The sequence below is a fragment of the Dipodomys spectabilis genome, unplaced genomic scaffold (assembly GCF_019054845.1).
Source record: "Dipodomys spectabilis isolate Male_0828 unplaced genomic scaffold, ASM1905484v1 ptg000018l, whole genome shotgun sequence".
Taxonomy (NCBI): Eukaryota; Metazoa; Chordata; class Mammalia; order Rodentia; family Heteromyidae; genus Dipodomys; species Dipodomys spectabilis.
Genome location: NW_024870695.1, coordinates 16,041,145 through 16,183,189, shown reverse-complemented (window position 1 = coordinate 16,183,189; position 142,045 = coordinate 16,041,145). Strand labels below are relative to the sequence as shown.

Below are 142,045 nucleotides of genomic sequence, written 5' to 3'. Positions count from 1 at the left end.
CAAATAGTAGATAAAGGTCCTACAACTTCCCAGACCTGAAAGTCACTCTAAGGGGCTCCTGTTGCCTTATATGGTGGTAGCTGCCCCAGAGAATTGCCATCCCAAAGTAGAGGGGGTTGGAGGCTAATTATTTACTGCTTTTACTACGTGGGCCTAGTGTTGCCTAGGAAGGGAGCATGCTAAGCTGTGGAAAGGGAAAGGAGTGGACTAAGCTCTGAGAAGGGAACTCATTTCGCTAATGCTGTCCCTGAGCTCTTCTTGAGGCTAACACTCTACCACTTTTAGCTACAGCACCACTTCCAGTTTTCTGGTGGTTCATTGGAGATAGTCTCACAGACTTTCCTGACCATCTGGCTTTAACTGTGATCCTCAGATCTTAGCTTCCTGAGTAGCTAGGATTACAGGTGTGAGCCACTGGCTCCCTGCTGAGGCAGACTTTTGAATCCTGATCCAGCTACTTCTGTGAACTTGGACAAATAAACCATCTCCTCTGTTTCCACATTTGGAAAATAGATAGAGATCCTTGTCTCTCTCCCTGATCGTGGTTGTGGACATGGAAAGAGTAAGATTATAACCGTAGTGCCCAAGAGCTCAGCCTTTGGTCCAGAGGCCCTGGGTTCAAGTGCTGGCTGTATCTCTCACTGCTTAGCTGGATGACTTGGGACATGTTCATCTCTCTATATTTCTGTCTGTCAAATGGTGACAGTAATTGTATTGGGTTTTATTTTCATAGGGTTTTGGTAAGGATCAAGTGAGTTACTATAGTAAAGTACACAGAACAGTGTCAAGACTATAGGAGATAAAATGTTAGCTAGTAACTATGCATAATATGGTGTGAAATAGAAAAAAAGAGTGCCCAGTGCCAGCACAGAGCAATGTCCAATGACTGTGAGCTACTGTTGAGATGATTATTGCTTAGTCCCCTGGCAGCCTCTCTCTATTCTAACACTACCTCTTTGCTTCTTTAGGGAGGTGCTGGTCCCAGCATTCAACTCCAGCTGCAGAAGGCAAAGAGAAGCAAGAACAGACAGTTCTTTGGGCTCATGGGAAAGAGAGTGAAAGGTGAGTGAGGAAGGCAGCAGGAGCTGCAACACTAAGCAGAGGATCTAGATTGATGCCCACGAGCTGAGAGCAGTTACTCCAAGCCAGTAGAGGTCGCTCTCAACACCATCTAACCAAGATGCATTAATAATGACAACAGAGGCCTTTTGTAGGCATCTGAGGAGCTGGGCACCTGAAGGTAGAGCCAATGCTTTGCATCTTGGTTGGTGACCTTGTCTACTTGTACCTGGGTGATTTTGGTGAGTGAAGCTAGAAGTCCCCGTGTAGATGTGAGCAAAGCCATAAGCAAAGCTTTCTAGTTGGTTCTGTGCGGCCCAACCAGAATGTTATTAAAATTCTGTGTTTCCATTTTCAATGAGGTAGTCCTGTCCTGGGAGGACAGGGAGGAAACAGGCTAGGTAGAAAATTGTTTTCTCTTTGTTGCCTGTCTTGGGGCTTGAACTCAGGGCCTGGGTTCAAGACCCATAGCTTCACTTCTAACTTTTTGGTGGTTAATTGAAGATCAGACTGTCATGGACTTTCCTGCCCAGGCTGGCTTTGAACTACAATCCTCAGGACTGGGCCTCCTGGGTAGCAAAGATTATAGCACCTGGCTAACATTTTTTTTTTTTTTTGGCCATGGGGCTTGAACTCAGGACCTGCGCACCATCCTTGAACTCTTTTGCTCTATGTTAGCACTCTACCACTTTGAGCCATAGCTCCACTTCTGATTTTCTGGTGGATAACTGGAGAGAAGAGTCTCACATGCCAGGCACTGGTGGCCCACTCCTGTAATCCTAGCTACTCAGGAGACTGAGATATGAGGATCACAGTTCAAAGCCCAGGCAGGAAAGGCCGTGAAACACTTATCCCTGGAAGTGGCGATGTGGCTCAAGTTGTAGAGCACTAGCCTTGAGCCCAAGAGCTGAGGGATAGCACTCAGGCCCAGAGTTCAAGTCCCATGACTAAAAAAAAAAAAGAGGCTCACAGATTTTCTGCCCAGGCTGGCTTTGAACCACAATCTTCAGATCTCAGCCTCCTGAGAGGATTACAGGTGTGAACCACCAGTGCCAGGCTAACATTTTATTTTCTTAGGTGACTAAGCTCAGTGTTAGTGAGGGGTGAGGAACCTGTAGCTATTCATAGTCCATTTGGAGGACACCTTAGCCATATCCATTGAAGTCAGAAACACACATTCCTTTGATTAATAGTCTCAAGTCAGGAAGTCTGTCAAGTAGATATGATATTGTAATAGCTAGGATTACAAGCATGAGCCACTGACAATGGCCACTGGCCATTGCGTGCTTATATTCCTAGCTACTCAGGAGGCTGAGATCTAAGGATCTTGTCTCAAAGCTAGCCTGGACAGGGAAGTCCACATCTCTGGTTAATTACAAAGAGCCATAGAGCCATAAATGGAGGTGTTGGTCAAGTAGTAGAATGTTAGCCTTGAGCAAAAAAGCTAACAGAGAGTGCCCAGGCCCTGAGTTCAAGCCCTGGTACCATCACAAAATAAATGAATAATAATGAAATACTAAGCATGCATTTAAGGACTGTTCAATAAAATGTGCATATACATTTAGAGAAAACAAACTTGTGACTAAACATTTTTGGCCTTTTTTTTTTTTCTTTTTCTTTTTGTTGGTTGTGGAGCTTGAACTCAGGGGCCTGAGTGCTGTTCCTGAGCTCTTTGTTCAAGGCTAGTGCTCTACCTCTTGGAGTGGTAGAGCGCTAGCCTTTTGGTCTTTGTTTTTTCTTCCACAAAATGAGTTTGGGACTGAGCCATTGCACAGTTTCTTACAAACCCAACAACCCATTCAGAGTGGTGGACAAGAAAAGATTTCTTGAGCAAGACAGATGCTCATACCTGCTCAGATCTCCACAGCAACATCTCTGCCTAGCAGGGACTGAGGCAGCAATAGCTTAAGTGCTTTCCCAAAGAACCCCAGTGCTCCCTCCTGGCTCCTATTGAACACATCCCCAACGCCACCCAAGGACAACAGAGAATGACCAGAGGTCCTATGAAAACCCCACCCCCACCTCACCAAGCCCCCAGGGGAAGTGGTGACATTCTCATTTCTTCTCTCTCCTTCTCCTAGGAATACCCTCGATCCAGCCAGAGGGAAGAACAGGTGAGTGTCACCAGGCCCCCCTGAGGAGGGTATGGCTATCCCAGCTACTAACAAACCAGGCAGGTGGCTAGGGACACAGCTGGCTGGCATTACTGGGCTAGATGAAGGGTAGGGTAAGAGAGGCTTGACCGTACATACCCTGGTCTTTCTGATTGTTTCCTTAGAGGACGGACTATGCATGTCTAGCGCGTGCCTGTAATGGAAAGAGGAGGCAAGGCTGAAGCTAGTTCTGCAGTTTCAAAATTACCTTGAGTTGGGCTGGGAAGGTGGCTCAGTGGTAGAGTGCTTGCCTCGCATGCATGAGGTCCTCGGTTCGATTCCTCAGCACCATATAAGCAGAAGAAAAAAAAAGCCAGAAGTGGCGCTGTGGTAGAGTGCTAGCCTTGCACTAAAGAGCTGAGGGACAGCACCCAGGCCCCATGACAAAAAAAAAAAAAAAAAAACGTTATAGAGTGCTAGCTTTGAGTGAAAAAGCTCAGGGACAGCACTCAGGTCCTGAGGTCAAGCCTCAGGAAAGAAGGAAGGAAGGAAGGAGGGAGAGAAAGAACCCATGCCTAATGTGTCCTCATTTTTCATGACCCTTGTGTGCTAAGGATCAAGCACTGCCTCTCATGCCCTTTACCCTAACTGACTTCATCTTGACCTTACCTCTAAGAGCTCTCCTCCCTGCCCTGCCTGCACAGACATCATCTCCATGGCCTGGGCACAATGCTCTCGCTAGCACACTGTACAACACTGTCCTGCTGGCTCACACAGCTGCTGTCCCAAGCCTGGAAACTTCCCACGGATAGACACCAGGTCTATCCCAAAAACTCAGGGCAGTTTTTCTGTCCATAAGAAACACCACTAGATGTTTGTGGAAGGAAAAAGAGATGAGAATGGAGGAGGAACGACCAAGTCTATGAATGAATGGACCAATCCAAGGTGTTTCCACAACTCTGAGGACAATTGAAAAAGTATCTCCATATGCCAGGCCCCAGGTTGGCCTTGCCTTTCCATGCTTTCCAAGATAGCCTCCCTTTGCTGCCTTTCTGTTCTCTACCTTTTCTCTCTCACTGGAGTATATTTGGGATAAATGATTCAGGGCCTTCTGTGGGGGACAGGACCATCCATAGAAGGTGGGCAAGAGCCTCTAGTGGGCAGCAAGGGCATCATGGGAAAGCAACTAGATGCTCTGCTGCCATCAGACAGAACAGACTCCCACGCAACATCAAAGGGAAGTGCCCACAGGAGGAGGTAGTAGGTGGGCCTCTGCTGATCTAAAGCTGCACCTTGCCCATGTCTACTGTGCTGGGCACCTGTTCCCCACACCTCAGAGCCAGCTGATCCAGAGGACAATGAGGTTTCCAGACCTTGACATATTCTCTTATTCCCTCACTGTGTATAAAATCCTAGACAAGATCCTTAGATGGTCAACCCCTAAGTCTTAAGAGATTCTTTCCCTTCTACGATTATCTTTAAGTGTGCATGCCTCTGGGATAAGTGATAGTCTAAGAAGTTACCAGTTAATGCCCCCAGACAGAGCTGCATCCCCATGGTTCCCAAGGTTAGGTATCAATTTAAGTGGACCAGGCTCAGGATTAGTGAGAGGATGCAAGGAGGAGGGCAGCAGGTATGCCAGTGGTCTACCCTAGTCAAGCTGCCTTCCAGACTACTTTCCTTCCTGTCTAGCCTCTTCTCCCTAGAACTTCTGCTAATTCCAATACTGATATTGCTAAGAAAGATGGGAACAGACTAATTTTCTCAAAGTTATTTTGAGTCATTTCTTTCAAAAGGCCCTGGAAGTCACCTAATATCAAGCACACACGCATGCTCCTCCAGTCATGGTGTAAATAGAAAGCTTTTTAATTTTTTAAATTTTTATGCATTGAACTCAGGAGCCTGGGTGTTATTCCTTTGCTTTTTCACTTAAGTGCTCTACCAGCTGAGCTCCAGCTCTCTCTCTCTCTATCAGTCATAAGGTTTGAACTCAGGGTCTGGGCACTGTCCCTGAGCTCTTTTGCTTGAGGCTACCACTTTGAGCCATAGTTCCACTTTCTGTTTTTGAGTAGTTAATTGGAGATAAGAGTCTCACAGGGTCTGTTCTGCTGGGGTTGGCTTTGAACCATGATCCTCAGATCGCAGCCTCCTGAGTAGCTAGGATTCAGGTGTGAGCCACTAGCACCCAGCACAGCTTTTTTTTTTTTTTTCTAGTTAATTGGAGTCTCGTGGACCTTCCTGCTCTGGTTTTGAACCCCGTTCCCAGATCTCAGCTCCCTGAGTAGCTAGGATCATAAGTGTGAGCCAAGAGCACTAAGTACTTTCCAGCTTTTTGGATCAATCAAAGCTGCCCACAGAGCAGGACTGAAAGCTAAAGCTCCAGTCTACTGGACTAAAGTACCTCCCATGTCTCCAGAGGGTATTGGGGACTGTGGAATTCCACTCCCCTTTTGCAGAAAGGACAACAGGGTGGGCTTTGTCCCTGCTATGGAGACACTTATGACTGAATAATTGACGATCTAGCAGATGAACCTATAATTCCATCACTCTAGATGCTTACAGCCAGGAGAAACAGGAGCGGGGACAGGTGGGAAGGCAGATAAGACTCCTTAACCACCAGTCACCTAAAGAACTCTCCCTAGGTGCAGAGGACAGCCAGGGTTCAGAGAGTCCCAGAGAAGGCTTCCCAGAGGAGGCTGCACACCCTCGCTGCACTGGATGTCACAGCTGATCAGCTGCAGGCCAACTCCATCTTCCATGTGTCAACCCAAGCATCAGATGTCAGGCCTGTACTGGAGAAATTCAATGCCTTTCTTCTAGGACTCAGCCAGTGTCAAACACTTACGGTGCACAAATACATTGTTAGCCTGTGGACAGCTAGAGTGAGCCTGCCCTCCCTTGCACTGAGGCTCCAGCTCAGTGTGCTACCAACATGAGCCTCATATACTCTGTAACCCATCCCCAGCACCCAGTATGGGGCTCAATAAATGAATGACCAGTGATTGGCTTCCTTTGTTATGCAGGGTGGAAGGTGGGATATCAATCCAAAGGGCCTTTTTCAAAGTTGCAAAGAGAAAGACTACAAGCCTGGGTCTGTCCTTGGGTAGGTAAAGAGTTTAAGACATAGGTAAAGATGACAGGCAGAAGACAGGCACCAGTGGCTCATGCCTGTATTCCTAGCTACTCAGGAGGTTGAGATCTGAGTATCATGGTTCAAAGACAACTTGGGCAGGAAAGTCCAATAAACCACCAGAAAACTGGAAGTGGTGCTGTGGCTCAAGTGGTAGAGCACTAACCTTGAGCTAAAGAGCTGAGGGACAGCGCCCAGGCCCCGAGCTCAAGGTTAGAAATTGTCATAGAAACTGTCACAGAAGCACTAATGCTCTTTTTTTTTTTTTTGTTGGTCGTGGGGCTTGAACTCTGGGCCTGGGCGCTGTCCCTCAGCTCTTCAGCTCAAGGCTAGCGCTCTACCACTTGAGCCACAGGGCCACTTCCAGCTTTTTTTCTTTTTGTTTATGTGGTGCTGAGGAATCGAACCCAGGGCCTCAGGCATGCAAGGCAAGCGCTCTACCACTGAGCCACCTTCCCAGCCCCTCCACCATGATCTTAAAGTGGGCAATTGGATCCCATCTATCCCTTGTTAGCCAATCTAATGCAATCCTTGGATAAGCAAGAAGGACATATATTTTTTATTTTTTGCCAGTTTTGGGGTTTGAATTCAGGGCCTGGGTCCTGTCCTTGAGCCTCTCTGTGTTCAAGGCTAGCGTTCTACCACTTGAGCCACAAACTTACTTCTGACTTTTTCTGTATATATGGTACTGAGGTATCGAACCCAGGGCTTCATGCATGCTAGGCAAGCACTCTACCACTAAGCTACATCCCCAGCCCAGGATATATTTTTTAACTTTTTTTTTTTTTTTGTCGGTCATGGGGCTTGAACTCTGGGCCTGGGCGCTGTCCCTCAGCTCTTCAGCTCAAGGGGAGCGCTCTACCACTTGAGCTACAGCGCCACTTCCGGTTTTCTGGTGGTTTATTGGAGATAGGAGTCTCACGGTCTTTCCTGCCCGGGCTGGCTTTGAACCGCGATCCTCAGATCTCAGCCTCCTGAGTAGCTAGGTTACAGGTGTGCCACAGCTTTTGTCCCTTTCTTACAGTGCATTAACCACAATTAAAGTATGTATTGCCTAAATGTGCTGGCACGTGTCTGAAACCCCAGCAAAGTGACAGGCATAGGTAGCATCACTGTCTGAGGCTGCCCTGAGCAAGAAGCACAAGATCCTACCTAAGAAACACCTAGAGAGCAAGAAAGGTCTGGAGGTATGATTCAAGTGGTATAGCACCTGCATAGTTCAAATTCAAAGTGCCAGATTGCTTGTCATTTGTATGTCACTACTTGTTTCCCAGGGCTTAATGAAACTCATATTTGTTAACTGACTGATTCTCAGATATTACACAAGCTAATCAATCCTTGCAACTTCCATCATTCCCAGAGGCCTTTCAGAAACTGGGCATGGTGGTGCAGGCCTGTGTCCCAGCTGTGATGGGAGGAGCACCCATTCATGGCTGTGGTTCCAAGGGTTCACTGTGGTCACCCAGCCAGCAAAGTGTTTAGACTTTAGTCTCACATTTGAAATCTGGGAGGTTCAAAGCCATATAGGAGAGGGAAGAGCAGGGATTTGGTGCAGGATGGTTTGACTAAACATTCCCACTCCTGGCACTTCTTAGCTGGGTTTATCTGGGTAGCACATTTCCAAAGACCCAACCCCCAAGAGGATCCTTCCAGATCAACTTAGGAAATGTGACATCCTCTCTCTCTTAGAAAACCCCAATGGCGGAAGTGGCACTGTGGCTCAAGTGGTAGAGCGCTCGCCTTGAGCTGAAGAGCTGAGGGACAGCACTCAGGCCCAGAGTTCAAGCCCCATGACTGACAAAATAAAAATAAAATAATAAACAGAAAACCCCAATGGCCACCAGCCTACCAAAGGTTTTGAGAAGCTTGGAAGAAACAATGGTATTTAACTTTTGTCGGTCATGGGTCTTGAACTCTGGGCCTGGGTGCTGTCCCTCAGCTCTTCAGCTGAAGGCAAGCGCTCTACCACTTGAGCCACAGTGTCACTTCTCATTTTCTGGTGGTTAACTGGAAATATAAGTCTCAGGGACTTTCCTGCCCCAGCTGGCTTTGAACTGTGATCCTCAGATCTCAGCCTCCTGATTAGCTAGGATTATAGGTGTAAGCCACCAGAGCCCGGCTTTTAACTTTTATTTAACTCAGTGTTTTCCAAATTTACTTGACCATCGTACCCTTTTGCTCATACTTTTGTAGTTAATGGAACATTTGGAGAATGCTGAAATGGATGCTTTCCCAGTAAATTCGGAGAAGACTGACACAACTGTACACTTGAGGGCATGTGTAAGGGGCTGATGAAAGCTATGTGGGCTGAGTCAGCTTAAGGGATGACTCAGAGGCCAGCACAAACAAGAATGTAACCCAATGCGCAATGTAAAGCCACATGAATTCTTGAGCAGGGAAGCGATGGCACGTCTTGATGGTAGGACATTGTTGGTTTTTCCTAATCCACTTTCAGTGCCAGCTAAGAATTTTGAAGCCAAGCAAAGGCCTTATTTTTGCAGCTGTGATGTCCTAAAGGGACTGCACAAGAAGGCAAGCCTGCTCAAGCAGTTAATGGAAACTACAGGGCCTTCCCTAGTTTCACAGGTCTCCCTGTCTCACTCATTTCTATGTATTAAATAACATAAAAACATACCTTAAACCTTTCAAGTAGCTTAAGGTTGGGTGCTGGTGGTTCATACCTATAATCCTAGCTACTCAAGGAAACTGTGATCTGAGTATACAGCTTCGAATCCAGTCTGGGCAGAAAAGTCTGAAAACTCTTACCTCCAATGAAAAACAGGAAAACTGGAAGTAGAGCAGTGATTCAAAGTGGTAGAGCAGTAGCCTTGAGCAAATGAACTCAGGCACAGTACCCAGGCCCTGAGTTTAAGTCCCAGGACTAATCAAAACAAAAAGCAAAACAAAAATCCTTCAAGAATCTCAAGTAAGGGGCTGGGAAGGTGGCTCAGTGGTAAAGCGCTTGCCTTGCATGCCTGAGGCCCTGGGTTCGATTCCTCAGCACCATATAAGCAAAAAGAAAAAAAGCCAGAAGTGGCGCTGTGGCTCAAGTGGTAGAGCGCTAGCCTTGAGCTGAAGAGCTGAGGGACAGCGCCCAGGCCCAGAGTTCAGGCCCTACGACTGGACCCAAAAAAAAAAAAAGAATCTCAAGTAAAACCCAAGAGTTTCTGAAGATCCAGTTGGAGCACCTGGTTCTACTCATACCTGGATTGGGAGTTAGCCCAAGCTTCTGGTATAGAAACATGTCAGTTTGTTTCCAAGTAATATGGAAGTTGCCAGAATGATCATTTCATAAAAAGGAAAAGAGGACCCCTTACTAGAAGCAGCAGCACCCATCTAAGAACAGGATAACAACCATACCTCTATAGCAGAGTGTCAAATAACTTTGGAATGCAGCAAATATGAAGTAGGTTTTCAGAAAAGCATACTCAAGAATTAAGACTGATTTGGGCTGGGAAGGTGGCTCAGTGGTAGAGTGTTTGCTTTGCATGCATGAGGCCCCAGGTTCAATTCCTCAGAACCACATAAACAGAAAAAGCCGGAGGTGACGCTGTGGCTCAAGTGGTAGAGCGCTTGCCTTGAGCTAAAGAGCTGAGGGACAGTGCCTGGCCCAGAGTTCAAGCCCCACAACTGACCAAAAAAAAAAAAAAAGACATGAATAAAGTTAGGTGCAGTGGCTTGGTCCTGTCATCACCACTAGAAAGGGAAGCATAAATGTGAGGATCATTGTCAGGTTAGACACTCCCCTCCACCCCATAATTGTGAGACCCTATTTAAATAGTACCGAAAGCAAAAAGAAAAAAGAAAAAGAAAAAGACTGATTTGACAAGGATGAAGGTCTCTATCTCACTAGAACACTGGGAAGAAGACTTGGCGCCAACCTGAGGAACAGCACAAGTAAACAAACTCTCAAGCCCTTAAATGGTGGCAGCATGACTTGCATTGCAATGTATTACACAAGAAGGAAGAGACAAACTGATGTTTTGATCCCAGGGGCATTTTTTACCTCTGGGCAATCCTATTTCTTGCTTAGTGACATTCATTGGCATCGCTGAAGACACCACAAGGGAAGTGAGTAATTACACTGCCCCCATCAGCAGGAAACGGTCTGGAAGAAGCAGTCATACACAAGTTTGTGGCCAAAAGTGCCAGAATAAAACCAGTTAAGATCCAAATCTAGAGTTCCTAGCACACATCACATGCTTTTAGCAGAGGTATTCCAATTTATTTATTGCCAGTCCTGGGGACTGAACTCAGGGCCTGGGCACTGTCCCTGAACTTCTTTTTGCTCAAGGCTAGCACTTTACCACTTTAAGACACAGCACCATTTCCAGCTTTTTCTGTTTATTGGTACTGAGGAATTGAACCCAGGGCTTCATGCATGCTAGGCAAGCACTCTACCACCAAGCCATGTTCCCAACCTGGCAACTGCTTTTAAAAGGAAAAAAGCCAGGTAGGTCTAGAACTACCCTTGAAAATGATCTATACATCTAAATACTGATTTTTCTTATGTTCTAGAAGGAATGTGTCCGTCCAACCAGAAAGCTGTGGTTTGTGTACATTGGTTTTAGATGCTAGACCCAACCTTGATCTGGGTCAACCAACTTGCCCATGTCCTTGACGTGGACAACTCCATTCTGGATTATTCCTAACCCAGCCATGCAACCTGTTGAAAACAGGAATAAAAGCTAAACACAAGTCAAAGCATCATTTTGATATTTACAGGGGACTGTATTGCTAAAAATTACTCGGAATGATTCACCATTCCCATGTGAGACATGGGAAAGCAACAGAGGGCATCAGGTGACCAGCCCTCATGATAGCAAAGTGTGGGAGTTGGCTGCAGAGAGAAGCAAGGCTTGTCTGTTGCTGTGACTCAGCAGTGAGATTTCATGAGCCTCAACTCTTTCTCATCTGAAAAAGGCTCTTTCCCTACAGTATTGGGAAAACTGAAGGGAACTATGTATGCAAAGGAGTAATTTGTTCCTAAATCAGAAGCAGTACTAGAGTGAGGTACATCTTGTTTCCTTGTTTCAAACTGTAGTCCCCAACTTGTTGCTTCTTGAGATCAACTAAAATCAACTCATCTCAAAGCCTTCAACTTCATTAATATTCTTCACAATAAAAGCGTCTAGAAACATGGCTACTTGTAAAGAGATCTGTCTTAACTAGAAGGGATGACTACTCATCAAGGAATCAAAAAGCAGAGGAAGCCAGTGGTAGCAAGGAGGCATTGTATCAAGTGAGTCAGAGTAGAATGAGTATTCTGTCTTCACTGTTTATGCATCATCTTGAGCTCCTTCTGAGAAACCCTGAGATTTCCTTCTGAAAAATTAGTGTTCAAGCTGGAAGTGGAGCCATGGCTCAAGTGGGGACTAGCCTTGAGCAAGAGCTCAGAGACAGGGCCCAGAATAAGCTCAAGCCCCACAACAGACCTCCCACCCCCCCCACCAAAAAAACCTCCCACTTTCCCTGCCTACCCAGGACCTGAACTGAGTATCTCATACTTTTGCTCATTGGCTGTGGTGCACTACCACTTGTGCCATGCCACCAACCCAAAGGTCTTAGGGTCTTCTGCTCCTGAGTTACTTAGTTCACTTTCATTAATGTCCAGCAGCTGATGGACCCCTTTGAGTCTTTATTCTACCTAAAGTTGTTTTTTTCTTTTGGGGGGGGGGGGCTTGAACTCAGTCTGGGTACTGTCCCTGAGCTCTTTTGCACATGGCTAGTGCTCTACCACTTTTTTTTTTTTTTGGTTGGTCGTGGGGATTGAACTCTGGGGCTGGGGACTGTCCCTCAGCTTTTCAGCTGAGGCAAGCACTCTATCACTTGAGCCACAGCACCACTTCTGGTCTTCTTATGGTTAACTGGAGATGAGTCCCACAGGGAATTTCCTGCCCGGGCTGGCTTTGAATCATGATCCTCAGATCTCAGCCTCCTGAGTAGCTAGGATTACAGGCATGAGCCACCAGCACCCGGCTTGCTCTACCACTTTGTGCTACAGCTCCACTTCTGGTTTGGGGGTGGCTATTTGGAGTCTCATGGACTTGGCTGCCTGGGCTGGCTTCAAACCACAATCCTCAGCTCTCAGCTTGAGTAGCTAGGATTACAAGCATGAGCCACCAGTACCAGGTTTTCAAACTTCTTTCCCTATCTTTCCCCTAAGCCCTACACAACTAAGACTCCAGCCTTGCAGAGGACTCTTAAGTTTGCCCACAAGGCTATGTTTTTTTTGTTTTTTTGTTTTTGTTGGTCGTGGGGCTTGAACTCTGGGCTTGGGTGCTGTCCCTCAGCTCTTCAGCTCAAGGCAAGTTCTCTACCACTTGAGCTACAGCACAACTTCCGGTTTTCTGGTAGTTTATTGGAGATAGGAGTCTCACGGTCTCTCCTGCCCGGGCTGGCTTTGAACCGTGATCCTCAGATCTCAGCCTCCTGAGTAGGTAGGATTACAGGCGTGAGCCACCAGCGCCCGGCTAAGGCTATGTTCTTATAACTTCCAGTCTGTGAGCAAAATCACTCCAACAATTACTACTCTTTTCCTTTCTTAAGAAGAGATGGAAATACCCAGCTTCTGTGCTCCTTTGAGTGATGAAGTGAAAATGAAGTTACTTCCAGAAACACAAACTGGAAGAGGGGTGTAATTAGATGTGACACAATTCACTATTAGAGAACATGCTTGTGGAGAAAGGAATTTAGTGGTCCTCCCCTGCCCCATAATTCATTTGCCTCTAAAATCATAAGATGAATCCAATGAAAGAATGTGTAACACTGCTAGAGAAAACAAACCCTCAATGGGCTATCAGCAGCTGCATCTTTCCATACATAAATGAGCACTCCAGATGAATCAGACATGTGCAGAGAACATGCTTTATTGAGTAGATGCTGAGAGCACATTCTACCACATGTGGGGAAGGGTTTAGCATGTAAAAGGCCTTACCCCTTAAGAAAACCCCCAGTAAAGTTGCTTTTGGATACTCTGAACAGTGACACTGAAACTGGAGGGGAGCCTCCACTGAACATGCTTAACACCAGCTCCCCTCAACCCACAGTGAATATAAGTAGTGTACAGAGATGACAAGAGAAAGGCACAAATGACCAGAGTTGGGACTGTGGTGAGGGCGCCACATGAAGACAGCAGTGCTGGGACCAAGTTGGGAAGGGCGACATGTTAAGACATCAAAAGCTGCCCCAAGATAACAGATTATAACCGGCTAGGGAGAAATTAGAGGGAACATCTTTTCCTTGAACACCACCAAAAATAGGAGACCAGAGACTAGGAGAATGGTGGTACATCCCACAAAGGAAACGGAGGAGGAGTTCTTGGAGGGGCAGAAGCATTTAGCCTAGAGGAAGGTGAGGCACTGTTGAAAAGATGAGCAAACGGTGGCAGGGTGGTCATTCTGCCTTGCTGAGTCATGGGCTGAGACCACTTTCCACTTCTCCAGGATGCTCTGGACAAAAATCAGTGCAACTTATGAGGAAAAAGTAGGTATCTTATACCAGACTGGTACAGATTGGTGAAAAGGTTCTGTAGTATTATTAACCAATGAACATGTAGTATGAAAGAACTCGAAACTATTTTGGCACCTGCAAACATAAAAAGGGCCAGCGAATAAGAGAAGACATTTACTGCTAGACATTTCCTGGTGAAGCAAGAATTACCAATTCCCTTCCACCAAGACATTGCCCACAGAACATAAATCAAAATGCAGAATCTCCACCTCTTATTCCTCTCCCCATCTCATTCAGATGGAGTAGGTGCTATTTTAAAGATTAATCCCTGGGAAACATCAGAATTACTTGGCTCTGATCAGCCTAATGGTGATCAAAAATGTCTTTCCATAAAAATAGCAGAAAGAAGTTTTAAGACAAAATCCAAAGTGAATGGACTCCTCAAACACACGTACTCATAAATGCTGCCTCTTCCCTACCATTCCACAAAATACGTGTGTAAGGAGTAACTAGAAGGGTCCCTGTGGTGGTAGCCATGTCTAGAGATCTGGTAACCAGATGGGAAGAAGCTTGAGTACAAAGTTCAGAGGACAAGATACACCTCATGGGGCTAAAGGACATGAGGAGGGAACCAGTGACTGGACAAGTACAGTACCATAACAGAACTCCTTGGGTCAGTGCTATGAGGGATCTGCACTTGAGTCTAATACAGATCTCTCCAGGCAACCTCACTGAGGCCGAAACAATAGTTCCTCAGAACCAGCGTCTGCAGTGTACACAAAAGGCGGAGCCAGGACAGTCCTGAGGGGGATGGCCTTCCCAAAGGATACTGTACTTGCCAATCACAAGAACAACAGAAATGACAGACAGATCCCTAGGGTACGGATTCCTACTGCTGGGGTTCGCTGGCTCAGAATGATAGATCACTTTAAGTGCCTTTCGGAGGGGTCCATTTTAAGCAGCTTGGATCCATAGTTTTATTGGAGTTGGACCTTTTGGCCTCTTTGGCTATCCATTCATCAATCAGGTCCTAGAAAAAAAAATGAGAACAAATGAGTATTAGCGGAGAAGGAATTGCCAAATTTAATAATATATTAAGATATAAGATATTATTCTTTTGATCTGTACTGTTTTCCTACCTAATCCTTGTCTTCCTACTTTGCCCTTAGTGGGAACAAAAAAATCATTATTTACCTAAAGTGGGCATATTAAATGAGATGGAACCTATTCAAACAATCTAAAACCATTATCACAAACTCGGAATTTTTGAGGACTCCCTTCTACAGACAGCCATTTCACTAACCTAAGAAAACAGAAGTGCTGTACAACAGAAAGCTGCTTAACATGTGTCATCAGAATCTGAGACAGGAGCTTACCAAAATTTCCTGATTAGGACAAGGTAGGAGATAAGTGAGATTAGTAACGTAAGGTCATAGAGCTCTTCCTATCAGCTTAAGAAATGAGGCCAATGGAAGGTGCTTATATAGTCAAATCCCGCCAAGAAGAGGAATTACTTTGTGGGTGGCAGGGTAAGGCTCTGCTAAGTTTCCAGGACACCTAACCTAACAAGCAACTGGTGAAAACCTCACCTGTCTCTTTAAAACCAGATGTTTTCCTTTCCAATATTTAAGCATCTGAAGGGCTTGCAGAGTGCTAACGATGTCCACAGGATTCACAGCTGTCTCCTGGCTAATTTCTGTAAACACAAGAGTTACTGAAATTGGGTCACAGTATAGATATTACCCCCAACCAAGGCCTCCTTTCACTTAGAGAAATCCAAAAGGACCAGAATCTTTGGTACTTAAGATGTTATATCAAGAAGCTACTCTTGCAACCTTAGAAATCAAGGTCAAATATAGACCACACTAAATTCTTCCACCTTTTCAAAGGAGATGTGTCTTCCGTTTGTGGAGCTTGAACTCAGGGCCTGGGCACTGTCCCTGAGCTCTTTTGCTCAAGGCTAGTGCTCTACCACTTGAGCCACAGCACCACTTCCAGTTTTCTGGTAGTGAACTGGAGATAAGAGTCACAGACATTCCCTGCCCAGGCTGGCTTTGAGCCATAATCCTTATATCTCAGCCTCCCAAGTAGGATTATAGGCATGAGCCACTAGCACCCAGCAAGATGTACAGATGTATCTTTCATCGAGGCTCCTGTGTATGTCAAAATACTTAGGAGGTCTTCCCTCCTCATATTCAGAAGGAACACAGAATAGGCATTAACTTTGCAGGTGACAAAGCAGGAACAGAGCCAAATGGAAAAGTTAAGACTATCTACTGGGGTTAACCACCTTTTACAAGAGATAAAAACCAACCTTTGATAGAAATCTCTTTGCCTTGGAAATTATGCAGGTAACGGAGAAGCACTTCTTTCCAGTAACTGCGATAGCTTATGAGCCCCAGATCAGAGAGTGGACGTTCTGGGGAGCCAACCTTTTCTTCTACTTTGGAAAGCAAATAACCTGCCAGAGAACAAACACAGACTTTTTCCAACAACACTGAATCGCATCCTAATAGCTAAGAATAGTGTGCCAACATGGAAGGTTTAAGAAATCTGGGGGCTGGGAAGGTGGCTCAGTGGTAGAGTGCTTGCCTTGCATGCATGAGGCCCTCAGTTCAATTCCTCAGCACCACATAAGCAGAAAAAGCCAGAAGTGGGGCTGAGGCTCAAGTGGTAGAGTGCTGGTTTATAGCTGAAGAGCTGGGGGACAGAACCCAGGCCCAGAGTTCAGACCCTACGACCGACAAAAAAAAAAAAAAAAAAAAAAAGAAGTCTGCAGTATCAATTAGTGGTCAGTCATTCAATATACTGTTAAATATAATATGGATAAAAAGGGGAAGATTGTGAATGTGCAGTTACTTGTAACAGACATGAAAAATCTCTGGAAACCTTCACTAGGAATTTTAACAATGGTTCTGTGTAAGTGTATGGTTAGTAGGTATATGAACAGGTAGATGGGGAACAGAAATAGGAAGCCATCTCACTGCATAACATAGCTTTGTTGTTCGAGGCAGTTCTTGTCTTGTAGGTTTAAGTTAGCTTATAATCTTTTTTGTTTGTTGGTCATGGGACCTGAACTCTGGGCCTGGGCGCTGTCCCTCAGGTCTTCAGCTCAAGGCTAGTACCCTACCACTTGAGCCACAGCACCACTTCCAGCTTTTTCCTGCTTATGTGATGCTGAGGAATCAAACCCAGGGCCTCATGCATACAAGGCAAGCACTCTACCACTGAGCCACCTTTCCAGCCCTTATAATCTTGATATTCCAGCTTAGCCTCAGGTTCTAGAATTTTAGGTGTGTACCACCACACCAGCTTAAGATTCCTTTATCTTTCTCCCCTTGGTACTTGGCCTCGAATTTAGAAAACTAGCTAGTAGTGGTATTCTACTAGTTGAGCTACACTTCTAGCCCTGTTTGTGTTGGTTAGAGATGGGAATCTTGCCAATTTTTCTGCCTGAGTAGCTAGAATTACAGAGGCACAGGCCATCAGCGGCTAGCTTAGAGTAGATTGTTAAGTCAGAGCAGTTATGTTCCATTGAAATTGCAAACACTAAACAACTACTCTCAAGGAAGTACAGGATAACCTCATTTTATGTGCTTTTTTGAAAACACCTTATTTAATTCATTCTATTGGTTCAGTGACGTCATATTCACAGCCAGAAAGCACTATAACCTGTAGAAAGTTCTATAGGTTTGTCAGCCTTTTATTTTGTGCCGCAAAGAGGCTGGAACTCAGAACTTCAGCTTTGTCCCATAGCTATTTTGCTCAAAGTTAAGAGTTCTATCTCTTGAGTCATACTTCCATTTCTGGCTTTTTGGTAGTTCATTGGAAATAAGTCTCTAAAGCTGGCTTCAAACCATGGTCCTTGGATCTAAGCCTCATGAGTAGCTAGAATTACAGGTGTAAGCCACCAGTGCCTTGCCCAGTCTTTCTTCTTGCACTCAGGAACAATATTTAAGCACTATTTTTTGTGTGTGCAGGTCTTGGGGCTTGAACTCAGGCCTGGGTGCTGTCCCTGAGCTGTTTGAGGCTAGCACTCTACCACTTGAGCCACAGCTCTGCTTCTGGCTTTTTCTGAGTAGTTTATTGACGGTAAGAGTTTCACGGAGTTTCCTGCTGGGCTGGCTTTGCACTGCAATCTCAGCTTCCTGAGTAGCTAGTATTACAGGCATGAGCCACCTGTGCCCAGACTATTTTAAACTACCAACAGAAATTTAAAAAAAAAAAAAAACATAGAAAAACAGGCATTAACAGACCACAGAAAGGACATCTATTCATAGCATGAGAACTGCAACAGGGTATCTTATTTGAAGACAGATGGAAATGTGTGTATCTAATGACAATTGTGTCATGATTAACGTTACTAATAAAGTTTACAAATCAACTTCAGTGAGTACAGTGTACTATCCAAAGCCTCTATCAGGTATATGGATTACCTCTAAACATATCTTTACGAAAGAGAAATCTCACATATCAAAAGAACAGATTTTAAGCATTAGGTGTGTATGTGCTCTGCTGAAAAAAGTCTTAAATCAGGACAATCTTATAGAGCTTACATGGTAATTGTCAGCATTGCCTATTAAGCATCAATTCAGGCTCCTGCATTCATTGAATGATCAATGTTCAATTCAGACCCAAGAGTTCAGATTTTCCCCACTGTTTGTTTATTTACTTATTACCACTACATGCCATAATTTATAAAGATCACAGGACAAAATGATGAATACCACTAAAAGGATCTCTGCCTTGTAGAACTGATAAGACTTAGCAGTTTCACTTACTGAAATCAATGAGCATCTTGCCATAGCCCTGTCTCATGTACTGAGGCATGGTAAGGATACAGGATACATTGTAGTTGAGGAATGAGTTCTTCTCCTAAAATCAAAGCAAACAGATTAGAAGTCATTAGGGTTTGGAACCAAAGGTTTCATGCCTCTCTCATATACAATATAAGATGTCTTACAAAAAGTCCTGGGGGGCTGGGAAGGTGGTCAGTGGCAGAGTGCTTGCCTTGCATGCATGAAGCCCTTGGGTTTGATTCCTCAGTAACACATAAATAGAAAAAGCTGGAAGTGGTGCTTGAACTCAGGGCCTGAGCACTGTCCCTGAGCTTCTTTTGCTCAAAGCTAATACTCTACCACGTGAGCCGTAGCGCCACTTCTGTTTTTTTCTGTGTATGTGCTACTGAGGAATCAAACCCAGGGCTTCATGCAAGCTAGGCAAGCACTCTACCACTAAGCCACACTCCCAGTCCCTGAAGCTCTCTTTAGAGGCATTTTTTCAGAAGACTAGTCACCTGCCTAATGGAAAGGAACGAAATACAAGCCGCCTTCGTTTTGAAACGGGATCAGAATAAAATTACAACACATATTTGAAGATTCTATGTATAAGAAATGTTCAAAGGTCAGATAATGTGATGTCAGGAAAATGAACCCTTAGATGTGTATTTTAATGTTTTTTTTCTTTCATGCATGTGTTTCTAACACATTTATAAGATTATCTCTTTGTTGCTTTGTATGTCCCTCCTCCACAGTATAACCCCTGCTTTCACTATATTTGATGTCAGTATAACTTGTGGAGGAGATGGGGAAAAACCAGTTGTTTAAGGATACAGGTGGACCTGTTCCAACAATGAGAAGTACAAGTTGTCATGTCCAAAACGAGCTTTACAACGTTGGGGGGGAGGGGGGGGGAAGGAGAAGGATTGGGATTGGGGGGGGGCGGGGGGAGGCTGGGAAGGGATGTGAAGGATAAACAAAGGAGGAGGCTGCAATGCTTGGTAAGAAATGTACGCATTATCCTGCCCATGTAACTGTAACTCCTCTGTACAGTATGTTCACAAATAAAATTAAATTAAAAAAAAAAAAAAAAAAAAAAAAAGAAATGTTCAAGCCAGGTGCTGGTGGTTCATGGCTGTAATCCTAGCTACTCAGGGGACTGAGACCTGAGGATCATGGTTCAAAGCCAACCTGGGCAGGAAAGTCCATGAGACCCTTATCTCCAATAAACCACTCAGAAAATCTTAAGTAGTACTGTGGTTCAAGTGGTAGAGCGCTCCCCTTGAGCTGAAGAATTCAAGGACAGCAGGACAGCTTCCGGGTCCAGAATTCAAGCTCCAGGACAAAAAAAAAAATTTTTTTTAAATTTAAAAGAAAAAAAGAAAAAGAAATGTCCAAAATAGGCAAATTTATATACAAGACTGGAAATGTAGATTGCTAATGCACACAGGGTTTCCTTTAGAAATTATGAAAACTGTGACAAGTGCCTAGTGTTCATATAGCTCTGAAAATGTATTATAAACCAGTCAATTACATACTTTAAATGAGTTGGCTCTGTACTACAGTCCTTCAAGTCTAGCCTTCTGAGTAGCTAGGATTAGTGTGAACCACTAGCACCTGGCTTGGATAAAGCTTTCAGTAAAGAACTGAGCATTTTCATTAAACTATCCATAATATGAACCCCAACTCAACTTTAGGGAAGGGCTATTACTGTTCAAAGTATTAGGGATTTACTTGAGCCCTCAATTATTAATACCCATATCCCTGCCGTGGCCATTAGTTTCTTAATCGCCAGATCCTGCTGACCTTGGAAAAATATCCAATCAGGTGACAGCCAGTGCTGTCTGCTTCCGTCATAACATAGAACAGGAAGGGCTCCACATCATAGTATAATGTCTTATGGTCCAGAAAAAGCTTGGCCAACAAGCACAGGTTTTGGCAGTAGATCTGGAAGGAGAAAAAGAATTTATGTGAGGGCTGTTGACTTCTAAAGTCAACAACAAAAATTATTTTTAAATAATAATCATACCACTATCCTCCGTAAGGCAGACTTTTTCCATTGCTATAACACACAATATCTCTAGCTTGTTACAAGGTATAACAAAAACTACACATTCTTCTTTAAAAACCATGAATGTGCATCACCATTTCTCTTAAGTTATGACATTTTACCTTATTTTTCTTGCCATCTACTTCAAACACAGAGATTGAGCCTTTCCGATAGATCTCATCACCAGGTGGGTGTTTCCATACACACTTGGCCTGTAAGAGAATGGATTTCTCATCAAGGAAAAGTCTCCCTATGAGATGCTCCTTAGTAGGAAAAGAAATCATAGGTCAAATGTGGTTAAGTGAGCTAAAGGTCAGTTGAACACACCTTAGTAAATAAAATAGATTTTTTTCCCAGAAAAACAAATAAAGGCTTCTAAAGTCACTACAATATACTTAAAGACATTTTATAGTTGTTTGGAACAAGTTTTCTGGGCTATACTTTGGCATTACCTCAGCCCAGGAGATTAAAATCATCTACTACACAAAAGCCAGATAAGAATACCTTTGCTTATTAAACAGGAAATTCCTAAGCAGCTTATTCCTAGCAGCTTAGTGTTACTAAGTACTTTATACCCACCTTTACCAGTAACTACTCATCATTACCGTCTCCTTTTCAGATTAGAAAATCTAACTCACAATGATAACAACTATGGAACTATGTATATGTTCCAGCACTTTATATAAGAAGGCATGGGAACCTGGCTGAGCAGCCGAAAGCTGGAGGCACATGGCCACAAGAGGGCACAAGGTACCTAAAAGGCCAATATTTTGGTTTGGTTTGTGGTGTTGGGGATGGAACCCAGAAACTTACATAGCTATAGGCAACTGCTCTACCACGGAAGTAATAGCCCTGCCAACAGTTTGTCAGTCATGGGGCTTGAACTCTGGGCATTGTCCCTCGGCTCTTCAGCTCACTCTACCATTTGAGCCACAGCGCCATTTCTGGTTTTCTGGTGGTTAATTGGAGGTAAGAGTCTCACAGACTTTCCTGCCCCAGCTGTCTTTGAACTGAGATTCTCAGCCTCCTGAGTACTAGGATTATAGGCATGAGCCACTAGTGCCCAAGTTTCAGTTTTTTTTGTTTGTTATTGTCGGCCTGGGTGCTGTCCCTGAGCTTTTATGTACTCAAGGCTAGTGCTCTTCCACTAGAGCCACAGCTTCACTTCCAGCTTTTTAGTAGTCTCCTGAACTTTCCTGCCCAACTGGCTTTCAAACATGATCCTCAGACCTCAGCAGACACCAGAATCCAGCTTTTGCTCCCCCAACCCCCAGTTGGCAATCTTAACACTCAGTGGTAGAGTGCTTACCTTGCATGCATGTGACCTTGGGTTCAATTCCTCAGCACCACATAAGCAGAAAAAGCTGGAAGTGGCACTGTGGCTCAAGTGGTAGAGCGCTAGCCTTGAGCTGAAGAGCTCAGGGACAGTGCCCAGGCCCAGAATTCAAGCCCCACAACCGACAAACAAACAAACAAAAAACAATGGAGTCTGATCTTTAGTAAAGGTTGGCCTGGAACTCACCATGTATCCAGGTCTGATCTTGAACTGATTCTCCTGCCTCAGTCTACTAAGTGCTAGAATTACATCTGTGTGCCTTGAAAGGTTTTAATGTAAATACATTATAAAATACTGCTTTAGGGGCTGGGAATGTGGCTTAGTGGTAGAGTGGTTGCCTAGTATGTATGAAGTCCTGGTTTCGATTCCTCCGTAACACATAACTAGAAAAAGGCCAGAAATTGCATAATGGCTTAAGTGGTAGAATGCTACCTTTGTGCAAAAAGAAGCTCAGGGTCAGTGCCCAGGCCCTGAGTTCAATCCCTAAGACTGGCCAAAAAATAAAAATAAAAGATTAATAAATACTGCTTTCAATCATGCCTGAGCCAGGCATCAGTGACTCAAACCTGTAATTCTAGCTACTCAAGAGGCTGAGATCTGGGGATTGTGGTTCAAAGCCAGGGTGGGCAGAAAGTCCAGGTGAGACTCTTACTTCCAATTAACCACTCAAAAACAGGAAGTAGCACAGTGGCTCAAAGTGGTAGATCACTAGCCTTGAGCAAATGAGCTCAATGAGAGGGCCCCGGCCCCCGAGTTCAATCCCCACAACTGAAGGAAAAAAAAAAAGAAAAGAAAAAGTATATGGCTTGGTGCTGGGTAGCTTACACCTATAATCTAAAGATTATATCTACCCCTTTCCTCATGCTAGTACTTTCTTTCCAACAACAATCAAACTAATCCAAGGCCATTTCAGTGATTATACCTGAAGCAATAGGAAATCAGAATAGGTTTGGATTAATAGATTGGCATTTTCTGACATTTGATTTTTATACTTATTCATTTTTGCTAATCCTGGGGTTCAAAATCAGGGCCTAGTCACAGTCCCTGAGATTCCTTGTGCTCAAGGCTAGTACCCTACCACTTGAGCCACAGGCACCACTTCCAGGTTGTTTGAGTAGTTTATTGGAGATAAGTCTCATGGGGACTTTTCTGTCTGGGCTGGCTCTGAACTGTGATCCTCAGATCTCAGTCTCCTGAATAGCTAAGATTACAGCCGTGAGCCACTGGTGCCCAGCTGATTTTTATACTTATATAATACAACAGACCATTAAATATTCAGTATGCTCATAGAGCTATCCAGACCTTTTGTTTTCTCTATTTCTTGCCTTTTTGGCTTCTATTGGTGTTACTAAACAACAAGAAAGAAAAAAAAAGGTAAATGACAAGTAGTTAACATCATATTATAATTGTAATATCAGTCTTACTTATCTTCTTACTCGACAATCTGTCTAGGCTGCCACCACTACTACTCACTCTGCCTAACTGTCTCCACCAATCCTTGCCTCCACCTGCACTCACTCTATTCTATCCCCATACTAGTCAAAGTAGCAGCACTGGACTACAAAATTACAGACAGTATTATGTGCTCTAGAGCCAAGAACATGAAAAAGTATCATCACTGAACTAAAGAAAACTGTTAGAGAAACCCTAGTAAGTCTGTGTTTAGGTGCTTAGCACATGGAAACCACGGAAAATAGATAGGAAGATAGACCCAGACTTATAATACTAGCTCCAGGAGGCTGAGATCTGAGGATCATAGTTCATACCAACATAGACAGAAAAGGTATCTCCAATTAACCACTAAAAAGCCACAAGTAGAGCTGTGGCTAAAGTGACAGTGTCAGCCTTGAGTGAAAAAGATAAAGGACAGCACCCAGAGTTCAACCCCTAGCACTGTCATACACATGAATGTATATGTGCAAACACACAAAGATGCACAGAGAAGACAGGCAAACTAAAGGCCACAATTATGTTATGACTATGGGAGCAACAGACCTATCTAAGAGGTATCTCAAAACAAGGTACAAGTCTATAATCTTAGCACTCAGAAGGCTGAGGTGAGTTCCAGTCTAGCACAAACTATGCTGTAAGACTTTGTCTCAGCAGACAGGGAAAAAAGAAATTAAACTAATTTTTACCCTTTTCTCTATCCCTGCTACATGACAAAAATCTCCTTTATGAATTTTTTTCCCCCAAGTCCTGGGGCTTGAACTCGGGCTGAGACTATCCCTGAGCTTTTGTGCTCATGGCCAGTGCTCTACTACTTGAGCCACTCCTAGTTATTTTTTTCTGTGGTTAACTGGAGATGAGTCTTATGGACTTTCTTGCTCTGACTGCCTTTGAACCATGATCTTCAGACCTCAGCCTCCTGAATAGGTAGGATTACAGGTATAAGCCATAGGTGGCCAGTTCCCTGTATGACTTTCTCACAGCTAATCAAAAAAAAAAAAGAAGAAAAAAAACATAGTAAACAGACTCAATAAAATCAGACAAGTCTTTCATCCTCTGTTACAGGATGACCTCCCTCATATGGCTTTCAATTCCCATTGCTATGTTGAGTTGCTTGGACAGATACCATCTCTAGAACAAAATCCAGAGATCTTGTAACATCCCAATCTCAGTCAGGGCAAAGGCACCCACCACAACTTACCATGTGCCGGCGGAGTATTGTTTGGCTCTTCATATATTTTAAACAGAATTCACACATGTAGAGACGTCCCAATCGTGCATATTCTTCAGGATAGGGAGAATGGTACCAAGTATCAAGCTCATAGCGGCCAAAAGCAATTGTTTTAATCATGTTGCTCCCTTCTGTGATTTGGCCCTGCAGTCTTAACTTCTCCTGTTGCCAAGGAAGAAATCAAAGTCAAAAAGAGCCAAGCATCGTGACTTCTACCTGTAATCCTAGTTATTCCTGACGCTGAAAATGAGAAGACTATAGTTTGAGGCCATCATGCTAAGCTTGGAAAATCAGGCAGTCTTCTAGAAAACTTATTAGCTATATAGATCTCAACAGGTGTTTGTCTACACCCACATTCTGGGTCCCATCAGAGTAAGCCCTTGGATATATGACTTCATTTTTACCAGCCAAAGCCAAATTAAACTATATGAAGGTAATCTATTACAAACTCCTAACTCTTAGAGCCGAGGGACAGTGCCCAGGCCCCACGACTGGACCCTCCCCCAAAAATAAAAAAATATTCTAGCCGGGAGCTGGTGGCTCATGCTATAATCCTAGCTATTCAGGAGGCTGAGATCTGAGGATTTCGATTCAAAGCCAGCTTGGGCAGGAAAGTCCATAAGACTCTAATTTCCAATTAACCACCAGAAAACCGGAAGTGGCACTGGGGCTCAAGTGGTAGAGCATTAGCCTTGAGTGGAAGAGCTGAGGGACAGTACCCAGGCCCAGAGTCCAAGCCCTATGACCGACCAAAAATAACCAACAACAAAATCTAAAAACTAAAGACAAGCCGGGCACCGGTGGCTCACGCCTGTAATCCTAGCTACTCAGGAGGCTGAGATCTGAGAATCGCGGTTCAAAGCCAGCCCGGGCAGAAAAGACCGTGAGACTCCTATCTCCAATAAACCACTAGAAAACCGGAAGTGGCGCTGTGGCTCAAGTGGTAAGAGCGCTTGCCTTGAGCTGAAGAGCTGAGGGACAGCGCCCAAGCCCAGAGTTCAAGCCCCATGACCGACAAAAAAAAACCTAAAGACAAGATTATTAGAACGTGCTTCATTCATCTGCAAAAGCTTCTATAAAGCCTGTGAATCCCTGACAAATTTGCAATGTGTACTTTTTTCTTTAAAAAAAAAAAAAAAAAATTTTTTTTTGGGGGGGGGGGGGGGGGGGTAAGGGTGTCCGGTCATGAGGCCTGAACTCTGGGCCTGGGCGCTGTCCCTCAGCTCTTCAGCTCAAGGCTAGCACTCTACCACTTGAGCCACAGCGCCACTTCCGGCTTTTTTCCTTTTGCTCATGTGGTGCTGAGGAATCGAACCCAGGGCCTCATGTATGCAAGGCAAGCGCTCTACCACTGAGCCACCTTCCCAGCCCCTTTAAAATGTTTTAATATATATTAAATGTAGTTTTCATTTCATTCATTTATCCCCCATTACTTTTTTAGCTCCACACTGGCCTCTTACAGCTTTTAACTACAAGCTATTTTCATAAACATACATAATATATTTGGATTATATTCACTGCCTTCAACTGCTCCCCTTTCCCGCTTTCACTGATTTCCCTTAATAGTCCCCACTTATGGTAAGGTTTCACATATGGGAGAAAAACCTGTCATATTTGATGCTCTGAACTTGGCTTATCTTGCTCAACGTGATACTATCTAGTTCTTATCATTTTTTTCTTGCAAGTGGCATAATAATGTCAGTTCAAAGCCAACCCAGACAGGAAAGGCTGCGAGATTCTTATCTTCAATTAATCACCAGAAAACTAAAATGGAACTTTGGATCTAGCTTTCAGCAGAAAAGCTCATAGGCAGGGCCCAGGCCCCAACTTCAAGCCCCAGCATCTCTCCCCCACCCCCACCAAAAAGAAAAAAAGAAGGTATTTTTGGCTAGGCATTAATGGCTCACTCCTATAACCCTAGCTACTCAGGAGGCTGAGATGGGAGGATCGCAGTTCAAAGCCAGCCCATGCAGGAAAATCATAGACTCTTATCTCCAATTAACCATCAGGAAAATCAGAAGTGGAGCTGTGGCTCAAAGTGGTAGAGCATTAATCTTGAGCAAAAAAGAACTCAGGGATCCTGAGTTCAAGCCTCTTGATTGACATTAAAAAAAAAAAAAAAGCATTTGGGGGTGCGGGGAGTGTAGTTGTGGAGATGGAAGGAAAGGGATGGTAGGGGAAAAACAAAGGAAATGTACTCATTACCTCGCTCGTGTAACTGTAACCCCTCCTCTGTACAGTATTCTCACAATAAAAAAGTTATTTTTTAAAAAAGTATTTAACACTGGTATGTGAGACAGTAGAGAATATTTCTGTGTATCATTTTTTCTTAAAGTGGCTATGAGCTGACTACAGAAATAGTTTGTAAACATACCCAGGTGGAAAGCTGTGAAAAACTGGCCTAGACAGTGTCTTTCCAGAATAGGAGAGAAAATCAGCAGTGGAAAGCAGCCAGCCTACTGTAACCATCAAACCTTGCCTCCTATAAAATTTTCAACTCTCTAGTATTTGATACAGTAAAAAAAAAAAGGGAGGGGTGAAGATGAGATTCACTTTACATACTAAATTTCCCTGAACACATTTAATCTATTAACTCTGAGGTAAATTCAAGCACCAGAATTTTCTTGATCTAAACTTATTAAAAATTCAGCCTAGGATGTTCTATGTAACATTACATCTAAAACACAACCAGAGATGATAACTTATACAGGGCTCTGTGCATTTACAGGATACTTAGAGGAGGTATTCAAGGGTCTAATTCCTTCAGACATCTAAAACAATACTTATCAAAACAAACTCCAGGAAATGGAAACATGGTTTTGTTGTTGTTGGTTTTATTTTCATTGTTGTCTTTTTATTTTGGGGAAGGGGACACAGAAATGGAAGAAGGGTGAACAAATGTATCATGGTATTCAATATAGCCGACGTAAAAAATGAACCATGTAACTTATGGGCAAATGGGGCAAAGTCAAGGGGTGACATTGTCCAGGAAACACTGTACTCATTTCCTGACTTATGGAATTATAAATCCTTTGTACAACTCAATAATGCCTAGGGCATCATACCTAAGTGTGAGCTAATTATAAAAGTTTAATTCTGGGGCTGGGAAGGTGGCTCAGTGGAGGAGTGCTTGTCTTGCATGCATGAGGCCGTGGGTTCAATTCCTCAGCACCACATAAGCAAAAAGAAAAAAGCCAGAAGTGGCGCTGTGGTTCACAGTCATAGAGTGCTAGCTTTGAGCTGAAGAGCTGAGGGACAGCGCCCAGGCCCAGAGTTCAAGCCCCACAACCGGACCCCCCCCCCCCCCCAAAAAAAAGTTTAATTCTTAAACAGTAGCCAAGAGTAGTGGTTAGGCTAGCACCAGTGATCTTAGCACTGGGGAGTTGAGACAGGAGAATTGGTAGAGCCCAAGAGTTTGAGAACAGCTTGGGCAACATAGTGAAACTCCCATCTCATAAGTAAACAAATTCAATAAAATATCTGAAAGTTAGCCTTCCCAGTTATTCTCCTTGTCAGTTAATTTCATGCTCCTAGATTAACTGCAGGATGTTAAGGAAGCTTTCTCTACATAAGGGGAGGTACGCTGCACCTCACAGTTCAGAGGTTTCCAGAATTGCAAATTTCAAGAGACAAAGGAGCACCTACTGTTTTTAACCAGCCTTATAACTTCAAGCCCAACTGGAAGTTCCAGTTCAGAGTGAAAGGAGGTGAATATTGTAAGGAGTAGGGAGGAAGGGGAAGTGGATTATTCATTTTAAATATGCGTGGGCAATCTCAAAAGAACAAGTGGGTAAAGGGAGAGATTCAAGCAGCAAAGTACATTTAATTCCCATCAAAATGATTGCTAATCATTTTTCTTGGCAGTTTTAAGTACCTTTTACAAGGGTCCTCCCTCAATTGGAGATTTTAGCACTCACCAAATCCTCTGAAGCCCGGGCTTGTGCTCTTCGGAAAAGATCCAAGTCATACTCGCTTGTCAGGTTTTCCAAGAGAGGCTCCCGAGTGTTCCCATAGGTTTGTCTATGTTCCTAGAAAAATAACCAGAGCATGATACTCTCTGGTCCTAAATGTAGTCCACTTCCTTTCAAAGTATGCCAACCACAACTAGAAGCTATTTACACAGTGCTTACACCCTAGATGCCAGGGATAGAGTACAGGTAGACTATTTGCATGGTACTGCCAAAGTCCTAGTTAGTCAGTAGAGATGCTTTGAAAGGTCCAGGAGAGAGTACCTCCTATTGCTAAGCTCCATGATCAGGACTCTAGGCCTCTATTTCTTCCAGAGAAAACATGCAGGACAGTAAGAAACAAAGGACAACAAACCCAGGAGGATATTCCCCTGACTTACAAGCAAGATAAATAGAAATAAAAACCAAATTCTCCAAGCCTTAGTATTTTGAGATGCTAGACTGAAACCTGCAAGTAGGGAGAGAGAGGCAGCTGGACTAAGCAGTCTTTTCCAAATTCTTTCACCTGAATTGCTGTGGCCACATAGTACTACCTACCAACTGTGTAAGGTTCCCACTTAAAACTTGAGCCTAAGTGTACAGAAAATGCAGGCTAGACACTATATTAAGCAAGATGAAGGACAAAAACACAGAGAATTAAGATAATAACAGTCCAACTTTAAATAATAAAGCCTTACCATGACATACGATACAAGTAATCCGTCCCTGGAAAGAAACTGGAGGATAGAGACTTCTCTTTTAAATCTGGATTCTAGCCCTTCCCTGCAGCACTAGACTCCACCTCCCCCAGAAAAGAGACAAAAGTACTTAACTGAAGGAGTAGGTTTACCTCAGGAACAACACACTAGATTTCAAGCATACATTAGCATTTGAAGAACTATTCATTTGCATCTTTGTTCCTATTATCATTTCTTCCATGCTAATCTGGTTCTGGCCAGTTTGGAATTTGTCACAAAAGACAGGTTCGAAGAACTTTTTGTAAGTTTTTCCAAGACTTGTTTCCATTCAACAACCCAGTTTGGGGGACTATAGTAAGCTCTAAGCGCCTGCAAAGAGTTTCTGATATTTACCTGATGGTCTCTCGTAGAAAACAGCAATTGGCTAATCTGCAAGGCAAAAGCTTAAAAAGCGAAAGGGAAACAAATGAGCTCAGTTCATGCTAAATAAGAACTAAACTTTTCCTCACCATACATTTCTCTTTCTGTTCTTTGCTTAGTCCAGAATTTCTTTTCTTCCTGAGTTCTGCTACCTTTTCCTTATAGCGCAGCTGCCTCTCTGTTGGTGCCTAAAAGAAAAAACTGAGAAGTCAGCTGGAAAACTCATTACAAGAGTTAAACTTCAAAACTACAAAATTTTAATAAACATTTTTATAAAGAAAAAAGCCAAAAATTTAGTTACCTGTGAATAATGTATCCATTTTATAATTTAAAATTAATTTCCTTCACACTCAAACTATATTTACTGCTAGTTAAACATAGGTTCTATTTTTTAATAGTACTAAGGTTTGAATTCAGAAATTTGTGCTTGCTAGGCAAGTGCTCTCCAGTCCTTTTTGCTGTGGTTATATTTGAGACAAGGTCTTGCTTTTTTTCTGGGCCATGCCTGGATCCTTATCTCCCTATTTATATTTCATACTATAGCTGGGACACTGTAGTTGGCTGGCATGCCATCATGTCCAGTTTTTCCTGTTGAAATAGGTTTTTAAAAAATCCAGTACTGGGGCTTGAACTCAGGGCCTGGGCACCGTCCCTTAGCTTTTTCACTGAAGGATAGTGTATTACCACTTAAGGATTACTCCATTTCCAGCTCTTTTTTTTTGGGGGGGGGGGGGGGGGAGGGCGGGGGCTGATTAACTGAAGAATCACTCAACTTTGAACCACAATCCTCATATCTCAGAGTCCTGAGTAGCTAGGATCATAGGCATGAGCTAAGACAGTGTCAGGTGAGATGGGGGTCTTGAGAACTTTTTGTATAGCTTGGGCTGTAACTGATCCTGCCACCAGCACTTGGCTCCACATACACCTGGCTATAAACTTATCCTAACATTAATATGAATTAAGAATGCAAGTCAAGCTGGGTGCCAGTGGCTCATACCTGAAACCCTAGCTACTCAGGAGGCTGAGATCTGATGGAAGTTACAAGCCAGCCAGGCAAGAAAGTTTATGAGATTCTCATCTCCAATTAAGTACCAAAGAGCCAGAAGTAGAGCTGTGGCTCAAGTGGTAGAGCACTAGCCTTGAGCACGCATGCATGCATGCACACACACACACACACACACACTCTCTCTCTCTCTTAAGGTGTGGAAGTGGTGGCGCTGTGGCTCAAATGGCAGAGCACTAGCCTTGAGCATGCATGCACACACACACAAACACACACTCTCTCTCTCAAGGTGTGGAAGTGGCACTGTGGCTCAAGTGGTAGAACACTAGCCTTGAGCATAAAGCAGCTCAGGGACAGTGCCCAGGCCTTGAGTTCAAGCCCTATTTCAAAGCAACAGAAATAAGATGAAGATCACAACTCAGTAAGCATTTATTGAATACTGTTTTTGAAGTAATGTTTACTGATCTGATAGTGATACAAAATGAATAACAAAGAAACTGAGTAAGAAGAGAACCTAAGGTACATAATGAAAAAGGTGGCCATTTCTTAGAGTCATTTTTATTGCCAAGCAATGTGATAGCTATTACATATACAAGGTTCAGCTGACTACTCTGTATTGTCATTCATTTATATTAACAAGGAAATAAAGTTTAGGAAGATTAAATGGTCTGCCCAGGACAAAACAGCAAGAGAAAGAATCACAGTATTCAGATCCAGATCAATTTGTCTTCCAAGCAAAACTTCCTCACTACCATGCTCCCAGTTATCCACTTAAAATCTAACTACAAAAACAGACACCTAGATAAGAAACTATGAATAATATGTGATAAAGGCTGAAATTTTTTGAACACTAGAATGGACTACACTAAAGGAAGTGGCTCACTAATAGCAGGTGAAGATTTGGAAAGAATTCCTGTAAGAGCTAAGAATTGGACAAGGCCTTAAAAGAATAAATATAATCTCTTCTTCTTGGTCAGGTATAGAGTTCCAGGCAGAAAAACAGCCAAAAGTGAAGACCAAAGCCATTTATAAAAGAAAAGGAATCAATGCAACTCAAATGTTCAGAGAATTAGAACAAGGATGCTTCCTGGAAATCACAGGAAAAAAGAAGAAAAGCAACCTAGCTGATGAATATCAGATATGAAGGAAATATCACTGCTGACCTTAGAAATAAGCCAGCTAAGTGGAGATGGCTTGAAAGCAAACTATAATGGGAGTTAAAAACCAAGAGGGAAAAATTAGAAAATGGAACAACCAATGTAATCTTTCAAATAAGAGTATCTTCTATTACTATTTCTATAATAAGTAGCTTGACTCTACCATTTATGAGGTAGAAGTATTTATTTATAGAAATTTACTACCTGGGAAGTAAATATCCTGGGCTGATGTCTAGAAAAGATATTTAGCCATACCTTGAGCAACAAGAGGCATGGATATGCCTATAGAGAAATCATGGGTCAAAGGAGATTGAAGATGGGGATCTCAAACTGAATGGCCAGCCAGAGCTTTCACAAGGCCCATACCTGGTGCCTGGTTGCATGCCTGTTGTTGTCATCTTGCCTGTGGGACAGCATCCTCTCTTCTATCTGCTTATCCCGGCTCTGTGCTCTCACCTGCAACCATCAACAATGTCAATAAATCCACCTGTTTCTAAGACTACATTTACTTAAAGTAAAAGAATTCATGATAATCCCTTGCGTTTAGGCTGTACTTTGAAAGTAAAAGGTACACATATTATCACAATCTCTATAAGAGACAAAGCAAGCCTCTTATCATCCTTTCTCAGCCACTAAGTGAAAATCAGAAAAGTGAAATTATTGTTGCTAAATGGTGGGAAAGCTTTACCACAAGTCTGATGATTGAATCTGGATTCCTATCACTGTACTGGCTAATAAACTGTTAAGAAACTAGTTTTTTTTTTTGTTTTTTTTTTTTTAAAAAAAAGACCAAAAAAACTATACAAACAAACAAAAAATAACTGAAGAAGTGCAAGAAGAGAATGAGAAAATACAAAGAAAACATTAGGAAACCTAGGTAGAGCCAGGCACAGTGGTAGGGACCTGTAGTCTTAGATACTAAGCATGTTGAGACAGGAGGATTGCTTGGGCAACATAGTAAGACCAGATAGATATAGATATATAGATATAGATAGATGACAGAGTAAAGAAGAAAAGGAAAAGAAAAAGGAGGGGAGAAGGGGAAAGAGAAAGAAAAGGGAAACTTGGGTTCAAGTTTATAGGAAAACTCTACACAGTTACACAATCTCAGACAAATCCCATCACTACATAGTTTCAGTTTCATCATCTGGGAATTGAGACCTCAAATCCAACTACCTATTCAGCTTCACTAAGGTTTAGCAATGTCAGAACTAGCACTTCCTACCTATCTGCTCTATTCCAAATCTTCCTGATAACAGACGGCTACACACCATCTTAAGTTGCCCAGGTAAAAACTGGACGTCATCTGTGATTCTTCTTTTTCTCACATCTCACATCGAATCCACCTGCAAGTCTAGTAGCTTGCTCCACTCCAAAATGCAACCTATTCTTAGACTTTTCCACAGACACCATGCTAGTCCAGAATCCATCTACTGCCACAACTTCTTGAGCAGCCTTCTTCTCGTTCTATCCTCAAGTGAGATGTCATTTCAACAAAATGTTCACAAAATTACATCATGCCTCTGCTTAGGCAATGCTTCCTATTGCCATCAGAATGGAAACATATTCCTGTGCCAAACCTCAGGCCTTCCTGACCTGAGCCCTGCTTCTTCATTTCCCATCATGTTCTAGCCACAGCCTTCAATCCCTGAAATTCAGTGATTCTTTCTCCACAGCCATTTCTTCTAGATCCTTATAGGACTGTTTCTTTGCCACTATCCATATCTGAGATCAAATGCCAACTCATCAGGAACATCTTCTTTGACCTCCTTTATCAAAACCAGTACATTGGAATCTACCATGTCAGAAACAGTCATTATCTTCAGCCTTTTGGTCTCTCATATTACTACATAAAATTCTTATTGAGATATTTATAGGTATGTATTGCCTCCCTCCCTAAGGTAAGCCCCTTTTTTGCGGTCTTCCCTGATTTTGGTGGTACTGGGGTTTGAACTCAGGGGCTTGCACATGTCACAAAGGCATTCTATTATTTGTGCCACACCTCCTGTCCTTTCTGGCTTGGTTATACTTGAGATAAGGTCTCACATTTTTCCTCAGGCTGGCTTGAACCATGATCATCGGACTTATGTTTGCCTCATAGCTAGAATGACAAGGGCAAACCACCAGGTATAATGGGGGCCCATTAACTTTTTGTTAACTTTTCTGGTATAATGGGGGCCCATTAACTTTTTGTACAGGCTATCCTCAACTTCAATCCTCCTGATATCTCATTGCTGGGAGTACATGTGTAAGCCACTTACCTGATACGTGTCACTAAATAAGACACTGAGTCCTTAAATATTTGTAACTGGTTAGCACACATAGCCACAGAAGTTCAAGACTGAATAGAAATGGTAATATTGCTGACTACAGAGGTTTACTGGAAAACTCAAGGGCAATCATGTAGATGCAGGTAGTTTTAAAACTCAAGAGCTTTTGTTAGGTTAGAGATCTAGCCTAGTGCTGCAAGCCTAGTATGCATGGGGTCCTGAGTTTGCAACAACACAAAACAAAAATTCTAGAACATTTATAAATGTAAGAAACCAATCTAATCTTTCCATATGAGATTTTAAATGTAAGACATAGCTTGTTTTAGAAATTCTATCAACCGGGGCTGGGAAGGTAGATCAGTGGTAGAATGCTTGCCTTGCATGCATGAGGGTTCAATTCCTCAGCACCACATAAGCAGAAAAAAGTCAGAAGTGGTGCTGTGGCTCAAGTGGTAGAGTGCTAGCCTTGAGCTAAAGAGCTGAGCCCAGCGCCCAGGCCCAGAGTTCAAGCCCCACGACTGACTTAAAAAAAAAAAAAAAATTCTATCAACCTTTAAGTGTACTGCAGGAAAAATGAATTATGGTAAGCTTGATTCACCTTTTGAAAGAGGGGACCAAAAGAGGAAAAAAGTAGAACAGAAATGTTTTGTGCGCTGGGCGTCAGTGGTTCACGCTTGTAATCCTAGCTACTCAGGAGGCTGAGATCTAAGGATGGAGGTTCAAAGCCAGCCCAGGCAAGGAAAGTCCGTGAGACTCTTATCTCCAATAAACCAGTAGAAAACCGGAGTGGCTCTGTGGCTCAAACGGTAGAGTGCTTGCCTTGAGCTGAAGAATGCAGGGATAGCACCCAAGCCCAGAGTTCAAGCCCCATAACTGACACAAAAAAAAAGAAAAAAAAATGTTTTGTGGGTTCCCCCCATCAGAATTTTCTTCCCTAGACTGAAATCTTTTTTAAAACTTTGGTCATGGGGCTGGGCACTGGTGGCTCACACCTATAATCCTAGCTACTCAGGATGCTGAGATCTAAGGATCACAGTTCAAAGCCAACCTGGGCAGAAAAATCTATCTCCAATCAACCACTCAAACACAGGAAGCAGAGCTGTGGATCAAAGTGATAGACGTCTAGCCTTAAGCAAAAGAGTTCAGGGACAGCACCCAGGCCCTGAGTTCAAACCTCAAAACTGACAAAAAAAATTGGTCATGGGGCTTGAACTCAGGTTCTGGGTGCTGTCCCTGAGTTCTTTTGTTCAAGGCACTCAATCACTCTGAGCTACAGCACCACTTTTGGTTTTTGAATAGTTGACTGGAGATAAAAGTCTCACAGGATATTTTTTGCTTGCGCTGGCTTTGAACAACAATCTTTAGATTTCAGCTTCCTTAGCAGCTAGGATTAGAGGCATGAGCCACTGGTGCCTGGCTTTAGATCGAAAATTTTCATGTTCTAAAATAAACTGCTTGGGGCTGGGAAGGTGGCTCAGTGGTAGAGCGCTTGCCTTGCATGCCTGAGGCCCTGGGTTCGATTCCTCAGCACCACATAAGCAAAAAGAAAAAAGCCGGAAGTGGCGCTGTGGCTCAAGTGGTAGAGTGCTAGCCTTGAGCTGAAGAGCTGACAGACATTGTCTAGGCCCAGAGTTCTGGCCCCACGACTGGACCCCCAAAATAATTAAAATAAAATAAAATAAACTGCTTAAAATGTATAGTATTACAAGCCAATAATTTTTAGTTATATCTTAGGAGGATTTTTATGTAAAACCAAAGTTTCAGATAGTTTAATTTAATGACAAGTAGTAGAAGAGGATTATAAAAATACAGAGATCAGTTGTCAGAGAAGGATGTCTCATCAGCTTCTGAATTAAGACATTGGGAGAGCTGTTATAGCTCTAATCGGGCCAAAGATAATGGCAAGACCCTACACAGAGAACATGCCTTGCTCACAAAAAAAAGAGCAGGCTGGGCCCCAGTGGCTCATGCCTATAATTCTAGCTACTAAGAAGGGTGAGATTTGAGGGTCATAGTTCAAACTCAGCCCAGGAAGGAAAGTCTGTGAGACTCTTATCTCCAATTATCCACTAGATAACTGGAAGTGGCACTATGGCTCAAAGTGGTAGAGTGCCAGCCTTGAGCAAAAGAGCTTAAGAACAGTGCCCAGACTCTTGAGTTCAAGCCCCATGAACAACAAAAAAGATCTGGAAGCTGGATGGCTCATGCCTTTAATTCTAGCTACTCAGGAGGCTGAGATCTGAGGATCATAGTTTGAAGCCAGCCCAGAGAAGGAAAGTACATGAGATTCTTACCTCCAAATAATCATAGAAAAAGCTGGAAATGGCACTGAGCAAGCTGAGTGCTAGCCTTGATCAAAAGGAGCTCAGGGATAGATCCCAGGCCCAGAGATCAAGCTCCAGGCACAGACAAAAAAAAAAAATCTGGAATGAAGAAAACTATTCTAATCTTAAGAATACATATATAATTGGAAATAAACTATTCTTCATAAAGACCAACTAAAGAAAATTTTAATCCTGTGATCTACTTGTGATAGAACAAGTACTTGCATTGAAGAAGTTAATGTTAGCTAGAAATATAATTATTCTTTTTTTTTTTTTTGGGGGGGGGGGGGGGGGGGGAGTCGGTCTTGGGGCCTGAACTCTGGGCCTGGGCACTGTCCCTTAGCTCTTCAGCTCAAGGCTAGCGCTCTACCACTTGAGCCACAGCGCCACTTCCGTCTTTTTTCTTTTTGCTTATGTGGTGCTGAGGAATCGAACCCAGGGCCTCAGGCATGCAAGGCAAGCGCTCTAACACTGAGTCACCTTCCCAGCCCAATATAATTATTCTTAATGAAATCTTCCCAGACAAGTAAAAATCTGTGGCCGAGGCCTAGTTCACAAAGTAAAATAAACAACTAGTAATACTTTGTTTAACCAAAGTATTTCATATAAATAACTTGTCAAAACACTACCTGAGCAATCCATTAGATTACCATTTTCAGTTGTTGCTTCTGTAAAATTCCTTAAGTTCTATTTTTTATTGCTTCCTCAAAGTCCCAAAGGTTATTTAGGAGGTATAGTTTTCTTTTTCCTTTTTTTTTTTTTGGGGGTCCGGTCATGGGGCCTGAACTCTGGGCCTGGGCGCTGCCCCTCAGCTCTTCAGCTCAAGGCTAGCACTCTACCACTTGAGCCACAGTGCCACTTCCGGCTTTTTTTTCTTATGTGGTGCTGAGGAATCGAACCCAGGGCCTCGTGCATGCAAGGCAAGCACTCTACCACTGAGCCACCTTCCCAGCCCTGGAGGTATAGTTTTCAATAATTTAAAAGAATTAGCTAAGAGTAGATGTCACAGAGTAACCAAAAGGAAAAATATTCTGCAGAAATGGACAAAGAAGAAAAGAATTGTGAAAATATTTTAAAAAGCAAATTAGATAGGCACTGGCTGGCTCACTCCTGTAATCCTAACTGTTCATGAGGCTGGGATCTGATAGTTGTGTTTAAAGCTAGCCCCAGCAGAAAAAGTCCATGAGACTCATATCTCCAATTAACTACCCCCCCAAAAACAAACAAAAAATAACAGCTAAAAGTGGAGTTGTGGCTCAGGTGGTATGGCACTAGCTTTAAGAAAAACAACAAAACACCTCAGAGATAGTGCTGGCCTGGCTGAGTTAAAACCACGCACGCACGCACGCACGCACGCACGCACGCACGCACGCAGGTGAGTAAATTAACTTCGCAGATTTTTAAGAGAACTTAATGCACAATGCTGCAATCACATATTTATGCAAATTATGCCTCAGAAGCAGAGGCATGTTCCTAGCAGTTTTCAAAGTCAACTGTCAACAGATGATTACAATAGTGGTTAAAGTTCCAAACATTGTGTAGACAATCTCCTGTTTTCTTCCATTACTTACTGTATTCTTCACTGTTGTAGCCAATGTTTAGCCAAGTGTTGAGCAAGCAGCAAGCCCTCAGTAAGTAGATGCTAAATAAATAAAAATACAATTACCTTGCACTCATCAGCTGAGAGGTTATGATAGAGTGGGCATCCTGAGATGGAGAAATGTCTCTCGTGTTTTCCTGTAAGATGTCCTGTTAAAGGAGGGAAAACTTAATCTCCAGAAAGAAGATGTTCACTTGGAAAGTCCAGATTTTTCTCTATAGCAAGCTTATTTTCTTGCTGTATCATTTACATCAAATACATTCACCAAAAATAGTGACTTGAATCAACTATAAATTCTTTGCTTCTGCAGGACAGATCTGATAATCTTTATAAATTCTTGTATATATTCAATGCAAGTTTTTGTTACTTCTGATATAATTGTCAAATCCTTTGTCAATACTAAAGTATATAAAGTCATACATCCACAAAACAACATTACATATAAGAACCTTTTCTTTTTGTGGAATTCCACTCTATGTTAATCAAGTAATATGCATAAATTAAGTGTACCACTTTTTCTAGTGTGCAGAGCAACCTAAACAGAATTTAATCCCTTTAATTAAAGAAACATGAAAAATGGAGAAGAAAATGGCATTTTTCTTTTTCTTTTTTGGTCGGACATGGGGCTTGAACTCTGGGCTTGGGCGCTATCCCTCAGCTCTTCAGCTCAAGGCAGCACTCTACTGCTTGAGCCACAAAGCCACTTCCGTTTTCTACTGGTTTATTGGAGATAAGAGTCTCACGGACTTTCCTTGCCTGGGCTAGCTTTGAACCTCGATCCTCAGATCTCAGCCTCCTGAGCAGTTAGGACTACAGGTGTGAGCCACCAGTGCCTGGCGAAAATGGCATTTTTCTACCATGTAAGTACACGTATTTTTTCTTTTGTGCTGGTCCTAGTGCATGAACTCAGGGCCTAGGTGCTATCTCAGAGTTTTTTTTTTTTTTTGCACTCTCCCACTTGAGCCTCACCTCTAGTTCTAGCTTTTTGCTGATTTATTAGAGATGAGAATCTCTCATTTGTCTACTTGGGGGGCTGGGAAGGTGGTTCAGTGGTAGAGTGCATGCCTTGCATGTGTGAAGCCTTGGGTTTGATTCCTTAGCACCACATAAGCAGAAAAAGTTGGAAGTGGTGCTGTAGCTCAAGTGGTAGAGCACTAGCCTTGAGCTGAAGAGCTGAGGGATAGCGCTGGGATTATAGGTGTGAATCACTGACACAAGAGTAAACACACCATCTCTTCTGGTGTTTGACCTCAAGTTTCAGTCTTGCCAAGCAGGAGTTCTGCCACTTGAGCCATTCATCCAGCCCTTTTTTTTTTTCTTTTGGTCGGCCGTGGGGCTTGAACTCTGGGCCTGGGCGCTGTCCCTCAGCTCTTCAGCTCAAGGCGAGCGCTCTACCACTTGAGCTACAGCGCCACTTCCGGTTTTCTAGTGGTTTATTGGAGATAGGAGTCTCACGGTCTCTCCTGCCCGGGCTGGCTTTGAACCGCGATCCTCAGATCTCAGCCTCCTGAGTAGCTAGGATTACAGGCGTGAGCCACCAGCGCCCAGCTCATCCAGCCCTTTTTACTTTAGTTATTTTCCAAATAGGGTCTTGTATTTCTCTCCTGAGTGTGGACTGCAATCCTATGATGCCTCCTGTGTAGGGAGTTAATAAGAGACGCAGCATCACTCCAAGCTCATTAACAAGATAAGGGTCTTGTAAACTTTTGTTCTTGCTGGCTTTGAACTGAGATCCTCCTGATTTCCATGTCTGAAGTAGCTGGGATTATAGGTGCCTGGCCTAATCATACACATATTTTGAGGGATGAATAGTTCAGTTTAAAAAGTTAGGCTTCTTGGGGCTGGGAAGGTGGCTCAGTGGTAGAGCGCTTGCCTTGCATGCCTAAGGCCCTGGGTTGGATTCCTCAGCGCCACATAAGCAAAAAGAAAAAAGCCGGAAGTGGCGCTGTGGCTCAAGTGGTAGAGCGCTAGCCTTGAGCTGAAGAGCTGAGGGACAGCGCCCAGGCCCAGAGTTCAGGCCCACGACCGGACCCAAAAGAAAAAAAATAAAAAATAAAAAGTTAGGCTTCTTTTATAATTCTGATGAAAAAATAGATATGAAATATCTATATATAGTTATAGAATAGATACAAGAGCTTAAGAGGTGAAAATGTTAGAATACAGAAGCTTGTTTTATCTTAAGAAGTATCTTTTCTTTTTTTGTGTTGCTGGAGATTTAAAAAAAAACAAAAATCAGGATCTTACACATGATAGGCCCTAACACACAGCTACATTCCTAGTCTATTCTTCTGTTTTTCATGTACAATTTTTGAAAAACACTCAAGACGTTGAACATGACTTTACATTATTATACATCTCTTTAACCAAGAAAATTTATAAAATACCAACCATGGAGTGAAAGGGCTGATGAGACAATGCTAATTAGTGATGTAAGGATATGCTAGGGTAAGGTAAAAGTATACAAAAGAATCTTCACCTTTCTTTTATGAAGAAAAACAATTAACAAAAACCATTGTTTTTGTTCCAATAATGGGGCTTGAACTCAGGACCTCGCATCCTTGCTTGTTTTTTTCTGCTCAAGGTTAGCTCTCTACTACTTGAGCGATATCTCTACTTTTGGCTTTCTGCTGGTTAGTTGAAGATAAAAGTCTCACAGATTTGTCTGTCTGGACTTTGAACCACATCCTCAGATTTGAGCTATTACCTGCTGGTGAAAAAAGGCTTTTTTTTTTTTTTTGCCAGTATTGGGGCTTGAACTCAGGGCCTGGGCACTGTCCCTGAGCTTCTTTTGCCTAGTGCCTATTGCCAGTGGCTCACGTCTGAAATCGTAGCTACTCAGGAGGCTGAGATCTAAGGATCACGGTTTAAAGCCAGCCCAGGCAAGAAAGTCCGTGAGACTCCTATCTCCAATAAACCACCAGAAAACCAGAAGTGGCGCTGTAGCTCAAGTGGTAGAGCGCTCGCCTTGAGCTGAAGAGCTGAGGGACAGAGCCCAGGCCCAGAGTTCAAGCCCCAAGGCCGACAAAAAAAAAAAAGTCCGTGAGACTCTTATCTCCAATTAACCACCAGAAAACTGGAAGTGGTGGTGTAGCTCAAGTTGTAGAGCGCTAGCCTTGAGCTGAAGAGCTGAGGGACAGGACCCAGGCCCAGAGTTCAAGACCCATGACCGATAAAAAAAATAAAAATAAAAATAAATTATACACACACACACACACACACACACACACACATAGAGTAATTTATAGAGCAAACCTTATTTGTTTGTTTGGACAGTCATGGGGCCTGAACTCTGGGCCTGGGCACGGTCCCTTAGCTCTTCAGCTCAAGGCTAGTACTCTTACCACTTGAGCCACAGCACCACTTCTAGCTTTTTCTACTTATGTGGTGCTGAAGAATTGAACCCAGGGCCTCATGCATGCAAGGCAAGCACTCTACCACTGAGCCACCTTCCCAGCCCCAGAGCAAACTTTAAAGGATAATAAAACATCCTTTATGACATTCAGAGCCAGTTCGCTAAAACTTTATTATTAAAAGGCAATTCTAGCCACTTACAGTTACGTACTACTTAGCAATGTTTCCATTAACAACAGACCACTTTTACATATGAAAGCTTGGTTGCTATAATATGGTAACAGGGTACACTGTTATGTATATGTGGTGATGCTTGTATAAACAAACCTACCAGCAGCTACTCATAGAAAGCATAGCACACATAATTATATCTACTATGCAATACTTGACAATGGTTATCACTACATTACACACATGTATTTACTACACTGTATCCTTCATTGTTAAGTGTATTCTTTGAATTTATCAAAAAGAATTTCAAAGCTGGGAGCCAGTGGCTTATGCCTGTAATTCTAGCTACTCAGGAGACTGAGAGCTGAGGTTTATGGTTCAAAGCCAACTCAGCCAGTAAAGTCTGTGAGATTCTTATCAGAAACCAGAAGTGGAGCTGTGGCTCAAGTAGTAAAGCTCAGGGAAAGTGCCCAGGCCCTTATTAGTTCAAGATCCTGGACAGGCACAAAGCTACTCAAACCTCCTCCCCCCCCAAAAAAAGAATTTTAAAACAGTATACATTATACTAGCAGTAAGCTTGTAAATTTTCTCTTAACAGCACCATTTCACTTAATGTAATCGCAAGCTTGCTTATAATTCATCAGAGGCATAAACGCAGTAAGCTGTGCTACATACACATATACACATATACAAAGAATGCACCCCTGCAACCAAGCAATATATTACAATTTCTTGGACACAAAAGCAAAACAGTGCAACTTTGGTGAAAACTTGCTATTCGATACAGTCATTCTCATTTTATTGTGATTCATATATACTGCATATTATAAAAACAAATGGCAGGTTTGAGGCAACTCTGTATCAAACAAAAAGTCTGTTGGCACTATTTCTCTAAAAGCTCTGAAGATTACTAACGTATTTTTTTTCCTTTTGTTAACAGTGCTGGGATTTGAATTCAGGACTTCACACTTGCTAGGTAGCCAATCTATGGCTAGAGCCATGTCCAGAACCTTTTGTGCTCTAGTTATTTACAGAGTCTTGCTTTTTGCTATAATTCTTTATGCTTTCCATGTTGTTGGAATGACAGGCTTGTATCACCTACCATGCCTTAACTTTTTCTGTTCAGATGGGGTCTTGGGAACATTTTTTGCCTGCGTTGGTCTGGAGATATGATGCCTTGAATCTCATCTACGTGGAACTACAGGTATGTGTCACCATATCCAGCTATCAGTTACAATGCAACTCATAAACTTTTTGCATGGGCTGGCCTGATGCCCTAATCCTCTCAATCACTGACTTCTGAGCAGCTAGGATTACAGGTGTTAAGCTACCAGCACCTGGCAGATAAGTCTTTTTGTTGTCGCTGCTGATTACAGGCACCAAAGAAATATTTTATCTTGCTTATACTTACAAAGTACATAAAACTACAAGACTTAAAATCTACTGAAGTCAACTGAGTACTGTAATCCTAGCTACTCAGGAGGCTGAGATCTGACTGGTTCAAAGCCAGCCAAAGCAGAAAAATACCCTTGAGACTCTAATCTCCAATAAACTACTCAAAAAAGCTGGAAGTGGCACTGTGGCTCAAATGGTAGAGCACTAGCTTTGAGCACAAGGAGGCTCGGGGACAGTGCCCCAGCCCTGAGGTTCAAGTCCCATGACCAAATAAACCTACTGAAGTCACAGAAGGCCAGAGTCTCACGTGTACTCTATCAGTCTTTATAGCCTCTTGATATAAAAAAAAAAACAGCGTTTCTCATTTCCTTCACAGCTCTATGTAGTCACAGTCCTTTATTTTTTAATTTATTTTTTGTGCTGATAAAGGGGATTGAACTCAGGGCCCGACAGTGCTATTCTTCAGCTTTTTTTCACTCAAGATCAGTACTTTACTACTTGAGCTACAATTCCACTTCTGACTTTTTGGTGGTTAACTGGAGATAAGAGTCACATAGACTTTCCTGCTGAGGCTGGCTTTGAACTGAAATCCTCAGATCTCAGCCTCCTGAGGAGCTAGGGTTGTAGGCACTGGCACGGCTTCTACCAGTCTTCATAAGCATCAACTATGATAAAATATCATGAGGTATTTAAAGATAACTGATCTTTTTGTGTTTGCTGAGAAAAAGGGTTTTTCACTTGGAAAAGCTTCCAATTTCACTACAGGTAATTTCTTTCTGTTTAATCATTACGCACAACAGGTCAAGAAGCAGAATTGCTTTTATTTATGTGGGCAACTCATTACTGAGTATATAACTTAGAAATATATAATCTTAGCAGCTAGATCACAACAGAACATAAAATATTTCTGGATGATCCCAATTCTGAGAGAGAACCACAGAATGGAGTCATGAAGGTAGGTCACACTCACCTAGAGAGTTACAGCCGGGTGTAGGACACTTCATATTGAAATTGTAGCTTTCATGGAAGCGACGGCGCTTGGGACGATGAGAGAGGTCACTGCCCGAGTCCTTCAGGGACATGTCCTTGGCAATGCTCTCATCATGAGACACATTGGGGCTGGAGATGTCTATGTCAGATTCAGAAGAAGGTGCATTTCCAGTTGGAGTTCGAGGTGGTGACTCATCATGATCAGCTGTATTTTTAGTTTCTAAAGCAACAGCAATTGGTAGAATGTGTGAATGGGTTCATTTAAAGGTTTATTGTCAGAAGAGTTTATGGGCTTCCTGGTTCTCTTTCTGTTATTTACTTATCTACCATGAGACACTGATACCATTTCTTAGGTGCAACTTAAATTCTGATTAAAATTAAACTTGGGGTTTACTTAACGCATTTCTCCATGTTTCTCTTAAGCATCTGATCATAAGTAATGAAAACAGGATGGAAAGAAGTCCTTTAAAAAAAATTATGACTTTATGGGTGGGAAGGTGTCTCAGGGGTAGAGTGCTTGCCTTGTATGCATGAGGCCCTGCATTTGATTCTTCAGTACCACATAAGCAGAAAAATCTGGAAGTAGAGCTGTGGCTCAAGGGGTAGAGTGCTCGTCTTGAGCTGAAGAGCTCAGGGACAGTGCTCAGGCCCAGAGTTCAGGCCCATGACGGACAAAAAAAAAAAAAGAAAATCTGAGTAGGGTTGGGAATGTGGCTTAGTGATACAATGCTTGCCCAGCATGCATGAAGCCCTGGGTTCAATTCCTCATTACCACACAAACAGAAAAAGCCAGAAGTGGCATTGGGGCTCAAGTGGTAGAGTGCTAGCCTTGAGCAAAAGAAGCTCAGGGACAGTGGTGTCCAGGCCCTGAGTTCAAGCCCCAGGACTGGCAAAAAAAAAAGAAAAAGAAAATCAAAGTCAAATCTTCTTCATCCATGGATGAAAGTGTCCTACTCTCTTGTTTCTATTACAGGTGTAATCTCTGGTTGCTATGGATTTCAACCCTATACTGGTAACTAAACTGTCCTCTTCAAGGCATATAATTATAAGAAAACAGCAGACAGGCTGGGTATAATAGCGCATGCCTGCGATCCCAGCACTCAGGAGGTACATACAAGTTCCAGGCCAGTCTCAGCTACTGCCTCAAAAAAGGAAAAAAAAAAGAGGCCGGATGCCAGTGGCTCATGCCTATAATTCTAGCTACTCAGGAGGCTGAGATCTGAAGATCACGATTCAGCCCAGGCTGAATCCAATTAACCACCAGAAAACTGGAAGTTGTGCTGTGGCTCAAGTGGTAGAGCCCCTGCCTTGGGATGAAGAGTGCAGGGACAGCACCCAGGCCTAGAGTTCAAGCCCCATGACCAACCCTTACCCCGGCCCCCCAAAAAAAGGAATCAGGCAGCATTTGTCTACATGAATTCTGTCAGTATTAGGCATCTATTTGCAGTACCCAAACCCTCTTTAAAATGAAAGTGATTAGTACACACACAGGTTTACAACACTCAGTTACCTCTATCTGAAAAGTCCACTACTTGCTCAGTTTCAGAGCCAGATGAACGAGTCTGCCGAAGGGGGTACTTTTTCGGAGTCACTGGGGTAGGCTGCTGCTGACTACGAGTAACTCTTCTGGTAGAATAGGCAGGCTCCTCAGTGCCAAAAGACTGCAAATTTCGAACAGGACTCGAATCTGATCCGGATTTTAAAAGATTGCAAAATAAAAGGAAATCCATTTTATTTCCCATCCATATAATGAAAATGTAGCTTCTCTTCCTCCTTTGTACTTCATAAAATCCAAAAAATCCTTGAAATATATTTTATTAAATTACATATAAGTAAAAGAGCTTAGTTTGGGTATAGATTACTAAATTACATATAAATAAAAGAGCTCAGTTCGGCTATAGATATAGTATGTATAGTATTACTAGTTTAGGTTCCATAATCAACACTGATGTGCTTCTTGAGCACATCAGTATCACCAAGCTTGTTTCCTGATCAACAACAAAGGAAAATACTAGGCATACATTCCTCAAAGGTTCTGGTGAGGAACATGAGAAAATATAGAGAGCATGTAACATGATCCCTGGTACATAGAAAGCTTTATATAGAAAGCTTTATATATTAGATTCCTCCTGTTTGTCTTCCTTTATTCAAACTCGTCATGAAACTGACATTCTATTACTAACAGCATAGTAATTTGTTTCCTTTTATGAGGAGGTTATTTTTAACTTTTTTTTTTTTTTGGGTGTGTGTGTGTGTGTGTGTGTGTGTGTGTGTGTGTGTGTGTGTGTGTGTGTGTGTGTGTGTGTGTGTGTGTGTGTGTGTGTGTGTGTGTGTGTGTGTGTGTGTGTGTGTGTGTGTGTGTGTGTGTGTGTGTGTGTGTGTGTGTGTGTGTGTAGATCATGAGGCTTGAACTCTGGGCTTGGGCGATGTCCTTGGGCTTTCAGAGGGAGCTCTACCGCTTGAGCCACAGCGCCACTTCCTGTTTTCTAGTGGTTTATTGGAGCTAAGAGTCTCATGGACTTTCCTGCCCGGGCTGGCTTTGAGGCTTTGAACCTCAATCCTCAGATCTCAGTCTCCTGAGTAGCTACGATTACAGACGTGAGCCACTGGCACCCGGCTGAGACATTTTCTTTTTTGAGACTAGGTCTTGACATGTATCCCAGGCTGATTTGGAGTCTGCTAGGTCATCTGGATGGGCTTACATTTTCATTCCTCATGCCTTTACTTCCTTAGTGCTAGAATTATGGCATATGACACCATGCACAGTCAAAGTATATTTTAAGCAATAAAAAAGATTCCTTCAGCAGGGCAACTGGTGGCTCACGCCTGTAATTCTAGCTACACAGGAGGATGAGATCAAAGCCAGCCCAGGCAGAAAAGTCTATGAGACTCCTATCTCCAAATAACCACCAAAAAACCTAAGTGGCACTGTCACTCAAGTGGTAGAGTGCTCGCCTTGAGCTGAAGAGCTCAGGGACAGCGCCCAAGCCCAGAGTTCAAGCCTCATGACCAACAAAAAATAAATAAATAGAAAAATTCCTTCAGTGTTACAGTGCTAGCTTTGAGCAGAAGTAGCTCAGGGACAACACTCAGGCCCAGAGTTCAAGCCCCAGGACTGGCAAAATAATAATAAATTTTTTTCAATAATGTATAAGTCATAATGATTCTCCAAAGAAGAAAACTGGAATTCTCAATTTTTTTTTTTTTTTTGGGGGGGGGTGTCCAGTTGTGGGGCCTGAACTCTGGGCCTGGGCGCTGTCCTTCAGCTTTCAGCTCAAGGCTAGCACTCTACCTCTTGAGTCACAGCGCCACTTCTGGCTTTTTTCCTTTTGCTTATGTGGTGCTGAGGAATCGAACCCAGGGCCTCAGACATGCAAGGCATGCCACCTTCCCAGCCCCAATTCTCAAGCTTTCTAGAGAGAAAAGTTAGCATATAGCCAGTCTATAAGTTTGTGTATTTCTACCAGGCCGTCCACATTTCATATCAGATGACTGCTTTAGAGAGTCATTTACTGTGAAGATGCACCGGGTTTGTACAGTTCTGTGGTCTCAAAGTAAAGCAAATGAAAGAGATCCATAGTTCATACATGTCCTAGCTGCTTTGAAAATTCACAATTTTCAAGTGTCCAGGGGTGATCAATTCTTTGCCTATACTGTTCCTTCTGCAAGGAATAACATTTTCCCATCTTTCAACTTGTCAATTCTTACTAGATTCTTAGTTGATCATTTTGAAAGACAGCTTAAATTGGCTTCTCCACATCTGGGCTTCCCTAAGCCAATCTCTCTCACTCGTTTTTTTAAGAGCCTTACCATTAACAACTCACTAAATTGTGAGCTCTTTTAAGGGCATGAGTTATGATTGTCCTGTCAGAGTATCTGGGCTAGCATATAACATAATGCTTGAATTATAGTAGCCATTTATCAAGTCTTAGGGGGAGTGGGGGAAAAGAGAAGAACCCCTGGGTTGAGAAATCAAGAGAAAATCGCTATACTTTGGTTAAAATCTTAAATTAAGATGAAGTTATTAAGAAAACACTCCCATTTTCTCTCATTATAAGCAAATCAATACTACCCAAGTGCTCAGAAAATATAATTCTCCTTTAATCTATTGTTGAAGCTTTATATGTATTAACTGAACTTCCTTTCCTACCCTGGGAAAGAAGGAGCCATAAGTAACCTCCAAATTGAAACCGAGATGTCTAAATGTATGATAAGAACCTTTAAACTTTTTTCTAACCCTGAGATTCTGTTCTTTCTTACCAAAACAAAATTTGGGGTACTTAAACACTGATATTTGAGTCCAACTTGTTATATCTAAATGTATATCTAATACTGTTCTAGAACTAGTTATGAGACTATTTTAAGCTGCTAAATCATCCTAGAGTAATGCAATAATATTTCCATCTTTTATAGAAACACCAGTCATCAAGAAAGGGGGTTTAGGGGCTGGGAAGGTGGCTCAGTGGTAGAGCGCTTGCCTTGCAAGCCTGAGGCCCTGGGTTCGATTCCTCAGCACCACATAAGCAGAAAAAAAAAGCCGGAAGTGGCCCTGTGGCTCAAGTGGTAGGGTACTAGCCTTGAGCTGAAGAGCTGAGGGACAGCACCCAGGCCCAGAGTTCAGGCCCCACGACTGGACCACCCCCCCCCCTCCAAAAAAAAAAAAAAAAAAAGAAAGGGGGTTTAACTTTGGAAAGCAGTCTAGAGGGTCCTCAGAAAGCTAAATATAGACCTCCCCTATGACCCAGCCATACCACTCCTAGGCATCTATCCTGAACAACAGAAACCATGCACCTCCATGTTTATTGCAGCACTGTTCACAATAGCCAGGACATGGAAACAACCCAGATGCTCCACCACAGATGAATGGATCCAAAAATTGTGGTATCTATACACAATGGAATACTATGCAGCCATTAGAAAGGAGAAAATAATGGCATTTGCAGGAAAATGGATGGAACTAGAAGAAATCATGTTGAGTGAGATAAGCCAAGAGCAAAGAGACAAACAGCACATGATCTCCCTGATAAGTGGATGTTAAATCCAAAACATAAGGTGGTACAACGAAGTTAACAAGACTTAAGAAACAAATGATCTCCACTCATCTGATCACATATATGGTATATATGTGTACACCGGAGGGAAACTAGGAGGAGGACACAGAACTAGAGGGAATCAGGAAAAAAATACAACAGTGGGACCTATCAGCTGCAATGGACATTGATCAAAATGAACTAAGCAACTCAATGGCAGTGATGGGAGGGTGGGAACGAGTGGGAAAGAGGGAACAATTGACACTATGCAAAAGGAAAGAAATGAACATATCATCCGATGTGGAAGAAATAATTGTATTGTCAAAGTTTATAGAACTCATAAACTTTATAGATCACGATAGATACTTTGCCCCATGAAAGTTAGAATGTGTTTGTGACTTTAACTAAGCATCACTATCCCACAATACTGTGAAATTTGTGAAATTATGTAATCACTTAATTACAATAAAGAATTTGCACAAAAAAGGGGGGGGGACAGGGTTTAGCTGAGCGCTGGTGGCTCAAGCTACTCAGGAGGCTGAGATCTGAGAATCGTAGTTCAAAGCCAGCCAGGGCAGGAAAGTCTATGAGACTCTTACCTCCAATTAACCACCAGAAAACTGGAAGTGGCACTGTAGCTCAAGTGATAGGGACCAGGCCTTGAGCTGAAGAGTTCAGGGACAGTGCCCAGGCCAAGAGTTCAAGCCCCATAACCAAGCCCCCCCCCCCCAAAAAAAAAAAAAAAGAAAGAAAGAAAAAAGAAAGGGGGATCTACAAATTGGAACTGGAACTGAATCTAACAGAAACCTTTTTAAATACTTGACACTTCTGTATTTTCCCTTTAATTTGCTAGATTATGGCATCTATACCATTCCCAAAGAGCAATTAGCATATTAGCTAACACGATATGATGACCAATTAATCTGCTGTGAGTACTAGTCAAGAAAAACAAACACTTTTACCTTGAGAACTCTGGCTTAACCTAGCTGAGGAGCGGGTAACTCGGGCAGATCTGCGCGATGTGCCATCACTTTCTGAACTGTCTGTGTGCTCGAGATCGGTAGAAAAATCGGAATCTTCGGTTCCATCTGAACTACTGCCTGCATTCCTCTGTAACAACACAGATTCAGATATTAGCACTGGAATTAAATGAACACTATGATTCTGGAAACATCAAGCTCAAGCCTAACAAAAGATCCCACAAGCATTTCTCTCCCTGCCCAAAGCCAACTCCCCTTGCTTAGGGCAATTAAATAAAACAATCTACAAATAAGACATCTTTGCTTAATAAATGTAAAATATTATCACTAATTCTGAACTCCATTTGTAGATCAGTACCAAAACTAAATAAAAGCACTTTCCCCTTCCCAAAAAAACAATAACAACAACAAAAAGAACTAAGTCCCCAGGTTGAGGTATCACTTTTTTGTTGTTAAGAAAAGCATCATTCAAAATATCAGAATAATTCTTTTCTGGGGTAGTAGGAGTGTTTGGACTCAGCGCTTTCTTTGTGCTTGAGCAGGTAGGTGTTCTAATGTTTTAAGCTACACCTTGAGGCCCCCCCCCCAAATTCTTTTCTTATGTCATCCATTCTTGAAGTTTCTCTACATGAATGACAAAAATAATTATTTAAAAGGCAGCCAATACTAAAGGATCATGGGTAACCAAAAGAATCACATTTCAGTCAATAATTACCAATTAGCTTCCTGAGTAATGACAGGCCAAAAAGAATACTTTTACAATTGAGTATTTAACACTATGCCCTTTGATAAAGTGAAAAGGAAAATTATCTGCAAAAAAACACTACATCTAGGCATTCACACAGTGACACCAGAGGTGGATACTCTAAGGGGAGGAACACTGATGTGTAATGCCTCCGTGCCTCTGATCATACAAAATAATATTCACATGAAATGAACTCCAGCTGGGTGCTGGTGGCTCATGCTTATAATCCTAGCTACTGAGGATCGTGATTCAGCAGCCCTGGCAGGCAAGTCCATGAGACTCTGATAAGTTTCTCAGCTCCAGAAAACCGGAAGTGGCACTGTGGCTCACAGTGGTGGAGTGCTAGCCTTGAGCAAAGAGCTTGGGGCAGGGTGGCTGGGAGGGGAAGATATGAACTCCAGGAAATGCAAACCTGAGGATTTTCTTTTTTTTTTTTTTATCCTGTTTATTTTACTGTTTTTGGGTGGGGAAAAGGGGCACAAATATGGAAGGACATAAGCATGAATAAATGCAGCAGTGGTACTCACTAGACACCATTTTGAAAATACAACTTGTGGGTGGGGACAAGATAGAAAAACTGTGAGAGAACAAAGGGGAAACACTGTCTAAAATGAAATGTACTCATTACCTCGCTTATGAAATTATAAACCCTCTGTACACCAATTTTATAACAATTTAAAATTTAAAAAAACTACAAAGCTTCAAATTATTTTTTATTTTTGGTACTGGAGATTGAGCCCAAGGATTTGAGGATGGTAACATAGACTATATCACTGAACTAAACGCCTCTAGCCCCCAAGTCCCAATTCTTCACCAAAAGAATAAAACCCTCAGGATTAAATGTGTTTGAAATTCATAACTTTTTCAGTATTTAGTATTAGACAGCACTTTATATGTGTATACACACACACACACATATATTTCAAGTAATGGCCATAATCAAATATATTACTTCTGGAGCAAAATACACAACTTAGAGATACATAAAAAATATAAGTAGGGGGGGAAAGGGGGAAGGATTGGGTGGGGGGGAGGGGGGAGGCTGGGAAGGGAGGTGAAGGGTAAACAAAGGAGGAGGCTGCAATGCTTGGTAAGAAATGTATGCATTATCCTGCCCATGTAATTGTAACCCCTCTGTACAGTATGTTCTCAAATAAAATAAAATAAATTAAAAAAAATATATAAGTAGCCTACAGGTTTGCCACCAAATAAGTTACTAAAGAACTCACTGTACTTGGAAACCACAGGAAGGGGGGCTGGAGACCTATTCTATAGCACCAATAGTATGTTTGCATTTGATATGCCTTAATATAAATATCACCAATTCAAGTCATTTTATTATTTTTGCCATAATGAAATCTGACCTTGGGGACCTTCTAAGGCAGGTTCTCTACAGCTGAGCCATGCCTCTAGCCTAAGTGGGACCACTGTAGAATACATTAAAAACACAAATATTTAACTTGTAAAAGTGTCTGTGAAGAGAAATTTCAAAGCACAATCTATCTCCCAGTTTTCCAAATACAAGTCAATATACTCAAATATAAGTGAAGTCACAGATATGAGTAAAGGGTCACAGAAAAATCACCAGAATAAAAGAGATTCTTAAAGGTCATGTGGTCTAATTGCCCAGCTAGGTGAATACATGACCTCTGACCTGGGTTGACCCTGAAACTCATCTCTTTTCTGGTCTCTGCCAATCTACTTCAATCTAATACCTTTTTCCAATCTTACTCTTTCACTTTCCCTACTATACCACTGTAATACGCCTCCAAGTAGAGGATTCACTACATTTTTGCAAGGTTATTTATAAGTCTGTTTTTCCCCATTAGACTGTGATATCCTAAAGCCAGGATTATGCCTAATTAATTTCTGAATCCCCCAGCAACCAGCACTTAGTTAACTGGTCAATAAACATCTGTTGACTAGCCTAACGTTTGTTCTGTAAGAGTGTTGGCTCTGTCACGGCAGCTGCCGGGCTAAAAGCACTCCAGGTCGGCCTCTGCGTGTAAAAAGGAGACGAAGATTTTCCACAGTCGCCTCATAAGACTTTTCTAGTTTGTGTATGTGCGCGCGCGCTTGTGTTTAATCTTTATTTTTCGACAATGGCAAACTAAGCAAATACTGGAGGACGAAGGCTTTAACTGCTTCAGATCAGAACTGGGATCCCTCGAGAGGGGGAGCTGGTTTCCCACCACCAAGACCTCCGCTTTGTTGTACCTCTCACCAGGACAGGAAAGCTGCCTCTGAACCTATCAGCATCCCGAAGGGCGGGACAAGGACCATCCAATCAAGGCCCCGCTAAATCTCGCCCTCCCCACGGGACAGACTGAGAAAAATCACCAATCAGAAGAAGGAGGACCGTTCTCTACAACCAGTCGCGGAAAGCTCGGGCCTGGTCCAGACGCCGCCCCCGCACGCGGGCAGGTGACCGTTGGGCCCAAATAGGCGGCGTCATTAGCCAATCAATACGCTTAAAGACGTTACAGCGGCCAATTAACAGTAAGAACGCCTCCGATCCGGGAAAGCCGAGGGCGGGAATAGTTGCAAGCGTAGGCCGAGACCAGAGTCGGGCCCACATTTTTCTGACGGGTACCGAGAGAAGAGAGGGTGGCTAACGAGGTTCAGGGGAGCGGGAAGTTAGAACCGACAACTTCGAGGCGTGGCCAAGTGCGTCACGGCACTCAGCCGACTATCCTCGGAAACCCGCCATCCTTCTTCTACCTTTTCTTACCTTCCTTCTCGGCATTGCCGGCGGCTGCGACCCGACGCTTCCAACTCGGGCAGCGGCGGCAGCAGCAGAAGGAACGGTGGCTCCGGCGGGCTCCGTGGCGGCCTCTCTAACAGTCCCAATCTTGCGGACGATCCCAAGTGCCTCCTGCCTCTCAGCGTCTAGACCCTTCTGCGCACGCGCCGCGGGCTGAAGCGCTTTTTCCCTCACTTCCGTTTGGGGTCGCGTCACTTGACGTGAAGGGCCAAGGAGGATGCTGGGAGGTTAACTCCTTTTAGTGAGGCCAGCGGGCGCCATTTTAGAATCGGGCAGGCGTTGACGCCTATTCTGGGAACCGTCAATCCAGCCATTTTTAGTTAGGTGAGTGGCAGCCTTGGTGAGCGTGGTTTGCCATTTTTGTTTGGGGCTGAAACCTAATGAAGCTAACGGGTTTCATCTTTGCCATGGGCAAAATGTCCCTTCCTGGTCATTTTACTTTCTGGAGTGGAGCTAGGAAACTCCCAGAATCCGTCAGGTTGCAGAGTTTAACCTTTTGGTTGCCGAGTTGGCTAAAGAATGTTTCCGTTTATCCTTTATAAACTCGAAATTGTAAGAGACATTTTGCACGAGAAACTGTATTTTAGCCTGTCCCAAAGCGGGTGGTGATGGGGATTATAAAGAACGAAAGGGAGGCGGCCATCATGAGCCAGTTTCCTAGGTCTGGTTAGAGGAGACATTGCCCTTCCCTTAAGCGAACAGCAAGTATGATGCAAAGCCATTTTCCAAGAGCTGTAGTTCCAAAGAATCCCCAATTTAGTTCTATGTTGAGCATCCACCTTTTAGCCCTATTGTATTTTGGTTTGAAAACACTAGGTGGCCGCGGTAGAGTCGGGGGGGGGGGGGGGTTGACTTAAATATGAGGGTACACGGTGGGAGAATTGTTGAATCACATTCATTCAAAATGACCTCTGGAATCCCGATGGGTGAAATAAGAGTTGAGGGCGGGGGCGGGGAAAGAGGAAGGAATATTTTTGGTGAAGTTTGAGTCCCAAACCGATTGGGTATTTAAACAGGAGAATGCCTACCAACGAGCAGTTTAGTTGGTCGAGGATATTAAACTGGGAAGAAAGGTCCTGAAAAAAAAAGGCCGGAATGTGGAAACTTGGCGACTGGACCTCCCCAGAGGAAAAGCCTTTAGAGAATCGAGGCTTGACCAAAGCAGCTGGGTGGAATCCAGGCAAGCTCGGTCACTTAAGTTAGGATTCTGAATTCAAAGTTCAACCTGAGGCCAGCTAAGGTGGTGCTCCATTAGGGGGACTTAAAAGAACAAAGCAGCAGAAGATAAATTGAGGGCTCAACGGAAGACTTAGTATTTAAAGTCCCAGACCTTTAGCCAGCATGGTCCTTGGGGATATCTTGGGCCATTGTTGACATGGGCAGTTTTTACTATTTAGTATTTAGCTTTTAGTGCTTACTATAAATAGCTTTGAATAACATACTTGGGTTGAACTAAACATAAGAACTTATTTGAGCCCGGCGCCAGTGGTTCACGCCTCTTAACCTAGCTACTCAGGAGGCTGACATCTGAGAATCATGGTTTAAAGTCGTTTGGGGCAGGAAAATCCGTGAGACTCTTAATTCCAATTAACCACCAGAAAACCTGAAGTGGTGTTGTAGTTTAAGTGGTAGAGCGCTCACCTTGAGCTGAAGAGCTCAGGGACATTATCCAGGCCCAGAATTCAAGCCTCACAACTGACAAAAAAAAAAAAAAAACAAGAACTTATTTGAAGTTGTTTAGATTTTTGTTTTGTTTTGTTTTTGCCAGCCCTAGAGTTTGAACTCAGGGCACTGTCCATGAGCTCTGTTGCTCAAGGCTAGCAATCTACCACTTGAGCCACAGCACCAGTTCTGGCTTTTTCTGTTTATGTGATACTGAGGAATCAAACCCAGGGCTTCGTGCATGGTAGGCAAGCACTGTACCACTAAGCAACATTCCTAGCCTAGATTTCTTCTTTCATTGAACTTCAGCACTCATGCATTTAATTTTACACTACTTCTATTTGCCTTTATTGTTGTGATCCTGAGATCACCCTTGGATGTTCTGGCTTCCTATTAAAAACAAACAAAAAAAACCTGTGTCTGTATGAGTGTGTGTGTGTGTGTGTGTGTGTGTGTGTGTGTGTGTGTGTGTGTGTGTGTAGTGTAGTTCCTGGGGTTTAAACTCATGGCCTGGGAGCTGACCCTGAGAAACAGGACTGGAGATTGTGAGCAGTGTCTGAAGGACTTAAAGCAGAGCAAACCCATGATCAGATTGGTATTTTAGAAGTCTCTTTCTAGCAGCTGTTAGGGGAATGATGAGAGTGTCAGAGAGTGTAGAGGCAGGAGATTGGCTAAAATGCTGTTGTAATAATATCCTTAGGCAGAACTGAAATCAGCCTGTGAGGATAGGGCACTCTTTTGTGTGTGCCCTTGTATATTTTCTTAGTTGTATCTGTGTCATATCTCTTTTTTTTTTTTTTTGGTTCGGTGGTCGGCCTGAACCCTGGGCCTGGGCGCTGTCCCTCAGCTCTTCAGCTCAAGGCTAGCGCTCTACCACTTGAGCCACAGTGCCACTTCTGGCTTTTTTTCTTTTTTTTTTCTTTTTGCTTATGTGGTGCTGAGGAATCGAACCCAGGGCCTCATGCATGCAAGGCAAGTGCTCTACCACTGAGCCACCTTCCCAGCCCCCCCCCGGCTTTTTTTCTTTTGTAGTGCTGAGGAATCAACTCAGGGCCTCAGGCATGCAAGGCAAGTGCTCTACCACTGAGCCACTTTCCCAGCCCCTGTGTCATATCTCTTCAGTTATGTTTGTAAGCTGCCTAAAAGATTATCTAGGCTACAGTGGCTCACGCCTATAATCCTAGCTACTCAGGAGACAGATCTGAGGATTGCAATTCAAAGCCAGCCTGGGCAGAAAAGTCCTTGTAAGACTCTTTTCATTTATTTATTTACTTACTTACTTACTTAATTTATTTTTGTCAGTCGTGGGTCTTGAACTCTGGGCCAGGGCGCTGCCTCTCAGCTCTTCAGCTCAAGGCTAGCACACTACCACTTGAGCCACAGAGCCACTGCCAGATTTTTCTGTTTATTTGGTGCTGAGGAATCAAACCCAGGGTCTCAAGCATGCAAGGCAAGGACTCATACCACTGAGCCACCTTCCCAGCCCTCCTGTGAGACTCTTATCTCCCACTCAAAAACTGGAAGTGGATCTGTGGCTCAAAGTGGTAGAGTGCTAGCCTTGAGCTGAAGAACTCAGGAGCTCAGGGACAGCACCCAGGCTCAGAGTTCAAGCCCCACAACCAACAACAACAACAAAAAAAATGTACAGGATGCTCTGGAAGGGAGCCTTGTTTAGTTGACCACATTACCCTCACCTTCTCCCTTCTGCCTAGGATTTTAGTAAATGGTATGTCACTAAATTTAATCTTCTCTATCTCATTTTGCAAGATGTTGCCTCAGGAACGACAAGGACTCAGCCATGCTCTTTTCTCTAAGCCTTTCTTTTAATAATTACCCCTGTAGCCCTTAGATCCTACCCCTTTCCAGTACTGGGGAATTCAATCCTCTTTTTAAGTCCAGTTTTGTGCCTAGGCAAGGTTAAGGACAGACATTTACTTTGTGTGCAGATAAACTGTCTTTATGAAGTAAGCATGCTTGGACCTTTTTTGGTGTGTACCAGTATTGGGACTTGAATTCAAGTCCTAGGCACTGTCCTTTAGCTTTTTCTCTCAAGACAAGGGCTCTATCACTTGAGCTACAGCTCCACTTCCATCTTTTTGGTGATTAACTGAAGATTAGAATCTCATGGACTTTACTGACCAGGCTGGCTTTGAATCATGATCCTCAGTTACTAGGATTATAGGTGAGTCACCATACCTGGCTAGACCTTTATTAAACAATATTAGTTAGCATAGCCAAGTTAGCATAGCCAAGTGCATCCCCTAACTTCTGGTATGTCTCTGACCCATGGGACAATTTCAAAGATTATGATGCAGGCAGAATTCATATTAAAATCTTTTCATGGCTGGGAATATGCTTAGTGGTAGAGTGCTTCCCTAGTATTCATGAAGCCCTGGGTTCGATTCCTCAGTACTATATAAACAGAAAAAGCCAGAAGTAGCTCTGTGGGTTAAGTGGTAGAGTGTTAGCCTTGAGCAAAGGAAGCTCAGGGATACTGCCCAAGCCCTGAGTTCAAGCCCCAGGACTGGCAAAAAAAAAAAAAAAATCATTTGTAGCACCTTAAAAATAATGTTGAAACAATCTCTAATGGGCTTTTTTTTTTTTCTCTTATAGGAGATGGCCTGGAGTTCTTACTGTTGGGACATTTGTTAATTTGGTTCTGGAATCACCCTTTGCCCCTGACCCCCAGCCAACCCTGGAGGAAATTATTGGACAGATCTCAGCAGGCTCAGGCACAGTTCCTGGCCTCTCCAGTTGGGGTTATAAATAACCACCAAAGCTAAACAGTCAAATAACCACATTTTGAAAATTGCTTTTTAAAAATTCACTATCCTATTTCAATAACAGTTATTTTCCCACCCCTACTCTTCATCTCCCCTTTTCCTCCACTTATCTACCTCACTTCCCTGATCCAAGCCCTCTAGGGGAGTCAATCTGAGCACAAAGCTGTTTTAGGATGAAGACATCCTTTTCCATATTTGACAGGGCCAGAGCCCTCGGGGCTGTAGTTATAGTTACGTGATGTTGTTATGGCAGCAGAGGCCTCAGGGCAACATATGTTCCTCAGTATAATTGGGTTTTCCTTAACAGACTGTCTCTCTCTGGGTTCTCCAAGCTCAAATTTACTTACCCAGAAGACTAGGGAATTGCCATTATGGATGGGTCTTCATATTTTGATTTCAGTAAAACCAAATTCCTCCTTCCCAGGATGGCATGTTCCCGGAAACCATAGGTTGAGACTTTATATTGAAGGCATTTTTATTTATTCTCTGACTAAATATTTACTGAGCATCTGATATTGGCTAGATATTGAGCTGGGAGCTGAATGTACACTGCATAAGCCCCTATGTGCCTTCCCCCGTCAGTTTAGGACCATATATATATATATATGGTCCTATGTACATATATATATATATATATATATATATATATGAAGACCTTAGAAGAGCATGACTTTACTGTCCTCAGCCCCTTCCACATCTTCAAAAATCACTAACACATTGTAATAATAACAGTAATGTTTTTAAGGAAAATAATCCATACATGTGCACATGCATGCCAATCCTGAGGCTTGAACTCAGGGCCTGGATCCTGGCTGAAGACTAGAGCTCTACAACTTGAGCTGCATCACCACTTCCAGCTTTGTGGTGGTTAATCTTGAGCAGCTAGGATTACAGGCTTGAGCCCTGCCACCACCACCGCCACCCCCCCCCCACCCCCCCCCAGTTGGGTAGCCCAGTTGGCTACCTCTCTCCTATTGACCTTCCAATTATACTGGTAGTGACCTCTGCCAAGTATATGTGCTGTTGAGAAATGCTGAGATTGAGAATAATCTGCATAGATGTAGAGGACAGCAGTTAAACAGGTTAAGTCTGCTCTCAGAATACTGAGGGCTAGAATTGTGGCTCAAGTGGTAGAGCACCTACCTGAGTTAAACCCCAGTACTGATTGGTTATGAACTATCTTACCCAGAACTTAATCTAGATACATATATGAAGATGGAATAGTGAGACCCTTTAAAAGTTGTTTTTAAAAAAGGGGGACAGAAATAAGAAAAAGCAATGGAATAATTTTTCAAAGTACATTATAAATGTGTATGAAATATCACGATGAAACCGCTTAATAAACACTAAGGGAAAAAAAGGAAAAGGTGTTGAGAGGCCACTTTATTTTATTTTATTCTTTTTTATTTTTTGGTCGGTCGTGGGGGCCTGAACTCTGGACCTGGGCACTGTCCCTCAGCTCTTCAGCTCAAGGCTAGCGTTCTACCACTTGAGCCACAGCGCCACTTCCGGCTTTTTCTGCTTATGTGGTGCTGAGGAATCGAACCCAGGGCCTCATGCATACAAGGCAAGCACTCTACCACTGAGCCACCTTCCCAGCCCAAGAGGCCACTTTAAAAGCCAAGGTTAGGGGGAGGATGGGATGGGAAGGGGAAACAAAGGAGGAAGCTACAAGGCTTGATAAGAAATATACTCACTGGGGGGCTGGGAAGGTGGCTCAGTGGTAGAGCACTTGCCTTGCATGCCTGAGGCCCTGAGTTTGATTCCTCAGCGCACATAAGCAAAAAGAAAAAAGCCAGAAGTGGCGCTGTGGCTCAAGTGGTAGAGTGCTAGCCTTGAGCTGAAAAGCTGAGGGACAGCGCTCAGAGTTCAGGCCCCACGACTGGACCCCCCCCCCAAAAAAAAATAAATGTACTCATTATCTTGCCCATGTAACTGTAACCCCTCTGTACAGTATTTTCACAATAATAATAAAAAAAAGCCAAGGTTACTCTCACCCACTATAACAATCATAAAGATGGTTTTGTAGACACTATTTTCCTGGTGACATGGAAAAACTTTGTTTCTCAAGCCAACCACAGTAGGATGAAAAATATTCTGCCATTCGTAAAATTCGTATTGTAAGATGCTTTACCAGGCATGGTGACTAGGAATAGGGTGTTCCCTCAGTCATTTACATATGTTTATTCAAACTCCTTTGCGACTAAATGTACCCAAATGTGAACCAACTGGCCAATGTGAGAGATGCAAGCTACAGCTAGGAAAAAGCATCTTCTGTACTTAACATGGGGTAGTTTATACATGGTTCAAATACGCAACCTTGAACTCTTAGTCGGTCAGGAACAATCTGAAGTTATTAACTCCAGCACAATCTCAAGTGTTAAGGGTTTTTTTGTTTTTTGCTAGTATGGAAATTCCATGAGAGTGAGTGGGCATCTGGTCATTTTATTACCTGCCAAGCCTTGCCAGCAGATGTCACTACACCAAGCCACCTTCTCCAACGATATATCTAGGATAAAAGGAAAGGCTCAGCATGAATTCATCCACTTTAAACTCCTATATTTTCCCTTTGGCTTCCATTAGAACTTGGAAAACAATTAAGGATATGTGTATATGTACATATAGATACATAGTTCCCAACAGATGGGGCCCCTAAACTCACTAGGTCTAGAACCAAGGCTCAGGTAGAGGTAGAGCTCTTATCCAGAGAGGTTCTCTGGATTGGGTGGGGAGCATAGCTGCTATAGGAGGGAAGGCAGGGTAAGGAGACCATTTAAGTGGAGGGTGTACATGACAGAGTTTTCCACAAGTAAGGCCTATAGTCTTGGGGCTGTTCCAAACATCACTGTGACGCTGATACTTAAGGCAGAAGTACTCCACCCACCCTCCACCCTGCCTCTGTCCACCCTGGCAGTGGCTGTCACTTGCCTGAGAGCTGTAAGCTGGAGCTGGTCCATTAGTGCTAGCCAGATGTAGCCCTGTCTTGTTAAGATACTAGGAAAGTTCCTAGCAGTTCAGACTCTATACTGCTCCTTTCAGACAAGTAAGTAACATTAGTAACCTGTGAAAAAGGGACTTCTATTTCTATGCAGACTTTTTTTTGTGCTGGTCCTGGGGCTGGAACTCTGGAACTCTGTCTTTCAGGTTTTTTTGCTCAAGGCTAGTGCTCTGCAACAAGTCACAGCTCTACTTGTGGCTTTCTGGTAGTCAATTGCAGTCTCATGGACTTTCCTGCCCAGGCTGGCTTCAAATCACAATCCTCAGATTTCAGCCTCCTGAGTAGCTAAGACTGCAGTTGTGAGTCACCAGTGCCCAGCCTGTGAAGCTTTTCATTCTGTTTGCTATCCAAAGTGGGATAATTACCAAAGTCCTTACATGGCTTACAGTCTTTCCTGATCCGTCCTCTGGCTAATTTCAGACCCATCTTATACAAACCTCTGCTTTATTCTCAGGGATATAGCCTTTATTGACTTTCCTGCAGTTCCTTAGGGATGCAGTGGTTCCTTCTGCCTCAGGATCTTTGCATTTTTTTTTTTTTTTTTACTTTGACTGGAATTTTCTTTACCCATATGCTGCTTTGCCTACTTCTATTCATCTTTCAGATATCAGCTCAAATGTTGTTTCCTCAGGAAAGCTCGCTCTGAGCCTTCCAGACTAGATCAGAGTCCCCATGTGTACATTGATTGCACAGTGTACTTTTCTCCATTTGTAGTGACATATTTGTGAGGCATTTGTATTGTTTGCCATATCACAGTATGGCAAAGAGTAAGGGCAGTGTTCATACTACCTACCATTACAGTTCTAGCACCTGTCAGTGTATGGCACTTAGTAGGCATTCAGTAATTACTGAGTCTATAAATAAATGATGAGTATACAAATAAAGGAGATCAGTTAATGTAGCCATACATTTTAGAGTATTTGCATGTGAAATACAGTGCCTATATTCCTTAGTAGGTTATTCTACTTGCTAAGAAAGACATATCAAACAAAAAGCCAGATGTAGAGCTATGCCTTAAGTGGTAGAGTGCCAACCATGATCAAAAAAGCTCAAGGACAGTGCCCAGGCCCTGAGTTTAAACACTAGAACTGGCACACACACACGCGCGCGCACACACACATACACACACACACAAAGAAAAAAGAAAAGAGAGACATATCAGAATCTAAGGAAGGTCATTCAAATTGGTCAAAGTGGAAGCTACTATATGAAGCAAAATTAAAGACTGGAAAAAATGGAGGTTGAGGTTACGATCCATGTGTATGAAGTATAAAGGATAGGCTTGGATTAGTTTGTCATATCCAAAGGTGCTTGCTAAGGGAAATCTTTAGAAAACCAGACTGTGAAGGGCCGGGCACTGGTGGCTCACGCCTGGACTCCTAGCTACTCAGGAGGCTGAGATCTGAGAATCACGGTTCAAAACCAGCCTGGGCAGGAAAGTCTGTGAGACTTTTATCTCCAATAAACCACTAGAAAACTGGAAGTGGCGCTGTGGCTCAAGTGGTAGAGTGCTTGCCTTGAGCTGAAGAGTGCAGGAACAGCACCCAAGCCCAGAGTTCAAGCCCCACGACCAACAACAACAAAAAAAGAAAAGAAAAAAAAGACTGTGGATTCCGCAGAAGAGAACTTTTTGTTGTTGTTGTTGTTTTGCCAGTCATGGGCCTTGAACTCAGGGCCTATGCACTGTCCCTGAGCTGCTTTTGCTCAAGGCTAGCACTCTATCACTTGTGCCACAGCGCCACTTCTGGCTTTTTCTGTATGTAGTACTGAGGAATTGAACCCAGGTCTTCATGCATGCTAGGCAAGCACTCTACCACTAAGCCACATTCCCAGCCCCAAGGGGACTGTTTTATTTATCTGCATATCCCCCAAACCTAGCATGATGCCTGGGACATAGTAGGGGCTCCATAGATGTGTGTAAAGTAGTTGAAATTTAAGCTGGGTGCTGATGACTTACACCTGTAATTGGGAGGCTAGGATCTGAGGATCACTGTTCAAAGCCAGCGTAGGCAGGGAAGTCTGTGAGATTCTATCTCCAATTAACTACCAAAAAGCCAAGTGGTAGAGTGCTAGTTTTGAGTGCAAAAAGCTCAGGGTTAGCATCCAGGCCCTGAATTCAAGCCCCAGGACCAGTACACACACACACACACACACACACACACACACACACACACACACACACAATTTTTTAAAGGGAGATAGACTTAGATCTAGGGATAAGGTAGTAGCAATAATTCACTTGAGAAACTCCAGAGGCAAAAGAAGAAAAGTATGAATAGGGTCAAGGAGAGTTCCTTTTACATGTATAGACAATAACCACACAATGGACTGTTTCAGGGACATTAAGGCTATTCAAGATCCATCCCTTGACCTTTTGAGATCTTCCTTATGAAGGGCAATTACCATGCAGCTCTCACAAAACACATCTTCCTTCCACCAGCAGGGACCAAATCCAAACTGTATAAATCACTGACTGGTTTCGCTCTCTCCCTGAGTTGATGTGATTTCCTTCCTTGCTTTCCATACTCTTGTGTATAGGTCTTCTTGATCCCTCGGGTATATTCTACTCCGTTTCCCACCACAGAAGGAAAAATCCCAGAAGGTGGTGTCCTTCAATCAGAAGTAAAAATGGCTGGATCTCTCAGGGCAACCAGTGCTTGGGCCTGGTATTCCTTAGCCCACAGCAGGGAGACCATTAGCCTTGCTCCCAAGAATCCATGCAACCAGCATCCCTGACATTTAGCCTTCATCCCTGGCACTTAACCTGCTGGCCTCATAAGAAGGGACATTTCAAATAGTTTTCCTTGAAGCCATGGAGAGTTCAAAAGAATTCTTGTACATTAAAAAAGTAAATCCTCTAAAACCAGCAGCTATTGAGCCACTTACCTTACTTATTTCTTGCCCTTTGCAACAATGTGGTGCTTAAAGAAAAAGTTGAGGACTTGAACCAGTGTCTGTTAGCCTATTTCAGCTAGTTCCACTGGTCTCATACAAAATACTATCAGAGTCTTGGGCCCCAGGAAGGGTAAAGGCAACATCCTATCCCAAAGCTGGCCTGGAGGCACAGGTGTCAAGAAAATTGATACCTTGCTCTGGTCAATGGCTTGCTGACATTTCACGAAACCTAGTCTCAGGCCTTCTTTTGGCTTCCCACCCTTATCCTTCCAATTCCTATAAATCACTAAGTATTAAATACTGACTGGAGGACCGTGCTTCCTCATCTCTACTCTGAAGCTCCCTGACAGAAGCTTCAAACTATTCATGGAGAAAAAAGAGAAAGGGCAGCAGGCGGGGTGCCCATCTCTTATATACCAGGCACAGAGGCTAGCCACTACCCAGTAGTGTTCTGGCAGGCTGGGCAGGCAATGTAGCCAGTATTTTCTGGCACTGGAGAGCACAATCCAGCAAGAATTCCCTTATTTGACTGCTCCACCCTGGAGATGGGGAGACAGAGTCAAAAAATTGAATCTTTTTCTCTTTTGATATGTTCATCATTTCAAAATTAAAACACACTTTTAGGCCTGGACAGATTCTTACCTTCTCTCTCATCCTTTTCTACTAAGTCTCCCCTAAGGCCTCCACTAGTGGCTTCTCTTTTGACCCCACAAAGAGCTCTCTCACTTGCCCTAGAACAGTACTGCCTTAAGAGTTTTAGTTCCCTCGTGCTGGCACTTTCTTAAAGGGTAGCACTACCCTGCCACCTTCTTTGGTCCTTTCTGGCTTCTCCTCAAAGGGAGCCCCCTATCCTTTTCTCTTCCTGAAAAGTAGGGAGCTCAGAAAATGGGAATGGATTTGGCCCTAACCATTGGACACAGACACAACAATGCACTAAAGTATTCCTACAGCTAGATCCCACCAGACAGATCTATAATTTCTAATAGAAACACAATCAAGTTCTCGAGAGTTTAGATCTGGGGAAGCAGGGAAATGGGTAAAACATTTCTGATCTTCCCTCTGATCAAATGCACGGAGTCCTGCTGTAATGATTATGCATACAGTCTGGAAGCATGTGGAGCTGTCACTTCCACTATATAACCTTTAACATGTTTCCTAATCAATTTGAGGCTCAAGTTCCTCACCCATGATATGGTGCCTACTGTGTCACATGGTCTTGAGGACAGTGGTTCAGTGAGAATGTATGCTTCCAACAAGTAGAAGTTTCCTTCTATTCTGGATAGTAGTGGCAAATGTCATGGTGTGGTTATGTCACTTCCTTCCTGGTGTTACTGTTGTATAGGTGAAAAGGCTTCTTGGGCTTTCTCTGGAATTCAGAGCCACCACTGGCACAGGAATTCCAGTGTGTCTCATGTATTTGGGAAGAAATCTGAATCGACTGAGTTGGTATCTATACTTTGACTCCACATTCTAGGCCAACACTCAGGAGGCTAGAGAATTGGATGGAGCTTTTGGGGTGGGACTTCTAGGAAAGGTGCCAGCTTATGTGATATTATCAGAGTGGCAGGGAAGAAGCAAGGCCAAGCTACTTCCTACCCCACCAGCATACAGACTACTTTGTAAACTACTCAGCTTTTGCCAAAGTTGAATGGAAGCTGGGGTCACAGAGGCCACTGGTGGAATGTACTGGAACATTCCAGAGCCTTCTGAGGCACCACACAACTCCTTGAGGCATTGAATCATCAGGGCTTCTGGAACTGTATATAAGTCTCTCATCCTGAGCCATGCATAGCAAGAGAAATCACCTACTCTGAAAGAAATTGCTACCAAGTTGCTAAATGGGAGGAAAGCCAATCCAGCCTTTTGAGACTTTCTCATTAGAAAAACTTTGCTGTCAAGGCCATTTTATTGAGCCAGAGCCATCTTCTGGAATAGATGTGTTAGGAACAGGAAATCGACAGGAAAAGCCAGGAACAGACACCTAATTCAGTCAGGGCTGAAGAGATGGCTAGAATGTGAGTAGTCTCCATTCCTTCAATTACAAGCAGATTGACAGTGGTGGAATGAAATGTAAAATCAGAGCCTCTCTCCTGCACAGATTCCTTACAAGGCCCTATACCTAATTCTGTGTTTTATAGTTTCCTTATTCTTTGCCTTAAAGAGGAACTCCAAAAGCATTATTCAAAAAAGGAGGGCTGGGGTTATAGCTTAAAGGAAGAGCCCTTGCCTACCATACAAGAAAGAAAAAAGACAAAGCAGCAACAATATCATGCCTTCAGGCACCAGTGGCTCATGCCTATAATCCTTGCTACTCAGGAGGCTGAGTATCAAAGTTCAAAGCCAGCCTGGGTAGGAAAGTCAAAGAGACTCTTATCGCCACTTAAAGAGCAAAAAGCTGGAAGTGAAGCTGTGGCTCAAGTGCTACAATGTTAGCCTTGAGCACAAAAGCTCAGGGACAGTGTCCAGGCCCTAAGTTCAAGCCCTAGGACCAGCACAGCAACAACAACAAAAATCATACCTCCAAAATCTCTGGAGTTTTTATACTTCTAGTATGTAGAGCTTTTAGCCTCAAGTTTCAAGCGGGATTAGAAATTTTGTTGGAATAACAGCCAAATACTCAACTTATAAAAATCAACTTGACCTTGCTAGATGCAGTGGCTTACCCTCACTGCTGATAAGAAATACCGGAGTTCACGGGTCACTTTACTCAGAATTTTGGAAAAAGGACAAAATATACGAAATGGCTCAGAAGAAATTATAAAGCTGCCTACAAGCTAGTATACAATAATGAGCTACAAACTAAACACCACAGTCCTAAGCAAAACATTAGTGTCTGATAGAGGACATATCAACTGGAAATTGAATCAAACAATGGTGTAGAAGATGGAGTTGCAGGAAGAGGATAAATCTCATTTATCAAGTTCCAGAAAAAGAAAATAATAATAATCTCTCTCTCTCTCTCTCTCTCTCTCTCTCTCTCTCTCTCTCTGTGTGTGTGTGTGTGTGTGTGTGTGTGTGTGTGTGAACTCAGGGCCTTCCCTTCTTGCTTGGCTTTTTCCACTTAAGGCTGGTACTCTACTACCACAGCTCCATTTCTGGCCTTTTGCTGGTTAATTGGAGATAAGAGTCTCCCAGACTAGGTTTGAACCTTGATCCTCATATCTCAGCCTTCAGAGTACCACTGGTATCCAGCTGCAATTACTTTGTTTGTTTGTTTGTTTGTTTTTGTCATGGGGCTTGAACTCTGGCCTGGATGCTTTCCCTGAGCTCCTCAGCTCAAAGGAGAACGCTCTACCACTTGAGCAACAGCACCACTTCTTGTTTTCTGGTAGTTTATTGGAGATAAGAGTCTCAGGGACGGGGCTGGGAAGGTGGCTCAGTGGTAGAGTGCTTGCCTTGCATGCATGAGGCCCTGGGTTCAATTCCTCAACACCACATAAGAAAAATAAAGCTGGAAGTGGTGCTGTGGCTCAAGTGGTAGAGCGCTAGCCTTGAGCTGAAGAGCTGAGGGACAGCGCCCAGGCCCAGAGTTCAGGCCCCATGACCAGACCCCCCAAAAAAAGAGTCTCGCGGACTTTCCTTCCTGGCAGGTGTGAGCCACCAGTGCCCGGCTTGCAATTACATTTTTTAGGCATACTTGAAGGAAGTGGGAATAATAGAGTGAAGAGGACTATAGAGGAGGAGTAAAGAAAATAGGTCTTTTGATTTACTCACAGTCTACTGGTGATGTACTGAATCAATATCTCCCCTCCAAAGAATTTTCTCTCTGGGGTGGGAGTGCCTGGGAAAGTTGGGCATGGGGGAAAGGCTGCAAACTGCTTTCCTCAAGGTGCTTCTCTAGAAACCAGCTGGATCCCAAAGGTACCATAAATTACATGGCACAGTGGAATCATAATATATATTACTTCATTTTCCTGTGAAGTACCTTCTTTATGCTGGGCACAGTGGAGGATTTTATGGCAATGGTCAAAACATACATGTTACTCTTGGAAAGCTTATCTTTCTTTTCTTTTTCTTTTTCTTTTTTTTTGTCCATCGTAGAGCTTATACTCTGGGCCTGGGCGCTGTCCCTCAGCTCTTCAGCTCAAGCCTAGTGCTCTACCATTTGAGCCACAATGCCACTTACAGTTTTCTGGTGGTTAACTGGAGATAAGAATCTCATGGACTATCTTGCCTGGGCTAGCTTTTAACTACCATCCTCAGATCTCAGCCTCCTGAGTAGCTAGGATTACAGGTGTGAACCACTGGAGCCCAGCTAGCCTATTTTTAAAAATTAGAAACACCAACCTAGATATTCCATAGTCCAAAGCTACTTCTTGTTGGTCACTGGTGGCTCATTCCTGTAATCCTAGCTATTCAGGAGGCTGAGCTCTGAGGATCGCTTGTTCAAAGCCAGACCAGGAAGGAAAAACTGTGAGACTGATCTCCAATGACCACTAGAAAATTGGAAGTGGTGCGTGGCTCAAAGTGGTAGAGTGCTAGCCTTGAGCAAAAGTGCTCAGGGAGAGCACCCAGGCCCTAAGTTCAAGCCCTATGACTGGAAAAACAAAACAAAATAAAATTGTATCTTCCATCTCTCACAGTGACCTTTTAGCAATATCACAAGGGAATAGATAAATTTGTTTCTTAAGACATTTCCCTAAAAAATTGCTATGGATCTATAATCTATAAATTTATCTAAATCCCTTCTTTTGGGAAACACTTTGATTAAAATAAAATTTCCACACCATAAAATCCATCCATTATACATGTATTATTCTATTTTTTTTTTTGTTAAGGTATATTCAGGTTTAGGTTTCACTTGCAAATAATTCCTGCTCCCACCTAAGCAACCTAAGCAACCACTGATCTGTTTCCTATTTTATAAATTTGCCTTTTCTGGGCATTTTATATACTCAGAATTGAACATATGTAGACTTGTATCTGGCTTCTTTCACCTAGCATCATGTTTTCAAGTTCCATTCATGTTGTAGCATGTATTAGTATTCTGTTCCTCTTAGAAGTTATATATATATAGTGAGTTGTGGGCCTGAACTCTGGGCCTGGGCACTGTCCCTCAGCTCTTCAGCTCAAGGCTAGCACTCTACCACTTGAGCCACAGCGCCACTTCTGGCTTTTTTCTTTTTGCTTATGTGATGCTGAGGAATCGAACCCAGGACCTCATGCATGCAAGGCAAGCGCTCTACCACTGAGCCATCTTCCCAGCCCATAGAAGTTATATTTTGAATGAATCATAAATAACAAAATGCAAGAGACCTGGTCCCTTGTCCTGCTTCTGTTATGCTGAGGGACCCTTGGCATGTCTTTCCCTGGTCTGGGGTTTGAACACAAGGGGTTTGAATCACATACAATCTCTACTGTCTCTTCTACTTTTTTTTTTTTTTTTTTTTGGTGCCAGTTCTGGGGCTTGAACTTAGGGCCTGGGCAATGTCCTTGAGCTTTTCTGCTCAAGTCTAGTGCTCTACCATGTGAGCCACAGCTCCACTTCTGGATTTTTCATGATTAATTGGAAATTAGAGTGTCATAGGCTGGCTTCAAACCACAATCCTCAGATCTCAGCCTCTTAAGTAGTTAGGATTACAGGCATGAACCACCCACACATGGCTACTTATTTTTTTAAAAACAAATATAAATTATATTTTTTATGGAGTGTCATTAGGCCTGATAAAAGATCTTCAATCTTGCATTTACTTTTTGCAGATTTGAAAATTTCTAGTGTTAGGAATGAGGAAAGTCTTTTCAAAAACTGCAGTTTAACAAGAAAATTAGACTACCAGTTAGAGCAAAAGGAGAGTTAAGGAGTAAATATCATCTAGTACAAGTGGAGAGGAGTGAGAAGGTAACAAAGAAGACATAATGTAGTGGGCCACATAAGAAATGAAATATGTCAGAGAAATATGGAAGGTCAAAATCCAGGCCAGTTGGTTACCCTGGGAATAGGAGGGAAGGGAAGTAACAGGGAGAGGGAGGCTACCAGAATGGGAAGAGGTGCTGAGGGATAGGAACCCCCTCCCTACTCTGTTCCCATAACCTCATTCATTCCCTCAACCCTCCTTCCCATTCCCTCTCCGGCTGTTCTGCTCCTTCAGCTCTGACCCCATTTCCTCAGGATTTCGTTCCCTGAGGAGCTGGGCCTGACATTTCAGACAGAGGCTGAGTAAAGGAGGTAGGTCAGAAAGAGACACTGCGTGTCTGCGTCATCTTATATTCTGTCTTATTATTTTGGGACTCAGGGGCCAACTATGTAAACACATAGACGTTTACCAGGAAGTTCAGAGATAATCCCTTAGAGGCCAAGGAATAGCAAAACTTTTCTAGTCTGTGCCGAACAATTGCTACTGGTTGTCATATCCTTGTGGGTTGTTGTGGCATAAATGAGCCACAGGGAAGAACTCAAGATGTCTAGGTACAGGGCCAGAGAGCACTTTCATAACTACAAAGTTCCTCTTGAAAATGGCAACTCTAGGCTTTCTCTATTCAATAGCCAGCCAGATAACTCTGCTGACTTATCTGCTACAGTTCCCCCAAAGGCTTTTGTCCTTGGTAATACCTCAGAATCCTACAGCTTTTTGGATCTCAGTCCAGATAGAGACTGCTTAGGAAGTGGCTAAACCTCTGACTTGTATCTGTAGGACACTTCTAATTCTTTAAGCCATCACTTATCTATGACCACTGTGTATATACCAAGAGTAGTCTGGGATCAAGTATTCAAACATTTGCTGTTGGAACCCCATAAAACTTAGCGTCTGAGAGGTAAAAAACTTGGTATACTTAGTAAATATAATCCTCAACTTTCTATGTTATTGAATGCCTGCTAACCCAAAGTCTCTTAAAGTAGAAACCAGGTCATATCTCTTAGTCAGAATAACATCTAACCTAGTGCTGCTTCAGTTTGCAGTCTTCTAGGTCTGCTGGGCACCTTGAATATTATTGCTATTCCTTAATTCCTAGATCAGTGCCTGGCATGTGGCAGCAAAATAGCTGAATGAGAATACAAAGTCTTGGGCTGGGAAGTTGGCTCAGTGGTAGAGCTCTTGCCTTGCATGCATGAGGCCCTGGGTTCAATTCCTTAGCACCACATAAGCAAAAAGAAAAAAGCCGGAAGTGGCACTGTGGCTCAAGTGGTAGAGCACTAGCCTTGAGCTGAAGAGCTGAGGGACAGTGCTCAGGCCCAGAGTTCAGGCCCCATGACGGGACCCAAAAAAAAAAAAAAGAGAATACGAAGTTTTGAGTTCAAGCTCTGGTACCAGCACACAAAAGAAATTTGTGTGTGTGTGTGTGTGAGCTTTTTTGCCAAAGCTAGCACTCTACCACATGAGCCACAGCTCCACTTTCAGTGTTTTTGGTAGTTAATTGGAAATAAGAGTCTCACTGGCTTTCCTGCGCTGGCTGGCTTCAAACTATGACACTCAGATCTCAGCCTCCTGAGTAGCTAGGATTACAGGCAATAAGCACTGGTGCCCAGCAATAGATAGTTTTATAAATAGGGTATCTCTCCTTAGCAGCACACAGTCTTTCCAAAGCAATAATTATGGCTTCTTTCATTAGAGGAAACAGGCTGATCTTTTTTTTTTTTTTCAGGCTTATCTTTAGATGAAGTCCTTATCATCCCATCATGCCCAGGCTAGGAGAACCCATCAAAGATAGAGAATGGAACAAGAGCCAGCTGGTTGGGCATGATACCTTATAAAGAGAGGGCAGAATTCTCCTATGCATGCCTGACTTCTGATCTATTAGCTAGGATTAACTTCAGTGTTTTTTTGCTAGCAATTTATCAGGAAAGACCATAACTTTCTGGACTCAGAAGATTCAATTCCTTATCTCATTTCTTTTTTCTTTTTCTTTTTCCCTTCTTCTTCTTCTTTGTGCTCATTCTGGGCTTGAACTCATGGCCTGAGCATGATCCTTGAGCTTCTTTAGCTCAAGGCTAGCACTCTAGCACGAGAGCCATGGCTCCACTCCTGACTGCTTTGGTAGTTCATTGGAGATAAGAACTCAGACTTCTCATGCCTGGGCTGGCTTCTTACAGAGATCCTCAGATCTCAGCCTCCTGAGTAGCTAGGATTAAAGGCATAAGCTACCGGTTCCACTGGTGCAGGATTAAAGGCATAAGCTACCGGTTCCACTGGTGCAGTGTTATTTCTAGTGTCTCTTTTTTCTTCTGTCCAGAGCCCTGATTCCTATTACCTTGGTTTTGTCACTTGTGGGGGCTGAACTCTGGGCCTGGGCACTGTCCCTCAGCAATTCAGCGCAAGACTAGTGCCCTACCACTTGAGCCACAGCACCACTTCTGGATTTTTTCTGCTTATGTGGTGCTGAGGAATCGAACCCAGGGCCTCATGCATGCAAGGCAAGCACTCTACCACTGAGCCACCTTCCCAGCCCTATTACCTTGGTTTTTGGAATAAAGTTTGAACCATATCATTCCTCTTTCCAGAAACAATGCCTTTTTACAACATACCATTTTATCTTTAGAACAAGTCTGTAAGGTTGATAAAGCAGGAGTGATTTATGGTACAGAAAGAGGAAGCCACTTACTTGCCCAAGTGTTTCAAGATCCTTCATCTCAAGGCTTTTACCTCTACTCACAGTAGAAGGCTCTGCTTATAAAAATAATACTCTCTCTCTCTCTCTCAGAATCTACATGTGAGGGGCCTCAAATGATATAAGTCATCAGGCAAGGTCAAGAGATCAAGCAGTCTTTTCCTGTCAGGCAGTTCTACAAAGTGGGGAAATCTAGAATCAAAAGACATGATGTAAGTCCTGAACTTGCCATTTACTCACTAGAAGATCCTGGGCAAGACATTTAGCCTCTGCAACTTAAATTTTGTAGAACAAAGACTATTGTAAAAATCAAACAAGATGGGGGCTGGGAAGGTGGCTCAGTGGTAGAGCGCTTGCCTTGCATGCATGAGGCCCTGGGTTCGATTCCTCAGCACCACATAAGCAAAAAGAAAAAAAAAAAAGAATTAAACAAGATGATGTATGTGAGAACTGTAAAGCACCAGAGAAGTGTTAACTTTAACATCTCAGTCAAATTTACATATTTGGAGACTCTTTATGTAAAATAAAGATGGTAATCCTTCTTTGTTCTTGAAAATATTTTACAAAGGTATTAGTAGCTTATCTCTGGAGTCAGGCTGCCTGGATAACCTTGAGCATTTCCCATCTCCTAGATGTGATCTTGAGAATTAAATGAAATAATGTGTGTACATTGTTTAAAATGTCCTTGGCATAGAGAAAAGAATTTAATAAATGTTAGTTGCAACCTTTACTGAATTTATTAATGAAGATGTGCACAATAAGACAGAGATCTGAACTCGGAATAAAAAAGATTCACCCTGGGGGCTGGGAAGGTGGCTCAGTGGTAGAGCTCTTGCCTTGCATGCTCAAGGCCCTGGGTTCGATTCCTCAGCACCACATAAGCAAAAAGAAAAAAGCCGGAAGTGGCGCTGTGGCTCAAGAGGTAGAGCGCTAGCCTTGAGCAGAAGAGCTGAGGGACAGCGCGCCCAGGCCCAGAGTTCAGGCCCCACGACCGGACCCAAAAAAAAAAAAAAAAGATTCACCCTCTACCAGGCACTGGTGGCTCATGCCTATAATCCTAGCTACTCAGGAGGCTAAGATCTGAGGATTGTTGCTCAGTCAGCCCAGGCAGGAAAGTCCTTGAGACTCTTATCTCTAGTCAACCACCAGAAAACTGGAAGTGGAGCTGTGACTCAAGTGGTAGAGCCTTGCCTTGAGCTGAAGAGCTGAGAGACAACTCCCAGGCCCAGAATTCAAGCTTCACAACAGAAAGAAAGAAAGAAAGAAAGAAAGAAAGAAAGAAAGAAAGAAAGAAAGAAAGAAAGAAAGAAAGAAAGAAAGAAAGAAAGAAAGAAAGAAAGAAAGAAAGAAAGAAAGACCTAGCTAATCAGGAGGCTGAGATCTGAGGATTGAGGTTCAAAATCAGTCCCTATAGGAAAGTCTGTAACACTCTTATCCTCTTATCCCCAATAAACCACCAGAAAACTAGAAGTGTCACTGTGGCTCAAGTGAGAGAACTCTATCCTTGAGCTGATGAGTGAGCTCAGGGACAGTGCCCAGGCCCATGACCGACCAAAAAAAAAAAAAAGATTCACGCTCTTTGGATTTCAGTTCCCTATTTGTACTATGATAAAAATTTACGGTTTTCCTATTCCAGAAAATCATAAAGGTTCTTATTTGTTTCGTGCTGCTCCTGGGGCTTGAACTGAGGGCCTATGCACTATCCCTGAGCATTTTCGCTCAAAGCTAGTACTCTACCACTTGAGCCACAGACCCACTTCCAGCTTTTTTGATGCTTAATTGGAAATGAGAGTCTCACAGACTTTCCTTCCCAGGATGGCTTTGAGCTGGGATCCTCAGATCTTAGACTCCTGAGTAGCTAGGGTTACAGTTGTGAGCCACTAGCACCCACCGTGAGGATTTTTTTTAAGTGCATGAAAACTTTGAGTTGAATGAAATTTAGAGACAATATAATTTATGGGGTGTGTGTGTGTGTGTGTGTGTGTGTGTGTGTGTGTGTATAGTATAGTGTTGGGATTGAACCACAGAGCTTTGTTAGGCAAGCACTCTAGCATATTTGTCTGTGTGTGTATGTGGGGGCTGTAGAGTACTCACGCTTGAGCTCAGGACTCTGAACTTCGGTACTTAAAGACAGTGCTCAAGCACTTGAGCCACAACTCTACTTCTGGCTTTTTATTTTATTTTATTTTAATTTTTTTGTCAGTCGTGGTTCTTGAACTCTGGGCCTGGGTGTTGTCCCTCAGCTCTTCAGCTCAAAGCTAGTGCTCTACCCCTTCAAGCCACAGTGCCACTTCCAGCTTTTTCTGTTTATGTGATGTTGAGAAATCGAACCCAGGGCCTCATGCATGTGAGACAAGTACTGAGCCACTTTCCCAGCCCTACTTCTGGCTTTTTATACAGACTAATGACTAATGAACTTTATCAGTTCATCAGTTTTGTTTATTTCTGTCTGCTTTTGGTAAGGTTGTCCTCTTTATGGAAAAGGAGTATAGCATTTCTAAAGCCAATTAAAAAGAGAAGAGATAGAATTCGTCTATCTTGAAGCAAATCCTTCACACCTGCAAGAGTACTGTCTTTGCAAAGAAAACTTTTCTATAGTATGTCCTATTGCCTCAATTTGTTCTGTGGATGTAGGCTAATTTTAATATTCAACCAACACTTCAATTCCCACTTTGAGTATTGTCTGCTTTCAATATTTAATCCCAGAATGACCTCTCTTTGCCTCATAGCGCGTTCCCAGTTTACCTCCTTTCTCTGATTAGTTAGTGTGGCTTTAGGGAATACCTTCTTTTTAACACTACGCTGGGCAAAAACAGAAATAGATTTCAAGAAATCTGAAGCAAGATCAAAAATAGAACTCAGCTAAATATAAGTCTAGAGAGAATTATCCAATTACTTGGACGGTCCCTAATCACAGACAATCCAGAGTTGATTGACTAGTTTTTGCCAATATGGAACAAAATGAATTAACATATATTAAGCGTAATATCTTTTTCTTTTGAAGAGTAATGACTCTTAGTAGTACTTAATTGCTGTTTTCTTCCCTCAATTTCTTCATATATTTTATAGCATGTGATTTTCACAAATGCTTGCATTCTCTTTTGGGACCATTAGTCTTGTTTTGACTTGTAGGGCAGAGAGCATTGAACAGGGAAGACCAGGTTTTGCTAATGGAGTTACTATGCAAACTTGGGCAAGTTTCTCAGTCACTTTGTTCCTTTCACTCTGTGAAAATAGACTTCCAGTGGACCACTCTGAAGAGAAAATTCCTAACTCCCTTTCAGAGTTCCAATCCATTGGATAATAGTTGTTATCGAAGTAGAGAGTTGGAAACGTGGAGAAAGACAAATGTTGAGTGTCACGTGAGACAAGGTAGCTATAAAGCGTGAGAGTATAATACAAATCACATGCAAATGCTTTACAAGCTTTGCATTAATTTGCAGAATCTTAGCAAGCACCACAGAGATCCTATGAAGATTACAGTTAATGTTTTTAAGTTAAACTAAGTGTAATGCCTTTTGAAGTTACCCTTTTCTTTATGTTACTGGGATTTAACTGCTCAAAGTTGGACACCCCACCCCTATAAAAATTTCACTAGTGTTTTATTACAACCTACGCCCAGACCCGCCTCCTGCAGAGCTTGACGTCACGTGACATCATATTTGCATACTACCTGGTCTGGGTGTAACGTTCCTCCTTCCTGGGACTTTTCATTGGCGGCTCTGGAGAACCAGCCCTCCTCGGGTAGGACCAATCAGCACCTTCTTGGGTGTAAGGAAGCAGGCGGGGACTGGGGTGGGGGTGGGGTCTTGGGTTGGATCGCTATGAACGTCGACCAATCATCTTTGGAAACGGAAGATCTTACAGTTAATTGGTTGAGAGGTGGAGTCTGGGGCTCCGTAGGCCAATTAGAGTTCTGAGCTGAGAGAGTCGATCACCGCCCCGTAGAGCAGATAAGTAGCTGCGGCGGGGGTTGGGGGCTGTGTGGGGCTCGCTGTGGGGCCGAGGCAGGCGGGTGGCCGGGAGGGTGATGGCAGGGGCCGCAGCAGGCGGCAGGGGCGGAGGTTCCTGGGGGCCGGGGCGCGGAGGGGCCGGGGGACTCCGGCGGGGCTGTTCTCCACCAGCCCCCGCCGGCTCCCCCAGGGCTGGGCTGCAGCCGCTCAGGGCCACAGTCCCCTTCCAGCTGCAGCAGCCGCACCAGCGCCGGGACGGGGGTGGCCGTGCAGGTGAGCCGGGACTGGAGCGGGTACTGGGGGGAGGAGCCGTTGGGGGTCAGGGGGTAAGAGGGTGAAGGGGACGGGGGGGGGAGGGGTACCGGGAGAAGTGTTAGAGGAAAGTGGACGGGGGGCGAGGAAAGGTGGTGGTGGTGGGGCGCGCAAAGTCTGCAAGGGCGGAGGAGCGGAAAGCTTTGGACGTGGGGTGCAGCGCAGAGGCTGAGGGTGCCGGAGTTGGGGCCGGGAGGTGAGGGGAGGAACCTGGCGGACCGAGGCTAGTTTGGGGGGCGTAACCGAAAAGTGGCAGAAGTGCCGTACGGGGATGAGTGGAAGATTCGGGGGATGGGAGCGAGGTGTGAGGAGGGGCGGGGGCGGGGGGGGGGGGGTGATGCGCCCTGTGCTGTGGGTTGTGCTGGGAGCGAGGAGCCGGTGGGCGCTGGGCGTCTGTCTGCACGAGAGGGGGAGGGGCATGGAGGAGAGCCTGGTGGAGCCATGTGTTACTTTTCCAGCTTGAGTTTGGCCCCAGCATCCCACTCTACAGCTCTGGAGTTCCTTTCTCCACCACTTCACCACTTCACGTGCGCTTCCCTTTATGCCACCTTCTGGAGCAGATTGTATCACAGCCGGTTGGAATAAGTTAGTTTAACGGTTTGTACTGCGGTGCAAATGCTCCGCTTCCGATTCCCTACAGTTGTAGGTTCCCAGATCGTCGACCTGCTTAATATGGCTGTCTGATTCCAACTATCCTGTTCGTGCCTGCATGTGTTTAGGACTTGGGCATTTTGCCTCTGCCTCCCCCTCCCCCCAATGTTGTATTGTCCTGAGCATTGCCAGCCAACGTGGCAGTGGGGTGAGGGCTGCAATCAAATATGTTGTGGCAAATACCCTACACTCTGAACAACACCGAAACAGGTTTTTGTTTTGTTTTTGTTTTAATAGTAACTTGGTGTATGGTGAGTGTGGAGAAACTAAGGAGGAGCAAGCTGAACCTTGCTTTCACACTCAAAGCTGTGAGGGGACCCACAAATGCAGTCACTTAGAAACGGAAAAGGAACCTACTTGTGTGAAGAGGTTGGCAGTAAGTTGAAAGTGAGGCTTGCATTTGATTTACACCAGATGTGAAAAGATCATTGCACACTTCCAAAGCCCCAGTCTGTACCAAATGTACAAAAGTCATGACTCTGACATCTTAACAGTTAATGATATTGTCTAAACCATGGTCTCTTGAGCTTCTGGAGATTGCTAATCTTAGTTGCTGCATGTCCTCCTCTGGAAACTATAGGTGTTACAGTGGCTTGCTAGATAGGAATGGTCTTTGAGGTCTTTGAGGTAGAATGCCCTCCTGTTTTTCTGGACGTCACTGTGTATCTTAATATCACATTTTAGAATGCAGAAACTTGGTAAAAATCTGGTAATAAGATGGTGACCGAGCAGTAAAAGTATTTGTAGAATCTGGTGGAGTAGAAGAAGGCAATGCCCAGACAAATTCATGCCTATCATGAACTGTAAAGCAAACCACAAGACTACAAACCTGTTGGTTTTGTTTGGGCTTCCTTGAAACCAAGGGAAGTTATTAGAACAACAAGCACCAGAACCTTGGTCACTTTCAGTAGAAATCAACAGAAAGCTTTCCTGTGTAGTAGCTGAAAACTGATTAGCAATCATATTTTAAGAGAAGTTATTTGGTGCATGCTACATAGCTAGTATAAAGGACAAACACTGGTAGGTGCTGTGCAAAAGGGAAGAATGTACGTTTGGATGCTTGGGTCTTTTACATGATTTGCTCCTTTTGTAGGGTCAGGGGTCCTAATATACTGATGAAAACATAGCTGCAGCTCTGCATAACTTGCCAGGTGGCTCAGGAAAAATTTAGTGGACTCATTATATATTGGGTTCATCCATTGTTTCTCCACCTATTAATATGTTCAGGTATTAATAAAGCATTTGTCTTTGTATAGTGAGATTATCTGTGGGTTTTCAGTAAGGTAGGAGAAAGAAAAAAGTAAAAGAATTGATTGCCAGGTGTCAGTAGCTCATGCTTGTGATCCTAGCTACTCTGAGGATGGAGGTTCAAAGGCAGCCCAGGCAGGAAAGTCCATGAGACTCTTATTTCCAATTAGCCACCAAAAGGCCAGAAGTAGAGTTGTGGTTCAAGTGCTAGAGTGCTAGCATTGAGTACAAAAGTTCCAGGTTCTGAGTTCAAGCTTCAAGACTAGCACAAAAATAGATAAATAAGAATAGCCTAAGCCAATGGACTTCTTTGTGGTCAGAAATTAAGGGAATGAATTTGGTCTTTGGTTTGGAGTCTTTTGTATGTTACTGTCAACCTTTACATGGCTTTGGAATGTGGCTTCATGAAGTGTGTGGTTTTCTTTAGACTAGTAGCACATATGTAATAGAAAAAGGAAACCCCTTACTATCTAAACACTTTAAGAGAATGGTGTTGGTAGTCACAATGCCTACGTTTCAGATCCAGGTTCTGCCATTTACTAGTTGTGTGGTTTTGGGGAAGTTACTTGACATCTGTGTTTCACTTTCCTCATCTGTGGATAATGTCTACATTCTAAGAATCAAATAAATCAACAAAGTGCTTAGGACAGTGCCTAGAACACAGAAGATGCTGTTAGAAGTATTTGTGGCTGCTTACATTGTTATTCCCTCTGCTGAACCAATGTGAGAGCACTGTTGGCTAGAGCCCATTGCCTTTTCAGGCTTCAAAGAGCAAACCCAGATTGGTTTGAAACCAGTACTGCAGGTTTCAGAATTTCAAGGCCTCCTGTTGCATTTTTATTCCCTCATCTTTTAAAATGAGCTCTCTTAAACAGCATTCTGAAGCCCAACTGTTTGAAAAAGCATATGAGCTGGGACTGGGTTTCAGGAACAATTAAGTGTCGTCACTGTTTCTGTTTCTCATCCCAAAATGATGTAACACTCCACTGTGCAGTTATCTCACACTGCACACCCTGCTGTGTTCTTGACAAGATAGATTAGGCCTTGCATAAAGGGTTATGGTGTAAAGAGTGAATTTACCTTCTGCGATCATTCATCCATAAGGAATGTCTTCATAAAGTGAGGAACAATTTCATTTTTATGAGACTGGGCAAGGAGTTAGTAAGACAGAGAGTAAAGAGAAAAACAAGGGTCAAGTCTAAGTTAAGAGTTAGCCAAGAGTGGGTAATAGGAACCAGGATAAATTTCTTACTGCAGTTGCCCTGGAATTAAGTTCACTTTTGTATCTTAGGTCAGCTAGGGGCTGCTAACTTTGTGTTCTTCCAGGACTATTAACAATAGACAAAACAAAATCGAGTAGGAGGCAAAATTTTCTGGGTTCTATTCTACCCATCTTTAGAATGAAAATAATGCATTTTTACTGTTGTTTGTTTTGTGTGCCTAGGATTGAACTTGAGCCATTTTATATACTAGATAAGGCTTCTACTACTGATTTATACTCCCAGCCCCATGAAGATAAATTTAATATAGCTTTGCTAATTATCCCTCCAATAGAATAGCCCCACTAGGGCTTTGGAGCTAAATGCTGCCTTAGAACCTCTATAACCCACCAGAACCTTCTCTTTTTTTTATTGTTGTTGGTCATGGGGCTTGAACTCTGCCTGGGCCCTGTCCATCAGCTCTTCAGCTCAAGGCCAGTGCTCTACCACTTGATCCACAGTGCCACTTCCGGTTTTTTAGTAGTTTATTTTGGAGATAAGACTTTCCTGCCCGGGCCGGCTTTGAACCTCAGATCTCAGCCTCCTGAGTAGCTAGGATTACAGGCAGGAGCCACTGGCACTTGGTTGCTTTGGTTATTTTTAAGATAGGGTCTTGCTTTGTACCTGGGCTGCCCTAGGCTGTGATCCCATTACTTGTGCTTTCTGTGTTACTGAGGATATTGCTGTGGATGACAGGTGCTTACCACTGCTCCCAGACATTGAGTAAGAGTTTCACAAACTTCTATGCTCAGACTGGTCTCCCGCCATGATTTCCTCAATCTCTGCTTCCTGAGCAGCAGGATTATCGCTTGAGCAACTGTCTGGCCTGATGCCTGTTTTTTAAATAAAGTTTTATTGAAACCTGGCCACTTTGATTTAAGGCATTATCTTTGGCTGCCTTTATACTGTTGGTATATCCTAATTAAGGGCTGGGAAGGTGGCTCAGTGGTAGAGTGCTTGCCTTGCATGCATTAGGCCCTGGGTTCAATTCCTCAGCACCACATAAGCAGAAAAAGCCAGAAGTGGTGCTATGGCTCAAGTGGTAGAGCACTAGCCTTGAGCTGAAGAGCTGAGGGACAGCACCCAGGCCCAGAGTTCAAGTCCTGTGATCAGAAAAAAAAAATCCTAATTAATTAAATGTGGCTCTTTATAGAAAGCTCTGCCTACTGTTATCCCTAACAATGTACCTAACTATAATTACTCCTATGTAAAGATCAGCTTCAAATGAGTGGAATGCAGACTTCCTCATAAAACCCTGAGATGGGAAAGAAAACTAATAATCCTGTATTCCCTACTCATTTTTAGGAGAAAGGGGACAATCTGTTTCCAGTCAGTTTGCAGTCTTTGTGGAGGATCAGCATGTATGACTCTAGACTCCTCCCAGCCTCCAGTTGTCAGGTGACATGTGTTCAGTAGACATAGCTAATTTGAATTTTCATAAAGCTTAACTGTCAGGCAAATTTGTTCCTTCTCTCCTTAACCTCACAGTTCCAACTGTTTTCAGTGAATACATTTCAAAATCAGATGGAAATCACTTTAGGAATATCTCCTGTTTTCCGTTTTTCTCATTACCTTTTCGTTTTCTGAATAGGTTATTGTGAGCTGGCAGTAGTTATGGTTGTCCTAAAATAGTGATTTCCCCATAGGGACATAGGAAGAACAGTTTATGTCATATGTCGAATATTTAAGTTCCCCAGCATGGCAATTTTGTGAATATAAGGCAGCATTGTTATTAAAAAAAGCTATTGATAATTATTAAACTCCTTTCCTCAAAATGCTTTGAAAACTTAGCCCTTAGGGGAATGGGTATTTAGATAGGTATGGAGCCATATCAAAGAAGTGATCTATTGATGATCAAGAGAGAAGAATCCTCCTCAGACTGGTCCTCCTGAACCCTGGTGCCAAAACAGCCTAGAGGTAAAAGTTGAAATGTCTATGGCAGGGAACTCTTTTGCTATAATGAGACTTGGGGGTACAGTTAAAATTCTGTAAGAGGTACAATTGCCTTTCTACATCCTGTGATTGAGGCAGCTTCTAGTTGGAAAGCATTAAAACCCAGGCTCTTTCTAACCGGGCATTGCTAACTGCTGTTTGACAGCTTTGCCAATTCCAAGCTCATGGTCAGCAAAATGTACGAAGGACCTGACGTAAATGTTACCACCAATGATGACATCCTTGAAATTAAATGCTTCCAATTTCTAGGATGTCACCACTGGTGCCAATTGCCCAACTGTCTTTATCTCTTTGTACCTAAAATAGTAAGGGTTCTGTGTGTTTAGGATGTTTTAGCACAGGATTAGATAGTATGGGAAGTTCTTGATTTATATAACCTTAGATGTGAGAGATTATAATCCCTTTAAGGTCAGTAGGGGAGAGGTGAGTGCATCAGTGGGGTGTGGTGGTAAGGTAACATCACTCCCTCTGGTCCCAAATATAGATTGGTGGGAAACTTGAGGCAGGATTATAAAACTTCACAGTGATAGTTGGCGTGTTGCCAAGGTGGCTGGTAGACGCTAAGAAAACACCTATTTGCATTCTCTGTTGGGATCAGAGCATACTGAATGGAATGATAGACCACAGGGCTATGCTATGATGGAATTACTAAAAAATAGAGTGCCCATCTCTAGGTGTTTTTTTTGAGTAGGTTTTTTGTTTTGTTTTGTTTTGTTTGTTTTTACTAGTAGTGGGGTTTGAACTCAGGGCCTGGGCAATTTTTTTTTTTTTTTTTGCTCCAGGCTCAAACTCTCTCACTTGAGCTATAGCTCCACTTCTGGCTCGCTCTTTCCTCCCTCCCTCCTTCCCTCCCTCCCTCCCTCCCTCCCTCCCTCCTTCACTTCCTCCCTCCTCTCCTTCCTTCCTTCCTTCCTTTTTGGTGGGCTATGGGGCTTGAACAGGGCCTGGGTACTGTCCCTGAGGTTCTTGGCTCAAGGCTAGCATTCTACCATTTTGAGCCAAAGCTTTACTTTCAGTTTTCTGGTGGTTAATTGGAGATAAGAGTTTCATGGTCTTTCCTGCCTATGCTGGCTTTGAAACACGATCTTCAGATCTCAGCCTCCTGAGGAGCTATGATTTAAGTCGTGAGCCACTAAAACCCATCTTACTTCAGACTTTTTGATGGCTAGTTGGAGATAAAAGTCTAATTTTCTGCTCCAGTTTTCTCCTTTCTTGCCTGTCCTAGCTTTGAACCATGACCATCAGATTTCTGCTTCCAGAGTAGCTAGGATTACAGACTTTTAGCCACCAGTACCACATGTATCACCTCTAGGTTCTTACTATCAAGGAGAACCTTTCCACTAAAGGATTCATACTAAAGGATTCATACTAAAGGATTCACAGGCATATTCTGGAAGCAAATCAGGTTTTGGATTTCTTTTCTTTTTTTTTTTTTTGGTCGGTTGTGGGGCTTGATCTCTGGGACTGGGCGCTGTCCCTCAGCTCTTCAGCTCAAGGTGAGTGCTCTATCACTTGGGCCACAGTGCCACTTCCAGTTTTCTGGTGGTTTATTAGAGATAAGAGTCTCATGGACTTTCTGTCCCGGCTGGCTTTGAGCTGTGATCTCAGATCTCAGCCTTCTGAGTAGCTAGGATTACAGGTGTGAGCCACTGGTGCCCGGCTTGGTTTTGGATTTTTTTTTTTGGGGAGGGGGGGTCAGTCGTGGGGCTTGAACTCTGGGCTTGGGCACCATCCCTCAGCTCTTCAGCTCAAGGCTAGTGCTCTACCACTTGAGTGATGGAGCTATTTCTGGCTTTTTTATATGGTACTGAGGAATCGAACCCAGGGCCTCATGCATGTGAGGCCAGCACTCTACCACTGAGCTACCTTCTCAGTCCCTTGTATTTCTTATGAACACATATATCAAATATTATTTGACCCTTGCTCAAGTGCTCTGACTAGACTTAGCTTTTATTCTATGGGCAGTTTGTAACCTTTTTAGACACTGGAAGAGAAAATAGTATGTTCTTCCCAGTTCAGAGCTCAAGTTTGATGCCCACCAGTGAGTCAATTTAATGGGAATAGACAATCTCTTCATGGCTTCATAAGTTCTGCCCTCCTCCAGGATGGAATTTGCTCTTCCCTGTCCTAGAAGAGGGAGTAGGGAAGCGTGAGTAGAAGCCAAGAAAGGCTGAATAGGAAATCTGGTCAGCTTTCCTCTCTGCCTGAATTATATCCTCACAGAGGATTTCATTATTTGTTTTGCAGGGTATGAATTAACCAAACATTAGCCAAATCTCTTCACATGGTTAGGTCAAAAACAAATTCTGATCTCAGAGAGGAAAGAGTTTGGGATGCTGTTTGAAGTTCATAAATTATCTGTGCTCCAGTTCCTTTGCAGACATGTGGAACTCAGGCCAGGGCTGTCATTTATGAGCACAACTATGTGGTAGGGAACTCTGGCACAGCTGGCTGTGAACACACAGGCCCCCAGCTCATGGTGCCCACCAAACTACCTGGTTTTCTGATACTTCACTCTCCCCCAGGGTAGACAAAGCTGAATGCCTAGTTCTAGAGTCATTTTAAGTGTTTACCCTCAGGCCCAAATAAACCTCAACTGACTTACTGTGTGGGAGCACCACAGCCAATCAAGGGCAGCTTTAATGAACTTAAAAGAATGCTATCAAAGTATTTTATAATAAGAAAACTTCAAGCCCAGCCCCAGGGGACCTGGAACTGAAGTCCAGACCTTGTACAGACATTTATCCTGCTTTGTTCAGGCACAGAAGTCTGGGTTTGGTCATGAGCAGATAGCTGACACTGGGGGTGGATAGAGTGCCTTTGGCTTAGCCCTGCCTGCACATTAGCAGTTTATGTTTCCAGCTTCCTAATAAAAGGATTGGGGCACTGGGAAGATTCTTCTTGAGGGCTTTGGTTGCTCTGATGCAATTGACCTATGACTTGGGGCTGCCTGAATGTGGCTTCTTAGATAGTAGACAGTATTTGGCAAGGCACTTACAAGTTTGCAGTACTTCTACGTGACCTCCTTATCCTGTGAATGGCTGGCGACTTCTTCAGTGGATCCAGATTAAATGAAGACCTGTGGAGAACACTGAGGTATTACCTCCTTCAGAGCCCAAGGAAGAATTAGATACACAGTTCTAAAGGCAGATGCTGTTGCATCCCAGAATGAATAAAATGCCAATTCAAGGTGGAGGAGACAGAGAAAGCAGGAATACCCAGTGTGCGCTGAAGTTACAGAACTGCAAGGATGTTTTAAATAGGATTAAAAAAAAATTGGCCATTGTATTCTCTATAAAGTTAAATTAAACTTCTACTGTCTTCTCTCACTTCCCTTTCAAAAGTGACATTGTTGAGGCCAGGAATGTAACTGAGTGGTAGAGCATCTGCTTAGCATGTGGGAGGCCTTGGGTTTGATACCCAGCACTATTAAAAATAAATAAATAAAAGAAAAAAATATAGTCTTGTCTCATCTGCTGTGTTCCTTAGTTTTCTTTTCTTTTCTTTTTTTTTTGGGTCTGGTCGTGGGGCCTGAACTCTGGGCCTGGGCGCTGTCCCTCAGCTCTTCAGCTCAAGGCTAGCGCTCTACCACTTGAGCCACAGCGCCACTTCCGGGTTTTTTCTTTTTGCTTATGTGGTGCTGAGGAATCGAACCCAGGGCCTCACGCATGCAAGGCAAGCGCTCTACCACTGAGCCACCTTCCCAGCCCCTCCTTAGTTTTCTTAAACTTCCATAGTCCCTTCTGCTCCATCCTGGAAATTGTATGCCTGCCTTTTTAAGAGGTAGCACCTCATGTTTCAAGTTCAAGAGCAATGGAACTCACCCTGCAGCTTGAACAAATTTGAGTGTTTTTGCAGAGGGAGGGCCAGGGCAGATGGGGAGTGTCATGGTCAATAAATACTTGCTGGATTGAGTTGCTGGAAAGGCAGTGGGGTGGGGAGAGGGAGCCACACCTCCTCCTAGTCTCACTTGTATTTAGTCTTTCCCACTTCTAGTCCCTATGCACTGTTCCCCCTTTATAATACCACTCTGTAGCTACTTGCAAGGCAACTCTTCCCCTTCCTTCACCCCCACCTCAAGTGTTAGCATTCTCTCTTTCTTTAAATCACTGGTCTCCTATTCATCCTGGTCATTGGGCTTGAAGCCCAGCTGGTGGCAAAGACGTGGCATTTCCATGGATGTCATTGCTAGGGCTGTAGGTTCTCTTTGAGCCAGAGAGTGAACTTGGGCAGTTAACAGGTATGATCCATGGAAACAGCCAGTGTGTAAGATTATGTTATAATTTTGTTAAAAAGTTGGGCTAGGTTGGGAAGGTGGCTTAATAGTAGAGTGCTTGCCTAGCATGCATGAACCCCTGGATTCAATTCCTCAGTACCATATACACAGAAAAAGCCGAAGTGGCACTGTGGCTCAGGTGGTAGAGTGCTATCCTTGAGCAAAGAAGCTCAGAGACAGTGCTCGGGCCCTGCGTTCAGGACTGGCAAAAAAAAAAAAAAAAGTGTGGCTGGGAAGGTGGCTCAGTGGTAGAGTGCTTGCCTTGCATGCATGAGGCCCTGGGTTCGATTCCTCAGCACTACATAAGCAAAAAAAGCCAGAAGTGGTGCTGTGGTTCAAGTGGTAGAGCGCAAGCCTTGGGCTGAAGAGCTGAGGGACTATGCCCAGGCCCACAGTTCAGACCCCATGACCACCACCACCAACAACAAAAAAGTTGGGCTATCTGGATTTAGGCTTAGAAGTGGTCATTGGTGATGGGCCAAGGAGACAGGAGACAAGGGCTGGATGTTTTTTGCTTGGGTAGATTGATGCCAACTTCTTAGTGATGCTATATCATATATAGCAAGTAAGATCAGGGAGAAGAATTACCTATGAGCCCTAGGGTAGCCTCTGAGTTGCAGTCAGGCTGAAATCCCCCCTCCCCTGTTTCTTGTCAGGCTATATCCTGTGGTACCAGTCATTGCTGTTCTCCTCCTCCTCCTCCCACCAAATGGTACTATGCAGGAAGGAGGAGTTCATTGTCCTTTCTCAAACACTAGATACTTAAACTGTCATCCAGAGTCTGTGTTTCCTGTCCTAAGGTTGCCAACCATGGGCCTGATGTCAGTCAGAGTGGCTAACCAGCCCAGCCGGGTATAACTTTGAACAAAGTAAAGTTGTGACTAGAAGAATAGGCAGCTTCTCTTACCTCCTCCTCCCTCCTTCACACTCCCTTCCCTTTAAGAGTTTTCTGTTCTCAGTGCATGTTTGATCGCCCACACGGCTTTGAGAAAACCACTGCTGATAACACGTGCATTCCCTGCCCCACAGCTGCAGGCTGGCAGAAACCTGCCTCACAGCCCCCGTTTGGGAATTGTCTGTTTAACTCGTGCCTATCAGATATGACATACAAGCTGGGAGTGGGGTGGGCGTGGATAGCATGTGGATGATAGACAAGGATGCACCCAGAGGGTTTTCACAATAAATATGGCATAGAGTGGATTGAGAGTATGGGGAGAAGTGGGCTGTGGCAGCTACGTCCATGGGGCATGCACTCATCTTAACCTTGACAGCAACACCTGGATGCTTTCTTAGTGGAACAGTCATCTTGTGTAGTTAGTTTTGTATTCACAGCAGAAAATGAAACTGTGAATCCCAACTCTGGAAAGTTCCAGAATCCACCTGTATTTTTCAGCGGCTGTAGCTAGTTGTAGTTTTGACAGTATGTTCCATTTATTTGGCTCTTGGTACTAACAATTAATACTCAGGTGTCTCTTGTTAATTCTTTTTTTTTGGGGTCCCATCGTGGGGCCTGGACTCTGGGCCTGGGCGCTGTCCCTCAGCTCTTCAGCTCAAGGCTAGCGCTCTACCACTTGAGCCACAGCACCACTTCCAGCTTTTTTCTTTTTGCTTATGTGGTGCTGAGGAATCGAACCCAGGGCCTCAGGCATGCAAGGCAAGCGCTCTACCACTGAACCACTTTCCCAGCCCCGTCTGTCCTATAGGTGGATTATCATTTCCTGGATTTTTTTTTTTTTTTTTTTTTACAGATTGGGAAATAGAGGCCTAGAAAGGGAATAACTTGACCAAGACCATGTGACTGATAACGTCTTTTTGCTTTATTAAGCAAAAGGCTCTTCCCACATGTATGGGGAGTTGGTTGCACATTTCATACTAGACTAGCATCCCTGCCACCTATCTAATATATCTCTACTCTTCGTTTTCCTTCTATTTGTGTACCTGTATTCTAGGAGCAAAGACTCAGGAGGCTGAGGCAGGACCTCAAGTTTGAGAACAGCTTGGACTACACAGCAAATTCCAGGCTACCCTGAGCTGTATAACATGACCTTGTGTCAATAGTTGGAGGGAGAGAGAAGCCAGGTGCTGGTGAATCATACCTATAATCCTAGTTATTGAGGAGTCTGAGGATTGCAGTTCAAAGCCAGCCCAGGTAGGAAAGCCTATGAGACTCATCTCAAATTAACTACCAAAAAGCCACAAGTGGAGCTGTGGCTCAAGTGGTTGAGTGCCAGCCTTAAGTGAAGAGGCTAAGTGAGACTACCAAGCCCTGAGTTCAACCTGAATACAAAGTGGGGTGGGGGAGAGAGAATGGGCTGCAAAGTAGTCTGATCCTTTGTACCCCAAACAGACCATGCACATTATAGGTTTCTACATCTGTTTTCCCTGTGGGGTATAAATAAATATAAATAGTTGGAAGATGATGGTGGTGACTACATTATGGTATGTGTAATATGGTAGTGGCTTTTGAGTGTTTCTAGCTGACTTGAGATATGCAGTTCTCATATGGAATGAGTAGATAACAAAAGGCAGATATGGCTCAGGGGAAGATGGGTGTTTCTGCCTCTATGGGATCATGGTTACTAATCTGGGGCCATGTTAGGAAGACATGATAAGATGGAGCTTATAGGAGAGAGTGCCTTTCTTGTGTCTGACATTATGAAATAAAAAAAAAAACACCTGGAGAAAAATGTGGGTGGTACATTTGTATGTGTGTGTGGGGGGGTGGGGGGGCAAGTAGCACTGTGTCATGATAACAACTTAGTCTTCTTTGTAGAGGAATGTACAAGGAGGTGGTATCCTCCCCTACTTTGGATGGGAAAGAAGCCTGAGGCGTGTGATCTGCTAGAGCATGTCTCCTCCTTGCTATAGTTTAACTGGGAATGAGGTCCTTATGATATATGTTAGTGCCCAGTAAGGGGAATAGAATAACAGTGACTTAAATTTTGTGAGAAAGCCCTAGTCTTGGTATCAGGAAGAATTGTCTGGTCTCCTTCTTGGAGATGTCTATCCTTCTGTGCAGTTTTATGGGTAGTTCTTAACCTCCAAAGTAGATTTTGCCATAGCATTCTTTAATGTTCTAATATCCATGTGCTTGTGTGAGCTTTTCTCTCTCAGTTACTTTCTACCCTCATCAGGTAAAATCTCACTATAACAAATATTACCAAAAACACTTTTGGCTGGGCACTGGTGGCTCATACCCATAATCCTAGCGACTCAGGAGGCTGAGATTTAAGGATCATGGTTCTAAGCCAACCAAGGCAGGAAAGTATGTGAAACTCTTATCTCCAATTAACCACTAAAAAGCTGGAAGTAGAGCTGTGGCTAGGCTAGAGTGCTAGCCTTGAGCAAAAAAACCCTCAAGGGCAGCACCTAAGACCTGGGTTCAAGCCCCAGAACCCACTTATAAAACACACATACACACATATGCACACAAAACCCACTTGTCTATAATAAAGTTGTTTCTATGGCTCATGTAAATGTTTTGTTGTCTTTTTGTGGGGTTTGTTTTGCAAAAGAAAGAAAGAAAGAAAAAGTTACCAACCATCTCATGTTACTTTCCTGTACTTTCTGTAGTCTTGGAGTGCATGCTGTTTGCATGGCAGGCAAGGAAGGGAGCAGAGCCTAGGAACAAGGCTGACTTTGCTTTCTCTTCATTTCCAGCCTCCTATAGTTCCCAGTTGTTTTCAAATACAACACAATGCAAAAATTCATGAAGGACAGTGTGTATGTGTGTGTGTGTGTGTGTGTATGTGTTATGAATATGTAGGTATAAAATGTGAGTGTGTGTAAGAACATGATGCACATGAAAGAAAAGTCAACAGTGCAGCAAATGGGGTAAATGTCAATAAGCACATCTAGGTTAAGGTTATATGGGTGTTCTGTTTACTATTCTTATTGTTCTTGTATCTACGACTCTTAAAGTTATTTCCAAGTACAATGCTTAACCAATGAGTATGTGCTAGATGAATTTGGTTACTAGAAGTTTTTTAAATGGAGATTTTCTTCTATATCCTTATAACATCTCTTCTTCTCCCCTGTTTAACAGATGAAACAAATGACACCTGGAGAATTTATGGGACTCCTCTGAGTTTACCTAACACTGGGGCAGAGGCAGAATTTGGGCTCAGGTATTAAACCTGTAGTAGGCCACCTCTCAGGAGACTGCAGCTTGTCTTTTTACTTCTCAAGCTGGATAGGGTTAGCATCAGATTTTGAGACCTGACTAGGTAGGTATCTGTTGCCATGAGTTAGCAGCCCATGCCCCCACATTGTCCTAGCAGCCAAGTGGGTGTGCCACACTGAGAATGCTCTGGATGCCAGTACCTTGAAGGGAGAGCTGCCTCCTTTACTTCAGGATTAAGCACTCTCCACTCAGCTCTTCGTTTTTTAAAACACACAGACTTGGAAGGCTCTTCTGTGCTACAACCATGGAGTAATAGATACTTCATCTTTATAGCTTGAGGGGGAAAGCAGCAAGTTCTATTTAGAAAAATGATGCTAGGTTACAGGCCTAGGGCCAGAGAGCTCTCTTCTGCTCAATACCAGGCAGTTGGTATACTCTTGCCTTTGTGAATGTGGTAGGTCTTGGGGGAGGGAGTGGACCAGGAGTTACAACTTCATCCACAAAGGAATGGTTCCTTTCAGTCAGGCTTCTTTTTAGCCCTAGCCCAAGGAAGGCTGGATGTGAGAATCATTGGTAGGCAGACAGAGTTAGAGGATCAGACCCTGCTGGGTTCCAGCTCTGTGATTTCACAACAGAGCATACCTTGAATATCTGTATGTGCTCCTTGAAGGCAGTGAATTGCTCCATTATTATTACTTTGTAGTATATCCTCCCCTCCCTCAACTGCCAGAGCTCTGGGGTAAGTCCTATTCTAGTTAACCTAGAAAAACCAGGTTTCTAAAGTATGCAGTGAAGTACCTGACTCCAACCCAGTTCCCCATCATCCAGTTTATTCCCCAACCATCAATATTACCTTAGTATTAAAGTAATATTACCTTAGTAATACTACTTAGCATTTCAGTTACTGAATTATGTACTATGCCCATGATTTTCTCTCTCTCTCTTCTGTCCATATTTTGCACTATTCTGGCTCCTACTCCAAAGTAAATGATGGTGGGGCTGGGAATATGGCTTAGCGGTAGAATGCTTGCCTAGCATGCATGAAGCCCTGGGTTCGATTTCTCAGCACCACTTAAAACAGAAAAAGCCAGAAGTAGCACTGTGGCTTAATGTGGCAGAGTGCTAACTTGAGCAAAAGAAACTCAGGGACAATGTCCAGACCCAGAATTCAAGCCCCAGGACTGGCAAAAAGAAAGTAAATGATGGATGATGACAACCAAAACCAGAGGAAGGTAGAGAAGGATGAAAGAAGATTGTCCTTCAGGTTTTTGGGGAGTTTGTCTGAAGCTTTGATACCTCTGTTAGAGCAGCTCTACAAATGGCTATGCTATCTGCTTGGAGATGATGGTGACAGCTGAGTCTTTACTTTCCTGTTCCCAGAGATTTGGAGAGGATTAATGGGTAATTAACTTGCCACACTGTTTCCCTGGATTAAATTGTCCTTTTTCTTCAAGAGGAGAAGCCTTTTATTTACCTGACTGATAAAAGAAGCTCCTGATTTTTGAACCAGATCCAAAGCCCATCCATCGCATATGGGGGAAGATGGTGTCACCTTCCAGTGATATATGTTGTCACACCCTCCTCTGCTTCTGGAAGCCCATGTGGAGAGGTAATCCCAGAGCAGCCTTCTGCTAGAAAGGCCATCAGTGGCCTCAGACATCTGGTGAGGGTAGGAGACTGTTTCTGGAGGGGCCATGTAATTTGCTTTTCTGCCTAGTTTACTCTAGAGGCATGGTGTAACCTTTGTGCCTCTCTTAGGAAATCTGAACAAATGGCAAGACCAGAGCTCTGGAGCAGGGGCTGCCCTGGAATGTCGCCCAGCACATTTTGGGTTTTTTCCACAGCTAGACATAGCATGGGAACTTGCCACTCATTTGAGGTTAGTTCTAGAAGGTCAGGGCCCAGGGAAAGAATTTCTGTGTAGGATGTATTCTTTTAGGTGTCTCCTCTGAAATTGGGAATACAAAGTAGAGACTGAATGGAGTGATGATCAGAGAAGACTTTCTGGATGTGGGAGCAGAAAGTTCACCCAGGTTTCCAAGGATGTAAGGGTTGAGAAGAGTGACCCTAACAGGATCACAGATCCTGAAGCCAGCAGAATCTATGACTCCTTCTTACCTCTGAAGAACCTAACTGAGCAGTTGGTCCTTATAAGTTCCCTCCTCCTGCAGCCCAGGGCAGAATGAGTCAGAATCAGGGTTAAGAGCAGGGGTTCCTGACAGAGCACAAGTTAGTGAGGTATAGCAAACCTGTCTGCCTTCTGAGAACTGCTTGGTGGTTTACTCCTGCTTGCTCAGTCATGTGACCAGGCCTTCTGCTTGTGGCTAGCCACAGGTAAATTGAGCACTATTTATATTCTTCTACATGGGGGAGAGATCATCTGGGAGTCCATAACACAGCTGTCTAAGCAGCCTAGGTAAGACAAGTCTCCTTTTTGACTTTATGCCATGTTTCTCTTTCTCCGTAATTCATCTTGCCCCAGATAATAGCATGGGTTCTGACATTCCAATAGCCATCTCTTATTTACCCTTTTATAGCTGATGAAGTTTAGAACTAGAGGAGGCTCAGGCTCATCTGGTGATACCTCCTGCCTTCAGGGGGTGAATATCAAGACAGCTGAGACATGCAATCTTCTCGCCCTGGCCCTGTTCAGAGGCAGACTGCAATTTTTCTCATTTGATTCTGACTAGCAAGTTCTTCCTTTTGTCTAGCTAGACAAAAGGCTAAAGCCTTTTGCTGTCCTTCATTTTTACACTCACCCAGAATAGTCTTTTGATAAATTCTAATGAGTTTTTTTACCTTCTTACTGGGATCTAGCCAGCCATCCCACCAAGCCACTTTTACCGATCCCTAGGAGCTCACTCAGTCATTAGTTTCCTTTTGAAGAGCAGCAATGACAAATGGATGCTCAGGGGTCTATTTGGCTGCACATATCCAATTTTATCCATATTTCTGAATCCCTAGGAACTTCTAATTCTACCTACAGTGTTGGTCTTGTTCCGGGGATGACAAAACATTCTTTTTTTTTTTTTTTTTTTTCATTGTCCTTATTTATTTGACTTTATCACTTGGTTCAACCTAGTGTTTCTTCAGTACCCCTTCCATGACACTTCTTTTATTTTTTTATATGTTTTATTGTAAAAATGTTGTACAGAGGGGTTACACTACATGAGCAAGGTAATGAGTACATTTCCTATTGAGCGTTGTTGCCTCCTCCTTTTTTCCCCGTTACCATCCCTCCCCCCAACAAAACATTCTTAATGTCTTCCTTCACTTAGAATCTTTATGCTACCTTGCTTTGACTTACATCATTTTGGGAGTTTTATTCCTTGCATCTCATTCATGGTTTTAGTTCTTGCTCACCTTTTCTTTCCTATACTTAGGAGTTCAGAGCAGTGCCCCAATTGAAGTTGGCTGCAAACTTGCAAAGGTTGAAATGCTAAAGCATTCAGAGCTTGTTGGAGAATGAATTGAATTTATTTATTTATTTATTTTGTTGGTTGTGGGGCTTGAACTCTGGGCTTGGGTGCTGTCCCTCAGCTCTTCAGCTCAAAGGTAGCTTTCTACCGCTCGAGCCACAGCACCACTTCCATTTTCTAGTGGTTTATTGGAGATAAGAGTCTCACGGACTTTCCTGCCTGGGCTAGCTTTGAACTGTGATTCTCAGATCTCAGCCTCCTGACTAGCTAGGATTACAGGCATGAGCCACCAGTACCCGGCTTGAATTGAATTTTTGTCTTTTCAAATTAGGTCATTATTTTTTTCTCACAACTTTATTTTGGAAAAATTTCAAACATACAGAAAGTTGTGAGCACTGTGCATACCCATTTATTAAATTGTCAAAATTGTCTTATTTATCTTTTCTCCAATCTTGTATATGTATGTGTGTCTAGATATACCCATATATATGCATCCATACACATACTTTTTGGGTGAACTATCTGAAGGTAAGTTACAAATATCATACATTGTGCCCTTAATGGCATCTCCTGGGAATAAGGACATTTTTGTACATAATCATTATTGTGCATAAGGAAATTAACTAATTTTATATTTTCTAATACTCTGTCCCTTTTCACATTTCCTCTTTGGTTGCTTTGTTTGTGATTTAGGACTAAATAAAAAAAAAATCTCATGTGGTTAAAAGCTTCTCTATCTAGAAGTATCCTCTATCCCTCATTTTTGTTTTCCATTTTTATAACACTTTGAGAAGTAATCATAACTCTTCCACACTCTGAATTTTTTCTGCCTGTTTCCTCATTGTGGCATTTAACTTGTTTTCCTATCCCATGTTTCCTGTAAATGGGAAGTCTGGTCTGGTTTTGATTGCAATTAGGTTAAATATTCCTGACTAGGAGCATTTTATGGGTTAAGTTGTGGGCTTCACAATAACCATTTTGAGGACATTTTGCATATAGTGCAAGAGTGTCCATAACTAATTGTACCAAGGTTTTTTTGAGGGTGGAGTAAGGGCGGCTGGGGATTGAACTCAAAGCTTTACACATGCTGAGCACATGTTCTGCCACCAAGCTACACTCTAGTCATGCTAAGTTTGATCACTTAAGATGATGACCAGGAAGTTTTCCACTATAAAAAAGTACATTAATCTCCTAGAAAGTGTTTTATGAGGTGATAGTTTGGCATTGTATAAATATGCTCTACTTGACGACCTTTGGCCCAGTGGTTTTGATTTCTACTGACTGGGTTTTGTTTTGTCTTGTTTAAATTTTGGCCATATTGGAATTTGAATTCAGGGTCCTATACTTGCTAGGCAGGTGTTCTACCAATTGAATCATGTTTCCAACCCTATTTGTGCCATTTTCAAGACAAAGTTTTGTTTTTTGTCTAGGCTGGATTGGACTATGATCCCTCTTATTTCTGTTCCCCATGGAATTGAGATGACAGTCAAGGCCATTTTACTTCTGTAGTTGTACACTTACTTGCTTAGCCATTGAGCTTCCCCTGTAGCTAGGCCAACAGACAGGTACCACCATGCCTGGTTGACATAGGGGTCTCATGAACTTTTTGCCTGGACTAACCTTGAAGTGTTGTTACCTTCCAGATCTCTGAATCCCAAATAGCAAAGATTACAGTTGTTTTTTTTTTTAAACTAAACAGCCAGGCAACAGTAGCTCATGCCTATAATCCTAACTACTCAGGAGACTGAGATCTGAGGATTGCAGGAAAAGTCTGTGAGACTCTTATCTCCAGTTAACCACCAAAAAGCTGGAAGTGAACTGTGGCTCAAGTGGTAGGATGCTAGGCCCTGAGTTTAAGCCCCAGGACCAGCACAATAAACAAAACAACAACATAAACTAGACTCTGTTGCCTAGACTGGCCTTGAAATTTCAATTATCCTACCTCAGCCTCCAGAGTGCTGAGATTATAGGCATGTACTACCAAACCTTGCTGACACCTGTTGACTCTTCTGATTAACACTAATGGATATAAATGTTGATATGACCAGTTCAATAAAAGAATAAGAAAAATGTTTTTGTGGGCTTTTGAGATATTGAGGGAAGGCAACAAAAGGAGCCTATCAAATTTAGTCAGCATTTATATTTTATGTGACTTGAACTGACTAAATCAAACATTAGTTGCTTAAGTATATATTACACGCTGGAGGTTTACTTGCAGGGAGAAGGCAGGCTAGATAGAGCTAAAAATAAATCATGGTTAAAGCAGAAATCATTTTGATTATTTGAAAATTACCTGTTTTTTAAAAACCTTTTTTTTTTTTTTTATCTTCAGTACTGGGGTTTGAAGTAGGGACCTTGCACTTGTAAAGCAATGTAAGTGCTGGAAATGTACTTTGAAAAGTCCTAGGTTTGAGAAATAAGGGTCCTCGTTTTACTCTTTGACCTTGGCGAAATCAGTTCACCTTACTTCATGGGGATGTCACCTCACCTTTTATAACACTTTGGAAGCTCTGTCTCTCTGTCTCCCAAAGAGGAATCTATGATTGTGTGAGCTACACATATTCAGAACAAATCAGAGTACAGTTACATAGTTATCATCTTGCAAGATTTATCTAAACCTCTCCAATCTCCAGTTCTCCCTTATCACTTCTCTTAAAAAAAAACAACAACATAAGAGATGACTGAGTGTTGTGATCTTTTTTCTGTTGTATAAGAATCAGATTGCTGAGACTTGATGATATGAAGGGTATCTACCTATTCTTTGAGTTTATAGGCCACTCAGAAATCTGTTACTCCCTAGAAACCAAGGAGTGAGGATTTTTTATTTTTTAAATGGGACAGGGGTGAGGTTACTTGCTATATATGCTATTCTTGCAAAACCCAGTCCATTCTACATGAAAAGCATGTTTCAATCAATAACTGATGATGTTTTGTCTTAAGTAAGTTGATACTCTATAGAGCTCCTCTTCAGAGAATTCAGATAAAAGGTGAAAAGTTGGGCTGGGAATGTGGCTTAGTGGTGGAATCCTTGGCTAGCATGCATGAAGCCCTGGGTTTGAGTCCTCATTACTGTATAAATAGAAATCGTGCTAGGCTTAAGTGGTAGAGTTCTAGCCTTGAGTAAAAGAAGCTCAGGGACAGTGCCCAGGCCCTGAGCTCAAGCCCCAGGACCGGCAAAAAAAAAAAAAAAAAAAAAAAAAGGTGAAAAGTTCATGGTACTTCCTTTTCTTCTAACTGCAGTTTTTTTTTTTTTGAGAATTGAACAAAATAGCAGTGGGGTGGCTGGGAAGGTGGCTCAGTGGTAGAGCGCTTGCCTTGCATGCATGAGGCCCTGGGTTCCATTCCTCAGCACCACATAAGCAAAAAGAAAAAAAGCCGGAAGTGGCGCTGTGGCCTAAGTAGTAGAGCACTAGCCTTGAGCTGAAGAGCTGAGGGACAGTGCCCAGGCCCAGAGTTCAGGCCCCAGGACCGGACCCCCCCCCAAAAAAAAAAAAAATAGCAGTAGGACTGTAGTCCACTTTTTTTGCTGTTGCATTCATGTGTATGCTTTGGATTACCCTTTGTTTCCTGGATGATGCAGAGTTAGTGTTCACCTTTTCTTCTCACAGTGACATCTCTAGAGTGATTTCTCTTGTCCAGTCTCTCCAGCTGTCTCCAGATGTGGCTTGCATTTTTCAGAAGTTAGATATGCAGCCAAAAATGCTTTCATTGGCTCCACTTGAGCTGTACACTTAAATATAGCATTAGTGATTGAGTGAGGGCCTTTCTGAGAAGGTCTTTGGGTATACACAAATACTATTTCCTTTTTTTTTGGGGTGTGTGTGTCTGTGTGTGAGAGAGAGAGAGAGAGAGAGAGAGACAGATAGAGACAAAGACAGAGATGGAGGTGGAGATAGACCATTAGGGAAATGGGAGGCCTGGGCTAGGTGACTTAAGAGCCTCCATCCCTCTTTTTTGTGGATGTTTGTACCTGTCCTGGGGCTTGAACTAAGTAAGGGTCTGGGCACTGTCCCTGAGCTTTTTTGTTCAAGGGTGGTACTTTACACTTGAGCTACAGCTCCACTTCAAGCTTTTATCATCATTAATTGGAAATAGGAGTCTCAGCTTCTTTGCCCGGACTGGCTTTGAACCATAATACCCAGATCTCAGCTTCCTGAGTAGCTGGGATTACAGGCATGGGCCACTGGTGTCTGGTTTGCCATTATACTTTTTTTTTTTTTGAGATAATTAGTCTTCTTGGTACGGGAAACATAGTGTCACTTATTTTTCCTTTGAGTCTAGTTTTTTGAGCTTCTCCCTGTTGTGGTTAAAGTTAGCTATGACTTGGTATTGAATGAGGTATTCAGGGCTGGGGAATTATATAGTTCAGAGCCCTGAGTTGAATCCTAGCAGTACTGGGTGGGAGCAATGCTTCAAAGCCCCACATTGCATTTTACCAGCTGGGATGAATGGGGTCTCCATGGGATTTCCACAGAAGGCTTCTAACTCTTGAATAGTCATATTGAAGATTTCAGTTTCACCACAACTTCCCTTCAAAACCCACGTCTCTGAGTTAAGCAGTTAGGTGGCCCTGGGCCACAGTTAGCGCAGGAGAACGCCTGCATTGTTTAATCCCAGCACATGTCCTGAAATAGAATAATAATCCCTGCCATGCTACTCAAAGGAACTTCCCCTGCTTACTGCAAATCTGTTCTTGGGGAAGTATTTAGACTTTTCAATCCCTGTTTTACTTTGTTCTTCTCCAGATTAAAATTTGTCCAAATAAACTAGGTGCCAGTGGCTCCTGCATTGTAATCCTAGCTACTAAAGAGGCTGAGTTCTGAGAGGATTGAAGTTCAAAGCCAGCGCAGGCAGGAAAGTCTGTGAGACTCTTATCTCTAATTAACCACCAGAAAGCTGGAGTGGAGCTATGGCCCAAGTGGTAGTAGAGCACCAGCCTGAACATTTAAGTTCAGGGACTGTGCCCAGGTCCTGAGTTCAAGCCCCAGGACCAGTACATGTGCGCATGAGCACACACACACACACACACACACATGCGCGCGCACACACACACGCACACGCACACGCACACTACACACACAAATTCCCAAATAAAAGTGTTACATCACAGGGGAACGTGTTAGAGCAGGACCTGCTCCCTCAATGTTCAACCATATTGTCCTGTCTCTGCCTGCCTCTCCTCCCTAGGCAAAGGTAATTGACAAAAAAAGGAAAAAAACCTATACAGTCTGATTTTATTAAAAATCTATATGCCTACATATGTGCATGAAGGAAGAGCTGGGTCGATACGACACCATGGTGATCTCTGAGTGGGCCATTGCATATTTGTCTTTTACTTTTGGTTCATCATGTTCTTACTTTCTGTAACATATGTGTTGCTTCTGTTATAATAAGTATTATTTTCTCTTTAAGACCGGAGGTTACAAGAGCAGTGCTAATAATGCTTCAGAGACTGACAACAAGACAAGATGACTCACAACTTGTTTGTTGAACCAGCTAGTTGTTGAGTTTTTGCCATGCCTAAGATCTTACTGGCTGTCTCTTTCTTTTGTAGTCCCTCTTGGGTATTTTGGGGATGACTAGGCCTTATGTTAATAGAAGGCTACAGAGAAGTCTTGTCTGTATCCCAAGCATCTCTCTACTGCAGTGTTCCAAAGATAGTGAAGTTGTGGAATGGCCTCCCCAGATGTTCAACCAGAGCCTCTTGGTCCTGGGCTGATTTTTCCTGGTAAATTGCTCAACACCCCCCACCCCACAGTCTGCTTGTGGTGAAGTTGAGAAGAACAGCTCCAATGGTCTCATTTCCTGAATCATCATCTTCCTTTCTCTCTCCAGTCCTCTCCTTCTAGGAGCTGTCATCTTCTTCAGATTCCTCAGGGCTGGTGTGATTAGACCTGAGCTGATTTCCAGTAAGGGACTCGGAATGGGAGAAAGGAATTGGTGGCCCTTCTGATGGGGCATTTTCGAGGGGGCTTCCTGCTGGGGTAACTGTAATAGATGGGTCGTTTGCATCAGCCTTTCCACTTGGACCCTGCCAGCAGCTTCTTGCTTTACTCCTCTTGTATCAGCAGTGTTTATCACAGAGCTGGTGCACAGTGGGCATGCCAGCCTGCTTCCTGAAGGAGTCTGCCATCTGTTCTTGTGTGCCGGGCCCTACTTTCACCCTTGGTTCAATGTCTTGCCTGCTGTGTGTGCTGTTGATCTTGTTGACTATCCACCAACAGACAGACACTTGACCACTTACTCCTGGCCCCTCTCCTCAAAGCCAGACAAGCGTAGCAGTTGGGGGACAGGGCCAAGTGGCTCTAGAAGATAGTACCTAAGGCTTCTTATCTCCAGTGTGTGCTGTTTTGTTGTTTTTTTTTTTTTTTTTCTCCATTTGCAGTTGCCCTAGAACCAAAGCATCCGCCACTGCTCGGCTGCATGGTGAAATGGCCTGGCCTGGTGCCAGGGTACTTCGCCAGGTGGCTGGGCTGTGAAGGCTGCTGCATGCGATGGGCCGATAATACCCCATGGTGCTGTAAACAGGACACTCCACCCTCCTGTAGCAGCCACCCAGCTGGTGCCCCAGCGCCTGCTGCTTTGTCATGGCCTGTCATGATAGGGCCTTCTCTTCTCTGATACAAGAGCTGATTGTGCTATTTCCCAAATCTGAGAGGGGTACTTTCCAAAAATGAAACCAGTTCATCCTCCAACCACAAGCAACCGTTGTCACCTCTCAACACTTCCTATCTTTTAGCCATAATCACACAGGGCAGAACCCACTATTCAGATCTTTCCAGTTTGCACATAAGGGAAGGATAAGCCCACGGGCCATGACACAACTACACTCACATGTGAGATTTCTTTCTTTCTTTTTTTTTTTTTTTGTTGGTCCTGGGTCCTGAACTCTGGGCCTGGCCTCTGTCCCTCAGCTCTTCAGCTCAAAGTTAGCACTCTACCACTTGAGCCACAGTGCCACTTCCAGCTTTTTCTGCTTATGTGGTACTAAGGAATCAAACTCAGGGCCTCCATGCATGCAAGGCAAGCAGTCTACCTCTGAGCCACCTTCCCAGCCCACATGTGAGATTTCTTAGCAGACATCCTCAGCTAAGGTAGGTCTCAGCTGAGGTCAGCCTCCAGTTGCACTCAGAAGTTAAGTGCTGACCTGTCCTGCTGCCACCCAATTCTATAAGCACCTTCATTGCTTTTTTTTTTTTTTTTGAGACAGGATCTCACTATGAAACTCTGGCTGTCCTTGAACTTTCCATCTTCCTGTTTTAAGCCTCTCAAAAACTGGAATTATAGGCATGTGCCACCATGTACAGTTATATGCAGCTTTATATTCTCCCTGCATCATTTATCTCAAATGGTGTCCAAGACTGCATTAGACTCACTAGTAAAGAGAACCTGGCTGGGCACTGGTAGCTCAAGCCTATAATCCTGGCTATGCAGGAGGCTGAGATCTCCAATACACTACTGACAAAAAGCGGGAAGTGGCTCTGTGGTTCATGTGGTAGAGTGCTAGCCTTGAGCACAAACAGGTTCAGAGATAGTGCCCAAGCACCAAATTCAAGCCCTAGGACTAGAGGTGGGGGTGGCAGGGTGGATATCTTATCACTAAAGATGTGTACCTTCCAGGAGACCAAAAGAATCAGTTATTTATAGGTAAAGTGGCTAAAACTAATCACCACTTATTTCTGGGTAGTCTCCTTTTTCCCCATTGCACCCCCATCTTCAACCTTAAAGGAGTAAAATGTTTTCATCTCTTCTTTGCCTCCTAGCATCCCTGGGTGGCAACTCAGGCTGATGATGCCCTGGGTGCAGAGGTGGAGTGGGCCCAGTGAGGGTGTTGGCGGCAGACACATCACAGTGAAACAGAGCTAGAGGAAAACCTACTCTTGCTCACATCTTAGTCCTTGTCCACATACTGTGGGCCACAATATGCCTGCCAGCCTGTGGCCCCTTTAAGGATGGCACAGAAACACATCAGTGTCTGACTTTGGCTCTGGTTTGTGTTACATTTGGGGGAAATTAATACCTTGGTTTATCCCTTAATCAGTTCTGGTGCTCAAAGCAGCAGGTGCTTACCAAACCATTTGGGGGAGGTTTATGAAATAAGAGGCAGATTTTTTTTTTCCTATTAAAATCTTATAAAAGGGCCCCTCCCTTATTTCTTAGGAATGAAAGAAACATGACATTTTAGTCTCAGAGGCACTGGGACATGCCAAGAATTTTGGAGTGTGGGCAGGCATTGGTGCCTTGCTGAGGGCTCTGAGACAGAGGTAATTCTGTCTCGTGGCAAGCTAGGAGGCAAGCCAGCCCCCTGTGCAGGGATGTGGTCCCTATGGAGAGAAGGCTGAGGCCTAGCCATTTCCTCAGCTAAGGAAAAGAAGCAAATGCAGAGATTCCAACTGGACTTGGAAACAGTGAGGTTCTGGCAGGTCTGCAGTGGGGAGGGAGGCAGAGGCTGCCATGTGCGTTGGGCTGCTAGCGCTCTTCTCAGTCCTTTCACCCCTTCCATCCCTTCTTCCTTTTTTTATTTCTCTTTTTACAATTTCTTTTCTTTTTTTTCTTTTCTTTTTTTTTTTTTTTTTTTTTGTCGGTCATGGGGCCTGAACTCTGGGCCTGGGCGCTGTCCCTCAGCTCTTCAGCTCAAGGCTAGTGCTCTACCACTTGAGCCACAGTACCACTTCCGGCTTTTTTCTGCTTATGTGGTGCTGAGGAATTAAACCCAGGGCCTCATGCATGCGAGGCAAGCACTCTACCACTGAGCCAACTTCCCAGCCCTCCTTTTACAATTTCTATGATCATATATATGGAGAAGTCAGGATCCCTGAAGACCATAGAATCTTTGTGAATCAGATGGTCAGAAAGAATATAGATGAGCAAAATTTGAGTAGTTAGATTCTCATACTAAATTCCAGGATTCTGAGTGTTCCCTACCACTGTGAGTACTGGGAACAAAGTACCACTAGGATCACCGAACCTTTTGAACCTTTGAAACTGAACTCTTAACTTGTTGAACAGAAACTGGTATAAAGTGAGTGTGGTTAAAATTGTCCCAGACAAACAGAATCTTTGACACCAGGTTCCAAAAGCTTCCTCAAGAAACAAAAAAACAAAGATGTTGCCAACCTCATGGTCAGACCTGCTATTTCCTCCTAGATGTGTTATCCCTGAATGGGGCTTAAAAAGCAATCCATCCTCCAGGGATCCAGGCAGGTGTCCCTGAAACCTTGGTGAGTGTTTGCAGTGCAAGAGGCAGTGAGCTCAGGGAACAGTTGCACAATTGACCTAGAAGAAAGGAGGCTTAGAGTGGCAGCAGAGAATATAATTCTTTCTTCTTTTTCTTTCTTCTCCTTTCTTCTTTTTTTTTGTGCCAGTCCTAGGGCTTGAACTCAGGGCTTGGGTACTCTTCCTGAGTTTTTTTTTTTTTTTTGCTCAAGGTTAGCATTCTACCACTTGAGCTATAGCTCCATTTCCCACTTTGTTGGTAGTTAATTGGTTTTTTTGTTTTGTTTTGGTGTTTTTGTCAGTCATGGGCCTGAACTCTGGGCCTGGGCGCTGTCCTTCAGCTCTTCAGCTCAAGGCTAGCGCTCTACCACTTGAGCCACAGCGCCACTTCCGGCTTTTTTTTTCCTGCTTATGTGGTGCTGAGGAATCGAACCCAGGGCCTCAGGCATGCAAGGCAAGCACTCTACCACTGAGCTGTTGGTAGTTAATTGGGTATGAGAGTCTCACGGGAAAAGCCCAGGCTTGCTTCAAATAGTGATTCCTAGATCTTAGCCTCCTGAGTATCTAGGATTATAGTCATGAACTACTGGTGCCCAGCTGGCAGACTATGAGTCTTTTTTAAAAAAAAATTAATTTTATTGTAAAGATGATGTACAGAGGGGTTACAGTTACATAAGGTAATGAGTACATTTCTTGAACATTGTTTCCCCTTCCCTCGTTTTTCTACCACTTTCCCTCCCCCTGAGACTATAATTCTCTATGCTTTGTTTTCCTCCTCAGTCTCTTCCTAACCCTTTCTGGAGCTGACAATAAAGTAAAAAGTTATATCGCATGAAGTACTTTGTGGGGATGGGGCCAACTTGAAAGTACTAAAGGAGATTATCACAGTGACTTGGGGGACAGAAATAGGGGGTCCCAAGAGATCTTTCTCCCAATAGCTTATTTCTTCACCCTGCAGTCAGCAGTCAATTTTTTTCCTTTGATACAAGGATGAAGTAGCCCCTTAGGATCATATTTTAGCCTGTATGCTCACCTGCTTGCCACCTGCATCTTTGGTTATCTTTTATGTAATGTTGCAAAGCTTCTTTCCAGAGATCCTGCCTGCCTCATCACCGGACTCTTAGGGATGGATTTGATGGAAGCCCACAGGGTCTGAGATGGCTTCTTACATGGGCAGAAGCTCCTAGAAATTTGGATTGCCACTTTTTTTTTGGGGGGGGGGGTCGGTCGTGGGACCCGAACTCTGGACCTGGGCACTGTCCCTCAGCTCTTCAACTCAAGGCTAGTGCTCTACCCCTTAAGCCACAGCACCACTTCTGACTTTTTCTGCTTATGTGGTGCTGAGGAATCAAACCCAGGGCCTCATGCATACAAGGCAAGCACTCTACTACTGAGCCACCTTCCCAGCCTGGATTGCCACTTTTAATCTTAAATGCAATACAGAAAAAAAAAAAAAGAGTGATTTAAATGCTGGTGTAGGAGATGAAGTTGGGTTGCACTAGTGGGCTTGTTACTAACTCACTGGGTGACAAGGACACAGGGAAGGAAAGAAAGAGATTGAGCCCTGCAGAGCCTCAGAAAGGAGGACAAAAGGCAAATAGCTATGGAGTCTTTACTCAAGGTGAGTAGGCTGAGCATGGATCTAGGGTATAATTAGAAAACCAGAATCTAGGGTATAATTAGAGGTTTATTCTTTTTTTGTTGTTTGTTTTAATTGGTCATGGGGCTTGAACTCTGGGCTGGGTGCTGTCCCTGTGCTTTTTTGCTCAAGGCTAGAGCTCTACCATTTTGAGCCACAGTGCCATTTCTGGTTTTCTGGTGGATAATTGGAGAAAAGAGGCTCAGGCTGGCTTCAAACCGTGATCTTCAGATCTCAGTCTCCTGAGTAGCTAGGCTTACAGGTGTGAGCTACCAGCACCTGGCAGGTTTACCCTTCTATTATTATTATTATTATTTTAATTTTTATTCATGTCCTTGGGTGCTTGACAATTACCAACCTTATGCTCTAGACTTGGGATACAGAGCCAGGCCTCAGCCTTGGGCTGTTTATTATCTAGGAGTCCCAAATACCAAGAGAGAGGGTGGTATGTCATGGAAGAGTACAATGTATTATGTGGAAACAAAATTCATAGACTCTCATTGCAGGGGATTCCCAGGATCCTGAGGCTTGGTTGAGTGGAGCTAGAGGCAGTTGAGCTGGCTTGACAGATGGCTCCAGTTTTAGCACTGGGCCAAACCTTGGAGGAAAGGCCCAGGACAGTGATGGGAAATTATACATAGTGTTCTTTTGTCCAGCATCCAGAGAAGTGATGCATAAAGGAAAAGTAAGAGGACAGAACATAAGTCCTTTGACTCCAATCTTTGAAAGAACTCTTTTGTTGTTGTTGGTTGTGGAGCTTGAACTCTGGGCTTGGGCACTGAAACCTGAACTCTTCAGCTCAAGGTGCTCTACCACTTGAGCCACAGCGCCACTTGTGAGTGGTTTATTGGAGATAAGAGTCTCAAGGACTTTCCTGCCCTGATGGCTTTGAACTGTGATTCTCAGATCTCAGCCTCCTGAGTAGCTAGGATTACCGGCATGAACCACTGGGGCCCGGCTTTGAAAAAACTTTTTGAAGAGTTTTAATATGGTAATGTTGAGATCACTTAAAACAGCATGTTGGGAGGCCTGGTGGTTTACAGCCCTAGGGAGGCAGAGACAAGAGGATCTTGAGTTTAAGGCCAGCTTGGTCTGACTTAGCAAGACACTATCTCAAAACAAAAAAAAAAATTAAAGATGTGTTATAGTCGGCTTGTATTGGTTTGGAATGAGTATTGATACTAGGTGAAAACATGGCAAAATAATGTGTACAGTATGACCCCATTTATTTTGAAGTATTATATGTATATGCACCCACAGAAAGTAAGTACATAAACCTCATAATATTAACAGTGATTATCCCTGAGTATGGAGATTTGAGGGTTTTTCTTTTTGTTCATGTTTCTGGACTTTCTACAATTGGAGCTGACTGACTTTGTAATTATAAGTCAATTCTTTGTTTTTTAAAATAAGTCATTTTTAAAGTTCTTTTATGTAAGCATAAAGTAACTATTTTAACTTAAATTTGATAGCTGAGGGAGATAAGCTAGAGTTAGGCCAGGGATTTAGATATAAAGATTGAGAGTAAGGTTAGCTTTACAGAAATATTATGATATCCAAACTAGAGGGGTCCTCTTGAATGCCCAATAGTATGGGAATGGCTAAACAAATTATTACATAGATGACAGGTTGGTAATATATATCATAATCTTTTTTTTTTTTTGTCAGTCATTGAGGCCTGAACTCTGGGCCTGGGCGCTGTCCCTCAGCTCTTCAGCTCAAGGCTAGCACCCTACCACTAGAGCCACAGTGCCACTTCTGGCTTTTTCTGCTTATGTGGTGCTGAGGAATCAAACCCAGGGCCTCATGCATGCAAGGCAAGCACTCTACCACTGAGCCACCTTCCCAGCCCGGTATATCATAATCTTTAAAAATGAACAGAAATGAAGCCAGGTACTGATGGTTCATGCTTGTAATCCTAGCTAGTCAGCAGGCTGAGATCTGAGAGTCACGGTTTGAAGCCAGCCTGGGCAGGAAAGTCCATGAGACTGTTATCTCCAATTAATTAGCAAAAAGCCAGTTGTGGAGCTCTGGCCATAACTGGTAGAGCACTAGCTTTAAGCAACAGAGCTCAGGGATAGTTCCTGGGATCTGAGTTCAAGCCCCACACACACACAACCAAAATGTAGGGTGTTAAAACTTGGTAATGGAGTTATTAGGAAATGGGAAGAACAAAGCAGAACATAATGTATATTTTATACTGATTACAAGCATATCAAAATAATACATTAATATGTTTAGCTGAATTTGAGGAATGTGTATGATTATTTGTCTTTTTTTTACTGTGATAACAAAAAAAAATCTAGAGTTTATCATTTTAAACTTTTAAGCATTTTCAGTTTGCAATTCAGTGGCATTAAATACACTCAAATGTATACAATCATCACTACTGACCTTTTCCAGATTTTTTTGTGCCTGTACTGGGGTTTGAATTCTGGGCCTTGAGTTCTTGTTTGATTTTTTTCACTTATGGTGGCACTTTGCCATTTGAGCCCCACCTCCACTTTTGGCTTGCTGTTTAATTGGAAATAAGTGTTTTATTTGGATTTGTTTGCACGAGCTAGATTCAAACCATGACCCTCAAATCTCAGCCACTTGTGAGCTACCAGCGACTGGCTCCAAAACTATTTTATCCCCCGAAACAGAAAATGTACCTATTAAACAATAACTCCCATTTCTTCTGCTAACTCCCTGGGAGCCCTTATCCCTATTCCCTAGGAATCTGCCTATTCTAGGTACCTCATAGAAGTGAACTATAAGTGGAATAGATAGCATTTGCTTTTGTGTCTAGTTTATTTTCACTTAGCATCATCTGAGGTTGCCTCCACTTTTTTTTTTTGGGGGGGGGGGGGGTCTGGTAGTGGGGCCTGAACTCTGGACCTGGGTGCTGTCCCTGAGCTCTTCAGCTCAAGGCTAGCGCTCTACCACTTGAGCCACAGAACCACTTCCGGCTTTTTTCTATTATGTGGTGCTGAGGAATCGAACCCAGGGCCTCATGCATGCAAGGCAAGCGCTCTACCACTGAGCCACCTTCCCAGCCCCTGCCTCCACTTTTTACCTATCATGATTGATGTTGCTATGATCACCTGTGTACAAATATCTTTTCAGGCCCTTGCTTTCCGTTTTTCTGGAAGGTATATACCTAGAGGTAGAATTGCTGGATCCTAAGTAATTCTAAGTTTAACTTTTTGAGGAACTGCCAACCTTTTAGTGTCTTTTTTGTATGAAGTTCTTCAAGTCTGTTTATACCTACAGTCCCCAGTCCATTTTGCTGTGCTTAATATACACATAAATTATCAAAGGATTACTACAGAGGTGAAAGCATTTTGTACTGTTTAAAGAAGAGAACCTTTAGAGATCTTATATTAGTGAAATGTTTTGAATATGGCTATGGAAGCTGGGGTTTTAGCCCCGGACCACTGAAACTTCCAGATGACCCAGAGTCCTTAAGTTTTATCAAATGTATGAGCTTTTGCTTTCATTCTGAAATCTTCAACCAAGGTAAAATAAAATGAATGGACTTACAATTGTATTATTTTTGTCCCATTTAGCTAGAAGGCACTTAGATGTTTTTCTGAACTGGACTCCTCAGTCCTGGATTGTTGAAAGTAGTTAATACAGTTCTCATCCTAGTCACCCAGGTTTCCTGGAGTGAACTAGTCCTGAAGGAAATACAAACAATCCTTCAGTTAATTGAGTGAGATTTGTATATAGCAGCCCTGCCATGGATGCTGGCAGGAGGGAAGAGGACAGGAAATAAAAGAGAAGAAAGTTTGGGTTTTGTCCATGTACATAGAGTTCCCTTTTTTATGATGGGAAACAGTGCTACTCTCAGGAAACTGTGAGCAGACTTAGGAGTTCCAGTTTATCGTACACCAGGAACAAGATAGAATACATGTATAAAGTAACCTGTAAGTCCAAACTGAAATGCTATGAGTTGTTCCCAATGATAAAGTTAGGTCAGGAAAGCTTTTGTTAGACTGCATATGTTTTTACAGGCTGCTTCAAATTCTCTCAGGAGGGAAGTAAAGATGTGGCAGCCAGAGGTTTCCTAGGAGAGAGAAAGCTGGCTGCCACATCTCCTTCCTTTATGTTGACGTCAAGGCGTGCCGGCTGTGCTCTCTTTCAGCCAGTGTCCCATGTTCGGTGGCCCCAGAAAAGTCAGTGTATAGGCCTCAGCCACCCCAGGTCCGACGAACATTCTCCCTGGACACCATCCTCACTTCCTACCTTCTGGGCCAGTGGCCACGGGATACCGATGGGGCCTTCACCTGCTGTACCAATGACAAGGCCACCCAGGTAATTCAGCTCTCTCCTAATGGGATCAGGAGGGATTGGGAGGGATGGCTGGGAGGCCTTTGGCCCACCCATCAACTCTCAGTCATCAAGATGACTTGTCCTGGGTTTTGGTTGTACATAGAAGCTTTTGTCACCTGCTGTTTATCAGCTTGTTTTTCTTCGTAAATTTAGATGAAAATGAGTTTGTCTTCCACCTGCCTGGTGGAGGAAAGGCATCAAGCTGCTGGGGTTTTCAGTTTGGCATTCAGAGTTCATGTGTGGATAATCAACAGCTGATTTTGGAATTTAGGTTTAAGAGGAGATTGACCTTGCTAAAATTAAACTAAGGCCCTCATTCATTTGAGTTTGTATTCCCCACACAGCTGGAGGAAATGTCCAGTGAGTATGCTGACCCAGGATAGATCCCAATAGAGGAACAGGAGTAGGAAGCTCTCAGATAATACCTTGCCAACAGCCCTCTCTAGGGTTCCAGGAGACTAGGTTATTCTCTCCCTTCAATATTTGATTTAACTTGCTCTTCTCTTTTAAGAATTTTTTGTTTTTTTGCGGTTTTGGTCATGGGGCTCGAACTCTCAGGGTCTGGGTACTGTCCCGAGTTTCTTTTGCTCAAGGCTAGCCCTTCACCACTTTGAGCTACTTCCAGTTTTCTGATGGTTAGAGGTAAGAGTCTCATGGACTTTCCTGCCCAAGCTGACTTGAACTGTAATCCTCAGATCTTAGCCTCCTGAGTAGCTAGGATCACATGTATGAGCCACCAATGCCAGGCTCACTTAAGAATTCTGAGCTTGGAAGGAATCTTGGACCATCCAGTCCATGTGTTAGTTTTAAGGTAAGATAGTATTAGTCTGAACAAGAAGTCATCTTATTTGTGAAATCACACAAAGATGTTTCTTTTTTGTTTTTTTGGTTGGTCGTGGGGCCTGAACTCGCTATCCCTCAGCTCTTCAGCTCAAGGCTAGCGCTCTACCACTTGAGCCATAGCACCTACTTCCGGCTTTTTCTGCTTATGTGCTGCTGAGGAATCAAACCCAGGGCCTCATACATGCAAGGCGAGCACTCTACCACTGAGCCACCTTCCCAGCCCACAAAGATGTTTCTTAATCTGATTCAGGACTTGACATTTTTAGCAGTTGAGTTGATAAGAGTCAAGGCTCCCTTTTGATGCAATTGAAGCTGACTCCTAAATTGTGCTTGGACAGGTGGAGATAGGAAGGAAAGAACATTGGGCCTCGCCATCAGCCCTCCATTGAACACTGAGTGTAGTGTGCCTGTCCTGCCTACTTTGAGGTCATGGGAAGGCAGGTGATATGTTTCCTACTGCAGTTCACTCTGCCTCCTCTTCTGAGCAAGTCTGTTCCTTCCTTTCCCTCCCTCCCTCCCTCCTCCCTTCCTCTCTTCCTCGCTCCCTCCCTCCCTCTCTCCCTTCTTCCCTCCCTTCCTTCCTTCTTTCCTTCCTTCCTTCCTCTTTCTTTCTCTCTCTCATTTTTCTTTTTTTTAAAATGAGATCCATTTTCAAATGTTATTAATGAGTGTTTGAATGCCTATGCCTGGTCTTAGTATGTTGGAATGAAGAATAAGGAAATGAGGACAAGATTTGGCCTCTGAGTTTAGATTCCAGTTCTGTGAAGGCCAGTGAAGATGCAGCCAAAGGATGAGATGGGGCCAAATGTCTGACAGAATTTAGAGAAGCAAGATTCTCCTGGGAATGCCCCACCTTGAATCAATAGAAATTAAAACAGGAAGTTTAAAACAAGTTAACATTAAGGGCCCTCATTAGCTCTATTAAGGTGAAGGTAGAACACACTGCGGGTAGCAGATGGAGTTCCTGGGAGCCCCAGCACTGTGTTCCCTTGACAAGGCAGGGAAAATAGAAGCCTTTGCTTCTCCGTCCCAGGCTCTGGGAGCACATGCAACTTTTGGCATGACTTTCAGAGGGACTTCTCAAGCTAGATGATGTACCTACTCTAAGAGGGTCTCCTGGAGGAGCAGGGCTTACGGTGGTTTCAGGTGTGTGAACTTAACATCCCACTTTGGCCAAGGCAGGTAGCTTATCTCTAGCTCTGTCATTTCCTGCTACAGCCTTCTAGGAAGCCCCCCAGTCCCTGTCCCTCTCCTCTGTTAGCTCTCTGTCAACCCAAGGCAGGGTTGGCTTCTGACATTCCCTGGCTGGTTGGAAAGGCATAGGCTCTAAGCTGCGTGTTTTTTGCTCAGCCTCCAGCTGCAGGCCAGATCTTTTATATAACAAGTCTGGGCTTCTTGCCACAGCGAGACGGAGGTCAGCGATGCGCCTCCATGGGTCTGGCAAGGCCCAGCCATCCAGCTTTCCTCTTTCCTTGGGATAGACTCCAGCCCTCGAGGAACTCTTAGCAACCTGTCAATATTGTGGCTGCAGGCAGGAGGTGGGAGAATTCTGATCAGTGTAGGCATCCAAACCAAAATATGTGCTCTGCCCATCTTTCATTCCTGGTCTTCTGGGAAATTTCTGCTTCTAGGTTTGGTTTGTTCAGATTCCTGCTTGAGGCCCTGGCCTGGCACAAGCCACCTTCTTGAACCCTGGAACACTGAGAAGGCCTGAGTATCTCTTGCTATCTTCTTAAGTAGCATGTTCCTTCCTTTCTGAGCACTGGGAAATTACCCACAGATAATGGAGATGGAGGAGAGTGTTTAGGGGGATGGAGGGAGTATGAAGAAAGGAGAAACAGCATCTATGGAAGTCCTTGAAAGATTTTGTTGAGATGGAACCCAGGGTACACAAGGGCCTTACCACTGAGATACAGCCCCAGCCCACTGAAAATGGTAAGTATCAAAATGGATGGATTGTAGGCCTCTCCCAGTTGTTGCTATTTGAGTGAGTAGGCTATTCCTCCTGCTTCCTCTGCCTTGTGCCCTTTTCTTGTAGGCACAGCAGTGGAGTAGTTTATTCTTTGCCTTTTCCACTGTAACTGCAGGCACTCATTACTAGTCTTTCATGTGCTCAGATTCCTGCTACCCAAAGCCTACAGCCAGAGTCCACATTAACTCTGGCACTCCCAGAGGCCTACCTTGCAGTGGGGTTAACAGCCATAGTTCTGATAAAGGCTAAGCAGTTTTTCCTCTAGCCCCCATAGAGAAAGGAGGAGCCCTGCCCACTCTTAAGCCAGTTTCAGACCTGGGCAGCAAGCACAGAAAACCTGCCATTAGAGAGCAGGCTTGCTGTGTAGACTTTTCTGTAGGACAGAAGATATAAGAACTTTCAGTTCTTGAGTCTGTCACAGTGTTCCCAAAATCCCAGGGTTCCTTTCTGATTCATGGTTGAAGATCTGAATGGGTATAGTGGGTAGTCTTTAGATACTTTTATGATTTGGTGTGGGGAGCTAGATTAACCACATATTTGAGACAGGGGGAACCGGAAGGGTGTGGATGGTTCTTATTTGAGAACTGGCTAATTGTAGAAAGGAGGAGTCACCGCATGTGGCTGAGCCAGGAGGAACAATGGGAGAGGTGTCCCAGAAGTCAACAAAGTAGATGCAGGGAAGAGTTGGGGCTCAGCAGGAGGTAGACACAGAGCAGGTGGTCAAAGGGTCTAGGAAAAGCCCTGAATGGCATCCCCATTATCTATGGGAGGTAGCTGGGTGACTGGGAGGATGTTTGCTGGATTCCTGGATTTATCCGGATACATTTTTCTCTGTGGCCCACCCTTCCCCCAGGTCAGTAAGTTCCATAGAGTTGGCCACTAAATGCCTTGGGCTGGCACCCTCTAGGGCCTGAGACCAGGCCAGGGCTAGCAATGGCAACACATACTGGTGGCTGTGGTCACCTCTCTCCCTTCTTGCTGTGCAAAGCATTTGAGTCCTGTACTTTTCTGGAGGGAGGAAGTGGGCTCACCACAGCTGGGATGACTGAGCAAAGTTCCCCTGCTGGTCGTTTGCTGCTCATACACTGTGGCACCCCTCAAGCCTTGCTTTCTCCCTAATCTCCAGGTGAGATTGGGGAAGCCTCTGCTATGGAAGTTGGTTTGTTTATTCAAACTTCCTGGAACACCCTGAAAACCAGAGGCAGAATCAGGCCTCACCCCAAAAACCAGACGCAGAAGCAGGTCTGCTGGTTTGGGAGGGCTTCCTATCCCTTCTTTCTTGCCTTCCCTTTTTCCAAGCTTGTGCTGTAACATTCAGTAATGACACATAATTCAGTGTTACCATCACACACTTAAAAAAAAAAATGTTTCTCTTTGTGGTGGGTGAAGGGGCCTGGGCACACTGCCTGTTTTCCAGTGATGACCAGAACCAGTTGTTGAGTATATAGTTTGACAATAGCAGCAAATATCTGAAAATGGGCAATAATGGAAAATCTGAGAGTTGCCTAGCCATTATAAGGCCAGAGATGGTAGCCTTAGCCACCTGCAGCCCAGATCTCAGTGCTGGCCAGCAGACCTCCCCCAACCCCAAGTATTTTCCTGCCTTATTGTTTGTCCAGAGTCCTAAGGGACTGCATTTCAGTTCCTGATAGTTGCTGATCTCTCTAAGGCCAGGCATCATGTTGTCCTTCACCTCCACACAGGTATGTGAGTGGGTTATGCTCCTGGGGCTCAGTCCAGCTCTGCACAGGGAGCTTCTATACTGAAAACAGTGAAGACAAGGACTCTTCCTGCCGCTGGTCACAAGAGTCCAGATAGAAACTTAGATTGATTGGATACTGAGAAAGACATTCCAAGGTGGAAGATTTTCAGTTCCATCCTGCCCTTCCTTCTTACTCTATTGGGCTGCTCTTTGAGCAGGCATTCTACTCCTCCAGTCCCAGTTATCCTTCCATATGTTCCTCTTGGACCTCTGTTCTCGTCAAGGCTTTCTTGGTATAACCATGTCCACTTTGGCACAATGTGAGAGCATCAGCTCCACAGCTGGCTGCTGCCACTCATGGTTAGTAAGCAGTGCTGCTCTTTCCTCAGCTGTTCCTTCTGGCCAGGGTGTGAAATAAGTCTGTTCCAGTGAAAGTCCTTTAGCAAACTGAGCTTTTGGTCTTCTGAACACAAGTGTCCTCTGCTTGATTATCTAGAATAACCACTTACAGTGATACCATGAAGCCTGGCTTGACTGCCAGGGTGACTGCCTGGATGCGAGATCTTCCTTACTTGTGACTTTACTGTACCCCAAGGAGACCTTGATTCAGATCTCTGTTGTGAGACCCAGAAAAGGAGGGTCACAGCTGGGCACTGATGGCTTATGCCTGTAATCCTAGCTACTCAGGAAGCTGAGATCTGAGGATTGTGGTTTGAAGCCAACCCTGGCAGGAAAGTACATAAGACTTTTCTCCAATTAACCACCAGAAAAGTAGAAGTGGCATTGTGGCTCAAAGTAATAGAGCACTAGCCCTGAGCAAAAGAGCTCAGGGACAGCAGCCAGAGTTCAAGCCCCATGACCAACCAAGAAAAAAAGAAAAGTACATGTCCAACAACGACTACTAAAAATGAAGGAAGGAAATCTTTATTCTTTTTTCTTTTCTTTTTTTTTTGGTGGTACTAGGTTTTGAACTCGGAGCCTCATACTCATCAGCTTCCTTGCTTGGCTGGTCTTACCACTTAGGTTGTCATGCCTCCAACTTTGCTTTTTGCTGGTTATTTTGGAGACAGAATCTCACAGATGTTTCTGCCTGGATTGGCTTTGAACTGTAATCCTCTCGATCTCAGCCTCCTGAGTGGTTAGAATAATAGACATGAGTCACTAGCTCAAGGGGGACATTCTTGACACACCCAGTACAGTTTGGAGGAGCTAAAGCCCACATTTATACACATGTTGCTTTAACAATACTCACTGCCAGCATATAAACAACTTCAAATTCAGGCTAACCTGCTCTGTTGTATTCCTGAGGCTTTAAAACAACCGGTTTACCAGTTTACCTTGGTATCCAGTTTGAAACAACAGAAGTTTTTTCCCTTCAAGGTTCTATAAATCAGAAGTCCAAATTCAGTTTCCATGGGCCAAGAACAAGATACTGGCAGAACTGTGTTGTCTCAGGCATCTCTTTATTTTATTTTTTGAGGTAGTCTCTTCCTATGTAGTCCGGGTTGGACTTTCTCTCTTTCTCTCTGCCTCCCAAGTATTGGGGTTATAGTATGCACCACCACACCCAGCTCAGTTGCTCTTGTGAGAGCCTGCTCCTTGCCTCTTCCAGATTCCAGTGGCTGCTGGTATCTTGTGGCCACATCAATGCAGTCTGTTCATCTGTGGTCACACTGCTTTATCCTCTTCCCTCTGCCTGTCCCTCGATCATAAGCACACATATAATAGCATTCAGGACCCAACCAGATAATCCCAGAGTAATCCTCCTTTCTGAAGATCTTGATTCACATTTGCAAAAACTTTGCCATATAAGGTAACATTTATAGGCTTCCAATATTTTGGGGAGGGGTGCGTCCTTTATTCATATTTTTTTTTCCTTTTTTACCCCAGTTACTTAGGAGGATTTAACAGAATATAATTGAAGGCCTGACTGAAGAAAACAAAACTGCTCCCTGATTTTTTATGTCAATTACATTTTCTTTTGCCCCCTGCTTTTGTTTTGGTTGATATTTTACAGTGGACATATATTGTTTTACAATTAGAAGAACTAATATTATTGCTTATGGGGATTTAAAGCACTAGAGACTGCAAAATCCTGAAAAGCATAAAAGAGAAATTAAAAATCACCCACGCTGGGTGCTGGTGCCTCGTGCCTGTAATCCTTAGCAGGCTAAGAACTGAGGATTGTGGTTTGAAGCCAGCCAGGCAGGAAAGTATGAGACTCTTATCTCCTGCCAAAAAGGTGGAAGTAGAGCTGTATCTCAAGTGATAGAACACTAGTCTTGAGCAAAAGAAAAATCTCAGGGACAGTACCCTGGCCCTGAGTTCAAGTCCTAGGTCTGGCACAAAAATTCCAACCATTGTGACACTACTATTTTCAACCTTTCCCACCTACCTACCTCTCCCACTATTCTCCAGCTTCCCTCTACTTCTGTCACCCTGGCAGCTTCATGATTCTCAGACACACAGGACTTGCTGCAGGGTCTTTCTAGTTGCTCTTTGTTTCCTAACCATGTGGCTCCTACCTCACAAGTCCATCTGGCTTACTCCCTCACCTCCTTCCTAGTTTTATCCAATGAGAACTTCCTGGCATTTCAGATTGCATTCCCACTATCCCTTTCTCCTTCGATGGGTTGTGTTTTAGATTTTGCCCTTATCACTGTTTAGAACAAACCTCAGCAGTCAAGGATTTTTGTTGTCTGTGCACTGTTGTATTCCCACCTCCTGGAATTATACTTGGTGCACACATCATACATTCAGTAGATACTCACTGAGTGCATGAATGCTCTACACACCCTGAGCCTATCGGGTGGAAGAGATGGAACAGAGGAACACCCAACACAAGGCAGCCAACTTAAGACACTCTTCCCCGTTGACATGGCTGGGAATAGATACAGAGCATAGCATCTTAGATGACTCCAAACCCTCACCCCAGGCTTGGAGGTCAAGGGTGAAGGCAGAAAAGGAAATGAATTTGCTTGGGCAAGACAAAGAATCTGAGGTAAAGGAAGAGATAGTAATATAGTAATACCTATAGGTAGGGGTGAGTGTTGAGACAAAACAGTGATTGTTGGGTGTTGGTGGATCATGCCTGTAATCTTTGCTACTGAGGAGGTTGAGATCTTAGGATCAAGGTTCAAAGTCAGCTCAGGCAGGCAACCAACTCTTATCTCTGATTAACCAGCAAAAATTAAACAAAAACAAAAAACCAGAACTGGAGGCTTGACTGGTAGAGCCCTAGCTAGGAGTTAAAAACTCCCAGCTAGAGTGTGAAGCCCTGAATTCAGGCACTAGTGCCAGCACACAGAAAAAGAAAAGAAAAATATCAAACAAATAATGACTTTAGAGAACATCGAGTCAGAATGCTCCATAGTTGGAAAATGTTACTGAGCAGAGAAAGGTGGAGTAAAATGGATTGCTAGAGGAGATTTTCCAACAGCTCTGGTTTTCATATCTTTTCTGAACTCCCATGCCAGCCAACAGGTCTCCTTCCACCCCCTCACATATACTGAAAGAAAGAAGTTGAAGAGTTTGAAGAGATGTTTATCAATAGCCAATGACAGCCTCAGCTAGCTGTTTCTTCCCCATCTCACTGCTCACTGATAAGCACAGCATCTTCCTGGATGAAGGGAAATAGCATCATGGTTTTGCCACCCTTCCAGGATAACAGGCTCTGTGACCCTCAGAGCTTTGCTGGTAGAAATGGTAATCTATGGATTTGGCTTTAGTGTCTTGGGAAGGGAAGATAACCAGGTATGTGGTGGCCTGGTCCTAGTGACTGGAAGGAGAGATGGGCATGCTCCCTTTCAGCATAAAAGGCAGCAGCCTCTTCTGAGACTCTGATGTTTGCTTTAGAAAGACCAGCCTTTGAAAGAACACCAGCTGCTTGGTTTCTAGAGACTGAGAGCCAGTGTCCTCTGAGGACTCTGGGCTGCAGAACATGCTGGCGGCCCTTTTCTAATGTAGGGGGTTGCATCTCAGGATGTGCTCCCTAGTGATGCCAGCATCAGGACACAGAAGTTGAGACCATCATCCCTCACTGGCTGTGTTGTACAGTTAGGCTCTAAAGGTCCTGGTCATGGACAGCTGGGGGCAGGAAGAGCCAGAGGCTCAGCCTACAGTGGCTCCTCTCCACACAGCTGTTGCACACAGCCTGCTCTCACAACTGGCTTAGATACCCCACAAGCTCCTCTCAGCAGCTGTTGGGTGGTGAGTAGTTGTGTTTTCTTGATGCCCCCCTTCTGTGTGCAGCAGCTCTCAGGGGAGGTCAGCAGATCTCTTGGAGGAGATGGTTCCCAGGCCCTCATGTCTTTGGCAGCATGTGCACAGAACATAAAAGAGGAACAGGCCTTGGGCCTCTCTTGGAATGAAGTAGGATTTGATTGTAAGGAGGGATATGGACCTCTTTGACTTCATGCTTAGAGCCAATAACTTCCTCCCTTGGTGGTGGTGTGGCTCAGAAAGTGAGCCCTCTACCCCTGACTTGGGGTCCCTTGTTTTCATGCAGCAGAGGAGGAAAGGTGGCGAATGAAAAGCTCTTTTGGAGGACTGGGAAGGCCGAGGAGGAGAAGGAGGGAGAGTTAGTAGGAGGAGAAAAAGGAGGATGAGGATGTAGAATGGTAAAGATAAGCCAGAGGGTCAGAACTCAGAACAGAGGACAGAATTCTGGCTCCCTCCTTTCCAAAAATGTCTCTTCCCTGCTCATTCAGGAGGACTTTGAGGCTCTCACATTCATACTGTATGTAGGAAAAGATAAAGCTTGAGGCACCGTGCTTAGACTTCCAGGCACCTAGCTGTGCTGCACACATGGAGTATGAGAAAGATGTAGAGTTCCCTATGTCATGCTCTTTTGCAGCTGGTTGATGGAGGAGAGACAGTACCTGGTCCACCCCTGGGGAGCTATAAAACCTGTATGAAAGCCATAAAAGATAAAAGAGGAGGGCAGCACTATTAGGCCATCAGAAAGGCTTCCTGGAGGATGTAGGCTGGGGTGGTTCTGCCTAGAAGGCATTCTGCAGGCTGGGCGTGTACAGCTAGTTGATGAGCAGGTGCAAGACAACTTCACAGGCCACAGCCTTGACACAGGAAAGCATGTCCGCTTCCCTGACCTATTGCAAAGCTGCTCTCTCTTTCCCTCTTACTGTTTCCCCTGCAGACACCCCTGTCCTGGCAAGAGCCGGAATGTGAGCAGATCAGCTCCTCCACCCACAAGCGCTCAGCATCCTGGGGTAGCACAGACCACCGAAAAGAGGTAACTTACCCTCTTGCCTCTCTTTTCTGTCCCCTGGCACCATGCAGTACCTCTGCCCCAGAGGGCAACCCTATTTCTCACCTCCTTTGCCTCCACCCAGCCTTGTCCTGAGCAGCACTGACTCCTAGCCTCCTAATAACCTTGGTTTAGGAGCCCAAAGCCTCCTGCTAGTGAAGGGCTGAGCCTATAGCTCTGATGCCTTCCTGTGTCATTCTCACTTTAAGGTTGGATTTGGATAAGGGGTTCAAAAACTAAAGCAAGATAGGAAATAATTTCCTGGGACTCAAGAGTCCCCAACCTCATTTACTACTTCTTTTTTTTTTTTTTTTCTGGTCCTGGGGTTTGAACTCAGGGCCTGGGCACTATCCCTAAGCTTCTTTTACTCAAGGCTAGTGCTTTGCCACTTCAGCTACAGCACCACTTCTGACTGTTTATTGAAGATAAGAGTCTCAGGTATGACTGCCTGGGCTGGCTTTGAACTGCATTCTCAGCCTCCTGAGTAGCTACGATTATAGGTGTGAACCCCTGGCACCCCGCCCCAGCATTATTTATTTATTTATTTATTGCCAGTTCTGGGTCTTGAACTCAGGGCCTGAGCACTGTCCTGGAGTCTCTTTGGCTCAAGGCTAGCACTCTACCACTTGAGTCACAGCACCATTTCTGGCTTTTTCTGTGTATGTGGTACTGAGGAATCGAACCCAGGGTTTCATGCGTGCTAGGCAAGCACTCTACCACTAAGCCACATTCTCAGCCTTCTAACATTATTTTTAATAGAAGACAAAAGTTAGTTTGTGTTCCTTAATGCTTTGTCTTTGGTCCTCCGGCTGCCTCAGAATGGGTCAAGATATTGAGGTTGAGTAGAAAAAAAAGAAAAAAAATAGGATGAAATTCCAAAGGTTCTCAAACTATCACTTGTTCACATGTTACAAGGTACCTCTTAGACAGGGTCTGCTTGCTAGTACTTATCCTCAATGCCTGCAGGAAAGGAAGTTTCTGAGAACAGTGAGAAAACATGAAGTGAATGCATTGCAAGTTTAAGGATAACATGAAATTTATAAATATTTAACATTTTCAGAATCAGGATAAACAAGCAAGTTATTCATACTAAAGATACAAAGTCAAGGTATAGTTGAGCCACAGTGACAATTCTAAAAGTATTTTCTCCTTGGCTGTTATCCCAAAGTTTGCAGCTATGGGCAGCGGATCTGATTTCTGAATTCCATTTTTGCTCCCATTTATGTAATTCTGCATCCCTGAGTATTTGCCAGTGGATGGCAGGAAAGTCCAGAATTACAGATGGGACAGTGATAATATTTGAAAATGTTAATGATATTTTCTAATTGTTACAGGGTCAAGACAAAATGTGGTATTCCTCTAGAGAGCTTGTCTTTTCATGGTATGGTCTATTGTAAAATGGGAGAATATATTTCCATCTTTCCTGGTCTCAGGCCTTTGGGATAATCAAGAATGTCCTTTAAGGAATGAGCTACTTTTGACATTCACAACCACTAACTTCTTTTGCTCTTAGCAGAATAGCATTCCACTTCTTTGTAATCTGTGACAGACAAAATGGTTCCAGCATTGTGTATTTTTACTTAGATGGAGACAGATCCATTTCAGGAATATGTGGTACTTCAAGAAAAATCAAAGAGTCTAATTATCCAGCTTGTCTGAGGACCTGATCTTCACAAGTTTCAATACTACTGGTCTCTTCCAAAATGGAAGAGTAACTTCCCACTCTTTGTATGTGTCTCTGCTGGCTGTTGGGGGCGGGAGGGACATACTTGAGAGCAAAGACCCTGTGCTTTTCTTCTCCGCTTCATTTCCTCTCCCCTCTGTCTCTGTCTCTCCACTGCCAGATCACCAAATTGAAGCAACAATTGCAGAGGACGAAGCTGAGCCGCAGTGGGAGGGAGAAGGAACGGGGTTCTCCCATCCAAGGGGACCATGCTGTGCGGGGATCGGTGAGAGTATGTGTTGCCATCCACTGGCTCCTTTCTGTTGTCCTCCAGTGCAGGCCTCCTGCTGAGCAGAATTCTCTCTGCTCTTGCAAAACTGAGCCCTACCATTGTATGCTTTGGTGGCCAAATGGGTGGCCACATGAGGTTTTAGTCCAAAAATGGACTTGCCTGGTCTTCTTGCTATTGTGAATACCTCTTCCCCACCCCCATCCCTGTGCAAGTGAGGCAATGACTGTAAAAGCACATTCTAGACCTCTGACAGCTCTGGTTTCTAGAGAAAACTCCACTGGAATGGGCCTATTGCAATCTGTAGCTGTCACTAAATCATGAGTGGGCATGACCATCATCCCCTGGTCAGAACTGAGAACTGGATGGGACGTGTTAGATTTCATGCAATTCTTGCATTTGCCTCTCCTCAGATGGCCTCTCCTAGCTTCTCCTCAGGATCCCCTGTCTTGCGACTTAGCCCCTGTCTGCACAAGAGCCTAGAAGGACTCAACCAAGAGCTGGAGGAGGTGTTTGTGAAGGAGCAGGGTGAAGAGGAGCTTCTGAGAGTGAGTGTGGCCATGTCCAGAGTACACCAATGGGCTCATGCCATCTCTACCTGGTGACACATATTTCTCCTTCATGCACAGTTGCCATGGGAGCCTTCTCCCTGCCCCCTCCAGGGCGGAATTAAATGCTACTTTTTCTGCAGTCTCAGGCACATTTTCATACTGACACAGTACAATTCAGGAATGCCAGTTGAGCAGTATTTTTTGTGTGTATGCTGCTACTAGGGCTTGAACTCAGAACCTAAGTGCTGTTCCTTAGCTTTTATGCTCAAGGCTAGTGCTCTACCACTTGAGCCACAGCTCCACTTCTGGCTTTTTTTCTGGTTAGTGGGAGATTAGAGTATCATGGACTTTCCTGCCCAGGCTGACTTCAAACCTTAATCTTCAGATCTCAGCCTCTTGAGTAGCTAGGATTTCAGGCATGAGCCTGTGTGTGTGTGTGTGTGTGTGTGTGTGTGTGTGTGTGTGTGTGTGTGTGTGTGTGTGTGTGTGTGTGTGTGTGTGTGTGTGTGTGTGTGTGTGTGTGTGTGTGTGTGTGTGTGTGTGTGTGTGTGTGTGTGTGTCCAGAACTTGAACTCAGCCTTGTGCTTGCTAGAGCAGGTGCTCTACTCCTAAGACGTGTGCCCAGCCTTTTTTACTTCAGTGACTTTTCAGGTAGAGTCTCTCACTTTTCAGATAGGACCAGCCTTAGACTATTCTCCTACTCTGCTTCTTGCGGAATTAGGAGTACAAGTATGCACCACCGTGCACAGCTTGTGAGCATCTCACTAGCTTTTTGCCCCAGCTGACCTCAAACCACACTCCTTTATCTACCTTTATCAAGTAGCTAGGGGTACGGTCATGAACCACTGCACCTGGATCCAGTATTAATATAATTCTAATGGGCATATGCTTCATGTATGATTTACCTCTGGTTGAGTTTTAAATTGGATACATGCAGAATTTCATATATACTCAAACATGCATGAGCTAGGGAGTCCAAGTGTGGAGTGTTTAAAAAAGGAGAGCGGCAGGTATTTAATCCATGGCAACTATCTGCTGCTTGTCCTGCAGTGGCTCACAGAATGTACTGTGTCCTGGCGCCTTGCCTCTACTATGTCCCACTGCATTTATCACTCAGCATTTTATTCTAGAGTGCAGCACACAAGAGTCCTTGACATTGTGAGGCTCATAGCCTGGTGAGGTGACACATTGGTCACACCCCACATATAAACAAATGATTATTCCTGCTATGAAGGAAAAGAATAAAGTGCCGTGGGAGGAACAGGTGTGTGTCTCCTAGAGTGAACAAGGTCAGAAAGGGAAATGTCTTAGGGAAACGGTGTACTGTTGTCATTGTGTAATATGAATACAGGCTGACAGGAAGGGCACAGGGAGTACTTTGGGGTTAACTGCAGTGCCGCAGGCCTGAGAAGGCCTAGACTGATTGTCTCCCCTCCTTCCCCATCAGATTCTTGAAGTCCCTGATGGGCACCGGGCACCAGCTCCTCTGCAGAGGGACAGCTGCGATCATCCTCTCCTCCTCCTGGAGCCAGGCAACCTTGCCAGTTCTCCCTCCACAGCCCTGGCATCCCCCCAGCCTTCTGGGCAGGCTAGTCTTGAGGAGCTGACATCCTTCCCCAGTGACAAAGGTAAGCCGAGGAGCTGAAGTAGCAGGGGGCTGGCTTCAAGCTACAGGAGGTGCTTCACTCTCTTTTCCTTCCAAGCAGCCTCAGGTCCAGCATTATGACTTCTGAGCCAACTAGACTATCTATGAGTCATCTACACTCTGTCCTCTGTGCCAAAAATAATAATGGTGCTTTTCAGCACATTCTGATTTGTGGCTTATAAAGTCTCTGCACCTATACTTTTACTTAATCTTCAGTAGAATCCAGAAAAGCAGTCCTCCCATCCTGGTCTTATGACTAACATGGAAAGCCAGGACATCTCTGTTCAGGTGTCCCCGCTACTCATTTCCTAGCAAGGGGCTTCAAGGCAGTTATAAATGATATAAAGTAGGAGAAGGTATCTCTTGCCCAGCATCCCTCAGATGGACCCAGGCTGACACTTGAACTGACTCCAAATCTACTTCCTCCTGCACCCCAGCTCTTCACAGACAGGTTAATACAGGGATCCCTGTTGTCCACACTGTCTGATGTGAGGTTCCCAGCAAGTCTACATGGTAGGTTGGTAAAGGGCATGATCTAACACTACACATAAGTAAATAGAGCATAGTGTAAGGAGGAATAAATGTGATGTAAATACACATAAAGATAAAGTCAATATTTGAAACTTAGGAAAGTTCATTCATGGTATGGAAAGTGAGAGAAATTTTATCCTCTGAGTGGGGTTGAGTCAAGGTTGCTTCTTGGAGTTGGTACAGGAGGAGCATTCTCCACAAGGAGGGCTAGGCTTTCCAGACTGTGGCCAGAAGGCAGCTGGGGTATTCTGGCAGGCAGAGCATTGCAGTTTCAGAAGGAAGGATGGTAGGAAGGGTTCCTATAAGTCTTGAGGTCTGGAGGTCCAATCTCCATCTGTCTCCTGGAATGTAGAATTGGTATAAGGCCTTTTCCCATCAATGTATTTTTGTTTGGTTTTGGTTTTGTTTAGTTTTTTTTTTTTTTTTTTTCCTGGAGGGAGAGGGCTTTGAAAGGAACCTGGGGCTTCATACATGTTTAGCAAATATTCTTACCACTAAGCTATAAAATCCTAGCCTTTGGCTTTTTTCCCTCCCCTTTTATGTCAGTCATGGGACTTGAACTCAGGGCCTGGGCGCTGTTCCTGAGCTTTTCTGCTTAAGGCTAGCACTCTATCACTTTGTGTCACAGTTCCACTTCCAGTTTTCTGGTGATCAATTGGAAATAGGAGTCTCATCTACTTTCCTGCCTGGGCTGGCTTCAAACCACAATCCTCAGATCTCAGCTATTTGAGTAACTAGAATTATAGACGTGAACCATCAGCACATAAGCCCCTTGGAATGTTTCTGTTTATTTGCCTTTTTTTTTTTTGCTAGTTCTGGGGCTTGAACTCACAGTCTGGGCACTGTTCCAGAGCCTGTTTGTCCTCAAGGCTAGTGCTCTACCACTTGAGCCACAGTGCCACTTCCAGCTTTTTCTAAGCAGTTTCCTGGATATAAGCGTCTCATGGACTTTTCTGCCCAGGCTGGCTTTGAACTGTAATCCTCAGATCTCAGCCTCCTGAGTAGCTAGGATTACAGGTGTAAGCCACTAGCCCTTGTCTAGTAAGTAGGATTTTTAAAGGTAGAATATAAAAGAAACCAACCAGATTAGCAGAGCCACTTTGCCCCTTTACACCCAGGCCTGAACTGAGAAAAAAAAGAGGCCTTTCCTTCCTTCTCACTGGACTCAGCCTTGCTCTGTCTACAGCTTCCTCTCTGGGTCACCCAGCCTTCCTTGAAGATGGCAGCCCGTCTCCAGTCCTTGCCTTTGCTGCCTCCCCTCGGCCCAATCACAGCTACGTCTTCAAGCGGGAGCCCCCAGAAGGCTGTGAGAGAGTGCGTGTGTTTGAAGAGGCCGCGTGAGTACATCAGGTGGAGGCGTGGGAGGGACGGAGGGCCAGCCCCATGTCATCCCACCTGACAGGCCCTCCTCCAGTTGTGATGTCTCTCCTGTCTTAGAGGGGTTGTCAACATCAGATTATGAGTATTACTGTTTTTTCCATGATCAAACTTGTTGACATTACCTCCTCTGAGCACTTAAATCTTTGCTTATCATTATCTCCATAGAAACCTGTTCTCTGCCCACATGGCAGCCACCAGTGCAGCAGGAGCTGGAAAAGAAAGATATCTGAAACCTAACCTTTGTTTCTGCTATTTTTTACTCCTATCCCTGGGGGAAGGTATGAGGATTTGCTAGACCATAATAAGGAAGTGAGAGAGAGATAGAGACAGAGAGACAGACACAGAGGGGTAGGGGAGGGAGGGAGAAGAGTATAAAGTGTTGTGAACTCCTAGACAGAAATTTCTAGTCCTTACAAGTAGGGACTAAGGAATATTCCCAAACCTGATTGGGTAGTTCAGAAGCCATTCTGCTTGATCTCTTTCCAGTTTCCCTCCCCTTAACAAAAGGCTGAGAGGGACCTTTCCAGGCCCACACCGTCTCCCTCAGCAGACCCAAGAACTCTTTTATTTTCTCCTGCAGCTCCGTATTGGACTGGGCAGATTCACACTGGAAGTTGTGGTTTTGATGGCAGTCAGGAAGTTTAGTCATGGTGTGGGATTGTTTGGGGTATTAAGAGCACCACGTATATCTTAAATGAGGGAGCGGACAAACCATGGAGGTAGGAGTTCTGGAGAAAACCACTGCCTGCAGGACTTTACTAGTACTATCCTTGCTGCCTGGTATGCTTCAAGCCCCTGGATCTCTGGAGTGCTATGCAGGGAAGAGACCAGCTCTTGTAGCTCAAGCAGACTGGACTCTTTGTGCTTTCTCTCAGTCCACGTTGTAAATGCTGGCTAAAATTAGGTTGTTGCTTGTCCTGATTCTTTCTCAGACTCTTGATGCCAGAAGTGGTTGTAAAGTAGTCCACATGTGGGCTGGGTAGGTGTCTCAGTGGTAGAGTGCTTGCCTTGCATGCATGAGACCCTGGGTTTGATTCCTCAGCATCACATAAGCAGAAAAAGCCGGAAGTGGCACTGTGGTTCAACTGGTAGAGCGCTAGCCGTGAGCTGAAGAGCTGAAGGACAGCACACAGGCCCAGAGTTCACACCCCACGACCACACACACACACACACACACACACACACACACACACACACACACACACACACACACACACACACGCACAAAGTAGTCCACATGTAGGACCACCAAGTCATCGATTATTTGTTAACATAATCTGGGTTTGAAACTCTGCAGTTCCCAGGGTCTCTGCATTTTACCTGTTGGCAAGTTTCTTGCATGTAGCAATTCTTTTGCCACATTTTCCTCCTCATTGCTGCTGCCCTTTCTTAAGACCACCTGGATTTCCCAGATAAGCGGTCAAGCTACTCAGGGTCCTGCTAGTTGCATTTGTGTTCTCTGAGTATTGCTCTGTGTTCTCTTGGTCTGTCACACACCAAGAACATTCCTTCTCCTGTCCATTTCCCACCCCCCAACAAAGTAGGATTTTTTTTTTCTTCTTTCGGTTGTGGGTGCTGTGCTGTCCCTAAGCTCTTTTGCTTAAGGCTAGTGCTCTACCACTTTGAGCCACAGTACCACTTCCAGTTTTCTGGTGGTTAAATGAAGATAAGAGTTTTACAGACTTTTGTGCCTTGGGCTGGCTTTGAACCTTGATCCTCAGATTTCAGCCTCTTGATAGCTAGGATTACAGGCATGAGCCACCAGCGCCAGCCAGAATGGATTCTTTTAAACCCTTGTCTGTGAGGATGCCTTGCAGAGTGCCTGTGCCCTCAGGCCTTTGCTCACACCCCCCTCCCCCCCAGCCTGCCACTGTTTGTCACCACTTCTTATGCTGTACCTGACACCTCGCTTTTTCCTGGGCCTTTAAACTATGAGGTTGCTAGGATTAAAACGAAAGTCAATGTGTCAGTCTGTATTCTGAGTGTACTTTTTCGGTGCCTAGACTTCAATAATACCATTAGTGACAGAGGTTTACCATCTCCGCCCATTTGCCTTCTCACCAGAAGCCTCACAGCTAGCAACTCCTCAGGTTTCTTTCCCTCTAGTCATACATGCTCTTCTAGTTTATCATCAGGATTCCTCACTCAGGAATTTGTTAGCTGAACTGCTTTTCATCCTTCTATTTTCCCCTAACACTCAGAAGAGCAGAGACCATTTCTCTCACAGTAAAGGTTATACAGATATGGCCAAGATTATATGATAGGTTAGAACCTAGGTCTTCTGAGACGGTCTAACTGCCATCCTGATGGTTGTTGCTGTCTTTCCTTACAGCAAAATATTTCACAATCACATCTTTCAAACGTGTTCAAGAATTAGATTCGTTAAGCTAGTAGGTTTCAGTGGGAGACTTTTTTTTTGTCCCCAGCAGATAATAGCAATGTCAAGAGCCACCCTCCACCTTTGTGTGTGTGTGTGTGTGTGGTACTGGGGATGGAAACACATGGTAGGTAAGCAAGCTCCACCACTGAGCTACACCTCTAGCCCAAGAGACATAGTTGTCACAGCCTGGGGCATTCTGGTACTACTCACATCTAGTGAGTAGAGACCAGAAATGCTGTTCAGTAATCCTAAAGTACTTTCCTATCCACCCCTGCAGCTGGGAATTATCCAGCTCTAATGTGAATAGGACAAAAGCTGAGAGCCACACCTTCAACTACAGGTTTAAGAAAGCCATTTGTGCTTGGAGCTCTGATTTTTGGCAAATAGTCTGCTCCTGACACATTTCTCTGATGACATCTTTCAAATGAAAGAATCCCTTCATTTCCTCTTCTAGAATCACATTGTTGGGTAGCTATCTCTCCTGTTTCTAGCTATCTTGTATTTCTTCTTGTTTAGCCATACTAAGAGTGGATAGGCTATAGATTATAGCTCAGTGGAGCGTCCTTGCCTAAAATGAGCAAAATACCTGTGAAGTGCTATGTGCAGTACTATCCCCAGTGCAACACAAAAATGGTAAGAACGGAGGGACCTAAAGACTATAGCCTTTATTTTTTGGTCCAGTTGCCATCTGTTTGAGCAGAGAGATCCAACTCCCCTGCCGTAGTGACATGTCTCACCCTTCCTCACTGGCTGTTTCTCTGTGTACCTTTTTGTTTCTTCATTCTGCAGGTCCCCAGGTCCTGATCTGGCCTTTCTGACTTCCTGTCCTGACAAGAACAAAGTCCATTTCAATCCAACCGGCTCAGCCTTCTGCCCTGTCAGTTTGATGAAGCCCCTCTTCCCCAGCATGGGTTTCATCTTCCGCAACTGCCCCTCAAATCCAGGATCTCCTCTTCCTCCTGCCAGCCCCAGGGCACCACTTCGGAAGGATCCAGAGGCTTCCAAGGCCTCCCCACTGCCATTCGAGCCATGGCAGCACAACCCGCCATCAGAAGAGTCTGTACTTTTCCAGAGCTCCTTGGTAGTCTGAGGGGACCCCCTCCACACATGCACATACTTTGCTACGGAGACCAGTGCCTTGGTGGCAGGCCTTTCTTTAGCTCCCTGAGTTGAGGGATGGGAAGTCCTTTCCCTCTCGACCTTCGAGCACTTTCGTTTATTGTGTCAAAGCCCTGAGTCCTCTTTCTGATGGATATGAGCCTCTCTGAATGTGAGGGGACTTGCTTTCTCCATTAGCAGCTGGGCAACTCAAAACTCAACACCTGTGTACCTGCCACTTCCCTCATTTGATGGAAACTCACCTAGGTCCTGAGTCCCCCACCCCAGGGTGTGAGTCCAGTTGAATTAGAGTAGGCTCTTGCTGGCATGGAGCAGGCTGGCTGTGACTGAGGGGGAGGGGATGTCACAGCTTTCTTCCTACTCCACCTCTAGAGACACAGAAGAGCAGATCAGAAGATAAGTACCCATCCTCATGCCTCCCTCCTCTTGGAGACTGACCAAAGCGGCCCTAAAGGGCCATAACACTTGACCAATTCAGCTGCTGGCAGTGCGGGGAACCAAATGTTTTCCCAAGTGGCATTTCATCTCACCCTCACCCTGACTAAAGATTGTCTTAAGCAGCAGCCCAGCTCCCCGGTGTGTGGTGGAGGAAGAGGGAGAGCGAGTGTTCCTTCAGGTGACAGTGGTAGCTCCAAACCCTCCACCGGTCCCAGGGCTGGGCTGGATTAGAAAAATGCCTATTTTTCTTGTATCGATGTAGAACTCTATTTTCTCCCAAAGACACTATTTTTGCAGCTGTTTGAAGTTTGTATATTTTCCATATTGCAGAGCTTACACACAATTGAAGAAGAATGTTAATGTTTGAGTTTTCTTATCTTGTGTTTAGAAGTTGTTGTTGGTTTTTTTTTTTTTGTGCAGATCTTGTTAATAGACCAAATAAATAAGTATTCCCAGCAGCTTGAGGTTCTGTTAAGTATATGGGAGGAGTGGAATGGAGATGGACAGTATCATTGATTGTTTCATTTAACTTTACTATTAAACACATAATGCCTTGGGTCTGGGTGCTATCTAGATGGACATCCTGCTTCTTCACAAGACACAGAAACAGCAGACCCATGTAAAGTCTGTCAAGAAAAGAGTGTGATGTTGCCTGTGAGTGGATGAGGGAGGAAGTCATTGGGGATGTGACCCATCTTCACTGAGTCTGAAAAGGCTCCAGATTCTGGAGAGTGGAATTAAGAGGAAATGAGGGTGACTGGGGGGGCGGGGGGGGGGGGAGGAAGTGTGCGACAGTTTGGCATGGTGAATGTTCCTTGCACTGACAAGGGGAAGAAGATAAGGGGATGTCATTAAGATCAATTCTCCTGGTACACCTTTAAGGCCATTATGTTCCCTTTGGCTCTTCCCATTTCAGTGGGCACCTACAACCCAGTGTACAACCTTGGTAGGAAGAAACTGCTCTTGTTCTGCAGCTTCTCAGTCCAATGCTGCTTCTATAAGAGCTCTTGGGGGAAAACGTCCCAACTTTCTGGTAGTGCCCTGAATTTACAAAGCATTTTCACAAAACACACATTGTTACTACTATATCAGGTGGCGAATTGAGAACCCCAACAGCAATCATGAGTACCACTGGGTCTTATCTATAAGACCTCAAGACAAATCCTCTGTCAGGCTATCCTAACTATCATGTTTAGTGCTTTACATGAGGTGCTATTGAAATATGATAACCACTCAATGAGAGAAAGGTGAGGGAAGATTTTTTTTTTTAATTGACTTTTTCCCAGACAGATAGCAAATGGGAGCACTAGGATTGAAAACCTTAGCATTTGACACCACTGCCCATGTTTTTATATTCACATTAATCTCACAAGACCTGAGTCGAGTGAATTGTTTGAGGTCATGGCTGGCAAAAAGACCAAAACTGGGACTGGAACCTAAATCTCTGATCCCAGCTACTTATTACTTGACTCCCTGGATGTGCCAACTGATTCAGTAGACTAAGGCACTGGGCAAGAGAGCAAATGGGGAATTCCCCACTGTAATAGAAAAGAGGCAGTAGACTAGGATAGGATCTTCTGTTTGTTTTTTTCCTTTGGTAGGTCATGGGGGCTTGAACTCTGGTCTGGGCACTGTCCCTCAGCTCTTCAGTTCAAAGCGAGTGCTCTACCACTTGAGCCACAGCACCACTTTGTTTTCTGGTGGTTAATTGGAGATAAGAGTCTCATGGACTTTCCTGCCTGGGCTGGCTTTGAACTGTGATCCTTTAAATCTCAGCCTCCTGAGTAGCTAGGATTACAGGCGTCAGCCACCACCGCTGGCTTGGATCTATTTCTAACTTCTCTAAGCCCCCCTAAGGTGGCTGGCTTGCCCCCAAAGTCTTAGTGAGTCAGACCTCCAGTGATGGGTGTGGTACTGCCCAATGTTTCCTTCCTTTGCTTGAGTCAGTGCCAAAGAGCAGGCAGCTAGAAGAAACAAAACAGCCTAGAGTCCAACTGGTTGCCTGAGAATTGGGCTAATATGTGGGGATTGAGTGGAAAGAATCGGGGTCAGTCTTGCCCCTGCCAGTTCGGCACAGCAGGTTGGAGACACAGCCCTTGGGTGGAGGAGGGGTCGAATGAGGGGTTTAATGTGAAAGATGCCAGAGGAAGTTAGGAGTTTTGGGTCCATTGTTGGTAAATTGGAGGGCCTTGAAATTTCACTTCAGGGAGCTTTCATTTTCACTTCCAAGATGTGAGAAAATAAGATAGGAGTTGAGAAAGGGTAATGACAATCCCTTCAACTTGCATAGCACCGTTTACAGTTTATAGAACACTTTAATAAAACTCAGCTCATTTGATCCTCAGATCAGTCAAGGGGTGACAAAGCTGTTACTAAAGATTTCTAGTTTACAGACTGGGAAAACTGTGGCTCAGAATTTAAGCATCACGTGTACACTGTCCCACCTTTTCCCTCACAAGACCCCGGATCTAGCTGACCTCTACTGCGTTGTTCCTAGTATATAGGAAGTACAGGAACTGTGTGAGGACTCTCCAAAGCCAGGTTCTGAGCACTTTGGTAGAGCGGAGTTGAGTCACTGACGGTGGGCATCCGCTAGAGGGCGTTGAGGCTCTTTAAACGTTTCAAGGCGTTAGGACCCAGGAGAAGCCGGGATGGCCACCCGGAGACTTTAATTCGCTCCCCCGGCAGCACCGCCTCCGTCCCCACCCACCTGTCTGTCTTCGCACAGCCCAACCAATTGGTGACCTCCACATCCTTATACGTCATCACTCTACGACCGCGTATCTTCTAGGCCACTCGGTCGAGCTCCGGGTTGCAGTGGTCCTCAATATTGCCTGATTGAAAATAAAAAATCGAGGTATTAGCCTCGAGAAAGCTGAATCCTGTCGCCACCAGGAATAGAGCCAAAATCTCAAGAGCCTGTTTTCTTTCTCATCAAGTGTTTTCTGGATTTCGAGGACTTTTCCTCTTGGCAACCCTGAGCTGGCAGTTCTGGAGTTGACTGCTGGGTCCTACTAAGGCACGGTCGCGTGTAGCTCCTATGAGGCCTCTGCTGCCGGTCGGCGATGTCCGCCTGGAGCTGCCGCCTTCGCCGCCGCTGCCGCTGCCGGTTGTGAGCGGGTCTCCGGTCGACTCGTCTGGGCGTCTCATGGCCGCTAGCAAATCCCTGGTGCCAGACCGGCTGCGCCTGCCGCTCTGCTTCTTGGGTGTCTTTGTCTGCTATTTCTACTATGGGATCCTGCAGGAGAAGATGTGAGCGGACCCCTGGGGATGGGAACACGGACCTGCCTTGCTTCCACACCCTCTGTCCAGCCCGAGGCCGGGCTCGGGCCTCCTGTCAGCCCCCAGGCTTTCCTCTTATCCCCATAATTCTAAAACGCTAGACTTAATGTTTAGGGTTCTCGGGACCTGATAGTATTTCTTCCTTTACATGTTTTTTTTTACCCTTGTTGATTCCAAGAACCTGGGACTTCTAATTCTCAAGCAGATTTCCCCGACCCGAACCAAGTGTTCTTTGGAACACCCAGGTGTTTGTGGGCAGCCTGTTTTGCCTTCAGCCTTGCTTCCTAGCTTGGATACCTTCTTCCTGGGGTACTTCGGTCCACTGCTTGATTTTCCTTGTTTCCGCTAATTCCATCCTCTACGGATTCTTTTGCTGAGGGGGAAGATGGGGAGTCATTAGGGTAATTAGTATCTAGGTCCAATTACATCAGCTCCTTTTGTAAATGAGCTTACTATCCCTTACGAACTCTTGCTCTACATCCAGAGACAAGATAATTCAAAGCTTTTAGTGGCTGTAGACATTCTAGGTGACAGTAAGTGAAATATACTCATTTCTCTGCTCTGTTATGCACTTCATCGTAGAACAAGAGGAAAGTATGGAGAGGGAGCCAAACAGGAGACGTTCACCTTTGCCTTAACTTTGGTCTTCATCCAGTGTGTGATCAATGCTATGTTTGCCAAGATCTGTGAGTACTTAGATAATATTTTGTTGGGGGACTCCCTTCCCCCATTCTGGGTATTAAGCATTGATTGATTCCACTCTGAGGTCTAATTTTCCCTGACCCTCATACAGACTCTGTGTAGTCTACAAGTCTAATGTAAAGTGAGATTAAAATATTATACCCACAAATTAGACCAACTTCTGAGTCACAGATGTTCAGAGAATTGGTCTTTGCTTCTAAATTTCTATTGAGAATACTTAATAAATTTTCCTTTGACTTTCCTTTATGTGTCAGCTTCAAACATGTTTTGAGCTTTCTTTGTTCCCTATAGTCTACCAGCAGAGATAAGTCCTCTCTTGAACTGAATGAAATCCCTACATGCTCCCTGCATGTGATCAGGTGTCGGGCTTAAATGGAATTGGAGAGTTGAATAATTTTCACAGATTTCCCAGTCTAAGAGGACAGAAATAGCTTATGTCTTATTTGACAGACAGGTTCTTTTCATGCGGCCTCAACTTTTGCTTAGTGGTCCATCCTAGCCCCACTAGGTTTCTCTTGTATGTTTTGTTGTGTTTGTTTTTTTTTTGTCTTCTCCCAGTGATCCAGTTTTTTGACACTGCCAGGGTGGATCGTACTCGGAGCTGGCTCTATGCCGCCTGTTCTGTCTCCTATCTGGGTGCCATGGTCTCCAGCAACTCAGCACTACAGTTTGTCAACTACCCAACTCAGGTGAAACCTCAGGGTGGGCTGAGGGTTGGCTCAGAAATTGTTTTGGAATTATCTAAGGAGTCTTTCCTCAGGTGTGTGATGACCTAAATAAAAGAGTCCTGAGAGAGTGTGTTTGATGAATTCAGTGTATAAACAGCTGAACTTTAGTGGTGGGTTGGGTCATGATAGGGCTGCTTTCTGAGGCTGAGGTTCCTGGTGCTGGCCTGACATTCATCTTATTGTTGCACCTAGTACAGTTCCTGGCACATCGTAGATGCTCAGAAATTATTTGCTGAATTTAATTTCAGGTCCTTGGTAAATCCTGCAAGCCAATCCCAGGTAAGCAGAAGAAGATGGTCTCCATCTTCTGTCCTTTTTCTTCCTCTGCTAGAGTTCTCTGTCCCTCTTTGTTTCAAAATCCCATCATAGGCCTTTCCAGGACTTTTCCTCCAGGCCTTCTCCTTGCCTGTCTTGTCATCTGTATGACTTCCGTGATGTGCATAAGCTGGTAATTCTCAGTAGAAGCTAGAGGCAGACCTACTTTGCCTCACATGTTCACTCATTTTTGTATTCTGTGGGTTTACATTGTCATCTCAATTTGGCTATCTGTTTCTCTCAACCTCTCCCCGTTCTTTACTGTTCCCCGTCTCTGCTTTATTCCTTCTTGAACCTTTCACCTTTGCTCTCTACCTTTTCCCCACCCTATACTCTACTCAGCAATATTGCTCAATCATCTTTATCTAGATGCCAACATGTTTCACCCCTACTTTTATTCTCTATAGATCTTCCTTCCCAGACATTCTTTTCTCCTTGAGTCTTTCTTGGCTCCTAGGAGAAGGGTGTTGGGGTCATTGATGCTTGTGGATGCCTGAATTTTTCTCACTATTTTTTCCACTGTAGTCATGCTCCTCGGGGTGACTCTTTTGAAGAAGAAGTATCCATTGGCCAAGTACCTATGTGTGTTGCTAATTGTGGCTGGAGTGGCCCTTTTCATGTACAAACCCAAGAAAGTCGTTGGAATGGAAGAACATACAATTGGCTATGGAGAGCTGCTCCTGGTATGTGGTCTTGCTAAGAGGGAAACCTTTTCTGGCAAAGTCAACCAAAGGACACCAAGGCAGCCAGAAGACCAGTGTTTCTCAGGGGAGGGTGTGGCACTGCTTGCGCTTCATTTCTGATGGGAAGCCTGAAATATTTATCTATAGGCAAGCTCCCCTAGTGAAGAGAATTCAGAGGCCTGTGTCCAGATCCTTGTGTTAAGTCATAGAGACTTGAGAGCTGAGGAGGATTAGTATCTCTCTCAACTGGGTTTCTAAAGAACATGGAAGCAGAGTTGGAAATAATACAGCAGGGGTCATTGTGTATTAGGCACTGTTCCAAGTGTTTCACATGTTAATTGATTGAATTTTTTTAGAGCAATCTACATCTTACAGATTAAGGTCAGAGAGATTAAGTCCCTTGCCCTTTATCACATGCTATTTAAGGAGCAGAGTCATCATTCCAATCCAGGCAGTCTGCCTACAGAATTCATTCTCTGGGTCACTATACTCCAAGCTAAAACGCTAACCTGCTAGGACTAGATTTTCTTTCTAGCTTTAGCAAAAGAAGGGGGTGGCTCACACAGCCTATTTTAGTCTCATGTACAGCAGTTTCAAGGCATTCTATTTGGAGGTGGTTGGCTTCCTGAATTCAGTACGATGATGTGGCTCAGCCTGTCAATTCTGTTGGAGAAGGACAGATAGCGTGTCTTTCTGTTTGTCCCGTGAACTCTGCATTTTGAGGAACCTGAGGATTATAATCCTGTGTCCTGGGTTTGGGAGGGACCCTGATGGTCAGCTCACTGTAGACTGTTCCTTTTTCTTTCCCAGCTCTTGTCTTTGACCCTGGATGGACTGACAGGTGTTTCCCAGGACCACATGCGAGCTCATTACCAAACAGGCTCCAACCACATGATGTTGAACATTAACCTTTGGTCGACATTGCTACTGGGAGGTGGTAAGGAGCAGTTCTGCTATTCTTCCCACCTAGCACCAGAGGGCAGACTACTCATAGTCATCCCTGGCTCAGATGCACAGGCTTAGACCAGACTTGGTTCGAGATGCCCTTTTGTCCAAAACCCCAAAAACCTGCACTAGCAGGGTCTGTTGCTATCTGTTACCTAACACAGTAGGGGTAGATCTGTGCCAGGTAAAATACATGGAGTATCTGGGAGCTTTCCCTTTCAAGAGGCAAATGAGTATTGGTGTAGTGCTCACAGGAAACAAACTTAGATACACATAGAAGAGAGTTTGTCATGAATGTGTTTACTTTGAAACCAAGGTTCCCTAATTGTTCAAGTCTGGGTACTTGTAGAGAGCATTTTGGGCAGCACTCTGGGGTCATTGGAGGAGCTTCTGGAAGTGACCTGTGTTAGGAACTTCTTTGAGCTAGAGATTTGCGGCTTACTGTCCCTGCAGTAGCTGAGGATCTCTGCTTGCAATCACTTTGTTTGAAGTAAATTATTAACTCGCCTTTCTTGTGAAAATCAAGTCTTTCTAATCAAATAAAAAGGGAGAAACGGGAGAGGCATGATGGAACAGTACAGACTCACTCCATATACTTCTGCTCCCCATCTCCTTTGGGTACTTCAGTAGACGGTGTATAAGCGTGCGTGTGTGCCCTACAAGATGTACCATTCTCCTTTTGACATTTCTCTGTAGGAATTCTGTTCACTGGGGAGCTCTGGGAGTTCTTGAGCTTTGCTGAAAAGTACCCAGTTGTCATCTATAACATCGTGCTCTTTGGCTTGACCAGTGCCCTGGGTCAGGTGAGTTCCTTGGTTAGGTTTTTTTTTTTGGTCGTGGGGCCTGAACTCTGGGCCTGGGTGCTGTCCCTCAGCTCTTCAGCTCAAGGCTAGCACTCTACTACTTGAGCCACAGCACCACTTCTGGCTTTTTCTGTTTATGTGGTGCTGAGAAATCGAACCCAGGGCCTCATGCATGCAAGGCAAGCACTCTACCACTGAGCCACCTTCCCAGCCCCCTTGTTTAGTGTTTGTTTTTTGTTTGTTTGTTTTTTACCCGTCCAGTGGTATGGGCAATGTCCTTTGAGCTTCTTTTGCTCAAGGCATGAGCCACAGCATTATTTCCTGCTTTTTCTCTGTATGTGGTACTGAGGAATCAAACCCAGAGCTTCATGCATGTTAGACAAGCAGTGTACCACTAAGCCACATTTCCAGCCCTCTTAAAGACAGGACAATTTGACTTCCCTTTTGTAGCATTGGTTTCCTAAAAAGGTTGCATTTGGGAGGGGAGGGGTAAGGCAGTACTGGTATTTGGGATCAACAGCCTCATGCTGGGCCTTGATCTTGCTGGGCAAGCACTTTACCACTTAAAGTATGCCTCTAGCCCTTTTTGTTTTAGTTATTTTTTAGATAGAACCTCCATTCTTTGCCCTTCTACCTATGCCTCCTGTGTAACTACAATTATAGTTGTGACCACTATACCTGATTTGTTGAAATGAGGTCTTGCTAACGTTTTCCCCTGGGCTAGCTTTGAACCTGATCTCTGTTGTCCAAACAGTTGGGGTTATAGGCATGAGTCATAGCACCTAGCTCCTGGTATCTATCTGTCTTTAGATTTCATAGAAGACACCCAATAACCAGCCTGATCCACCTTTCTTTCACCCTCTAGAGTTTCATCTTCATGACAGTTGTTTATTTTGGTCCCCTGACTTGCTCTATCATCACCACAACTCGGAAGTTCTTCACAATTTTGGCCTCTGTGATCCTCTTCGCCAACCCCATCAGCTCCATGCAGTGGGTGGGCACTATACTTGTGTTCTTAGGTAAGTTCTACCCAGAGCAGATGCTTCCTTATGCCACAAAAGAATAGTGGCTGAGCTTTAGTATGATATTTTCCCCAACATTTACTTGTGTATTTGAGATTTACTTAGTTGTTTTAGAGAACCCACTCCCTCCCCCACTTTTTTTTTTTTGAGACAGGGATTCACAGTAAAGGTCAGACTGGCCTCAAACTCAAAACCCTCCTGCCTTAGTCTCCTGAGTGCTGACCAGGTGTATACACCACCCAGAGAGGGAAATTTTTACTCGGGTTTGAGCTTGAGGCTTTTGTTTGGTAGACAAACATTGCACCATGCTTCTAGCATTTTTTGCTTTATTTTTCCAGTTAGAGCCCCTGGCTTTTTGTTTGGGGCTGGCCTTAGGCCACCGTCTTACTTCTGTCTCCCATCTACCAGGATTACAGGCATATTCCACTATACCCTATTTGTTTTCTTGACCAGGGTAGCCTCCTATCTCTGCCTCCTGCCAAATTGGAATTACAGGTGTGTGCTAAAAAGAAAGCTTTTTTTTTTTTGGTAATGTAGCCTTCCCCAGATCCTGTACAGGACAGGTGCTTATTCCTTACTGACTCATGGTGCTATGGATGAGCTGAGAAAAATAGCTTGAGAGGGAGAGACAGAGAGAGACAGACAGAGAGACAGAGACAGAGAGATTGTGTTTCTTTTGCAGTACTGAGGTTTAAACTCCAGTCCCACAGTGCTGGAAAGGTACTCTACCATTGAACCATGCCTCCAGCCAGACACTTAAGTCTCTGTATGCGTGTGTGCGTGCATGTATACACGCGTGCAAGCGTACGTGTGTGTGTGTGTGTGTGTATTTACCAGTATCTTGGATTTTTTTTTCATTTCATAATCTGTTATCTCTGAGAAGGTCATATAAAATCAATGTTGTGATTTTTATTTAAAGCCCCAGTTTGTGGGGTTTTTTGGTCAGCTGTGGGGCTTGAACTGTGGACCTGGTGCTGTCCCTTAGCTCTTCAGCTCGAGGCCAGTGCTCTACCATTTGAGCCACAGTGCCACTTCTGACTTTTTCTGCTTATGTGGTGCTGAGGTATTGAACCCAGGGCCTCATGTAAGGCAAGTACTCTACCACTGAGCTACTTCCCAGTTTTGAAGAACTAAAATTGACTCCTTCAAATCATGGGGTTTCCCCTCCAATAAAACTGAGCTCATTTTCTGCTTTCTGTAGGTCTGGGTCTTGATGCCAAGTTTGGGAAAGGAGCAAAGAAGACATCCCACTAGCAAGAGAGAGACTACCTTCACTCCAAGAACACTTTGGTTGGTCTCTCCAGTAGTGACATCTCTTGGGAGAATGGACTTTAGTAATGATAAGGGATTGGGTTCTGTCTTTAAAAAAAAAGAAAAAGAAAAGCCACAAAATCATATATTATGAAAAAAGAAAAGAAAAGGAAGAGAAAAAGAGGGAGGGGCATCTGGATTTTAACGTGGGAAGTTTCTGTTCCTGATGACCTGGAGTACAATCTAAAGCAAATAAAGAGAGGAAGAGGCAGAGCTTGAAGCTTGCAACCCACGCTGCTGCTCTGTGGTTAGCATGGTTGGCCGGGTAATTCCCCACTAGCCTGTGCATGACCAAGATGGGCTCTGAGAGACTGGTTGTGCCAGCAGCCTCTGTTCCCCTGGGCCAGCTCTCTAAATGTGCTAAGACAGGTGGCTGCTGGCTATTACAGCCAGAGGATGGAAAATCACTTCTCCAGAGCTTGGGTGGGCAAACGTGTCATGAAAAACCTGAGAACTCTGTTCTCTTCTTAAGAAACGCCTTAAGGTCGGGATGAAATGAGTCTAGAGCCTCAGGGTCAGCTGAGTTTTTGCCTGTTCTCACTGCCACCCCTCAGCCAGAACTCCACTGAGACCCTGCATGTGTCTTGTGAGCAGCTTTGCAAGGTCTACGAATATACTTGTTCTCCGCCCTCCATCTCTTCCGTCTGTTCTCAGTCCACCTGGTCCCCTCCAGGGAGGCTGGATTAATCCCTTTTATTCCCCTGCTAAAGCACTGCAGTCCTCTGCCATCCTTAGCTTTGCCAAGGTGTCACCATGCCAGCTTCTGCCTGTTGAAAGGAGGCTGGCGGAAGGCATGGTGGCTGAGTCCTGGCACTGAGCCGCTGTCGAGTTTTTGGGTGGTAATGGGGGAGAAGGCGGAGCATGGAGTGGAGCCACCTGCCCACTGCTGCCTTCAGAGTTGGAAATCGCAATCCTCCAAGGACCAAACTTTACACATGAAAGTGCGTTTCTACCAGCTGCAACTTGGCCTCCATCTGTTCGGCAGCCGCAGCCCCTTGGCTCTCCAGATGGGAGCCCGGCCTCCTTCCTGAGTGCTGCCTTGCACCCCCACCCAGCCTTTCAAGCCTTGCCCCACTTGCACTCTTCTTCCCTAGGGCTGCATATTTCCTTAGCTCTGACCCCAAAGGCCCCCTTTCATTTTGAACTCCCTCTCGAGAAGTTTCAGTACATTTGGCTGAAATTCCTTTCTCCACCCCTCTCCCCTCTTTTTCATCCTGAAGGCTTCATCAGTTAGTGGCTTCTCTGCTCGAGTGGCATGCATTCTGTGGGTTGGTTAGGTAGTTAGAGGATTTCAGCAGGGCTAGGAGCCTGCAAAGCAAGCATCATCTGGACCCGCTGGTTTAAGAAGACAACGTTCTGCCTATCAGCCTTGTCCCCCTGCCATTCCCAGCTAGCTGGCAGAACCCAGTGAGTTTCATTGGGTCAGTGTGGCTCTCACTTGGTTGCAGAGAAGTGGCTGGCTCATGGAACAAGTCTGCCCCTTCCAGCAGTGGGCTGGGAAACCCTGTTTTGGTGTTTTCACTCATGCTCCCATCTATTCATCTAACTTGTCTTTCCTTTTGGGTGTCACACTAAACAGTCTGGGGCTTCAAAGTTAAGCAGGACTAGCAGTTACACTCTAGTGGGCCCCATGTTTAATGAAGGGAGACAGGAAACCAAATCACTGTCCAGTAATGCAGGTGGAAGGAAGGGGTCTGGGCATGGTAAGGCTTGACAGGAGAGTGTGGGAAGATGAAAGCAGGAGCAGATGGAGCTTTGGCTCTGCTGCCAAGCCGGGAGAGGGATTTTCAGCTGCCTCGGTGCCCCTTTCCACTCTTGTCTCCAGCCTCTGGTCAGTTCCAATGAGAACACATTGCAGGACAATGGCTTTCAAGTGAAGTGTCATTCCACTTGAAGGTTCCTGAAAATGTTTCGTAAGCTGCCAGCTTGTTTCGGGTGGCATTTTTAACTGCAGCTTCATGGGAACAGAGCATGCCAGATTTGACTGAAGTCAGAACTCCCGTTAGCTCACAACAGGGCTGATACTAGGCAAGTTCAAACAGAGGCCTTGTTGCTCACTAACCCTGGGCAGCCTGGTGCCTTGGGTTTCTAAAGATCAAAGGACTTATCTCTGCAGTTAATTCTCAGCTATGTGCAGAGGGGAGGGAGCCAGCATGGAAGTTTCCTGAGCCCTGTTTTCAGTGTGGGGTTCATTGTACTCAGGTCTATTTTGGTTAAAGTTTGGGTCTACCTCCTTTAAGCTCACAGTAACATGATTTATTTTTTCATTTTCCTGTGTATCTCTTAACCTGCAGCCAGAGTACCCCCAAAATATGATTTGGGATGCAATCCTAGGGAAAGGATTTTAAAGTTAAAGCCTTAAAACAAGGAGTCACATTTTGTTTTTTAAAGGACTTGAAGTGGCAGCTGGCTCCTTACTACCCTGTGAAGCCCACAGAGCAAACATCTGCACTTCTTAGGCATGGAAAAATCTAGGGGAGGAAAGGCTTGGTGACCTGCAGTAAGTTCCTGGGTATGTCCCCAAGTTCTAGTCACTTCCTGGATCTCTGCCCATTGCCTCTGCCTTCTGACTCCACTCATCAAGGGACAGTTTGCACATTTTATGAGTGGAGCTGGTTGTTTTCCCCAGGTGTCCTGGCAGAGAAATTACCCCAGGTCTCTGAAGGATCATTCAGTACTTCCCATCAAAAGCACACCAGCTGTCCTTAGGAACAGTAAGCAAATATATTTACAGAGCTCCTGCTTTCTCCTAGCTCTGTAGTACCTCCCTTTTCATCCTTCGGATGTTCCTATGGAAAGAGGGGCCAGAAGCAGACTGCCTGTATTTGGGATAGGGAGCTGGAAGTCCATCAAGGTGCAACAACTGCAAGTCACATGGTTCTATGGAAGGCAGGAAATGGAACTGAACCTCTCTTCAGAGGTCTACTTCAGCTTAACAGCAAGCTATGCCAATGGATCCCAGCTGTTGGGATTTTCTGGCAATTCCTGGCCGAATTTCCAAATAATTTGGGGGACTGACATAGGTCTTCTCTTTTTGTTTGATACTGTGTTTTCTTTTTGTTTTGTACTGATTTAATTCAGGGCCTTAGGTTTGCTAGACAAGCACTGTATCACTTGAGCCACACTCCAATCCTTACAGTTTTAGTTCATCATGTAGGTTTTGGGATTACTGACATGAAATACCAAACCCGGCCTGGCTTTTTAAATTTTACTGATTGATTTATATTAGCTTACATTATAGGTATACAGAGGGGGATTTCACGTTTACATTTCCACACATTTACAATATCTTCCCATCAATCTCACCCCTTTTTATCATCTCCCTCCTCAAAACAATTTCCACAGGTTTTCATTGTTTTGTTTTCATAGTTGCACAACAATCTAATTCAATTGTATTCATCCTCCTTTATTAGCGCAATTTTTTTTTTTTTTTTTTTAAATGAGGCCATTAAGAAAAAAATCAGCCAGGCCCTGGTGGCTCACGCCTGTAATCCTAGCTACCCAGGAAGCTGAGATCTTAGGATTGCAGTTCAAAGCCAGTTCGGGCAGGAATGTCAGTGAGACTCTTATCTCCAATAAACCACTAGAAAACCGGAAGTGGTGCTGTGGCTCAAGTGGTAGAGCGTTCATCTTGAGCTGAAGAGCGCAGGGAAGTGCCCAAGCCCAGAGTTCAAGCCCCATGACTAAAAAAAAAAAAAGAAATCACCAGTTGGTCACTGGTGGCTCAATGCCTATAGTCCTAGCTACTCAGAAGGCTGAGATCTGAGGATTGTAGTTCAAAGCCAGCCCAGGCAGGAAAGTCGA

General features: G+C 44.0%; 4 protein-coding genes across 11 annotated transcripts in view; 3 read left to right on the top strand and 1 right to left on the bottom strand.

The window, feature by feature from the left end:
- The window catches only part of Tac4 (tachykinin precursor 4), a 7,546-nt gene extending 3,016 nt beyond the window's left edge, over positions 1-4,530 (top strand). Inside the window, exons 2-4 of the mRNA XM_042670754.1 lie at positions 969-1,062; positions 3,141-3,173; positions 4,490-4,530. Of these exons, the coding sequence (XP_042526688.1) occupies positions 969-1,062; positions 3,141-3,173; positions 4,490-4,530 (168 nt within the window). The remainder of the gene's footprint in view (positions 1-968; positions 1,063-3,140; positions 3,174-4,489) is intronic.
- An 8,606-nt stretch (positions 4,531-13,136) lies between these two features.
- Positions 13,137-53,560, bottom strand: Kat7 (lysine acetyltransferase 7). 5 transcript variants are annotated; one of them, XM_042673512.1, is made up of 16 exons: positions 53,391-53,560; positions 49,897-50,044; positions 45,415-45,591; positions 43,885-44,124; positions 38,064-38,146; positions 32,170-32,259; positions 29,733-29,831; positions 29,617-29,652; positions 28,496-28,606; positions 24,549-24,740; positions 20,685-20,774; positions 20,319-20,459; positions 18,516-18,609; positions 16,049-16,195; positions 15,324-15,430; positions 13,137-14,764 (listed from the first exon to the last, which is right to left on the bottom strand). In XM_042673512.1, the coding sequence occupies exons 1-16, from the start codon at positions 53,403-53,405 to the stop codon at positions 14,663-14,665; spliced, it is 1,872 nt and encodes a 623-aa protein (XP_042529446.1). In that variant the 5' UTR covers positions 53,406-53,560; the 3' UTR covers positions 13,137-14,662. The 5 variants fall into 5 exon arrangements, with proteins under 5 accessions (XP_042529446.1, XP_042529451.1, XP_042529457.1 ...); XM_042673517.1 differs by lacking the exon at positions 29,617-29,652; XM_042673523.1 differs by lacking the exon at positions 32,170-32,259.
- Positions 53,561-76,313: 22,753 nt separating this feature from the next.
- Positions 76,314-128,908, top strand: Fam117a (family with sequence similarity 117 member A). Of its 3 annotated transcripts, none has more exons than XM_042673928.1 (8): positions 76,314-76,531; positions 108,484-108,653; positions 118,344-118,439; positions 120,299-120,409; positions 120,820-120,954; positions 122,405-122,585; positions 124,320-124,470; positions 127,683-128,908. In XM_042673928.1, the coding sequence occupies exons 1-8, from the start codon at positions 76,336-76,338 to the stop codon at positions 127,981-127,983; spliced, it is 1,341 nt and encodes a 446-aa protein (XP_042529862.1). In that variant the 5' UTR covers positions 76,314-76,335; the 3' UTR covers positions 127,984-128,908. The 3 variants fall into 3 exon arrangements, with proteins under 3 accessions (XP_042529862.1, XP_042529863.1, XP_042529864.1); XM_042673930.1 differs by lacking the exon at positions 76,314-76,531 and adding an exon at positions 91,552-91,689; XM_042673929.1 differs by lacking the exon at positions 118,344-118,439.
- Positions 128,909-131,443: 2,535 nt separating this feature from the next.
- On the top strand, positions 131,444-138,461 carry Slc35b1 (solute carrier family 35 member B1). Of its 2 annotated transcripts, none has more exons than XM_042673941.1 (9): positions 131,444-131,702; positions 132,315-132,418; positions 132,993-133,123; positions 133,411-133,441; positions 134,003-134,160; positions 134,971-135,097; positions 135,802-135,908; positions 136,774-136,927; positions 138,132-138,461. In XM_042673941.1, exons 1-9 carry the CDS (start codon positions 131,491-131,493, stop codon positions 138,182-138,184), a joined length of 1,077 nt encoding a protein of 358 aa, XP_042529875.1. In that variant the 5' UTR covers positions 131,444-131,490; the 3' UTR covers positions 138,185-138,461. The 2 variants fall into 2 exon arrangements, with proteins under 2 accessions (XP_042529875.1, XP_042529876.1); XM_042673942.1 differs by having other exon boundaries at positions 131,612-131,702; positions 133,018-133,123.
- Positions 138,462-142,045: the final 3,584 nt, after the last annotated feature.

What these genes read in the sequence shown, in the direction of transcription:
- Slc35b1 (XM_042673941.1), top strand. Translation starts at nt 131,491, where the DNA reads ATGAGGCCTCTGCTGCCGGTCGGCGATGTCCGCCTGGAGCTGCCGCCT. An exon ending in ATCCTGCAAGCCAATCCCAG is followed by an intron (nt 133,442 to 134,002) that starts GTAAGCAGAAGA and finishes TTTCCACTGTAG; the next exon opens with TCATGCTCCTCGGGGTGACT. An exon ending in GACATTGCTACTGGGAGGTG is followed by an intron (nt 135,098 to 135,801) that starts GTAAGGAGCAGT and finishes ATTTCTCTGTAG; the next exon opens with GAATTCTGTTCACTGGGGAG.
- Kat7 (XM_042673512.1), bottom strand. An exon ending in ACCCGGCTGTAACTCTCTAG is followed by an intron (nt 38,147 to 43,884) that starts GTGAGTGTGACC and finishes CTCCTTTAACAG; the next exon opens with GACATCTTACAGGAAAACAC. An exon ending in CCCGGGCTTCAGAGGATTTG is followed by an intron (nt 24,741 to 28,495) that starts GTGAGTGCTAAA and finishes CCTTGGCAACAG; the next exon opens with GAGAAGTTAAGACTGCAGGG.
- Fam117a (XM_042673928.1), top strand. Translation starts at nt 76,336, where the DNA reads ATGGCAGGGGCCGCAGCAGGCGGCAGGGGCGGAGGTTCCTGGGGGCCG. An exon ending in GGACGGGGGTGGCCGTGCAG is followed by an intron (nt 76,532 to 108,483) that starts GTGAGCCGGGAC and finishes GCTCTCTTTCAG; the next exon opens with CCAGTGTCCCATGTTCGGTG. An exon ending in CGTGTGTTTGAAGAGGCCGC is followed by an intron (nt 124,471 to 127,682) that starts GTGAGTACATCA and finishes TTCATTCTGCAG; the next exon opens with GTCCCCAGGTCCTGATCTGG.